General features: G+C 34.6%; 2 protein-coding genes and 2 non-coding genes across 7 annotated transcripts in view; 2 read left to right on the top strand and 2 right to left on the bottom strand.

Annotated features, from left to right (window-relative positions):
* Positions 1 to 15,925, top strand: part of LOC101888161 (E3 ubiquitin-protein ligase TRIM9) — a gene marked incomplete at its 5' end in the record, with an annotated part of 39,865 nt that extends 23,940 nt beyond the window's left edge. For all 3 annotated transcript variants that reach the window (XM_059125636.1, XM_059125635.1, XM_059125634.1), the window contains 1 exon segment: positions 15,283 to 15,925. In XM_059125636.1, the coding sequence (XP_058981619.1) occupies positions 15,283 to 15,572 (290 nt within the window).
* A 29,616-nt stretch (positions 15,926 to 45,541) lies between these two features.
* Positions 45,542 to 141,741, bottom strand: LOC131800418 (lipase 1-like). 2 transcript variants are annotated; one of them, XM_059125598.1, is made up of 4 exons: positions 141,604 to 141,741; positions 46,570 to 46,747; positions 46,004 to 46,500; positions 45,542 to 45,934 (listed from the first exon to the last, which is right to left on the bottom strand). In XM_059125598.1, the coding sequence occupies exons 1-4, from the start codon at positions 141,733 to 141,735 to the stop codon at positions 45,548 to 45,550; spliced, it is 1,194 nt and encodes a 397-aa protein (XP_058981581.1). In that variant the 5' UTR covers positions 141,736 to 141,741; the 3' UTR covers positions 45,542 to 45,547. The 2 variants fall into 2 exon arrangements, with proteins under 2 accessions (XP_058981581.1, XP_058981580.1); XM_059125597.1 differs by lacking the exon at positions 141,604 to 141,741 and adding an exon at positions 47,343 to 47,497.
* TRNAM-CAU (transfer RNA methionine (anticodon CAU)) lies at positions 69,602 to 69,673 on the top strand. The gene has a single exon. It is a non-coding gene; the product is annotated as a tRNA-Met (tRNA).
* Positions 70,992 to 71,063, bottom strand: TRNAM-CAU (transfer RNA methionine (anticodon CAU)). The gene has a single exon. It is a non-coding gene; the product is annotated as a tRNA-Met (tRNA).
* Positions 141,742 to 144,179: the final 2,438 nt, after the last annotated feature.

The following is a 144,179-nucleotide window of genomic DNA, read 5'->3' as shown; positions in this document are numbered from 1 at the left end:
CTCAGAGTCCTTGGAATCTAAAATAGTATCCTCAGAGAGGCCTCTACTTTAGAGTAGGTGGCCCTAGACATCTATACGTTATAGTAGCTGACCTCAGCCTCCGGTCTCACCTGGAGAATACCTAGCCTCCAGAGGCCACAATTAGTTGCTGCCTTCAGAGATCACTGAATAATAGTTGGCCTCAGAAGCCATTAAAGTAAAGTTGATGGCCTTAGACACCGTTACTGTAGAGTAGATGGCCTTAGAGGTCGTTACTGTGGAGTAATTGTCCTCGCACTTGGAATAGTTGGCCTTCAGAGGACACAACTTTAGAGTAGCTTTGACTAGTTTGAGATTTTTAATTTTTTTTAGAAGTAGCTGCCTTTAGAGTCACTGAAGATAGTTGGCGTCAAAAGCCCATACAGTAGAGTGTATGGCTTTAGAGGCCGCTACTGTAGAGTAGATGGTCTCAAATTTTGCGAGTGTAAAATAGTTGGCCTGTAAGGTCACTATTGTAAATGTACTGAACTCTAAACTAGCAGCGCTAGGCTCAGAGGTCATGTCCTTAATATAGCTGGCAACAGAAGTCACCATTGTAGCCACGAGCGTCAGGAGCCTTTACTGTACTGGCCTCAGAGTCGTCTTCTCAAGAATTGCAGTCATCAGAGGTCACTTTTGTAAAGAGACTAGCGTCAAAGGTCGCTATATTAAAGTAGCAGGCGTCAAATACCATCAGAGTGGAATAGTTGATTTCATTGTCCTGTGCTGTGGAAGAGCTCGCCTCAGAGGACGCTTTTGTAAAGTAACTGACTTCAGAAGGCGCTGCTGTAGAGTACCTGGCTTCAGTGGGCTGACATAAAAAGCCGTCACTTGTTGTCCTCAGAAGGTGCTACCGTAGAGTTGTTGTCCAAAGTTGCTATTATAGAGTACTGTAAAGTAGCTGGCCTCAGAGAGCGCTTCGATAGAGTAGCTGGCCTCCGATGGCGGCACTTTAGAGAAGACGACTTCACACTTCTACTCGAAAGGGGCTGACATTAGAGGGCGCTATTTTTAGAGTAGGTAGCCTCATGGCCAAAGCCGCCCATGAAGAGTTCAGTTGTAGTTGCAGAGTAGCTGACGTAAGAGGCCGTCACTTGTTGTCCATCAAAGGGTGCTACGCTCTCAGTTGACCTGAAGGAGCCTCAGATGGCATTAAAAAGTCGGTCTAACATAGCTGTACTCTAAAGCGGCCTGCATTAAAGGGCGCTATTTTTAGAGTAGCTGAACTCATGGGCGAGGCCTCCACTCATTAGCGAGGCCTCCTCCATTTGAGTTTCAGGACTGAAAGGGAGCTCCGGTATTGTAGTTGGATTCGGAGGACCCTAATGTAGAGTAATTGATCTCAAAGTGCTACTTGAGAGTAGCTGACCTCAGAGGCCGGTAGTGTAGAGTTGCCGGCAATACTGTAAAATATCTGACCGTAGAAGACGTCCCAGTAGAGAATCTTGCCTAAGCATAATCTACTTTAGTGTTGATGATCACCAAGGCCGCTACTCTAGATATGATGACCCCAAAGACCAATCCTGTAGAGTTGTTGGTCTCCAGAGCCTGAGAGTGACTAGTCTCCATATGCTACTGCTCTAGAGTAGCTTCTCTCGGAGGCCGGTAGTATAGAGTAGCTGACCTTTACATAATTTCCAGATGTAATTCGAAACATTTTCATTGTAATTTGAAAATTATATTTGTAATTCGAATCAATCGAATTGTAATTCAAAAAATCCAATTGTAATTTCAGTTGTAATTCGAATTATTCCATTTGAATTAGAAATCATTCCATTTGTAATTCGAATTATTCCAACAGCAATTCGGATTATTTAATTTGTAATTTTAATTTTTCCAATTGTGATTCAAAGTATTCCATTTGTAATTCGAATGTAATTTCAAATGGAATAATTCGAATTACAAATGGAATAATTGGAATGTAAATTCAAATTCGAATTACAATTGAAATCATTCGAATTGCAATTGGACTAATTCGTTTTACAATTTGAATAATTTGAATTACAAATGGAATAGTTCGAACTACAGTTGGGATAATTCAAAATAAAAATGGAAACATTCGAATTACAGTTGGAGTTCTCGAAAAACAACTGAAATAATTTGAATTACAAATGAAAAGTTACGAATTAAATCAAAAATGATACGAATTACAACTGAAAAAAGTGTAGAAGCCACTACTGGTGAGTAGTCACTTCTGCGGAATAGCTGGTCTGAATACTTTTTTTGTCGAATTTGTTGTTGTTTTCTCCCACGAAAAATTGTTGTTGTTACTCTGTTTCGAAAATGATTAGATTCCAGTTTGAGTTTCTTCACCACCCCTTTTTGAATTTTTCTCTCTCTCTCTCTCCCTTCATTCTTCTAAAAGTTGTTGATATGTTTTATAATACCCTAACGTTGTTGTTATTATTGTTGTTGTTGTTTTTGTAACTTGTACTCAACTTGTATGCTACATTTGACACGTGTTAACGTTTGCCGTTCATCTTAGCGAAGTTTTCAAATTAAAATTTCATAAGACACTGCAGTAAAAATTCAAAAACTTTTGTTATTGCTGTTGTTCGCATTGTTGCTGTTGATGTTTGTTGTTGTTGTTGGTGGTAGCTCTTCTCCCTCTATGTTACTGACACTGACATTAAAATTCCCCCGAAATAAAAAAAAAATAAAAAAAATGCAACGTAAGAAGTTTTCTTAGTCTGCTTAATGTTTCAAAAAGTTGCTGCTCGAAATGCTAACATTGTTAGCGGGAAGTTTGTGAGATTTTGACTTACTTATTTTGTCAAAAGGGGTGGTGTTTTGGAAATGAAACATTTTATTTATGTTACTAATACTTTTAAAAATCTTGAGAAAAAAAACTATTTTATAGCAAATATTTCCAAGGACCTACAAAAAATCATCGTCAACAGTCATAAATATCCGGGGATTCTGAAAAAAATCAAAGGATCTTTTAAATTTACAAAAATCGTAGTTTGGTGGAACCAAGGGATCTCCTTTTTACATCTACTTTGGGCTCCAAAAATTCAAATATAATTCTCTTTGGATATATTTCCTTTATATATATACAGGTTGAGATAAAAACAAGTTAAAAATCAGTAAGTTCGGCCGGACCGAACTTTGAATACTCTCCACCATTTGGAACTAATTTGGAAATTTTCAAAAAATAAAATTCGTTAAAAATTCTGTTAAAATCTTAAAAATACCGAATGTAGCCGATATATTGGGGTCTATACGACGTGGACCTACATGGGCTTTGTTTGTCATAAGCCATTACCATATTCAAATTCGAAAGCTGCAATAAACGGTGAATAATGTAGCTAAAATCATCAAACTACGGTATATAGGGAGTTACCGTTATATCGGAGCTATACGAAGACTTGGACCTGCATAGACAATTTTCTGTCACAGATTATAGCATCCATTACGAACTTCAAATACGACATCTCAAACAATTTCGGCGAATATTGTACCTAAAACCATCAAAATACCGAATATAGGGTGGCACTGATATATGTGGCCTATACGAAGATCTGGACCTGCATAGACAGTTTTCTGGCACAGACTGTGGTCCCATTACGAGCTCTAAATACGAAATTTGAAACTACTCCGGTGAAAAATGACGCTAAAATCTTCAAAATACCGAAAATTGGGAGGTACCGTTATATCGGAGCTATACGAAGACTTGGACCTGCATAGACAATTTTCTGTCACAGATTATAGCATCCATTACGAACTTCAAATACGACATCTCAAACAATTTCGACGAGTATTGTACCTAAAATCGTCAAAATACCGAATATAGAGAGGTACTGATGTATGGGGCCGATACGAAGACCTGGACCTGGCAGACAATTTTCTGTCATAGGCTGTAGTATCCATTACGAACTTCAAATAACAAATTTTATGAAATGAAGGGAGGAACCTCATTTTGTAACGATTCTTGAGTGGCGCGTGCTGAGTGCGATGGAGCTGAGTCCCGTTGGAATGTCCAAGGTCTGCGGCCAAAATGTTTGCGTGCCCAAGGCTTTAATACACCCTCCAGAATATTTTCGCGATAATATTCGGCATTTATTCTGATGTCACGGTCGATTAATACAAGCGGAGAGCGACCATCGGCTGTTATGGCGGGCCACACCATCACCCAGGCCGGCGCTTGAGTTCTGGTGGCCAACCGAAGGTGCACATTTTCAGCTGACCTCTTTGGCAAGTAACCACGATCATTTTGTTTGTTTCCAAACTGCTGGACAACGAATGTTTTCTCATCGGAGAAAACGAAATTCGGCAGTTCAACACTTTCGGCCAAGCGAAGCAACTCTTTAGCTCTTTTGAGTCCATTTTATTTCTGTAGCGGTGTAAGTTCTTGTACTTTTTGGAATTTCAATGGCTTAACCCAGAGCTCATTTTTCAATATTTGCCGATGGGAATGTTGCGATATGTTCAGCTCACGAGCCATTTTTTGGCAACTGCGACCTGGGGTTTGATCAAGTCGCTTCTTTACTTTTCGAACCATTCCTTCTGATGTTGCTGCTTTCTTCCGTCCACTTCCTCGACGTCGGGCTATGCTACCAGTACCAAGTTAATGAGCGATGGTCGAGAAACAAAAGATTTATTCACATTTAAATGCTGGAGTTCTCCAACGATAGCCACTTGAGGTCTTCAAGTCAAATATAAAGAAATCACACTATCACGCTTGAATTCCATCACGAATAACTTTTTTTTCCAAAAATTTTCACCAAAATGCTTTTGTACAGTTGTAAACAATATAATAAGCTATCACTGGTATAATTTTAACAGCTGTCGTACGAGTGGCTTAGAAATGACAGCAGTCTGAAGTTGGTTGCAGTTTTTTTTTATCTCACCCTCATCTCGATTTACTTGTAATTTTATCCATACCAATGTGTTTATTAGTGTTATATGAAGTGTGAAAATGGAATACATCGTTCCACTATATCTGATACCTCACGCACATTTTAACATTTTCTAAAAATTATCACATATCTCATATAAAGTGAAGAGGAAGTAGTCGATATAATCCAAACCCGCACGTAGCACTACTTATAACATTTTTATTTGAGTCCGATACGAAATGGACAATATTGGCCCATTCCTTCGGAACCTACTCAATAGAGGGTCAACAATTTGAATAATCATATCAGAAGTCAAAATGTATTTAAATAACGGGTGAGGGTATACATCTGTCGGCAAAACCGACTGATACTTTCTAACCTGTTTTTTTTTAGAAAGTTAGAATATTTTGAAATTTTGAAAAATTGCCAATTTATCAAGTTAAACTGGATTTCATAGTTTTTATTTGAATATAATACTCCTCTTGTATTTTTTTTCAATATAAAATTCCCATCACTAATGACAGAGTTTTCACATTTTTTTTTTTTATTTTTGAAAAATCCTCCCCAAACAAAATCCCCCCACGAACGTGATGACTTTTCGTTAAAAGCATGGCAGTGGAAATAACTATGTATTCCTGTGAGTAGGTGTCATCCGTAGTGGAACGTGCTTCGCGAATTTCAACACAACAAAAAAATGAACTTCCAAACACCTACCCCGCATCCTTTCTGAGTAATACAATCGAATAAATCTCATCCTTCCGCCCATCCATCCATTGTGGAACTGAAAACTTTAACATTTACTTACTACTTTATATACGGCAAAAAATTTCCAAAAACTTTTGTTTGTTGTTGTTATTTTTGTTTCTTACTCCACATTGCTTGCTTACGAGTAATTCAAAAATTACATTTTGAAGTTGTGAGTATTCGAAAAATCCTATCTCCGGGTTGTTATCCTCTGTGGATTTTTGTGGGGGCGTGTATGTGTGTGCCTGTGAGTGATATGAAGTAACATGAAGTTGGCTGCGTTAAAAGCTTACTTTATTTATGTCAGCTACAATGTAATATAACTTTCTAAAGTTTCTAACTTTCGAGTTAGTGGTGATACCTGTAATTTTTGATGATTGTTGGAAAATTGTTTTACACGGCGTTGCATTTTGTTTAGATTGTTAATAAATCCTTGGGGACATTTCTGTGGTACATTTAAGTGCACTGGTGGCTAGTTAAGTGAGAATTTTTGCGGATAGGTTTTAAATGCACTTCAGGTGTTATTAGATGGGATATTTAATCTAGTTATAATTCTTATCTAGAAAAAAACTTCGAAATTTTGAGGAATTGATGATCAGTAAATTTAATTCAAATTTGCACATTGTTATATTTTTGGATTTTTTTTTTCAAATTTCAAGAAATCATGTCTAGTTGTATCCTCCTGACCACTATAAAAATTTTTCAGTAGTTAAAGAAAATCAAAATTTGATGTATTCTGAATTCAATTTTCATGACCAACAACAATTTTTTCTTATCTGCGGTATTTAAAATAGTCGCTTGTAAACATATTATTTTCTTCGGAGACTCACAATGTAATCTACAATATTTTCTCCCTCGACACATTTTCCAAAAATGGAAAATTAAATTTTAAATTAAATAGGGAGTAAAAAAACGTAAACCCACCATTTTCGTTTGTAATAATCAAATTTCGAATAAAATTTTCTTGAAAAGCATGCTCTAATAAATATACAGGGTGAGATAAAACAAGTAAAAAAGTAATAACTTCGTCCGGGCCGAACTTTGAATACCCTCCACCATTTAAAACAAATTTGAACATTTTGGAAAAAGATAACATTCGCCAAAAATTCTGTTAACATTTTAAAAATACCGAATATAGCCGACATATTAGTTAGTTAGCTAGTTTTCGAAGGCTTCTACGACGTGCACCTACATAGGTGCTATACGAAGACCTGGACCTGCATAGAAAATTTTCTGTAACAGGCTGTAGCTTCCATTACGAACTTCATATACGACATTTCAAACAATTTCGGCGAGTATTGTACCTAAAATCGTCCAAATACCGAATATAAGGAGGTTCTGATATATGGGGCCTATACGAAGACCTGGACCTGCACAGGCAATTTTCTGTCAAAGACTGTAGTTCCCATTACAAACTCTAAATACGTAATTTGAAAATACTACGGTGAATAATGACGCTTAAATCATCAAAATACCGAATATTGGGATGTACTGATATATGGGGCTTATACGAGGACGTGGACTTGCACAGGCAATTTTCTGTCTCAGGCTGTAGTATTCATTTCGATCTTCAAATGCCAAATATGAAACAATTCCGGTGAATAATGTCGCTAAAATCAACAAAATACCTAATATCGGAGGGGGTGCCGTTATATGGGGGGCTATATGACAACGCGGACCTACATGGCCCATTTAGAACTACTGTCAAAATAAACATGTGTGCAAAATTTTAGCCTACTATCTCAATTCGTTCGAAAGATAGAGTGATTACAACAGACAGACAGACACACAGACAGACATGGCTAAATCGTCTTAGATGATCAAGAATATATACATTTTGTTGGGTCTAAGATCATTATTTCGATGAATTACAAACGGAATGACAAAATGAATATACCCTCCATAGTATAGTGGAGGCTTCATTTCCATTATTCGCTGGAAATGAAGCGAGGAAGCTCATTTTGTAACCATTCTTGGGTGGTGCGTGCTGAGTGCGATGGTGTTGAGTCCTGTTGGAATGTCCAAGGTCTGCGACCAAAATGTTTGCGTACCCAAGGCTTTAAAACACCCTCCAGAATATTTTCGCTATAATATTCGGCATTTATCCTGATGCCACAGTCGATTAATACGAGCGAAGAGCGACCATCGGCTGTTATGGCGGCCCACACCATCACCATGGCCGGCTCTTGAGTTCTGGTGGCCGGCCAACCGAAAGTGCACATTTTCAGCTAACCTCTTTGGCAAGTAACCGACGATCAGTTTGTTTGTTTACAAACTGCTGGACAACGAATGTTTTCTCATCGGAGACTTCACCACTTTCGGCCAAGCGAAGCAACTCTTTGGCTCTTTTGAGTCTATTTTCTTTCTGTTGCGGTGTATATTCTTGCCATTTTTGGAATTTCAATGGCTTTACCGCAAGCTCATATTTCAATATTTGCGAATGGAATATTGCGATATGTACAGCTCACAAGCTATTTTTCGGCCACTGCATGTTTTGATCAAATCGCTTCTTTACTTTTCGAACCATTTCTGGTGATGTTGCTGTTTTCTTCCGTCCACTTCCATGACGACGGGCTACGCTACCAATATCACGGTAACGAGCGTTGGTACGAGACACAAAAGATTTATTCACATTTAAATGCTGGAGTGCTTTAAGGATAGCCACTTGTGTTTTTCCAGCCAAATATAAAGAAATCACACTATCACGCTTAAATTCCATCACGAAAATTTTTTTTCTGAAAAATTCTCACCAAAATGCTTTTGTACGCTTCTGCACAATATAATGAGCTGTCACTGGAATAATTTTAACAGCTATCGGACGAGTGGCTCATAAATGACAGTAGTCTGAAGTTGGTTGCAGTTTTTTCATGTACTGCTTTCTCAAATAAAAAGGTTACTATATTTAGTACCTTTTAATACTTTTCGTTCTGTTTTAGTATGAATTTTCAAAAATCCAGCCTTATCTGATCCCCTTGAACCAAGAGTGACCCTCACCCAAAATGTCAAGGATCTAGCTTCAGCCGTTTGGTCGGGGCGTTGAAGAATCCTTAAGTCAGTTAGTCATTTAATGGGTTATTTCAAGTTGCTTTTATAACCTACTCGGTTTTCCGGTAATTATTTTCTGTATCGTCCAGTGAATTTAATGCCTATATATCATACTATTTATCACTCTTAGTACTTTTATGGTACTAATTTAAAAAAAAAACAAGTAAGCAAAGGCTACAGTCGAGCGGGGCCGACCGTTGAATACCCTACAACACTATAATAAACGATACAGTTTATATAGGCGAGATATTCGAAAGAATTGCACAAGATATTGTGACAAATAATAAAAGAAAACCATCAGGTTTCGTTCTCTAATTTTCGAATAATAGCAACTTAAACTAATTTGCTCATTTCCAATTTATTGGTAGATGTTGCACGTAAATGGTCTTCCTGGATCTGGAACCAATATTTTCCAAAGACCTATAATCTCTCAGAAGTGGCAAAAGATTAACATTTATTATTGGTTTTTGACTGAAACGCATCTATATGAGATACAGACATTTGACTATATCTTCAACGAAATCAGCGTTAACGAAATAGTCAGAAGTGCGTCTTTTCTGTATTTGTGAATTCTCCAAAAAGTCGCTGGAATGGACATTTTCGTATTTTGTCTACAAAAGTTGGCAAACTATTTCACACATTGAATATTTTTGGATGGCCATCCAAAACTGCTTGGCTTTTGCAATGTCCAGTAACCCCCATTCAAATGTGCCTGAGGATCGGGCGATAATTACGACCTGCTGACAATTTTGCAGTTTTTTGGTCCATTTCAACCCCTAAATATATGGCGATCATCTCCAAAAAGAGTAGGCTTCTATTCTGACGCTCATCTTATCCCCATGCAAAATTTCGTAAGGATCGGGTCATAAATGCGATCTGTATATGATATCCTGATATACTAACTACTTAGTTTTGTTAGCTGTAGAAATATTACCAAATGTTTAATTCAAAACGAAAATATGCCAAAAATATGACAAAATTGAAAAAATATGAGAAAATTTTACAAAATCAATATTTTCATCTTTAGAGAGATATTTTTATGCGATTTTTTCAGACGTTTTTTCTTTCCTGCCAAGAGGCCATTCTGAATTGATGAGAACTGTCGAAATCAGTTCAGCCGTTCTCGACATATAAGAGATCTTTCAAGCATATCTTCTTTGATAGACATATATGTCGCACATATTTTGCTATATATCCGATTTGTTGGTTGTTAACGTCAATGTAAAGATCAGAAGTAACCCTGTCATGGCTTTGTGATTTCGCCGGGATTTAAAATATTCGCGGTTTAATGAAAAATTTCGAATTTTTTCAATACAAAAGATATGGTCTATTTTACCCGCTAAATATTATCCGATGACCACCCAAATTGGTAGGCATCTTCCCCGGCCTAAACTCTAGCTTCATGCTAAATTCCGTCGGTTGGTCTATAATTGCGAGCTGTATAGCTACTGAAAAATCAGACATTTTTTCAGTATTTGGTCCATTTCAACCCCTAAACATTTGGCGATCATCTCCAAAAGAAATAGGGTTCTATTCTGACATTAACCCCACCTACATTTTAAATTTCGTGAAGATCGGGCCATAATTGCGACCTGTAGAGTGATTACAAATTAACATGGACAGACGGACAGACGGACAGACGGACAGACGGACGGACGGACATACATAGCTAGATCGACTCAGCTCGGCGAGCTAGGAAGATCCATATATACTTTCCTATGTGGGAAACCAATATTTCGAGGTGTTACATAATTTTTGGCCCAATCAAACTTATAATACCCCCAACACATAGTGTTGTAGGGTATAAAAAAACAATCAAAAAAAAAAAACAATCCAAAAAAATAATGATTGCACATTTAATCATCAATAGGTTTCCCAACATATTTCTAGCCTTAAGCTTCAAAGGACCAAAAGGCTTAATATAGGACCAAAGGCTTAATAGTAAAAGGCTTAATATAGTATAGTATAGTAGTAATATAGTGACATGCAAAATTTCGATTTGGTACTTAAGAACAAAGAATGCGGGAATATAATGCTAGCTTTTCAAAGCTTCAAACACCTCCTTAAAAAATCAAGATTCTACCTTCGTACTATATTCTATACTATTTAGTACTTTTGTGTAGCTTAAAAAATTCAACCTGATTACACAATTACTCACCCGGAAATCCTGTAACGTGAAATTTCTGGACATTTGCTTTAAGAGTCCTGCAGGTACAATATTATTTATTATTTGGTACTTTTTGTACAATTCTAGTACGAAGTTCAAAAAAGCGTACTACATACCTTCGCACTGATATTGACATTCATACTAAATTTTGCATTTCTAAATATTTCCAATTTTTTATGAGGTCTGTATCGGTTCCGCTTCGGTTACCTCCCCTATAAATACCATTGTCACATATCGTTCGCCAAAACCTTTTTTATTTGTTGTTGTGTGCACACCTCATATATAAATGTTTTCCAAATTCGCGATTTCTTTCCCCCTTCAATATTTTAGCGATTCTCCAAATCTCCATTGTTTTTTTTTTTCTCTTTCATTAGCTCCTTGAGTTTTCAGCAAAACTCAGACCCAAATTGAAATTGTTTGTGAAGTACACACTCCTATTTCTCCGTCTCCTGTCATCATTAACAGCCTGCTATTTTCATTGTCATCAGCCGACAAACTTTGGTATTCGATTTTCATTTCCTTTTACTCATTGCCTTCGTCATTGGCCTTTTGTTTTCACATCATTCCCTACAATGACACAACTACACATACAGAGACACACACACACAAAATAAACACTTAAGCTTTAATCAAGTTTTTATGATACACCCACATCTCCCCTGATCGCCCTCTCTCTCTCTCTCTTCCCCACATTTTACAATGTCGCCCCCTAATGCCAAATAGCATTTCCTCCATTAACCAAGTCGAGGGCATGAAAGTATGTAAGTTCGTCAACGCGTTCGGATACGCGAAATTGTTTTCCTCGCTGTTGCCTTTGTTTTTCCTCAAAAAGTTCAATTGGAAAAGTGAAAACAATAACACCAGCCAGTTGATGGCAACAATAGCTGGCTCATTCTCCATTCTCCAGGATATTGGCAAAGCATCTCTTGAAATCTTCTATTCCTGTCAAGGATGTCTTTTTTTGGCTGCGAATTTTCATTGCCTTAATTTGAAAATTGTATCGAAATTGCCAAGAATTTTACTCCTGTTTACTTTTCGCTCCTATTTTCTATTTCACCGACTTGGGGGTGTTGTTCTGCAATAGCTTTTTTTGGATTTTGTTGCTGTTTGAAAACAATACCCTGATTAGTTGCCAAACTTAAGTATTTATTTTTTTTTCTTTCGTTCATTTTCCTTTGGATGCATTCGTTAGTGAGGATGCTGCTCCGCTGCTGCTGCTCTGGCTTCCATTGAAATTTTGCCATTGTCATTGTTGTTTTTGCTACTTAAGATTGCGTCTTTTGTTTTGTTTTCCGTGGAAAAGTGTTTTGCGATTATTGTCACGCCTTTTATTCGATGCTCTTTTGTTCTTAGTTTTGAGTATTGGTAGATTGTTTTCAATATCTCTTGAGTGTAGAGGCGTCATCGTTTATTGTCTACTAAAAATGCCAAAACTTAAGTTTTGCCAATAAATGCGATGGGGAGAAAAAGTCCTTTGGAGGGAATTAGGTTTTTCTCTCTCTTCTTTTTAGAGATATATGTGTGAATTAATTGCAGGGATGGGATGTAAATTAGTTTAGAAACATTTTTTTTGTACAATAACTTAAAATTATTCTTGCTGATCGGTATTATATTAATTTTTCAACTAAATTGTTCGTTGAAATCAGAATCTACATCAAAGCCACTAATATCTTTGTCTCAGGATTCAAGGCAATGTTCAGCTCTTGATTTGTACGTATAAAAATATTTTATTTTTACACCCACAGCTTTATTTTATTTTATATTTTTTTTTTTCCAAAAATGTGCGGGTTTTGAGCCCTTGCCCATCAGAATGAAATTACATTTAAAGTCGCAATTTCTCTCTCTGGTGGCCAGTGCGCACTTGAAGGAAAAATCAGATTTGGTCTTAACTTAAGAAATCGTAACATTTCTGTGAAATTTATATTGAGTTCGAAGATCATCCAACTTGGTCCATTCCTGACTTCAATCCGCCTCCCCTACAAAAAAATCAAAATATTTAAAAACTAATAAAATTTAAACAAACGATAAATTACCAGTAGGGTTTTCGAGAGTGGTATGCTTTTTAACAAATTTAGTAGCATTTAGTACTTTTCATGCACTTAAGTACAAATTTCGAAAATTTCCTCCATATCACAATCCTACTCTCCGCCAGTAATGTTAATTTAAAATTTTAGGATTCCAGCTTCATTCGTTTCTCCAAATTCGAATGGTACTAAATTTAGTACCGTTTAGTACTTTTCGTATACATTAGTACACATCTCCAAAACTACCTCCTTACATCGACCCTACTCCTCAACCTTGAGTCCCATTCCAAATTTCTAGTCGTTCATATGATACGAAATGGTATCATCTATCATACACTCCATCAGTGACCCTCATTCCAAATTTAAGAGTTCTAGCTCTACTGCTTCCTCAAAATCAAAGGGTACCATATTTAATGTCGTATCATTCTAGAATAGAAGAATTTCTAAAAATCCAGCCTTTACTGACCCCTTTGGACTAAGAGTGACCCTCACCCAAAATTTCAAGAAAAATCCCTTATTCCCATCAGGTCTCTTGTTGAGTGAAACATTAAGATATACTTAGTTTAAAGAGAATTACTAACATGTTCCGCAAGCTATGAGGGTTACGAATAGAAAAAATGTTGGCCCTTTATGGGGAAGGTACCTGAAGCAGTGGTCGACTATATCCCAACATCCCAACAGACCTAGGCTTTGTAAATGTGTGAAGAATGGCAAGAATCGTGTGCTTATTTTTCATTTTATTATCGCTTTGGTTATTCAAAAGTTTGACCCCTTTGTGGGGGAGGTACCAGAAGAAATAGGCCGATATCTACCATCTTCACAACAGATCTTGTGTTAATATAAATATTGAAATGTGTGAAGTTTAGAATGAATCCGATGCATACTTAGCATTTTATGAGCGCTATGATTATTCAAAATTTTGACCCCTTTTGTGGGGCAGGTCCAAGAAGGAATGTACCGATATATCCCATCTTCACGCCAGATCTTGTGTTGATAGAAATATTGAGATGTGTGATGTTTAGAATGAATTCGATGCATTCAAAATTTTGACCGCTTTGTGGGGGAGGTACTAGAAGGAATGGACCTATCCCTATAATTTTCATACCGGTTCTCATTTTGATAGAAATACTGGGATATGTAAAGTTTAGAATGAATCCGATGCATAATTCGCATTTTATGGGCGCGTTGGTTATTAAAAATTTTGACATCTTTGTGGGGGAGGTACAAGAAGGATTAGGCCGATATATACCATTTTAACAACAGATCTTGTGTTGATAGAAATATTGGGATGTGCGAAATGTGAAGGCAATCGGACTTTTATTTTAAAGTTAAAGAAGACTTTTATTTTAAAGTTAAAGAAACAATTATTTAAAACTTCGACCTGTTGTGGAGGAGGTAAAAATATCAAAATGTGTAAAATTAAAAAAAAAAATCGGGGGAGGTACTTAATAGAGTTGACCGATATTGTCCATTTTCGCCTGACCTAGCATTTGTGCTAATTTTAGGATTTGCAAAATTGGAGTAAAATCGGATTATCCTTTCACTTTCTGTGCAGTAAATTATTTTCTTTGAAAATGTCGACATTTCGTGAGGGAGCTATTTGTAGGAGTGGACAGATATTACGCATTTCCGAACCCGGTCTAAGTTTTGACAATAATATTACGATGTACCAACTTTGGATCAAATCGGATATTCCCTCCGAGAGTTATCGTGCGAACCAGCCAGCCAGACAGACGGACGGACGGACATGGTTAGAAATATCCTGAAACCAATTTGGCCCAAAGAGACCTAGGGTCTACAATCGTTATTTCGATGAGGCATGCTATGGACATATGAAATGGTATACACCCTCTGGAGCCATATGGCTGAGACTGAGAATCGGATTTAATAGATAAAGCTCTTTCAAGGAATTTTTTTCAAATTCAGTTTTGTAAGAATTTCCATTTTAAAATATTTAACTTTTCATTGTTTTTTGTTTCCAAAATGTATTTTCTAATATCAAAATTCTTTTTTATTCAATCTCCTATCACTGGTTTGCCATTCCTGTATTGCATTGCTTTGGTCTCAATACCTTTTCACACTTTTGCGAATTTTCGTGCGACAAAAACTTGTCAAACTATTCAAACAAAACGTAACGGAAAAGTATTGAAAGAAACTTTATTTTTATCCCCCGAAAATCCATTAACAATAAAGTCAATAACAATGTGGAACATTTCAGATAACATTGGAGAATTCTTCGAGCAGTAAATTGAAAACTTTTTGAAATTATCCATGGCAACAGCAGCCAAGTAAAGATTTTTGGTGTTCATTTGAAATACTACCACAATGTCCAAGAGAGGGAGAGAGAGAGAGAGAGAGAGAGAAATTTAATAAAATGCAAGATTCTATTTTTTTTTTTGTATATTTTTATTAATTTTTTATTCTTTTTTATGCAACTTTTTTACAGGTAAAGACGAAAAATCCTTTGCCATGTACATCGATCGCCAGCGTTCATGGTTCCAGCATAATTCGGTGCATGAGCGACGTGTCGAGGGTGGCATCAGCACGGGCAGCACCATTGGTGTGCTTTTGAATTTGGAACGGCATACATTGAGTTTTTTGGTTAATGGCATGCCTCAGGGTTCCATTGCATTCCGTGATTTATATGGTGTATTTTATCCGGCTGTGAGTATTAATCGCGGTGTTACCTTAACATTGCACACGGCCTTGGATGCACCACAAATGGATTACTTTTGAATTAAGAAAGGCAAAGCAGGAGGTGGAGGATAACTGAAATGAAAAGGAAACCGAGGAAGAAGAAAATGTTCTCTGTAAATATTTGTTTAATTATAAGGTTTGTATATTGAGTGTGTTTTTTATCATTGATGAAAATCGTATATATATTTAAATGTTTATTATTATTATTATTATAATTATTATATAGTTGGTAGTAGTTACATATCTAAATTAAAAATAATAATATAATTGAAATTGTGTAGTGGTGTTAGGTACAATGTCTAAGAGATTTATGAAAACAAAAAAAAATTGAAAGGGAAAGGTAAAAAATATTTCATTAAATGATGAGAACAGAACTAGAACCGAAAATCAAAGTTTAGTATAAATTCTTAGTTTGTAGTAGCAAGGAAAAAAATTAAAAAAGAAAACCCTTATTCAATACAGAGCGAGTTGGACGTTCTAAACGTCAGTTCTATTTTTCTTTAAAATAAATTAAAGAAAAATTATAGAGGAAAAAAGAACGGAGGGATTATTTAGATGTAAACCAAAATAAACCAGAATGGGAAGGAAATTCATTTTTCAAAATTATATCCAAAAATTGTTCAAACTAAAAAAAAATATATATATATATATATATATATATATATATTTTTTTTTTTTTTAATTTTCACCTTTAAACATAGAAAAATTTTTTCTTTAAATTTTGAACCATGTAATTTTTAAAAACTGAATTTCCCCACATCATTGACATCCCATTAAAAATAGTCACTAATTATAATAAATAACATTTAAATGCTTAATAGAAAAAAAAAAACGCTTGAAAAAAATTAATAATTAAAATATTGTATAAATAAAACATTTTAAAATCTTTTCACTTAAGCCAAATAAAATCCAATAAAATATATTATAAATATATATAAAAATTATAAAAAAATAATTAACAACAACACAAAACACCAAAAATTATTGACAACATTTTTAAAACACACACAGAGCTGTAAAAAGAAATTATTAAAAAAATTGAAAAAAATTTAAAAAATCATATAAATAATTACAACGTATCACCAATGCATTTAAATCACCCTTCACGAGATTCAAATCAAAAGAAAAGGAGACAATTTTAGTAACCATATGCTAGAACTATCTTGTAACATAATTTTCAAAAAAGTGGGGTTATGGTTGATTTTTTAAAAAATGTGCAAGTTTTCAAAACAAAATAGGAATTTTTTTTTAAAGGAAGTAGACAATTAGCCTTTATTGTATTGAAAACTTCTAAAAAAGTTCGAGCAATAGAAGAATATAAACAGCTAATTTATTGAAAGAAAATCTATAATCGATCTTTTATGGAGTAAGTTTTAGGAAGCTGTTCTATAGGTAGAAGTTCTTTCAAAGCTTTTCTTTATGTAGATAATGTTTTAAGTCTCTTGTATGTGTAAGAGAGCTTTCAAAGCTCCTCTTTAAATATAGGATATTTAAAAGCTCTTCTATGCATCAAATCCTTTTAAAATCTCTTATAAATATAGACGATTTTTCAATGCTCTGATTTAGGTAGAAGACCTTTCAAGGCCCTTCCAAGTTATTCTATACATAAATGGAATAGTTTTTAAAGCTCTTCTATCGATGAAAGTCCAATCACGTATTTTCAATATAGAAAATAATTTTATAACCACTTCTGAAGATAAAAGACCTATCAACGTTCTTCTGATGATATAAGACTTTTCAAAGCTCTTTTATAGATAGAATGGTTATCAAAGTTCTTCTCTATATAAAATACCTCTAGCGATGAAATACCTTTGAAAGCTCTTTTATAGATAGGAGACCATTCTAAGGGTTTTTATAAATATAATTAATTCTTAAGATCTCATAAAGCTTTAACAGCAATTCTATAGATAGACGAGCTTTTAAATTACCTTTATAGTTGAGCCTTTAAAGATCTTCCATAGATAGATGAGCTTTTAAAGCTCTTCTATAGGTAGACGATATTCAAAAGCTCTTCTGTAGATAAACGAGCTCTTCTTAAGATAGATGAGCTTTTAAAGTTCTTTTATTGATAGACGATCTTTAAAAGTTTTTCTACAGACAGACGATATTTAAAAGTTCTTCTATTGATAGATGAGCTTTTAGGTAGACGATATTTAAAAGCTCTTCTATAAGTAAAAAAGCTCAGGAGCTCTTCTAAAGATAGATGAGCTTTTAGCTTTGAGTTCTTCTGTAGACAGATCTGCTTTTAAAGCTCTTCTGTAGACAGACGATTTTTAAAAGCACTTCTATAGATAGACGATATTCTATAAATAGAATACTTTTCAAGGCCTTTCTATACGTTTAAGGTCCTTCAGATTTCTTTCAGTTCAGTTTGTCCATAGAAGATTTCAAATGTCTTTCCTAAATGTAAGATATTTTACAAATCATCCATCGGCAGAATATTCTACAAAGATCTTTAAAAGCTCTTCTATAGGTAAACTACTTTTCGAAACACTTCTATAGGGAGAAGACCCTTTAAACCCATGTTAACCCTTTTAATGCCAAGTTTATTCCGTAGAAAAAAAATATATTTAAAAGTTCCCCTATAGAGAGAAGATCATTAGATTTTTTTATTGATAGAAGGCCTGTAACAGATCTTATAAAGGGCGAATTTAGGAGATCTTTTGTGCATTCCAGACTTTTTATGAATTTTGCAATCTTCTCTAGAGACCATCCTTTAACGCAAAGAAGACCTTTAGAGAGAAATTTATGCATAGATGATCTTTCAAAAACTCTTCTATCTATACCTCTTTCAAAGCTCTTTAAAATAAACTGGTTTCTCGTAAGCTCTCTTATCTACACAATATTTTTTTAAGATTTTCTCTCTATAACGTATTTATAAAGCTCTCCAACAGTTGGATTTTTAAAGATATTTTAACTAAAGAAGACTCTTTAAAATTGTCTCTCTATAAGCTATTTTCAAAGCTCTCCTACTTCTAGAAGATCTTTTAAAGCTCTTCTTTTAATAAAAATTTTACAGATGTTGTAAGTGTAAGAGACATTTCAAATCTTTTTAGAGACAGTTTCTACTGTTATTACAATTTCTATCCAAAGCTGATAGACTTCCTCCAATACTTTAAACTTCAGATTTCTCTAGATTTCCAAATTTTAAAAATTTTCCATAACCTTTATTTTTGAAGTAGAGTAAATCTATTATGAATATAGCTACTGTATCAGTCGGGACTTTTTCGTAATAAAAACTGTAAATATAAATATAGGAAAATAATTTTTATTTTTCATAATTCGACTGCTGCCATTGAAATTCAAAGAAAAATCCACACTTTTAATAAATCTCGATGTATATCTTATAAATATTTTTGAATTACAAAAGTCTTTTTGAATTATTGGAAAAAAATCTTGCATCTGCTTGAAAAAAAATTTAAATATTATTTCAACAAAATTTATTTCTACAAATTCATTTGAACTTTATTCAAAAAAGCTCTCTTAATAAACAATTTAGGCTACCTTTTAAAATTACAATTTTTTATATTTATTTATAATATCCAAAGCAAAACAAACAACCATGTTAATAAAAAAATTAAAAAAATTCAAAACATTTTTATACTAAAATTAATAAAAAAAACAATATAATATCCCCTTAAATTAAATATAAGTGTTAATAATATTTTGTAAATAAACAAGCAAACAAACTAAGGAAGACAAGTAAAACAAACAAACCAACCAATAAAAATAATTTAATTTATATTACGTTAAAAAATATAAAAAATAACGAGCAAATTAAAAAATTGTTTAAGCCATATTTTATATATTAAAAAACCATATAATTTATGAAATTTATATATAGAGATTTAATTTTATTTTTTATATATATACATATTCTATATTCAAAAAAGAGAAAAACAGAAATAGCATAGTATATCTAACAAATTATATGAAAAAAATTAACATTTAAATTAATTACATTTAAGTGCAAATTATTTAATGAATTGATTAATTTTTCGTAAATATTTATAGGATTATATAGCAATTAAATCAGAATAAAAAAACACAAAACGATAAAACACACATTTAAAGCAAACATACAGACATATACATATGCTAGTAATATGGCAATAACATAACGTGACAAATGTTTGTGCGTAAACCTCTAGTATTCAATCAAAAAACAAAATGAATATAAAACAAAGAATTAAATGTGGAAATGAAAATGACAATTGAATTCAATTAAATGAAAATAAAATAAATGAATAAAAAACACAAAATGTGAAAACAAACAAAACAATGAAAACACACAACAAACATATTATTCCAAAAATCAAATAAAGAATACTTAAAAAAAAAATGAAAATATAATTTTTTTATTATTATTGTTGTGGAAATTAATATCACGTAAGTATTTTCTGGGATTTGGGGGGTTTAAATTAAATAAAAAAGTTACAAACACAGATGTCATGTGTTTGTTTGCGCCTTAAAGTATGCTCTGAAATTTCTCCAAGCACATTGAAGCAAAAAGGGTAACACTGGCAACGACATGATTATAGCGCCATCTATTGAATCACATGATCGAAATCAAGGCAGCAAAATTTTGAAAATGCAAAAAATGAAGAGTTTTTAACAGTGGAACCCCCTTTGAATGACCAAACGACTTCTTTTACAGTGGAACCCTCCTTTGAATGAATAACGGATTTTTGTTAAAGTAGAACCCCATTTGAATGAATATCCGACTTTTTTTACAGTAGAACCCCCCTTTGATAGAATGAACGATTTTTTACAGTGAATGAATTACCTTAGAGAACCTTAGAGAATGAATAACCGATTTTTTATAAATAAACGACCAGTTTTTTCTGAATAATTGCTAATTTATTTAAAATGAATAACTTTAAATATATCTAGCGTTTCAATGATCGAAATTAGGGCAGCAAAATTCTGAAAATGCAAAAAATTGATATTTTTTTACAGTGGACCCTCCTTTGAATGACCAAACGACTTCTTTCACGGTGGAACCCCCTTTGAATAAATTACCGAATTTTTACAAATAAACTTCCAGTTTTTTCTGAATAATTACTAATTTATTTAGAATGAATAACTTTAAATAAATCAAGCGTTTTAATGATCGAAATTAGAGCAGCAAAATTTTGAAAATGCAAAACATTCATAGTTTTTACAGTGGAACCCCCTTTGAATGACTAACCGACAGTAGAACCTCATTTGAATTAAAACCCGAGTTTTTGTTACAGTGGAACCCCCTTTCCTCGAATAAACGATTTTTTACAGTGGAACCCCCTTAGAATGCATAACCGATTTTTTTACAAACGACCAGTTTTTTTCTGAATAATTACTAATTTATGAATGAAAAATGAATAACTTTAAATAAATCTAGCGTTTCAAAAATTCAATGAAACGAAATATTAAAGTGGATTTACATTAGAAATGTTTCCATGGATGCTTTGAAATAAGCGATCATCTTCTTTACAATGTCTAATGGTTGTATTTTGTGGCGTTTTAAGCTTTTAAGGGCCCAAACATTTTATAATTAGGCATTTCTAGCAGTGGTCAATTCTTGTGATATTAAAATGTGGAATGGAAACTTTAAGCATGGAAACAATTTTTTCACGTAAAATGTATTCTAGAAAAATATCCATCTCCATCTCCAGTTATTCTTAGGCAAAAACTTTCTCGAACATACAAAATTCTTTTCTTAATTTCCAAAATTAATTTGAAAAACAACATTTCTTCATTTGCCCTATAGTAAATATTAATGAAGGATATTTTTGTCTTGGACGTTATTCTCCTGATGATGGGAAGAGTGAGATGAGGGAAGAGTGATTATACGATTTCACTCAAAATATTTTTAACAATCAAAATTTCAAAAATTGTAAAAAATTGCCCCTCTAAAAAACTGTGAATTTCTAACAATCAAAAAATGTTTCGCTCATTTCAATCATGTGTTTCAATAGATGGCGCTATATACATGTCGTTGCCAGTGTTACCCTTCCGTCTTAAATTGTTAGCCCCTATAAAAGTGGAGCCTACTTTCAGGCGCAAGAGAAAACAACTGAAAATAATTAAAACTTTTTTAAATTTGGAGTGAAGATATTCTTTCAACAACCAAAAGTCTAATAAACGTGGATTTTGAAATAATATTTTTTCAAGGACGAAGACACCAATGAATGTGGATTTTTAAGAAGATTTTTTCACCCTACCTACCCATAAAAGTAGGTTTTTTACCATTATACCATTAAGGTCCTTTTATAGAAGATTTTTCAAGGATCAATAGAACAATACAATACAAGACCATCACCCCAATAAAAGGAGGGTTTTAAAGATATATACATTTTTTTTTTTTGAAGACTAACAGACTAGATGTGGATTTTTTAAAGAATTTTTTTGAAGAACTAACTGACTGACCTTTAATTTTCGATTTTTTTAAAGAATTTTTTCAAGGACTAACAGACCAATAAATTTTTTTAAAGAATTTTTTCAGGAACCAACAGACAAATAAACATGGATTTCTTAAAGAATTCTTTTTCAAGGACCAATAAACGTGGATTTTTTAAAGAATATTTTTTTAAGGACAAATAAACATGGATTTTTTAAAGAATATTTTTTCAATGACCAATAAACATGGATTTTTTAAAGAATACTTTTTCAAGGACCAACATACAAATAAACGTGGATTTTTAAAGAATATTTTTTAAGGACCAATAAACGTGGATTTTTTAAAGAATATTTTTTCAAGGACCAATAAACGTGGATTCTTAAAGAATATTTTTTTAAGGACCAATAAACGTGGATCTTTTAAAGAATATTTTTTAAGGACCAATAAACGTGGATTTTTTAAAGAATATTTTTTCAAGGACCAATAAACCAATTTTTTTAAGATTTTTTGTCAAGGACTAAATTTTGGGTTAAATGTGGGTTTTTTTTAAAGATTTTTTTGTCAAGGACTAACAAACCATTAAATGTGGATTTTTCAAAGAATTTGTTTTCATGGACTAAAGTGGAATTTCTAATATTTTTTTCAAGGAGTAATGTAAAATTTTTAAGGACTAACAAACCATTAAATGTGGATTTTTTTAAATTTTTTTCAGGAACTAACAAACCATTACATGTAGATTTTTTAAAGATTTTTTTTTCGAGGACTACAGTGGACTTTTTAATTTTTTTTTTTTCAGGGAGTAATGTGGACTTTTTAAAGAAATTTTTTCAAGGAAGAACTTTAACAGACCATTTAACTTTGGTTTTTTAAAGTTTTTTTTTTTTAAACATGGATTTCTTAAAGAATACTTTTTCAAGGACCAACAAACGTGGATTTTTTAAATAATATTTTTTCAAGGACAAACAAACATGGATTTTTTAAAGAATATTTTTTCAATGACCAATAAACATGGATTTTTTTAAAGAATACTTTTTCAAGGACCAACATACAAATAAACGAGGATTTTTTAAAAAATATTTTTTCAAGGACCAATAAACGTGGATTTTTTAAAGAATATTTTTTCAAGGACCAATAAACGTGGATTTTTTAAAAAATATTTTTTCAAGGAGCAATAAACGTGGATTTTTTAAAGATTTTTTTTTTAAGGACTAACGTGGGTTTTTTTAAAGATTTTTTTTTCAAGGACTAACGTGGATTTTTTAAAGAATTTTTTTTTTCAAGGACTAACGTGGATTTTTTAAAGAAATTTTTTTCAAGGACTAACGTGGATTTTTTAAAGAAATTTTTTTCAAGGACAACGTGGATTTAAAAAAAAAAATTCAAGGACAACGTGGATTTAAAAAAAAAATTCAAGGACAACGTGGATTTAAAAAAAAAAAATTCAAGGACTAACGTGGATTTTTTAAAGTATTTTTTAAGGACTAAAGTGGTTTTTTAAATAATTTTTTAAGGACTAAAGTTGATTTTTTAAAGATTTTTTTTAAGGACTAAAGTGAATTTTTTTTGACTATTTTTTTTCAAGGACTAACAAACCATTAAATGTAGATTTCAGATTCCGATTGGATTTCGAAATTTAATTTGAATTGTTTTTACTACTACTTCAGATTAAAATCGATTTGGTGAAATATGAAAATCCGATTATTAAATATATAATTAGAAAAGTGAAGAAGAAAAAGAAGCTAAATACGGAATTAGTACTGATTTCGATCGGAGTCCGTTTCTGCGTCATGCCTATTAATTACTTTATAAAAATACTTCTCCTCAGTTAATAACTCTAATTCTACAGTTCTGCCCCCAATGCGATACCACTAATAATGTAATTGAACTTCAAACCGATTACCACGACTTTAATGGATATTAATGAAAAAAAATCGGTCATTGCCATATTGTCACCGACATAAATACTCCAAACTAACCCGGAGTGGTAATTCATTAATCCTTCAAGCGGTTCACTCAAAACACCCCACAGTACCCCTTCCACGAACCCAAATCTTTTGGCAAAATATAAAAGTAGTGGCTGGACAACAACAGACCAGGAAATAAAACGAGTATCCACATTAGGCACGTGTTGCTTAAGTGATTAACTCTTAATGATAATCATTACAGGGGACATACGAATGCGAATGCATTACGCGGGTAATGGGTTTTGCATGGCAAAGGAGACCAGCTGTAGCATATGGCCGCAGGGCAATGCAAACACCAACGGAAAATACAAAAGAAAAGTGAAATAATGTTTATACTCTAATGTCCATTAAATGTGGAAGGAAAAGTGAAAAAGAAATGTTCAGGAGTGTGGGGTGGGGGGATAAATTAATGATAAATACACTTAAACTTGACATACACGCACATTTTAAGCCAACCAACCAACCATAATCCCCTTGGCTAACGAAAGAACCCAATATGAGAGCAGAGAGTGCAAACATGAGGAATGTACGAAATTGTTGTGTCCATAAGACGCCCTCTAGAAGCCATAAAACAGAACTTGAATGCATGAAAAACTGAATGGCATGCATGGCTACCGGATCTGGATACACTATATACATACACCCATATGTATACTTGTATATTCTTCTTAAGGGTCTACTGAAAAAAGTATTTACCCCATGGAAGCGAGGAAATGTTGGCAAATACATAAAAACGTCAATGTGTTAGTTTATGTTGGGTGACAATGACCGACCGTGGATATCTTTAAGTGAAATTAAATCATTAAAGGCATAAAGGAATAACTGAACTTACAATTTTCTTAAATAATTACTGAAACTACCGTCCTAGGGCTTAATTCTTGTTCTATGAAATTATGAGGTGAAAATTTGTGCACGTTTACAAATAAAGGTGTTAAGTGGATTTGGATTAAAATTGTTATATACATTACTAATACTTCAAATAATTTTTTTTAAAGTAAGTTAACCCTACAAAAAGCTCTAACATAAACATGGCATTATAAAGAAATTTGCTCTATCCCAAAAGCGGCAAAAATCAAGAAATTCTCAATTGCTTCGATGTAAGAAAGAAATATTTTTTTAACATATTTATAGTCTTGCAGCTTCAATAAAAAATAATATACTTATTTTTCTAACAGGCAAGTTGTCTAGTTTGTCATATTATTATAGGGGCTCACTAAATTATGGAGGTATAGTTAATATAATATCTTAAAATCATTAAAAAAAAAACAAATTAAACAAAGGCTATAGTCGTGCGGGGCCAACCAACTACAATATGTTAGAAGCCCCTTTATGTCCAAACCCATTTTGGAAAATTTCGCTTTTCAATGTTACGGAGCACTGCCCAGATATTACCCTTAGCATTTTAAACAGGGACTTTTGTTCAATATTTACGCACTTCGTCGTGCTGTTAGTGATTGTGATCCATTTTACAGCTAATTTTAATCCAATGGTCATCCACACCGCTAGAATTCTTCCTTGCCCTTAACTCTCTCTTTAGGCGTGTCGATTGGCTTCAATTGTGTGATCGGGAATTTTTTTCTGTTTTTGGTCCATTTCAACCCCTAAATATATTGTGGACGTCTTTGAAAACAATAAGTCTTTTTGAAAACAAATACTCTTCTGAGCCTAACCCTACCCTTAAAAAAATTCGTGCGGATGGGACTATAATTACACTTCAATATTAAGTCAAATTGAAAATCGCATGCGATAAAATGTCACAAAATACTACAAAATCTATATTAACATCACATAACATAACATTTACTCTTTTATGCCAAGAGGGCATTCTGAATTGATAACATTTGTCAAAATCGGTCCAGCCATTCTTGAGATATAAGCATTCTAGCTAACATCCCCTTCCTTTGTATATACACATTGTATGTATTTTCGCTGTATATATCCGATATATTTACTATCGACATCTACGTAACGGTCAGAATTGACCTGTTCGTCTATTTGTGATATCGCCGGGATTAAAAATATTTGCGGTTTAATGGAAAGTTTTACTTTTATTTAACACAAATGTTATGTTCTATTTCACCCACTAAATATTACCCGATGATCATCAAAATAGGAAGAATTCTGTCCAGCCCTAAACTCTAGCCCCATGCTAACTGCCGCGTCTAATGGTCTATAATTGCAACCTGTAGAGCTACTGCAAAATAAGGAACATTTTCATTTCATTTTAATTTTTAGTCCATTTCAACCCCTAAATATTATGCGATCATCACCAATAGGCTTTTATTTTGGCCCTAGCTCTCTGGCCCTACTCTCTAAATTTCTCTAGCCCTACATTCCAAATTTCGCGAAGATCGAGCCATAATTGCGACCTGTAGAGTGATTACAAAAATAACATGGACAGATGGAACATCCATATATTCATTCATATTAAGGAAACCAACATTTCGAGGTGTTACATAAATTTTGGCCCAATCAAACTTATAATACCCCCAACACGTAGTGTTGTAGGGTATAAATATCAAAATCAAAGTATCAATGGTATTCGGCGAAAAAAACTGGGTTTTACTCTAATGACCCATGGAAATTTGCCCATCAAAAATATTTTGCAAATTTGAATCATGTGTTTCAATAGATGGCGCTGTTCGCAGACCATTACCAGTGTTACCGTTTTGTCGTGAATAACTTTACCAATAAAAAGCAAAGCATGCTTTCAGGCGCCACACCCTCTTTGTTAATCCTTTAATTCTGGAATGTAATTCCTTTATTTAAAATATAATAAAAAGTAAGTAAATAAAAATAAATAAGAACAATAATTAAAAATTAATATAAATTGAATTTAATAGAAATACATTTTTTATGGAGATTGGATTTCTAATGTATCCGTTTTTTTTTTTCTTTCTTTCGAAACTGCATTTTCTGAAATATGGCACACTTTGAGTACATGAACGATGTGATTAATTATTCTTATATATATTTTGGAGATCAATGTCAAAGAAAGAAGTACATGTATTTATTTATCTATAATAAACTATAAAATTCCTGTAATGAAAATAAAGAAGAAAATAATTAATAAGGTGTACATATTATTTTCGAGATATAATTTTAGTAAAACCAATACCAAGTAATTCTGTAATAATATAAATAAAAGTTTGCCCCTCGGTAAATCACATTTTTTTTAGAATATCTGTTCATGTACCTTTGAACTTCAAATGCAATTTTTTATGAACATTTTCTCGAATACAATGCTTTCACGAATGCAATATTTTCTCGAATACATTGGGACCAATCTTCGTGGATTTTTATATAAAATTTTGTCGTATGCCTTGAGATTTCATATTGTGGACTTTGGCTCTTGATATTCTGCGTTTTGCGTTCTAGTTCCGATGACAGAACATTGACTATTTAGGTCTACGTTTTCCTATAGCGTATATGTACCCCTACTATAATTTTGGAATAATTTTTCTTTTTTCCGGTTGGTAACAAAAAAACTGTTTTGTTGTATTTTGAAAATAAAGTCATAAAACAATCGATGATGTGAGGCATTTGGATCTTAAAAATCGACGGTTAGAGGTCAAAGAGAAAAAAATTCACACTTGAAAACAGTTTCTTCAAAGAATACACAGTTAAAGATCTGAAAAAAAAATAAATATTTTAAATATTCAAATATTTTTAACATTTAATACAAATATCTTAAAAACAGAAGTTCAATAACTCAAAAGGGTTCAAGATAAAGATACAAAGCCCGTGATTAGATTTGTTAAAATATTTAAATAATATTTTTAAAGTTCCGATGTATTTGTTAAATGTATTTTTCCATATCATTATTCCTGATTTTTCGTCTTTTAATTGGGATATTTAATACGTTTTTTAATAGAGCTATCTTCAATCGCGTATATATTTTTGGGATCCACAAACTGTAAATCATTTATTATTTACGAAAGATTTTAATTCTTAAAATGTGAATTTTTAGGAAAGTTTTTTTTTTTGAACCCTCAGATAGCATATTTTTTAATAATCAGCCCTTAATTCGCGGAGCTTATAAGAATATATTTTCATGGACCTGCAGACTTTTAATCGGGTTTTTAAATAAGAGTTCAGTTTTCATTAAGAGGTTGTTTAACCAGTTTGATCATTGCGTTTCCCGTTATTAATAAAACCACAGATATGTTAATGACCTCTATTAGCATTTTAAGGACCAACTAAGAGATACTTCCGATAAAAATAGACACAGGCCGTATAAACACAGTTCCGAAGTATGTGGTGGAGTTGGTTCCGATATTTCCTCTTTCAATCATATCAACTGTCTGTTGTAAATTTCCAGAGAATCCACTGACACTTAGTTAAGCTTCATCATTTCTCAGCATCATCGACAGTTTTGCGACTCTCCTATTAGTCTATCACATATCCTAACATTTAGACTAGTAAATTACGAAGATTTAAAATTATGAGTTGTTCGGTATTCATTAAACTTGTCTAGAAAAAAAATTCCTAAAATATCAGAAAATATTGTTGAGATTATAGGTTTCTTGGTGCCTATCTTAAAATTGATATATAGTATAAAGTTTTACATATAGCCAAAACCTGGGTATCTGTGAAGTAAGCCCATTAAAAATACTATTTTTTATCGATATACAATTTTCTTTCATTTTCAGCCTCTTTTCGGAGTAAGTAATTATGTTTCATATACAAATTCCTTTCGATAAATGCTTTATAATATTCTTATTTAAGTGAACTGTGACTTTGCTTTTATATTGAATACCAATCTACATTAATTTTGAGCAGTAATAACACAACCTAAATTTCCCCCCGTTGTCCCTCAAATCTTTAATATAGTATTTAATTACAACTCAAAAAATTTGCAATATAATTCAAATACTTTTGAAAAAGAAGTTAAATAAATACCATTACGAAACCACTTCAAATCAAATACACATACATACATACGCATACAAGCCAAACACAAATAACAAAGTGAATATTTGAAGATGTCGGAACATAAGAGGATATTTACATTCAAAATGACGAGTCATAACGTCTTGTAATTTTCAAATATCTCTCAGCCATCCCTCCGAACTCCTTGTAAATTGAACGATAGATGGGTAAATAAACAACAGTCTAATGGATGGACATGATCATTTCCCGACCCCTCCCTCAGCCAATCACTCTAGAGTATTCATTTAAAATATAACTATTGCTATGATTTGAACTTTAAAGTACTTGAAATTATTTCAAATGTGTAAACTTATCGTTGAAGAGGCTTTAAAAATGTTAAAATGTATTATTTACTCACACACACATACACAAGCAAGGACATAAAGCACACAGTGTAGATATTTGCATACAATGTCCAAGTGGCTAGCCAAGCACTAAATAGTACATCAACTTCCACAACACAGTCATCATCATCGTTGTCATCAACATCAGTAACATTGTCCTAATCATGATTGTTAATTTGAAGTTGAATATGCAAGGGTGTGTGTATGTGTGTGAAAACATTTTTACTTTAATATATATGTGTATAGGGAAATGCATTAGTTCTTGTAAATGTTATTAAATCTTAAGATTACAGTGTGAAAATTTTAAATAAGGAAAGAAAGGACTTTCACTGTCTTAACCTAGGGAATGGAAAATCATTTTTTCAACGTTCTTCTGAGATATAATTAAGGATTTTCTAATTAATTTTTTAAATACCGTCAGTGCTATAATCATGGAATTTTCAACACATGTTATCAAAGATAAACAGAGCTACAGGTCGCAATTGTGACCCGATCCTCAGGAAATCGAAAATGGAGGTGGGGTTATTGTTTTTGGAGATTATTGCAAAATATTTAGGGGTTGAAATGGACCAAAACAGAACATTTTGTAGTACCTCTATAGGCCACAATTATGAACAAATCGCCACGGAAATTTGAATGGATTTAGAGTTCAAGACTGGGCAGAAGCTAACCAATTTGAATGGTCATCGGACAATATTTAACGGGTAAAAAACATAACTTTTATGTAAAAGAATTCGAAAATGTCCATTAAACCGCGAATATTTTTAATTCCGGCCAAATAACAAATACATTAAAAGGTCGGAAGGTATCGGATATGTAGCAAAATAGGTATAATTTAGGTCACCTATGACCATTTCAGTGATGCTAATCGCCAAGATATCGGATTTGTAGCAAAATAGGTATAATTTAGAAAAAAAGTTATTCGTGATGGAATTCAGACGTGACGGTGTGATTTCTCTATATTTGGCTGGTAAAGTTAGAGCATTTAAATGTGAATAAATCTGTTGTGTCATGTACCATCGCTCGTCACCGTGATACTGGTAGCGTAGCCCGACGTCAAGGAAGTGGACGGAAGAAAACAGCAACATCAGCGGAAATGGTTCGAAAAGTAAAGAAGCGACTTGATCGATACCCGCATCACAGTGACCAATAAAATGGCTCGTGAGCTGAACATATCACAATATTCCATTCGGCAAATATTGAAAAATAAGCTCGGGGTAAAGCCATCGCAACAGAAAGAAAGTAGACTCAAAAGAGCTAAAGAGTTGCTTCGCTTGGCCGAAAGTGGTGAACTGCCGAATTTGGTTTTCTCCGATGAGAAAGCATTCGTTGTCCAGCGGTTTGTAAAAAAACAAAATGATCGTGTTTTCTTGCCAAAGAGGTCAGCTGAAACTGTGCACCTTCGGTTGGCCACCAGAACTTAAGCACGCAAACATTTTGGCCGCAGACCTTGGACATTCCAAAAGGACTCAGCACCATCGCACACAGAATGGTTATAAAATGAGGTCCTTCGCTTCATTTCTAGAAAAGCAAGGTTGGCACTAAAAAATACCAAAGTGTCGATCACATCAAGCAAGCGCTTCGCCGGGAATGGTGCAAAATTCCGCAGAGCAACATTCGGGCAGCGTATAACGGTTTCATTGAAAAAGGTGAACAATTCGAACAAATCTAAACTTATTCTAAAATTTGATGCTATATCCTACATTTCTTGCTTTCATTCAATAAAATTTAAAAAAAAAAATGTAAGAATTTTGGTGTTTGATTTTGTTGCAATTTTTATATCTCACCCTGTATAGATTGCAATTATCGTCCAATTCTCACGAAAATCACAAAGGTAGGGTTAGGCTCAGAAGGGCTAGGCATATTGTTTTTAAAAATGTCCGCAATATAATTAGGGGTTGAAATACTTTCCCGATCACACAATTGAAACCAACGACACCCTGAAAAGAGAGTTAAGGACAAGAAGAATTCTAGTATTTTGAACTACAATAACTAACAGCACGACGGAGTGCATAAATATTGGGCAAATGTCCCTGATCAAAATGCTAAGGTAAGCACTGCCCAGCCCCGCACAATTATAGCCTTTGCTTACTTGTTTTTAGTAATTACAGAAAAAATTTAACAGATTATTAAACCTAACCACATTATTCAATTGTCTGAAATTCTACACAAGGAGTTCTTCGTGACTACTTTATGTGTTTTGATTATTTTAACCACATTTTTTAATGGAATAATCCGAAAATCCACACAAGGAGTTTCCTCTGCGTGCTTTACCCCCTGGAAGATAATTGTCTATATAGGTCTAGGTTTTAGCATAGCACTCATATAATGCTACCCAGAGATATTAGGAATTGCGTCAAATTTGGTATTTAAAGTTCGTAATGGGTACTTCAATCTATGAGGGTGGGTATATGACCTATGAAAATTGTCTATGCAGGCCCACGTCTTAGTATAGCCCCCAAACAACGGTACCTAACTTTTATTCGGTATGTTGTAGATATTAGCGACATTCTTTTCCGAAATTGTATCGAAATTCGTATTTGACGTTCAAAATCGTTACTACAGCCTATGACAAAACATCCAGCACCACGTCTTCGCATATCCCTAATATATAGGTTTTCATTTGGGCGATATTTTTAGATGGATTTTTTTTTTGAAAAATTTCAAGTTCCTTCCGTATGGTGGAGGGTATAAAAAGTTCTTAGCTGCTTTTTTACTTGTTTATTTTCGGTAGATGTAGCAATTTTTCCGAATTTGCCGCAAACTTAGTAATAATTTCACTTTCCAATAGACACTCTCTCTCTCTCTCTCTCTCTCTCTCTCTCTCTTTCTGTCCTTTGGAAAATGCCAAGCGGGTTTGATAGTAAAGGTAATCCCTTCGATTTAGGTTACCTCGTGATGTACACCTTTAAATCGCCTATACACGAGTCTTCTTTTTTAGCTCAACTTCTACTGAATTTTCTCACAATCATCGTAGGTGCTGTAATTGTGTATGTTTAAATATATATATAAAATAAGAGCTATGATCGTTGGCTTATAAAATATATTTTTCAATATTTTTTATTTCATATATTTTTTTTAAATAAGAGATCAGTTTTAACATTTTATCTTGAAAAAAATCGAGTAATATTTATATACGTTGTCAAGAAAAAAATAGAGGATTTTTTACATATTTTTTTCTGAAAATTTTTTAAATTGATATTTAAAGGATCATTCTGAAATTGTTATTGAGGACTATTGTGGAAATTTTAAGTTAATATCGTGGATTATTTAGACATATATCTTCAAGGACAAAGTGACTCGTTCAGTCTTTGTTTGTGCTGCTCCTATTCGAATTTCCCGCACTATAACAAAGTAATAAAATATTACTTGCGGTATGAGGAGTTAATGCCAGAGTATACATTAACTTAAGTGGATATTTAATGTAATGAGTCTGGCATTGTTCTGCAGCCAACAGCCGGTTGTTATTCCAACACAGTTTGTTGTCAAGGATCTAATATTTACTCAAACATCCCAAAAAGAAGAAAAATGTTGCATAAAAGGACCATCAAGAACACAGCAACAATTCCACATATGTGTGTGTGTGCGTTTGAATAAAAATGGATTAGGCCAGGTTAGGTGTAAGTTGCCACAAAACAATGCCACATTGAAATACAAAATAACATACTCAACATACACACCACACACATGATTGTGTGTACCCTGTAATTATTTATGCCATAAATTACAATTAAAACCGACAAGAGTACAAAATTATTCAACAAATTTACATAAAATATCGGTTGCTGGAGGATTTCCTCATTAAACCACAATAATAAATTTAAATATTTAAAGTTGTTGAGACACATCATCAGACAAATGAAAAGTGGACAGCAATGACTTAATACAAGGACTCGGTCTGTCCCTTCCCCAAAACAATTGTAACTGTTACTGGGCAACCCACACCATTTCGTTGCGTTACGCACACATACATATGCACCTCATGAACATGCCAATGTTTTCAATGCTTTTAATTGTCCTGGCCATAACGGAGCACATAACGAATTGACATATTGACATGAAACCAAACAACATCATCGGGGAAAACCATTCAGTGCAGAGGACACAAAGGAAGATGACGAAAGTCAAAAGAGAGACACAATGGTTTATAGGATACAAATGTGGGGAAAGAAAAAAATCATGGCATTATTTATACTCTTCATGCTGTATATACAGGGTGAGATAAAAAAACTGCAACAAAGTCAAACGCCATATTTTTTTTTAAATTTTATTGAATGAAAGCAGAAAGTGTCGGAATTATCATTAAATTTTAGAATAAGTCAAGATTTGTTCGAATTGGTCACCTTTGACACGAATTATGGCCTTCAAACGGCCAATGAAACCGTCACACGCTGCCCGAAAGTTGCTCTACGGTATTTTAGCCCATTCCCGGCGAAGCGCTTGGTTGTGGTGATCGACACTTTGGTAATTTTTAGTGCCAACCTTGCTTTCCAAAATACTCCAGACACACTAGTCCAACGGATTGGTTTCCGGAGATTTTGGTGGCCATTGTGCGCTGGAAATGAAGCGAGGAATTGCATTTTGTAAGCGATGGTGCGGAGTCCTGCTGCAATGTCCAAGGTCTGCGGCCAAAATGTTTGCATGCCCAAGGCTGTAATACACCCTCCAGAATATTTTCGCGATAATATTCGCAATTATTCTGATGCCACGGTCAAAAAATATGAGCGGAGAGCAGCCATCGGCTGTTATGGCGGACCACACCATTACCATGGCCGGCGCTTGAGTTATGGTGGCCAACCGAAGGTGCACATTTTTAGCTGACCTCTTTGGCAAGTAAACACGATAATGTTGTTTGTTTACAAACTGCTGGACGGCGAATGTTTTCTCACCGGAGAAATCCAAATTCGGCAGTTCACCACTTTCGGTCAAGCTGAGCAACTCTACCTTTTTATACCCTACACCACAAGGTGGTCAGGGTATTATGTCTTTGTGCATTTGTTTGTAACAGGCAAAAGGAAACGAGATAGATCCATAGTTCCTTTGGATGATCTGCATAGAATCACATTCTGAGTCTATTCATGCATGTCCGTCCGTTCGTCTGTCCATGGATTTTTGTAAACAAAGTACAGTTCGCATTTATTGCCCTATCCAGATGAAATTTTGCACAAATCATTTGTTTGGCCCAAGGACGAACCCTACTGAAATTGGAGATAATCGGTCAAAATTTAAATATAGCTCCCATATATATCCTCGTCCGATTTGCCTTTTATTGTGCACCAAACGTGTAATATCAGTTCGAATAGTATGGAATTTTGCACGTATGATCAGATTGGACCTGAAAATAAGTATGCCAAATTTGATCGAAATCGGTTCAGATATAGCTATAGCTGCCATATATATTTTTCATCCGATTTGTTATTTTTGTCCGTCGCAGCCGTAATGTTCACTCTGTAACAACAATATTTGGGGAAATATATCAAATACAGCTCAGAAATACATTTGCTAAATTTTATCGAGATCGGTTCAGATTTGGATATAGCTCCCATATATAACTTCGTCCGATTTACCTTTGATTGTGCACCAAACGTCTAATATTTGCCCTAATAGGATGAAATTTGGCACTTACGACCGAATTGAGTCTAGAAAGTAGTATGCCAAATTTGGTGAAGATCGGTTGAGATATAGCTATAGCTCCAATATATACTGTTCATCCGATTTGTCATATTTGTTACCCACAGCCGTAATATGCACTCCGTAACAACGATATTCAGGGAAATATATGAAATACAGCTCAGAAATATCTTTGACAAATTTTATCAAGACCGGTTCCGATTTGGATATAGCTCCCATATATATTTTTATCCGATTTCAAATTAATTGTGCACCAAATGGGCAATACAAGTCCGAATTTAAAAGATATATTTAGTTCTTTGAACTTTAAATTATATTTATAATAATAGCGGGTATGATTGAATTCTCCCATAAAAACTTTTAATTGTTATGCGCAGCTCTACTAAATTAGCAAAGTGGTGTAGGGTATCATAAAGTCGGCCCCGCCCGACTTTAAGACTTTCTTTACTGGTTTGAGTCTATTTTCTTTCTGTAAGTTATTGCACTTTTTGGAATTTCAATGGCTTTATCCCGATCTCATTTTTCAATATTTGCCGAATGGAATATAGCGATATGTTCAGCTCACGAGCCATTTTTCGGCAACTCCATCTGGGGTTTGATCAAGTTGCTTCTTTATTTTTCGAACCATTTCTGCTGATGTTGCTGTTTTCTCCGTCCATTTCCTTGACTTTGGGGTACGCTACCAGTATCACGGTAACGAGCGAATGCTGGAGTTTTCTAACGATAGCTACAAAGAAATTTCATTTAGTAGCGGACATTAAAATTTCAAGTCCATCCTTCATTGCTTTTCCTACATTTAGACTTTTTCTTTTTAACACCCTTTTTCTTAAATCTCGATTTTCCACATCACTTTAAAATTATTTTAAATTTTCCCCCTTAACACCCCATTGTGCAAGTCCCTTTTCCATCGTGGAAAAATAAAATTGATGCACAATTTCCAACATGTGGTGACAACAGCGAATTAAGTTATTTGTCAATGTCGTTCTTTTTTTAAGAACATTTTTGTCAACGTATTGTTTGGCATTTCAACATTTTGGGTTGAGCCTAGTGGTCCCCACACAGCGTTGAGAATTTGTCAAAAAACGTAAACTATAGTCGGCATGAGGGTCAATACACAAGTAAAACCTATTAAAATAAAAAAAATCCACTACACTAACACAGTCACATGACGAAGTAAATGCAAATAGGAATATACTTTTGTACTGACTTTGTTGAAGTCCCCCTGTATGTACATATTCAAATGAATATGGACATAGTTACACCACCATCACTTGTCATTGTCAAAAAAGTACTGTCATGGAAGGTATCAGCTACAATTGGAGAGGAGTAAGAGTATTTTATTCCGTATAAAGTTATATGTCTTATATTGAAATAAAGACACCCTTCTTCTGATATTCCACAAAATCTTGACACAAACCCCATACTATGGTCTAACTCCCAGAATATAACGAAATGATGAGAAATTTGAAATTGATGATAGTAAAATCTGAGAAAACAAGTAAAATAGTATCAGTCGATTTTGCCGACAGATGTATATCCTCAGTCTAGCGTTGTGAGTGTTGAAACTGTTGACCATTTATTGGGGAGGTACAAGAAGTAGTGGGAAGGAGATATCTCTGACTGAAAGATATTTATAGAAAAGCATGGCTGATTTGCCTCGCAAGTTATGAGAGATATAAATTCTGAAAAATGTAAATCTTAGTGAGGTAGGTACCAGAAGGGGTAGGTCGATATATTCCATCTTCACACCAAATATTTCGTTAATAAATATATTGGGATGTGTGAACATTAAAAAGAAGTTAATGCTTTTTTCGCTTTTATGAGCGTTTTGTTCTTCAAAACTTCGTCACCATTGTAGGGGTAGGTACCAGAAAGAATAAGCCGACATCTATCATTTTCACAACATACCTTGAGTTGATAGAAGTGGTGATTCAAATATTTCGCATTTTATGACAGATAGAATTCAAAATTTTGACCGGTTGTGTGGGAGGTATCTGAATGAGTAACTCGCTACATACCATCTTCACACCAGATTTTGCGTAAGTGAAAATATTGGAATGTGTGAAATATAACGACAATCGGATGCTTATTTCGCATTTTATGAGAGATATAATTAATCGAAATTTTGAGGGAGGTACCATAAGGAGTGGTCTTATATATTCAATCTTCGCACAAAATTTTCCTATAGTAAAAATATTGGGATGTGTAAAATATTATCGGATGCTCACGACTATTCAAAATTTCGACCCGTTGTGTGTGGAGGTACCAAAAGGAGTTAGCCGATATATCCAAAATTTGGAATAATTATAACTCCCATAAAATGTGAAATAAAAGTCCGATTATCTTTAAATTTCGCATATCCTAATATTTCTACCAACACAAGATTTGGTGTGAAGACGAAATATATTGAACTAGTCCTTTTGATACCTCAACCACAAAAAGCCAAAACTTGGAATAATTTTAAATCCTAAAAAAATGTGAAAAAGAGTCCGACGGTTTTCCAATTCCACACATCTCTATATTTTCATCAGTCCTAGGTTATGTGCGAAAATGAGCAATATCGGTCTACTCCATCAAATACCACCCCCCCCCCCCCACAAAGGGTCTAGATTTTGAACAATTATAACTCTGTAAGAGCCCGATTGTCGATTACACACCTCACAATAGTTTTAGTAACCAAAGGTCTGGTGTGATGATGAAATATGTCGGTCCACTCCTTCTGGTACCTCCCTCACAATGGGTCAAAAAATTGAACATCCACGAATTTCATAGAGAGATAGTTTTTTTACATCCGATTCCATTTAGACTTGGTACATCTCAATATTTCTATCAACACAAGATCTGTTATAAAGATCGTAGAGATCGGACCATTCCTTCTGGTACCTCCCCCACAAGGGGTCAAAGTTTTGAACAACCAAAACGATTATATAATCCGAAAAAAAACCATCCGGTTCTCTTCTTATTTCAGGCATCCTATTATTTCTACTTACAAAATATCTGCTGTGAAGACGGAAATTTATCATCCGATTCCATTCAGACTTGAGACATCTCAATATTTCCATCAACACAACACCTGTAATAAAGACGGTAGAGATAGGATCATTTCTTCTGGTACCTCCCCAAATAGTGTTCAAGATTTTGGAAAACAAAACGAAAGCGAAATAAGCATCCAACTCTCTTCAAATTTCAAACATCACATTATCTCTACTAACACAAGATCTGTTTTGAAGAAGATATATACAGGTGAACCCCTTTTGGTACAGCACCTACAATGGGTCACAATTTCCAATGCTTTTGTCTGTCATAACTTGCAAAACAACTCAGTGATTCTTTACAACATGCTACATCTAATATTTCTCTCAACCAGAAATCTGAGATGAATATGGAATTTATGATTTCGCATAAAATTGAATATAAATGTTCGATTTTCTTTTAATTTTCCCCATACCAATATTTATAACTGTATTAGACGTATACTCCGAATAGAATATTTCGGTCGGCTATATTTGGTATTTCACGCACATTTCAAAATTTCCTAAAAATTATGATATATGTCACTTAAAGTGAAGGAAGTTACCAATATAGTTCAAATGGGCAGTACTGAATCTTTCCTTCGGAACCTACTCCATAGAAGGCCAGATAATCGAACATTGACTGAGGTTATACATGTGTTCGGAAAGCCGACTGATACTTTATAACTTGTTTTATCGTGGATTTGATATGTTTATCACTCAAATAATACAGAATTCTTACATGATTTTCCGTTAAATTCGATGATATTATATTTTTTTTAAATTTTCGTTACAAGACAAGTTATGGGTCTCCAACATACCTACCGTCCATATGTAAAAGCCTCTTTATAGTTTAAGAGAACACCAAAGAAAAGTTAACCCCCAATATCAACTTCTCCAACCACCTTGGCAAATGTAAAATTCAATTTTACCAATCATTTGTTAAACGTTTCATTTCATTTAACTCCGTCTGTGTGAGGGCCGACAAAATGACTTTAGCCGTCCTCCACAGCCAACTCACATTCATTTATCCTGTAAAGCGTAACTAAGCCCAAGAATACCGCTGTGCCGCTGTTAGTCCTTTCTGTCATACAAAAAAAAAAAAGGACACAAATACATATATAGTTGTGTTCAATGTTTCGGAACTTTATGCATTTTTCACAAGTTTGTCAAATGGATTTCAACCGAAAGAAGTCCTTTTTTGTTGTGTTCGTTTGCGTATGCTCCCCACGAAGTCACCCACAATAAGTCTTGTGAATTTTCCACTGTTCAAATATGCAGCAGAATATGTGCGCTTATTCATATTCATGTCGATTTATTTGCGTTAACTTGCAGCACAAAAAGACCACATTTGAAATGTTTGGAAAGAACCAAAAAGGAGAATAAAAAAATATTATTATGTCAATATTGAAAATATTTGAAAATTTGTGGGGAGGACGGCAGTCACAATTCAAAATGGACACAGTGTTTGGGGAAGACAAAAGATAAAAATATTTTAAAATAACCACTTATGAATACATGGGTCGTCCAGTTCTTCAGTTTGGTTAAAATTTCTGAATCTTGTTGAATTCAAAGAGCTTTAGCCAAAATCTAGATGTGCAAAAATCTTTATATCTTTTTCAGTCTTTTCATAAGGATTAAAGAGTAAAGAGTCAAGAATTAAAAAAATATATCTTTTAGGACTTCTGGACAAGAATCGTAATTTTTTAAACAAAATATTTTTACGTATTTCAGGTTGAAGAATTGTGTTCTTTTAAAAAATATATTTAAAGGACTTTAGAGTAAAGAATCGATTTTCAAAAAATATTTTTAAGGAACCCGGTTCCAAAACTCGTGGATTAAAAAATTAAGAATATCAGGGTAAAGAACAGGATAAAAGAATCGTGGATTTTTAGAAAATATTTTTAATGACCTCCGAGCAAAAATCGTAAATTTTTAAAGAATATTTTTAAGGTCCCACTTTTAAAATCTTTTTTTATAAACCTCCGAATTTAATATCATGGAATTTTAATAATGAGTATTTTCAAGGACCCCCTGGTGAATTTTTAAAATCTATTTTTTTTAAATTTCCGAGTGTTTTGAAGGACAAAATTGTAGACTAAAAAAATAATATTTTATGGACTCCAAATCCGAAATAGTTGATTTTTAAAGAACATTTATTTAAGGAACTCCGAGAAAAAAATCGTAGATTTTTTAAAAATATCTTTATTCTGGATTTTTAAAAAAATATTTTTAAGGACTTATAAGCCAGTCAATTTTCATAAATATTTTTTTAAAGAAATACATCGATTTTTGATAATTATGGGCAAAAAAATCGTGGTTTTTTAAAAACGATTTTTAAATGTTAGATTAGAAATATTTTTGCTGGATTTTTTTTTTTTCGTGGATTTAAACAAAAAATAAGGAAATTCGGGTCAAACATCGTAGACTTCAAAAAAATATTTTTATGGGACAAAACTTATGGATTTTTTAAATATTATTTTGAACATCTCCCGGGCCAAAATCGTGGAGTTTTAAAAATAATTTTTTAAGGAAATTCGGGTCAAAACCGTAGGCTTTTTAAAAATATTTTCAAGACCTTAGGCCAAAAATTGTGGATTTAAAAAAAAATATTTCCTTAGGGATTTTTAGGCTAAGAATCGTCGATTTTTTTTAATATTTGTCGAAAAATTAGCTGTGAATTAAAAAAAAAAAAAATAGACGGCCAATGAATCGTGGATTGTTAGAAAATATTTTTTTAAGGACATCCAAGCCAAAAGTCTTCGTTATATAAAAATTATTTTTCAAAGACTCCTGGCAGAGAATCGCGTACTTGGGTCGAGAGTTTAAAATTTCTCCTGACCTATAAACATGAATTTTTTCTAAACAATTCTTGATGCTCCTCCAAACCAAATTTATTGATTTAAAAATATTTAATACTTCCTGGACGAAAATAGTGACGTTTTAAAATATTTTTAGAATGAATACTTTGACCAAAATTTTAGACTATTTTTAATTTCAAAGGTCTCATGAACAAAAAATATGGAATATGGAATTAAAAAATCAATGACCTATTTGCCTGCAAATCGTTAGCTTTTCAAGAATATTTGTTTAAGATCTTCATGAAAAAAAAAAAAAAATATATAAGAATTTTTATGAAAGAAATTTCCTATTTTTTTTTTGTATTCTTCTCAATTTGAAGGGTTATTTTGGATCATGAAGATCACGAAAAACATAGAGGGATCTCCTAACCAAAAACGAAAATGTTAACAGTATTTTCTCTAAGAAATAGTAGATGTTGTAAGAGTATTTTGGAGGAATTGTCATGACGGACATCCTTATCAAAAATTTTAAAGGTAAATCACCATGGATTAAAAAAATTTGAGTACCGCAAAAATGTTTTTCAAAAACTTCCTTGACAATTCCATTTTTAAGAATATTGTTTTTTTTTGTGTTTTCTTTTTAAGAAAAATTGAGAATTAGAAAAATCTCTCCCCCACATTCCTTCGAAATTGTTTAATAGTTTCGTTTTTCGAATCCTTACACTGTGCCTTTGATGTCCCTACAATATTTGGTAGTCAGCTGTTTCAACTCTACAGCTTCAGACACATCATCAGTCATTTGGTCCCCTTCTCCCCACCCAATATTTTCTGGTCGTTCTGCCCTGTGACAATTGGGTGGGTGGTTTATACTCAAAACCGAAAATCTGACAGCTCGAATGGCTAGGGCGGAAAAATGAAATGAAACTCAAACCAACCAAACGAACAAAAAAAAAAAAAAAGTAAACAAAAAAGCGAACAGACATTAAGTTTTATTGGTGCCTGTCACCAATAGTCTGTGATTTGACAAAAATCAAATTGGCTTTTTTTAGATTGCTGCCAATCGCCGGTTTCGCCTGTCTACGAAGCTCTTCAGCAGCCCTCTGCGAGAAAAAAAGAAATGTTCAAACAAAAATGCATATTTCCAACTATTGTCATTCAATGAATTTTTTGCATTGCAACTAAAGAAAGGACTCTATTATTAGAATTTAGTCGATTCTTTTGTGCGAAAAGCAGGAAATTGCTGGCAACTTTTGCTGGGGAGGGACAATGGTTTTTTTGCTGTTGTTGCTGCTGTTGATTTTTGATAAATTGTTTGAATATTTCCGATGACATTTTGATTAGAGTGAAGTACCACTCAATTAGGCTTTGGGTAGGTAATTTCATTTCATTTAACGAATAGACGATGAATAGGAAACATTTTCGTTAACTATTTTGAATTATTGAATAAAATGAAAAAAATAATTTTGAATTGAAAATGTGTACTTCAATAAAAAAGGAATTTGTATTGACGATTATTCAAGAAAATTGATGTTCGAAGAGGATTAGGAAAGAAGTGTAAATAACACTGTGCAACAAATTGGAATTCTTCAATAATTACGGGAGAAATCCAGTGGATTATGAAAGTAGAGCTACAAAAGAAGACAAGTATAGAGGGTTTTATAGGGAATTTTTAACTATATAAAAAATGGACCAAAAAGACCCATGTTTTGACTCGCTTGAGGGTTAAAGTTTCGGAACAAAATAGTCCTCCTATTTTTTGTATCTGCAATATGGCCGAAGACACTACAGGGTAAGATGAAAAAACTGCAACCAACTTCTGACCGCTGTCATTTCTAAGCCACTCGCCCGACAGCTGTTAAAATCATTCCAGTGACAGCTCATTATATTGTTTACAAGGGTACAAAAGCATTTTGGTGAGAATTTTCCAAAAAAACAGTTATTCGTGATGGAATTCAAGCGAGATAGTGTGATTTCTTTACATTTGGCTGGAAAACCACAAGTGGCTATAGTTAGAACACTCCAGCATTTAAATGTAAATAAATATTTTTGTGTCTTGTACCATCGATAGCGTAGCCCGACGTCAAGGAAGTGGACGGAAGAAAACAGCAACATCAGTAGAAATGGTTCGAAAAGTAAAGAAGCGACTTGATCGAAACCTGCATCGCAGTGGCCGAAAACGTCTCGTGAGCTGAACATATCGCAAAATTCCATTCGGCAAATATTGACAAATGAGCTCGGGGTAAAGCCATTGAAATGCCAAAAAGTGCAATAACTTACACCGCAACAGAAAGAAATAGACTCAAAGGATATAAAGAGTTGCTTCACTTGACCGAAAGTGGTGAACTGCCGAATTTGGTTTTCTCCGATGAGAAAACATTCGTTGTCCGTCAGTTTGCAAACAAACAAAATTATCGTCTTTACTTCCCAAAGAGGTCAGCTTAAAATGTGCACCTTCGATTGGCCACCAGAACTCAAGCGCCGGCCATGGTGATGGTGTGTGCCGCCAAAAGAGCCGATGGTCGTTCCTCGCTCGTATTAATCGACCGTGGCATCAGAATAAATGCCGAATATTATCGCATTTTGGCCGCAGACCTTGGACATTCCAACAGGACTCAGTACCATCGCACTTAGCACGCGCCACCCAAGAATGGTTACAGAATGAAGTTCCTCGCTTCATTTCCAGCGCACAATGGCCACCAAAATCTCCGGATACCAATCCATTGGACTATTGTGTCTGGAGTATTTGAGAAAGGAAAGATGGCACTAAAAAATACCAATGTGTCGATCACCTCAAGCAAGCGCTTTCCCGGGAATGAGCCAAAATACCGCAGAACAACATTCGGGCTGCGTGTGACGGTTTCATTGGCCGATTGAAGGCCATAATTCGTGCCAAAGGTGACCAATTCGAACAAATCTAAACTTATTCTAAAATTTGATGCTATTTCCGACGTTTTTTGCTTTCATTCAATAAAATTTAAAAAAAAATGTAAAAATTATGACGTTTGACTTTGTTGCAGTTTTTTATCTTACCCTGCATATACCTAAAGTACACGGATTTCGAAAATTTCCAAAAATGTGGAAGAGGAGATTACTTGCCCCCTCTACTTAGGATACTTTGCGATGTAAACTTTTAAAACATCGATACACGTGTCTTCTTTTTTATACCCTCAGCCATATGGCTAGGGTAAATATCATTGGATAAAGCCAAAACGTGTCTAGTCGAAATAACGGTTTTAGACCCTACGTTTCTTTGGACCAAACCGGTTTCAGAGAGGTGTTCGTCCGTCCGTCTGTCTGGCTGGTGCGCAAAATAACTATAGAAGGCATTATCCGATTTGATCCAAACTTGTTATATCGTAATATTGTTATCAAACTTAGATAGAGTTCGAAGACGGCAATATCGGTACACTCCTTCTGGTACCTCCCCACAAAGTATAAGAATTTTCAAAGAAAATTCACTACCGAGAAATAGAAAGGATAATCCGATTTTCCGTCAACTTTGCAAATCCTAATATTGGCATCAGTGCTGGGTCAGATGGACAATATCGGTTCACTCCGTCCCACAAAGGGTCAACATTTTGAATAATTATAACTCTTATAAAATGAATGTGAGAGTCCGACTGTCTTCACTTTACACACATCAAAATATTTTTATTAACCCACGGCCTGGTGTGAAGATCCACTCCACTCCTTCTGGTACCTACCCCATAAAGGGTTAAAATTTTGAATATCGATGAAGTTTATAAAACAAAAAATTAACATCTAATTCCATTCAGGCTTGACACATCCCAAAATTTATATCAACACAAGATCTGTTATAAATATGGTAGAAATCAGACCATTCCTTTTGGTATCTCCCCCACAAAGGGTCAACATTTTTAATAATCAATATGACCAAAAATCCGAAATAAGCATGCGACTCTCTTCATATTTCACACAACCCATTATTTCTACTAACACAATATCTGCTGTTGAGATGGGATATATCGGTCCACTCCTTCTGGTATCTCCCCCACAAAGGGTCAAAATTTTCAATAACCAAATCGATTTTAAAATCCGAAATAGGCATCCGGTTCTTTAAATACTTTACAAATCCCACAAATCCACAAGTTCAGATGTAAATACGAAATATATCGGACCACACATTCTGGTATCTCCTCCACATAGGGTCAATATTTGGGCTCCTTATAACCCTTATAATATGCGAAACAAATCAGCGATTCTCTTTAAAATAAATATATCTCAATGTTCGACTAAACTCGAGATCTGATTTGAATATGACATTTTCGACCATCTTCTTTTGATACACCCTCCGAAAAAATAGGTTTTACATTTTTTAATAGGACAAATGTCATAAAATTAATAAAAATAATTATTCGAAAATTGTTGTGAAAATGAAACTCATTGGCCTAATATTTAGGGTACCTCCCTAAAAAATGGTAAATTAATAATATTTCTATAAGCCATCGATGTAATGTAAATATGGACTTTTTGGGTCCATTCCTTCTGATACCTCCCTTACAAAATAGAAGAAATGTTGATTATCAATTAATCCCAAGCAGAAAGTCAATTTAGTTTGTCAAAGACTGAGTAGAGGTCGGAGTTTGTATCTAAAACTGAAGTTCGAAGGTACCAATAATCTGAATTCTTGAAATTTAAACTAAAATCCATTTTTCCGACTCCGACTTTCAAACCTTTTACGTGCCAAAATCGCTTACGATCTCAATTAACTTCGAAATCGATTCGGTAGCCTTGTGTAGATGATGGGCGAATGGGGAAATATCATACCTTTCTTGACTCCTCCTACTTTAAAGCTTAATCTTCCTATTATTTAGCAGTATTTTAACGGCTTCCTATTTTTTGGTAGCTTCTAGGCCCTCTCTAAATATATTTTCCCAAAAATATAAAAAAACATTAAATTTCATTTATAACATCCATAAATATATATTCTCTCATTCATAAGAGTAATTTTTCATTACTTCCAACATACGCTTATGAGCCATCTCACGGGCATTAATGCCCCATAACATGGTCATGTGATTCCATTTCTTATGAGGATAGAGACTATCCTCCACTACATTTGGTAAAATCTTGGCCAAACGTTTGACATCCACCTCACTGGACAAATAGTCATTCAACGTGTAATACAGACCCACATTGGCGGTGATCTTCTCCAGCGGATAGTCGGGAGGTGTAGATTTACCATAACGTTTCATATTTTCCTTTGCACCATAATCGAACTGACAAAACCGATCGCTGTCAATTAATTGCATATAATGGCTGATCTGTTTGAGATTGCAGCCAGCCGGAAAATGACCCACAATTGTTGGGAACATGGTCTGGAAAATTTTCCATTGAATTACAAAAATTGTATTTTCAAAATTGTATTTTCAAAATTCATGACCAACCGTATTTGTTGTCTCCACATCTTTTCCCACCACCTGATAGTAGGTCTCCAGACAGGTACCCTCGGTAATTGGCGATGCCAGACATGTTCTCCACAACATTTCTTTGCGTGGCATAAATTCTCTGATTCGTGGCTCGGACATTTTAACAAAACTCCTGGCATAGCCCAACAGTGGGGCCTTAACATGGCGCATAAAGGCCACCGGTGCCAAGGCATGCATCATTGTGATTTTCTCATTATATTCTGGGTGCATTGAGGCCAACACCCAGAATGTCGTGGTGCCCTGGGAGTGACCAAAATAGCCGATCTTTTTGAAACCAGTCTGCTGGAGTATATAATCAATCATGGCTGGCAAGTCATGGATGCCAATTTCATGCCAACTAAATGTCCAAAATTCCGGATCGGTGTCTGGATCCATTGTGGTGTGATTGCGAGAATAACGATTGCCACGGGAATTGCCCAACCAAACGTCATAGCCATTGTCATAGAAATAATAGGCTAAGGTGGGAATTTTGTAGGATCAAAGCTATGTTTTAAAGGGATATTGTTTTGGTTCAAATTTCTTACCTGGAGCATTTTGTGGACCCATGATAATCCATGTGGCTGAACTATCCAATAGCCCGTGCATCATAAATATGGGTGGGGCTCCCGGCCTGGGAAGACGATGCATGCCCAATATGTAGTTATCCTTTGTTGTCACGAAGTGTTTTTCAACCGGATAATGGTACTTCTTCAAAAGTTGGGCCTGTAAAGAGCAAAAAGCAGTTTTTATGACAATTTAATAAAATATTAACAGAAAAATCCTGTAGGTTATGAAAATAGAGAGAAAAATAGAAGACGCGTGTCTCGGCGTTTTGAAAGTTTACATTCACCTACATTAAGGGGATGACTTCCAAATTTTTGTGAAATTGTCAGATTTATTTTCGGTGAGTCACCAAAGCGGTGTTTTTCGTCTTTTTTAAAACATTTGTTAAAAATACCAATAATCGGGATCGTAGCAGGTCAATAATTTACAGAATTTTTTACCATCAAATTCTTTTATAGGTCTGAAATATGTCCTAGTGGATATATCCTCAATCGTATTTTTCCTTTTTTTTTGCCAAAAAGATAGTTTTGAATTTACGCCATTTAGAACGAAGGAGAAGTGGATCAATTAACTGCATTTCAAAAATTCGGCATAGCCAACTTTTACAAAAAATCAGAAATGCTTTTCATTCAACTAAAACCCAAAATGACAAATTACAGATAATTCTATTGAACATTTGGGCTGAACCTCTTAAATACAGTTATCTGGGTCTATACCTAATTTTTAACATTTTAAATTTCCTATTAACACTCACCGCATCCAAATTTGCATCCTCAATAACACTTTTGGGATAATGTGTTTCCACATAACTACCATGAACCAGTTTCAAGCTTAAAAATCCCAACAAAACGATGAATACTTTCGAATTGTTCCACCACCAATTTTTTGAACACATTTTAATTATTGTTAAATATTTTTTCTATGACGAAAAAAAAAAAAAAACACAAAAATAAACAATTTCTATTTTGATGTTCACTCAATCACGACACAATGACCAGTGAAATGTATACCACTTCAACTGCAAAGCTCGTTGATGAGCTCTAGTTTTAAATTTCAAATAATTATTTCGAGCAATTACAGATTTTAGATTAAGAGATTATGAGAGAATACATTTTCCAGTTTTAAATAATAATTAAATTGGTCAATATGAACAAATTGTGAATGGGTTCTTTTTGTGTGGTTCAAAAATTATGGACAATTGGTTAGTGCATTAGGGCGTGTGGTAGATATATTGGCAATGTGAACTTTTCGAAAATTTTTTGTGTATTATATTAATTTTGTCATTCCATTTGCAATTTCCCGAAATATTCTGGGAGAACATATATATGAGATCAGCAAAAAATGGTAAGTCGATTTCACCATGTCCATTACAACCCGATGTTTGGCATTTAAGCTACCAAACCAACCGTAATTTAACGTTTCGGCTTTTTAGTGAGGATATAACTTCTCGCAAAAAAATTCAATATAGGCACACTTTTTGCCTACCTTCCACATAAATTTTTGGTATTTCGGATAAATGGTAAAAATTTCCAATCAAATCAGCTGTAATTTCATATCCATTTCCGGTTCTCTGAACATTTTGGCCTCAATTCCTTTTGTGGGTGAAATTAACTTTTTTCAAGAAACTATATTCCAAAATTTAGGGATTTTGAATTATAGAGCTTTAGTTTGGCAAAAACTCTCAATTTTTTGGATTTTTTCCACAGGAAGGTATTTGTACCCTGATTCCGGGAAAGTATTTCCCCGTTATTTCACTCTTTCTTTCTATCAAAAACAAAAAATTCAAATTTTGGGTACGTTAAATTTTTGAAAAAAGGACTACTGTGGTTTGATAAAAACTCTTGCATTTTTTAATTTTTTTCAGAGGTACCCTGAATTCAGGGAAAGTTTTTTTTGGGACTGACGCAAATATCTGGGGGATTCCCTCAGCCTAGACTAGAGAGGGTATATATCATTTGATACGGCCAAAATATGCCTCATTGAAAAAACGGTTTTAGACCCACGATAACTCTCGAACAGAGTATCGGATTTAGTCCAAACTTGGTACATCGTAATATTATTATCAAACTTAGATCGAGTTCGAAGATGGGCAATATCGGTCCACTCTTTCTAGTACCTTTCCCACAAAAGTTCGAAATTAAAAAAAAATACTTTTCTGCACAGAAAGATATAGGTCAACTCCATCAACATCAACACAAGATCTATTATAAAGATGTTAGAGATCGGAACATTCCTTCTGGTACCTCCCTCATAAGGGGTCAACGTATTAAATAACCAAAACGATTATAAAATCCGAAATAAGCATCCAACTCTCTTCAAATTTCACAGCTCCCATTATTTCTACTAACACAAGATCTGCTGTGAAGAAGGAATATATCTGGCCACTCCTTCCGGTACCTCCCCCACAATGGGTAAATTTTTTAATATCCAGAACTCATAAAACGTGAAAATACCATCGTATTCCATTAATCAATATATTTATCAACACAAGAATTGTTATAAAGATGTTAGAGATCGGAACATTTCGTCTGGTGCTAAAAATAGACGAAATAAAAATTTACACATACAAACATTTTTGCTAACACAATATCTATTGTGAACATCCAAATATATATATATCCGTGAACCCTTTTTGATATCTCACCCACAAAGGGTCAAAATTTTCAATACTTGTATCTGTCATAACTTGCGAAACTAGTCAGAGAGCCTTAACAATTAAATATTTCTCTCAAATCAGAAACCTGGGACGAATATGGAATTTATTAAAATGTCAGATTTATTTATTTATTAAATGTTCGATTTTCTTGCAATATTCCATAGAGGGCCAAACATATGAATAATCATAAAAGAAGTCAAAATATATTTAAACAATCGAACATTGTCTGCGGGTATACATTTGTCGGCAAAGCCGATTCACTTTTTAACTTGTTTATTATACATTCACTCAAATACATGCAGGGTGAGATGACAAAACTGCAACCAACTTTAGACTGCTGTTATTTCTAAGCCATTCGTCCAGCAGATGTTAAAATTATTCTAGTGACATCTCGCTTTATTGTTTACAAGCGTCCAAAAGCATTTTGGAGAAAATTTTCCAGAAAAATAATTATTCGTGAATTCTAGCGTGATAGTGTGATTTATTTATATTTGGCTGGAAAACCACAAGTGGCTATCGATAGAGCTCTCCAGCATTTAAATGTGAATAAACCTTTTGTGTCCCGTACTGGTAGTGTAGCCCGACGTCAAGGATGTGGACGGAAGAAAACAACAAAATCAGCTGAAATGGTTCGAATAGTAAAGGAGCGACTTGATCGAAATCCGCGTCGCAGTGGCCGAAAATGGATCGTGAGCTGAACATATCGCTATTTTCCATTCGGCAAATATTGAAAAATGAGCTCGGGGTAAAGCCATTGAAATTCCAAAAAGTGCAAGAACTTACACCGCAACAGAAAGAAAAGGGACTCAAAAGAGCTAAAGACTTGCTTCGCTTGGCCGAAATTGGTGAACTGCCGAATTTGGTTTTCTCCGATGAGAAAACATTCGTTGTCCAGCAAAGAGGTCAGTTGAAAATGTGCACCATCGGTTGGCCACCAGAACTCAAGCGCCGGCCATGGTGATGGTGTGGGCAGTCATAACAGCCGATGGTCGCTCTCCGCTCGTATTAATCGACCGTGGCATCGGAATAAATGCCGAATATTATAGCGAAAATACTTTGGAGGGTGCATTAAAGCCTCGGGCACGCAAACATTTTGGCCGCATACCTTGGACATTCCAGCAGGACTCAACACCATCGCACTCAGCACCCGCCACCCAAGAATGGTTACAAACTGAGGTTTTGCTCGCTTCATTTCAGCGCACAATGGCCACCAAAATCTCCGGATACCAATCCGTTAGACTATTGTGTCTAGAGTTTTTTGGAAAACAAGGTTGGCGTGTTGATCACCTCAAGCAAGCGCATCGCCGGGAATGGGCCAAAATACCGCAGAGCAACATTCGGGCAGCGTGTGACGGTTTCATTGGGCGTGTGAAGGCCATAATTCGCGCCAAAGGTGACCAATTCGAATAAATCTAAACTTATTCTAAAATTTGATTCTATTTCCGACACTTTTTGCTTTTATTCAATAATATTTAAAAAAAATGTACAAATTATGGCGTTTGACTTTGTTGCATTTTTTTATCTCACCCTGTATGATTGAAAGTGGTACCATTTGGTACCTTCGCATCGATTAGTTTAAGATATAGCTTCCAAATTTTATTTACATCGAATTTAAACAGTTCTTATGCTGGAAAACTCATGCAATAACGATCAGCGTTGAACTGAATTTATCTCACACAAGTGCCCAATATAAACGTATATTTGTTGTGGCAGATAGCTCTGCTCTGGTGTACTGTACATTATAGCCGGTCCCGCCTGAATTTTTTCCTCTCTTTACTGTTTAAATTTGCTGGTTTAAATTGCAGTCACATCTAAATTATAATAAATGGATCTTTTTTAATTTTTTATTTTCATTTCCAACATAATTACCAATAATTGAGTCATTTTGTTTGACTCAATTTTTCCCTACTTTGCTAAGATCTTATATTATCAAAACAAATATGACTCATCCTAATATACTGTAACGTTTTAATAACCATGGTGTTTTGTGGCTCGTTTCATCGCGATACATAAATGAAGCAGAAATTTGATGAACAAATACTCTAATTTAATGTTAAATATATATGCATATAGTTTTGTATTTTTGCTTTCCTAAATATTATGAATATGCCTAAAAACACACGATGATTTCATGCAATAGAGGAATATTAATATGAACTTTGACCTATCGGAAAAAAGTATTAGGGCCGTAATAGCATTCAATTAATATTAGAATAGATATAAAAAATACTTTTCATAGCAATATGATGTAGTTACACTCCAAATCTATATATATAAAAATCAATTGTCGTTCGTTGGTAGCTGTGCCAGTTGACAACGGCTAAACCGATTTGAACATTTTTTTACAAATGATCGTCCTACACCGAGGTTTTTATGCAAAAATAAATTGACCACGCCTGCTGTTACGCCCATATTTTTGATTTACTTAAAATCTTTATATTTGTCAAAATAAAAAAGAGATCTGTTTGAAAATTTGTATACGCGGTATTGTTGACTCTCTATCCAACCCTAAGTATTTATTAGAGTCAGAGGAACTGCCGACGCCTACTTCTTTAAATCAATGTGTATAAAAAAGTGTAAAAGAGTATGGTTACACATAATTTGAGAACGGCTGGGCCGATTTTACTTTCAGTTACTTGGAGTTAAAGTGGAAAGGTATTACGAAAAAAAAATGTTGGGAAAAGCCTCTAGAAAAACAATTTTGGAACGAATTTGGCAATTCTCAAAAATAATAAAATTCGTTAAAAATAATGTAGCTAAAATCATCAAAACACCGAGTATAAGGAGGCATCATTATATGGGGGCTGTGCGAAGACGTGGACCTGCACAGACAATTTTCTGTCATAGGCTGTAGTATCCATTACCAACATCAAATACTAATTTTGAAACAATTCCGGTGAATAATGTAGCTAAAATCATCAAAATACCAAATATCAGTAGGTACCGTTATATGGGGGTTATACGAAGACGCGAACCTGCACAGACAATTTTCTGTCTTAGGCTGTATTATCCATTACAAACCTCAAATACCAAATTTGAAATAATTTCGGTGAATAATATAGCTAAAATCATCAAAATACCGAATATCGGGAGGTACCTTATATGGAGGCTATACGAAGACGTGAACCCGCACAGACAATTTTCTGTCTTATGCTGTAGTGTCTATTACGAAGTTCTATTACCAAATTTGGAACAATTCCGGTGAATAATGTCGCTAAAATTATCAAAATACCGCATATAGGGAGGTACCGTTGTATGGGGGCTCTACGAAGACGTGAACCTACATGACCCATTTTCAATACCATAAGTCCTGCAGACATAATATACATTTGAGTAAAATTTTATCAATCTACTTCAATTCGTTCGGAAGCTAGAGTGATTTTCACAGACGGACAGACGGACCGACATCGCTAAATCGACATAAAATTTTATGCCGATCAAGAATATATATACTTTGTGGGATCTAAAATGTATATTTCGAGGTGTTACAAACGGAATGACAAACTTAATATACCCTCCAGACTATGGTGGAGGGTATAAAAAACAAGAAAACAAGAAAATATCATTAAGCTTAAAAAATTAGACCCGGCAAATTTGTAGATAGACTCTAAGCCAACTTTTTTACAAAAACTGATCCTTTTTTAAGAAGAAAAGCTAAATGTTTACAAATTATGTTAGATTCCTAAAAATATGCAGTAAACCCTAATACTATGGGTTAGGAGTGCGGCCCGGTTCAGCTGGTTTATTAAAAATATTTTGTTCCCAAGAACCTTAAAAGAGACGGCTATCAACCCAAAATAATTTTTTATAGTAACGAAATTCTATAAAAGGGACCAACATTGTACATATGCTTAATATAGGGTTAATAATTACTTTGAATTTAATGCCTATAATTAAATGAATGTACGCTGTACAGCTTGTGCAAATATGTTCGTGAACATAAAAAATACATGCGGTTTAATTGTTTAGACAAATCGCCAACAAAATCATCACCACACAAAAATGTTGTCAAGCGTGATGTTTACAATTTTCGCTAGCCTAGGGAGGGAGGTAAAAGTGAGGAAAAAACGGGACAAACATTTTTGATTGATTTCTCTTGCACAGATAAGATCAAAGAGGCCACAATTTTATGTTTTGTTTTTCTGGAATACCCTGTCATGTGTGAGTTTTTGGAAAAGGAATAAAATGCATCACATAAGCTTTCTAAAAATAAAGAGGAATATGAAATATGCTAAATATATTCGGTTTGTACAAACATATTCTATATGCACATTTAGACATATCCGACTTTGTAGCAGTGCCTCCTGATGTTCGCTATTTTCAATATTTCGAAAAAATTTCGGGGGTTTTACCTATTATTTGTGATCACTTTTTTAAGGAGGAAAAATAGCATACTTTAAAATGGCCGTAACTCATTTCGGGGTTTTTAGCTATTATTTGTGATCACTTTTTTAAAGAGGAAAAATAGCATACTTTAAAATGGCCATAACTCCTTAAATATTGACAATTCAGAAATGAGAGGAAAAATAGCATACTTTAAAATGGCCATAACTCCTTAAATATTAACATTTCAGGGTTTTTAGCTATTATTTGTGATCACTTTTATAAAGAAGAAAAATATCATACTTTAAAATGGCCATAACTCCTTAAATATTGACATTTCGGGGTTTTTAGCTATTATTTGTGATCACTTTTTTAAAGAGGAAAAATAGCATACTTAAAAATGGCCATAACTCCTTAAATATTGACATTTCGGGGTTTTTGCTATTATTTGGATCACTTTTTTAAAGAGGAAAAATATTATACTTTCAAATGGCCATAACTCCTTAAATATTGACATTTCGGGGTTTTTAGCTATTATTTGTGATCACTTTTTTAAAGAGGAAAAATAGCATACTTTAAAATGGCCATAACTCCTTAAATATTGACATTTCGGGGTTTTTAGCTATTATTTGTGATCACTTTTTTAAAGAGGAAAAATAGCATACTTTAAAATATCAATAACTCCTTAAATATTGACATTTCGGGGTTTTTAGCTATTATTTGGATCACTTTTTTAAAGAGGAAAAATATTATACTTTCAAATGGCCATAACTCCTTAAATATTGACATTTCGGGGTTTTTAGCTATTATTTGTGATCACTTTTATAAAGAAGAAAAATAGCATACTTTAAAATGGCCATAACTCCTTAAATATTGACAATTCGGAATTGAGAGGAAAAATAGCATACTTTAAAATGGCCATAACTCCTTGAATGTTGACATTTCGGTGTTTTTAGCTATTATTTGTGATCACTTTTTTAAAGAGGAAAAATAGCATACTTTAAAATGGCCATAACTCCTTAAATATTGACATTTCGGGGTTTTTAGCTATTATTTGTGATCACTTTTTTAAAGAGGTAAAATAAAATACTTTCAAATGGCCATAACTCCTTAAATATTGACATTTCGGGGTTTTTAGCTATTATTTGTGATCACTTTTTTAAAGAGGAAAAATAGCATACTTTAAAATGGTCATAACTCCTTAAATATTGACATTTCGAGGTTTTTAGCTATTATTTGTGATCACTTTTTTAAAGAGGAAAAATAGCATACTTTAAAATCGCCATAACTCCTTAAATATTGACATTTCGGGGTTTTTAGCTATTATTTGTGATCACTTTTTTAAAGAGGAAAAATAGCATACTTTAAAATATCAATAACTCCTTAAATATTGACATTTCGGGGTTTTTAGCTATTATTTGTGATCACTTTTTTAAAGAGGAAAAATAGCATACTTTAAAATCGCCATAACTCCTTAAATATTGACATTTCGAGCTTTTAGCTGTTATTTGTGATCACTTTTTTAAAGAGGAAAAATAGCATACTTTAAAATGGCCATAACTCCTTAAATATTGACATTTCGGGGTTTTTAGCTATTATTTGTGATCACTTTTTTAAAGAGGAAAAATAGCATACTTTAAAATAGCAATAACTCCTTAAATATTGACATTTCGGGGTTTTTAGCTATTATTTGTGATCACTTTTTTAAAGAGGAAAAATAGCATACTTTAAAATGGCCATAACTCCTTAAATATTGACATGTCGAGGTTTTTAGCTATTATTTGTGATCACTTTTTTAAAGAGGAAAAATAGCATACTTTAAAATCGCCATAACTCCTTAAATATTGACATTTCGGGGTTTTTAGCTATTATTTGTGATCACTTTTTTAAAGAGGAAAAATAGCACACTTCAAAATGGCCATAACTCCTTAAATATTGACATTTCGAGGTTTTTAGCTATTATTGTGATCACTTTTTTAAAGAGGAAAAATAGCATACTTTAAAATCGCCATAACTCCTTAAATATTGACATTTCGGGGTTTTTAGCTATTATTTGTGATCACTTTTTTAAAGAGGAAAAATAGCATACTTTAAAATGGCCATAACTCCCTAAATATTGACATTTCGAGGTTTTTAGCTATTATTTGTGATCACTTTTTTAAAGAGGAAAAATAGCATACTTTAAAATCGCCATAACTCCTTAAATATTGACATTTCGAGCTTTTAGCTGTTATTTGTGATCACTTTTTTAAAGAGGAAAAATAGCATACTTTAAAATGGCCATAACTCCTTAAATATTGACATTTCGGGGTTTTTAGCTATTATTTGTGATCACTTTCTTAAAGAGGAAAAATAGCATACTTTAAAATCGCCATAACTCCTTAAATATTGACATTTCGGGGTTTTTAGCTTTATTTGTGATCACTTTTTTAAAAAGGAAAAATAGCATACTTTAAAATGGCCATAACTCCTTAAATATTGACATTTCGGGGTTTTTAGCTGTTATTTGTGATCACTTTTTTAAAGAGGATAAATAGCATACATTAAAATGGCCATAACTCCTTAAATATTGACATTTCGGGGTTTTTAGCTGTTATTTGTGATCACTGTTTTAAAGAGGAAAAATAGCATACTTTAATATGGCCATAACTTCTTAAATATTGACATTTCGAGGTTTTTAGCTATTATTTGTGATCACTTTTTTAAAGAGGAAAAATAGCACACTTTAAAATGGCCATAACTCCCTAAATATTGACATTTCGAGGTTTTTAGCTATTATTTGTGATCACTTTTGTAAGGACGAAAAATAGCATACTTTAAAATGGCCATAACTCCTTAAATATTGACATTTCGGGGTTTTTAGCTGTTATTTGTGATCACTTTTTTAAAGAGGAAAAATAGCATACTTTAAAATCGCCATAACTCCTTAAATATTGACATTTCGGGGTTTTTAGCTATTATTTGTGATCACTTTTTTAAAGAGGAAAAATAGCATACTTTAAAATGGCCATAACTCCTTAAATATTGACATTTCGGGGTTTTTAGCTGTTATTTGTGATCACTTTTTTAAAGAGGAAAAATAGCATACTTCAAAATGGCCATAACTCCTTAAATATTGACATTTCGGGGTTTTTAGCTGTTATTTGTGATCACTTTTTTAAAGATGAAAAATAGCATACTTTAAAATGGCCATAACTCCTTAAATATTGACATTTCGGGGTTTTTAGCTGTTATTTGTGATCTCTTTTTTAAAGAGGAAAAATAGCATACTTTAAAATGGCCATAACTCCTTAAATATTGACATTTCGGGGTTTTTAGCTGTTATTTGTGATCACTTTTTTAAAGAAGAAAAATAGCATACTTTAAAATGGCCATAACTCCTTAAATATTGACATTTCGAGGTTTTTAGCAATTATTTGTGATCACTTTTGTAAGGACGAAAAATAGCATACTTTAAAATGGCCATAACTCCTTAAATATTGACAGTTCGAAGTTTTTAGCTATTATTTGTGATCACTTTTGTAAGGACGAAAAATAGCATACTTTAAAATGGCCATAACTCCTTAAATATTGACATTTCGGGGTTTTAAGCTATTATTTGTGATCACTTTTTTAAAGAGGAAAAATAGCATAGTTTAAAATGGCCATAACTCCTTAAATATTGACATTTCGGGGTTTTTAGCTGTTATTTGTGATCACTTTTTTAAAGAGGAAAAATAGCATAGTTTAAAATGGCCATAACTCCTTAAATATTGACATTTCGGGGTTTTTAGCTGTTATTTGTGATCACTTTTTTAAAGAGGAAAAATAGCATAGTTTAAAATGGCCATAACTCCTTAAATATTGACATTTCGAGGTTTTAGCTGTTATTTGTGATCACTTTTGTAAGGACGAAAAATAGCATACTTTAAAATGGCCATAACTCCTTAAATATTGACATTTCGAGGTTTTTAGCTATTATTTGTGATCACTTTTTTAAAGAGGAAAAATAGCACACTTTAAAATGGCCATAACTCCTTAAATATTGATATTTCAGGGTTTTTATTGACATTTCGGGGTTTTTAGCTGTTATTTGTGATCACTTTTTTTAAAGAGGAAAAATAGCATACTTTAAAATGGCCATAACTCCTTAAATATTGACATTTCGGGGTTTTTAGCTATTATAGCATAGCAAAATAGCACACTTTAAAATGGCCATAACTCCTTAAATATTGACATTTCGGGGTTTTTAGCTGTTATTTGTGATCACTTTTTTAAAGAAGAAAAATAGCATACTTTAAAATGGCCATAACTCCTTAAATATTGACATTTCGAGGTTTTTAGCTATTATTTGTGATCACTTTTGTAAGGACGAAAAATAGCATACTTTAAAATGGCCATAACTCCTTAAATATTGACATTTCGAAGTTTTTAGCTATTATTTGTGATCACTTTTTTAAAGAGGAAAAATAGCATACTTTAATATGGCCATAACTCCTTAAATATTGACATTTCGAGGTTTTTAGCTATTATTTGTGATCACTTTTTTAAAGAGGAAAAATAGCACACTTTAAAATTGACATAACTCCTTAAATATTGACATTTCGGGGTTTTTAGCTGTTATTTGTGATCACTTTTTTAAAGAGGAAAAATAGCATACTTTAAAATGGCCATAACTCCTTAAATATTGACATTTCGGGGTTTTTAGCTATTATTTGTGATCACTTTTTTAAAGAGCAAAAATAGCATACTTTAAAATGGCCATAACTCCTTAAATATTGACATTTCGGGGTTTTTAGCTATTATTTGTGATCACTTTTTTAAAGAGGAAAAATAGCATACTTTAAAATGGCCATAACTCCTTAAATATTGACATTTCGGGGTTTTTAGCTATTATTTGTGATCACTTTTTTAAAGAGGAAAAATAGCATACTTTAAAATGGCCATAACTCTTTAAATATTGACATTTCGGGGTTTTTAGCTATTATTTGTGATCACTTTTTTAAAGAGGAAAAATAGCATACTTTAAAATGGCCATAACTTTTTAAATATTGACATTTCGGGGTTTTTAGCTATTATTTGTAATCACTTTTTTAAGGAGGAAAAATATCATACTTTAAAATGGCCATAACTCCTTCAATATTGACATTTCGGGGCTTTTACCTATTATTTGTGATCACTTTTTTAAAGAGGAAAAATAGCATATAGAGGAATGCAATGATAGTGGTGTCATGCATTACTAATAAAAACAAAAAATAAATTTGAACAAGTTTTTCATTCTGAAAATTTAAAAGGAATATCATGTTGATGTAACGAGAAAGTAAAAGAAAAACGAAGATACATACCATGATACGGTTTAGCGCCTAACATAAGATTGGCCTTATTATGAACATATTTTTTCTTCTTGGCTACAAAAGGCACAAGGAATATATTTCCTCATTTTTTGCCTCTTTCTTTTTGGCTTAACAAAAACAAAAGTTTTCCACGCGTATTTATTCAGACACTCACTTCCGGTTTCGGGATGCTCACTTTCAATGCTTTCGCCCCCCATCCACCCTTAGCATAAGCTGGATATGAGTTGTTATTTCACTTGAAGTTCATTATGGTTTGGAGATTTTATACAGCATGTGTCGCGTTGTAAATTGTCTCGACGAGAATGAACACTATACGGCCATAAATCATAAAAAACAACTCAACATGTTGGCGCAACAGTAGTTGTTAATTTTCACTCGCTTTTTTTCAAATGTACTTTTCAGGGATTTAGCTGGAATTGAGGGAGAATCTTTAAAGGGATGTTTTTTCACAGGCAGTGATGAGTGAATAGTGGGAAAATAGATCACAAATGGATACGATGGGTGTAATTGCATTACAGGATACCACAACCAGTAAGGAAAAGTCAAATGTCGGGCGGGGCCGACTATATGATACTCTACACCACTATGCATAGTTAGTAGAGTTCCAGTTATAATTTGATTTCAGAGGGAATTAATGTATGAGAGGCATATCTACTTCTGAATCGATTTTCACCAAATTTGACGGAGATATTTTTTTTATTTATTATATTTATTAACATTGCTATAGAATGCATGATAACCTCAAAAAGGATTATAATAAGAAAAAACTGTGTATCGGAACCGAGTTCCACAAAATGGAAATGCAAGACCCGAAATTCACTCCATTTAGGCTGATATTTGCCATTATTTCTACAAGAAACCTGAAATCGGATTAAGGAAGCTATACCCAATTCTTAGCCGTTCTCTATAAAATTTGGCAAAGGTATTTCCGAGCTCTGTAAAATATCTGGTACTAAATATCAATGATGTGCAGTGCATATTACGAATGTGAGGTATACATATAAAGACTAAATCTGATGAAACATATGTATATATGAGAGATATAGCTGAATTTGAACCGATTTTCACCAAATTTTATGTACTTGCTTCTAGGCTGAATGTGGTCGTACGTGCATTGGGCTGATATAAGTCATTTTGTGCACAATAAACCTGAAATCGGATTAAGGTAGGTATGGAAGTATATCCAAATCTGAACCCATCTTGACAAAATTTGCCAGAGGTATTTCTGAGTTGTATCCGATACCTGGTGCCAAATATCATTCTATCGGAGTGCATGTTACGAATGTGATATAGCTATATCCGAACCAATAAACCAAATTCGATGTACTTGCTTCTAGACTAAATTCAGTCGGATGTACCAAAATGCAGGTAATTTGAACTGATATTGGCCATATGGTGCACAATGTATATCCTCAGCCTATGACCTTACATTTTAATATATTTTGACATGCGATTATTCATAGTATTGATCTTTTATGGGGGAGGTACCGAAGGGGTGGTGTAACATTTTTTATTTCGCATCTGAAATAAGCATTTTTATACCGTCCAACATACTATGGAGGGTATTTGAACTTTGTCATTCCGAAATACTCAGACCCAAAAAGTATATAATACAGAGTGAGATGAAAACTACAACCAAATTCAGACTGCTGTCATTTCAAGACCACTCGTTCGACAGCTGTTAAAATTATTTCAGTGACAGGTCATTATATTGTTTACGAGCGTGCAAAAACATTTTGGTGAAAATTTTCAGAAAAAAAGTTAATCGTGATGGAATTCAAGCGTGATGGTGTGATTTCTTCATATTTGGCTGGAAAATCACAAGTGGCTATCGTTGAGCACTCCAGCATTTAAATGTGAATAAATATTATCTGTCTCGTACCATCGCTCGTTATCGTGATACTGGTAGCGTAGCCCAACCTAAAGGAAGTGGACGGAAGAAAACAGTAACATCAGCAGAAATGTTTCGAAAAATAAAAAAATCGAAAATCGACCCGTTTCGCAGTGGCCGAAAAATGGCTCGTGAGCTGAATATCGTAATACTCCATTTGGCAAATATTGAAAAATGAGCACGGGATAAAGCCATTGAAATTCCAAAAAGTGCAAGAACTTACACCGCAACAGAAAGAAAATAGACTCAAAAGAGCTAAAGAGTTGCTTCGCTTGGCCGAAAGTGGTGAACTGTCGAATTTGGTTTTCTCCGATGAGAAAAAATTCGTTGTCCAGCAGTTTGTAAAAAAAAAAACAAAATGACCGTGTTTACTTGCCAAGGAGGTCAGCTGCAAATGTGCACCTTCGGTTGGCCACCAGAACTAAAGTGCCGGCCATGGTGATGATGTGGGCCGCCATAACAGCCGATGGTCGCTCTCCACTCGTATTAATCGACCCTGGCATCAGAATAAATGCCGAATATTATCGCCAAAATATTCTGGAGGGTGTATTAAAGCCTTGGGCACGCAAACATTTTGTCCGCAGACCTTGGACATTCCAACAGGACTCAGCAACTTAGCACTCTCACGCACCACCCAAAAATGACTACAAAATCAAGTTTCTCGCTTCATTTCCAGCACACAATGGCCACCAAAATCTCCCGATACCAATCTGTTGGACTATTGTGTCTGGAGTATTTTGGAAACCAAGGTTGGCACTAACAAGTTAAAAAGCAGTAAGTTCGGCCGGACCGAACTTTGAATAACCTCCACCATTTGGAACGAATTTGGAAATAAAATCCTTAAGCAATTCTGTTAAAATTTTAAAAATACCGAATATAGCCGTAATATTATCGAAATTGAAATAAACGGTGAATAATTTAGCTAAAATCATCATAATACCGTTTATAGGGAGGTATCGTTACATCGGAGCTATAAGAAGACCTGGACCTGCATAGTCAATTCTCTGTCACAGGCTGTAGCATCCATTACGAACTTCAAATACGACAATTCAAACAATTTTGGTGAGTATTGTACCTAAAATCGTCAAAATACCGAATATAGGGAGGTACTGATATATGGTGCCTATACGAAGACCTGGACCTGAATAGACAATTTTCTGTCACAGACTGTAGTTCCCATTTCGAACTCTAAATACTTACTGGTACTGATATATGGTGCCTATACGAAGACCTGGACCTGAATAGACAATTTTCTGTCACAGACTGTAGTTCCCATTTCGAACTCTAAATACTTAATTTGACCCACTCCGGTGAATAATGACGCTAAAATCATCAAAATACCGAATATGGGTGGTACCGTTCTTTGGGGGCTATACGAAGACGTGGACCTGCACAGACAACTTTCTGTCCCAAGCTGTAGTATTTACTACGAACTTCAAATACCAAATTTAAAACAATTCCGGTGAATAATGTCGCTTAAATCATCAAAATACCGAATATCGGGAGGTACCGTTACATTGAAGCTATATGAAAATGTGGACCTACATGGCTCATTTACGAACTTAACCTGTCTACTGGCAAAATAAACATGCGTGCAAAATTTTAGCCTTCTATATCAATTTGTTCGAAAGATAGCATGATTACAACAGACAGACAAAAATCGACTTAGAATTTTACGCTGAACAAAAATATATGTAATTACAAACGGGGGGGGGGTATAAAAAATACCAAAGTGTCGATCACCTCAAGCAAACGGAATGAGAAGGAATGAGAATGGGCCAAAGTACCACAGAGCAACATTTAACTTTGTTGCAGTTTTTTTTTTTCACCCCGTAATTTTGGGGTCTCCGACAAGTATTAGGAGGTGTTACAAACGGAATGAGAACTTGAGTATACGCTTCCTTCCATGATAGAGGATATTAATAATTTGTAATGGTTTTTTGTGTGCAGGGTATCTTCTAGAACTACTCTGCCGGATCAGATCTATTCTTCATGTAATTATGTTCTATGTACCGAATTGTTTTTACATTTCTTAAAATATTCTATAAAGGATGGACGGAAGACGTTTAATAGATCTTCTATGTACTAAAAGATCTTTGAAGTTCTCCTGGAGCTGAAAATATTTATTGAGTTCTTTTATAAATAAAAGAACTTTTACAGGTCGTCTAGATGCCTGATATTCTATTGATATTAGTATTTAAACACTTTAGCTTTGGGTGCCCATATTTTTATTTTCCAAATCTCACTTTAACATTTACAACCATAAATTAGTTAGAAAGAAAGACAGCAGATTGATAGCAATCAGATTAGTTAATTTTCGCTACGCTCGCATGATAGTAAATGACATTTTGTTAACCTCATTTAATGAAGGTTTACAACGAAACCGAACTGAACAACAACAAAATGATGGTCACGATTTTTCGCTCAATTTCCATTTTATGACATTTTCAAACAATTTTCTCTATTCGGATTAGAGAAAAAAAAATAGAAAACCAAACAAAATACCACAAAATCCGCAGTCCCTAAAATTCTCATTTCATTTCTTGATCTTTTGACAAAAGTTAATTTCCATAAATCTGCAATTAAATGCTCTAGTTTTTACGGTCATACATGTTATAGAGCGAGCCACAAGATACCTACCTACCTACCTTTGTCAGCAACATCGAAAGCCAGAACAACATTAAACGTCAGCGTGGTTCATTACCGCCACTTTTTCAGCTGTTCGTTTTACCAACCATCCATCCAGCCAGCCAGCCACAACTTGCCGTTTTTCGTGGGGCAAAAAGGAACATCGTGATATTGCTTCATTTGCAGCATGTTTAACAAATTGAAAATTGTTAACAATTCGTTAATTTCAATCTGCAACAGCAGTTAAGGCCGCGACAAAGTCGGTTGGAAAACATTTACAACACATGGACTGAAAGACAAATCTACTCTCCCTTACTTATTGTCTAGAGGATGGCAAGTATCTATCTTAAAATCTCCAAAAGTTTTCATCGCTTCTTTAAAGGTTCGCCAAATAAATTGGAGTAAATAAAATTTGGGGCTTACAGATTTCAGTTTTTGAAAATATTACAGCGAAAATTGCCTGCTGTTTCATGCATCCATTGTATGGGAGATGAGATGTTATTATTGCAAACATGAATGGGCATGCCATTGACAGCGGAACAATTTACCCCGGAAAGTATTACAAATGCCAACATAAAGTATGAAAACTTACACTCAAAATTGGGCTTCTCTGAAGATGACGACAATCGACTGTTTGTTCATTCGTTCGGTTGGCTGTCATGACAGCAAAACAATTGCCATTGTTACCCGTCACCAAACAAACCAACCATCCAACCGACACTATTAGTGTTGGCAAACTTGGCAAACACTGCAACGCCAATTGTCTTCTCGATTTCAATACAAACCCGAGTATCGATTGGCAATATCTTTGCCTCAAAGACAACCAAAGAAGGAACAATAAAATCCAGTGCTCCGTTTATGTTAAACAATCAATTTGTTGCACATTCTTTTGTTAATTTAGACAAACTTTAAGTGTAACACATGACGACAGGGCTGTTGAGGAGAATATATCTCTTTATGGGAATGGGGAAAAAGGGTTACCACAAGCACAGTGTTCTGAAGAAGGGAAAATATTTGGGCAAAATACATCAATAAATGTATCAATAGAATACCTTAAAACGGCATTCTATAAATAGAGACCTTGAAAATGTATAATATCGATAAGGAAAGTTTCAAAATGACCTCCCTTAAAAGGGAGGTATATATATATATATATATATATATATATATATATATATATATATATATATATATATATATATATATATATGTATATATATATATATATATATATATATACATATATATATATGAATGAATTATATCTATAGACGACCCTTTTGAAGGTCCCCTTTTAAGTGTGTATATATATCGTATTCAGAAAAGATCTCTGGCTGAGAAAAATAAATATAAAAGGGGTTGGGCCGATTTGTAACATAAGTTAGTAAAACTAATGGTATATGTGAAATTGGAGGATAATCGCGTCCTTATTTCACATGTGAGCATTTTGTTATTTAAAATGCTGACTTTTTGTGGGGAGATACTAGAAGGAGTGGTCCCATATCTACCATCTTCACCAGATATCTTGCCTTGGATCAGATCCTTATTTCGGTTATTCAAACTGTTAGCCGTTAGTGAAGGAGGTACCATAAGGAGTGGACCAATATATTTCATCTTCACACCAGATCTTACATTTCAATAAAAAATATTGAAATGTCTGAAATTTGATGAGATTCAGATGCTTATTTCGCATTTCATGGGAGATGTAATTGGTCATAATTTGATGAGAATCGGAAGCTGGTGGTACGAAAGGAGTGCACTGATATATTCCATCTTTGGACGTTCGTACTCTTATATCACATTTTAAAAGTTATAATTATTCCAAATTTCGATCCTTTGTCGGGGTGGTACTTGATGGAGTAGCCCGATTATTTAGTAGGCGCATCGCACCTGACTTAAAACTGACAAAAATATTGGGACTTGCAAAGTTTGAGCAAAATTGGTTGAGCCTTTATTTTCCCATTCCCTTCAAGAGTTATCGTGCGCACCAGGCATATAGACGGGCGGACGGATGGACACCCCTGATTCGACTCCAAATGCCCTGAAATAAATTTGGTCAAAAGAGACCTAGGGTCTTAAACCGTTATTTCGATGAGGTGCGCTATGGACGTATCAACTGTAATATGACTGAGGGTATAAAATGTGGGTTTTTTTTGGAACATTGATACAATTATATTGATATGTACCGGAAATAGAGATTTTTTTCGTTGTCGTCAACCTTCTAAACTTATGTTGAAGATTTTTGCACAGACATGCTTTTAATATATATGTATTCCTGGCGTTTAGGTAAGATTTAAACTTTTGCGACTTCTAGGACCTATAATACAGGGTTGCCCATATTCGACGGACCCTTAGGCCATTTCGATGACTCTTTGGGCCCATTCCAATCGACGAGGCTTGTCCGCCGGCAACATTCTTTGCGTCAATTGAATTTTGTACGGGAACAAATGCAAATCAATGCGAATAATCCGTTGTAAAGTGGACCGAGCCATGCCCAACTGCTGAGAACGGCGTTTTTGGGATGTTCTTGGGGACCTCTCAACACTGACTCGTACGGCAGCGATATTCTCGGTCGATCTCCTTGGTCGACTTTTAAATGGCCTCTTCGGATTAGAAATTAATGGTGTTCTTAGAAGGCGCACTTCTCACATTTTTTAATGTTTTAAAAGCACGTTGCGTTTTCACAATTGACTTCTTCTGTTGAATGTAGATTTCAACTATTTCAGAGCGCTCGCGTGGCGTGTATTGGTTCATGGTAAAAATCTGCTTGGACTGACGCTTCAAACGCGGTATGTCATTAAGCGATGTGACATCTCTGTCAAAAGTTATGGCGTTGTCAGATGGGTCCGTCGAATATGGGCAACCCTGTCCTCGTTTTACTGTCTGAAATATTGCCGATGACAACATGTACCTAAAATCAACTAATTCGAATGATTCTTAATCGGAAAATTTCAAAAAATTTGGGAGAAGGAGGAACTTGCCACCACCATTTAGGTCACTTCTAAAACACCGATTCTTGTGTTATTAAAAGGCAATTTGTACAGAGTTTTTCATATTTAGAAAGTCCTCCATGGTTCTCTATAGAAGGAAGGTCTTGATCAAGACTTCTTTTAATACAAGTTATTCAAAATATCTTCTCTTTTAAGTAAATTAAAGTAGAATACCTTCGATTGGTCTTCTGTACACAGCAAATTTTCCGAAATATTTTAGGGCAAATAGAATGCCATAAAAAAAGATGATTATGGATAGCTTGCAACAGATTAGGATTTCAAAAAGGGTTTCTATAGACAGAAACCTCCAAACAGTCTTCTATGGAAAAAAGGCTTGGAAAAGGTCTTCTTTAAATAGATGGCGAACTAAAGATATTCTATAGATAGAAGGCTTTATACGGCATTATTGCCATCCTTGAAATCCGAAATTTATTAAACTAACCTAATGTCATACCGTCCTACCGAGCCATAATTATATCTGTATCGTGGCACAGAATATAGTACTATTAGTACTTTTTGCACCCCAATGGTTCAAACATTGTTAAAGTTGACTATATTGACACTTTCGATAAAAAACGCAGTGTAGCAGCCCTACACACAAATTGTGATCCAACTGCCTAATTTTAGAATTCTAGTCTTACTTATTTGATCAATACTATCCCACAGCATTTAGTAAATTGTAGTTCTCTTTTAAATTCAAAAAAGTTCAGTCATATATCATACTTATGTATCAAGAGTGCCCGATATTTAAAAATTCGTCTAAAACACTGATTGTCCTTGAGCAGCTTTTCGTACCGTTTTTGTTCGTATTTCAAGAAAGCTATTTTAAACCCAAGCAGCCCTTAAACAACACCCACGGCTCAAATTTCCGGCATACAATGTTGCAGCATTTAAGTACATGTCATATGCTTCTGATTTGAATTTCCAAAAACTCCACTTTTATTTCACCTACACATAGCAACAGTGGTTCACACTCCAAATTTCAATGCCCCCATTTCTGATATGTCAGTAAGTCCCATAGTTTGAAATTTGCTCTCTCTGAAAATATTTTTGAAAAATATCGGTATTGAACCACAATATATCCCACAACCACGCTGGTCTTCGAATAAACAAATTTTGTCTTTCAACACTTAAAAGTGTCTCAAATCCGTGCTTAAGTGCGACAGCCCAACAAATGCCAACACAATAACAAACAATTGCCAATAACATGGCCAATCGAGGGAAGAGTGCGGTGGCCCAATGCATTCCATGCTATTGCCATAATAAAAAGGTCTCCTGCTGAGCCCTGCAGAAGAGAGTCGGTCCCTGTGTACACACGTTTTAGTTACATGTTAAAAATCATGTTATTACATGCTACAGAGTATTACTGGCATTACTACTACTACTCGAACAGACCAGACCAAGTCCAAGTTGCATATTGCATTATGTTGCAACTATATTTGTTGCTGTTGTTGCAGCCTGACTGCCTGCTGGCTGCGTGGCACACAACAATGCCGGGACAACTTAGCTGATGCTCTATGCTCTACTAAGCCAACTGCTGCTGCTCGTTCAATAGGCTAAACTACCATTTAATAGGCTAAAAAGCCAATTTTCATGCTTTGTCAACAAATTTGAACTTTAGACGAAACTTTTATAAGTTTAGTGCATGGTTGGGTGGTTCGACATAAAGCTGAGCCTACGTATATGGTTACAGACAGTGGTATGTCGGAGGGAATAATTTAAGAGGAACTTGAAATTTTACATTTTTAGAAAATCAGACTAACGGATTGCGAAAATAGCTATAAGTTACAAATTGATGTTACTACATACATATTTTCATAAAGGGTATTGATAGAATTCTAAATTAATATTTGGTAGTGGTCCATTTTTGGAACTTCGTGTTAAAAGGGTACAAATAGGTACTAGAATTCCATAATTTGGAATCGGGGCAGTGTTGACGTGAAACATAACATATATGACATGACATTTATGACAAGAGGTACCGATAGGCATAAAATTTGAAATATTGCGGCATTTTTTCCAGACACGCTTTTTATACTCTTTATGGATGGTATATTAATTTTGTCATTCCGTTTGTAACTCCTTGAAATACTCATGTTAGACCCAACAAAGAATGTATATTCTTGATCAGCGTAAAATTCTAAATGTCCGTCTGTCTGTCTGTTGTAATCACGCTATCTTTCGAACGAATTGACTTTTGCAGTAGTCATATAGGTCCATGTTTTCATATAGCCCCCATATAACGGTAACTTCCGATATTCGGTATTTTGATGATTTTAGCGTCTCTTGAAGTTCGAAGTGGATACTACAGCCTAAGACAGAAAATTGTCTGTGCAGGTCCACGTCTTCATATGGCTCCCATATAATGGTACCTTCCCATATTCGGTATTTTGATGACTTTAGCGACATTATTCACTGGAATTGTTTCAAATATGGTATTTGAGGTTCGAAATGGATATTACAGCCTAAGACAGAAAATTGTCTGTGCAGGTCCACGTCTTCGTATAGCGCCCATATAACGGTACCCCCCGATATTCGGTATATTGATGATTTTAGGGACATTATTCACCGGAATTGTTTCAAATTTGCTATTTTAAGTTCATAATGGATACTACGGCATATGACAGAAAATTGTCTGTGCAGGTTCACGTCTTCAAATAGCGACATTACTGATGATTTTAGCGACATTACTCACCAGAGTAGTTTCAAATTACGCATTTAGGGTTCGTAATGGGAACTACAGTCTGTGACAGAAAATTGTCTATGCAGATCCAGGTCTTTGCATAGGGCCTATATATCAGTAGATCCCTATATTCGGTATTTTGACGATTTTAGGTACAATACTCTCCGAAATTGTTTGAGATGTAGCTACATTATTCACCGTTTATTTCAAGTTCCGAATTTGAAACAAAGCCCAGTATAACGGCTGTATTCGGTATTTTTAAGATTTTAGCAGAACCTTTAACGGATTTAATTTTTTGAAAATATCCAAATTCGTTCTAAATGGTGGAGGGTATTCAAAGTTCGACCCGGCCGAACTTACCTTATTATCTATTTAAATACACAAAACTATTATTTTATCATCAATAATATTAATCTGTTATCGGTGAAATATGCCACGTTAACGCTTTTATTTAAATACAATTGTCTGCTTCTGTGTTGATTATTTACATTTGTTGTCGCTACGCAAAAAGCAGAGTGGCGCAGTGGAAGCGTGCTGGGCCCATAACCCAGAGGTCCGAGGATCGAAACCTTGCTCTGCTAAACAGTTGAAACATTATTTTATTTAGAAACATATTTTTATTTTATTTATAGGAAAGTAACAATATAACCAACGAAGTGTGTACTTGAAATCTGAAAATTTGTACCATATGCCTACATGAAACGGCTAAAGCTAAAAATGCTAAAATTTTGCATTAGCGTCAGCGTTGGTATGTGACAATAAAACTTGAAATTCGGTATGAGAATCAAGGTTGGAATGTAAGTTTGATATAGGAATTTGGTTTTGAAAATATGTACTAAGTGTGCGAACTGTATTAAATGATAATCAATTTAGAACAGTTTGGTTTTGGGTTAACAGATGAATATTGATGATATTGAGGTCCCAGTCGGTGGTAGGTTTGTGATTAAAAGGTGGTTTTGGGAATGTATAACAGATAGTGCTTGAAATTTGGTATTAGGGTCGTTGTCCTTATGCAGCCTGTACATATGGAGGCTTCGGAAATATGTACTATATTTGTACTAAACGGTATATTTGGTTTGGGAGAAGGAATAGAGACAAAACACTGTGCTAAAGATTTGGTGGTGGTTTAGAAATGTGTCCTATATTTGTACGAAAAGTAGTAAAGTATATTAATTTTATCAAATTTTGGTAATGGGTAGAGGGATTAAGCTGAAATTCTGAAATTTGGATGTGGGTCCATTGTGCAATGGTTTTGCTAAAATTTTCCACAATAAACTACAAAATTAAAGAATTTGAAGACTTTTTCTCTTATTATTCCTTCGAGAAAAAAAATTGGAAATCTGAAAATTTAATATAAAAAAAAATATTATCAAACTGAATAAATTGTGAATTTTGAGTACTAAAAAGGCCCAATACAAACTGTTAAAACGAATCTTAAATGTGAAAGTGGACTGACGAAATATCCGTAATATTGTGGATCACACAATATACATAATGAAGAATTCCAATGAATCTGCATCCGATTATTTCAACAATTGCGGTAGAAGTTACCTTTATAAGAAGTTTTAAGACGTCGATACACAAGTCTTCCATTTTTAGATCTACATTCATAATTTAAGGGCGTTTTCCTGTAATTATTGAAAAAAAAAAATTAATTTTGTCGCACCGATTACGAATCCTTGCCTCAAAAAGCCAAATTGTTTTTGAAAAAATAAAATTTGACGAAAATCTTTATTTAATTATTCATTTACTTTTTTACTTATTATATAATTTCTCTATTATACAATTTCTTTATTTTGTTGATTGATTTAATTAGTTTTTTATTTTCTAATTTATTTATTGTTATTTATTTTCTTACATATAAAAATATAATTTTCCCAAAAAAAGCATTTTTCAAGTTAGCAGAGCAAGGTTTCGATCCTCGGACCTCTGGGTTATGGGCCCAGCACGCTTCCACTGCGCCACTCTGCTTGTTGGCATAGTGACAACAAAAGTCAATAATCAATACACAAGAAGACACACAGAATATTTTATAGAGAGCACGACATTGAAGTTAGCTAATTTAAACAAAAAATATTTTAGTATCAAATCTCACGGATATCTGATTAATTTTTTTGATGATAAAAGTAATGATGTGTACTAAAATAAATAAAAATAAGTTACTATTAGGTATGGATAATAGAACGTGTAAATAAGATATTGAAATATCCTAAACACATTCTTTTAAAACCTATGAGTTTATCTCAGATCCTCCTTATTCCGTTTGAAATATAGGATAGTCCTTGAAATAATATTCTTTAAAATCTTCTTTAGAGTCCGTGAAAATATATTCCCAAATATCCAAGCTGGTGTCCATGAAAAAATATCATTCAAAATCCAAGTTGGTGTCTTTGAAAATATTCTTTAAAAAAATTTACGTTTGATGGTCCTTGAAAAAATATCATTAAAAATCCAAGTTGTCATCTTTGAAAAATTTCCTTATATATCCAAGTTGGTGTTCTTGAAAAAAAATCCACCTTTATTGGTCCTTGAAAAAATATTCTTTAAAAAAATCCGTGTTTATTGGTCCTTGAAAAAATGTTCTTTAAAAAATCCACGTTTATTGGTCCTTGAAAAAATATTCTTTAAAAAATCCACGTTTTTGTTGAGATGATCCTTGAAACAATATTTTTTAAAAAATCCACGTTTATTGATCTAAAGGTCCTTGAAAAATATTTGTTAAAGAATCCACATTTATTGTTGAGATGGTCCTTGACTTAAAAAAAAAATCCACATTTATTGTTGAGATGGTCCTTGACTTAAAAAAAAAAATCCACATTTATTGGTCTAAAGGTCACTGAAAAATATACTTTAAAAATCCACGTTTATTGGTCTAAAGGTCCTTGAAAAATATTCTTTAAAAAATTCACGTTTATTGGTCTAAAGGTCCTTGAAAAATATTCTTTAAAAAATTCACGTTAATTGGTCTAAAGGTCCTTGAAAAATATTCTTTAAAAATCCACGTTCCTTGGTTTGAGGGTTCTTGAAAACTATTCTTTAAAAATCCACGTTCCTTGGTTTGAGGGTTCTTGAAAACTATTCTTTAAAAAATCCACGTTTGTTTGACTGTTGGTCCTTGAAAAAAATTCTTAAAATTCCACGTTTATTGTTGAGATAGTCTTTGAAAAAAATTCTTAAAAACCCACGTTTATTGTTGAGATGGTCCTTGAAAAATATTCTTAAAAATCCACGTTTATTGTTGAGATGGTCCTTAAAAATATTCGTAAAAATCCACGTTTATTGTTGAGATGGTCCTTGAAAAAACATTTTTTAGAAAAATCCTCCTTTATTGGTCGTTTGAAAAAATATTCTTTAAAAAATCCACGTTTATTGTTGAGATGGTCCTTGAAAAAACATTTTTTAGAAAAATCCTCCTTTATTGGTCGTTTGAAAAAATATTCTTTAAAAAATCCACGTTTATTGTTGAGATGGTGCTTGAAAAAATATTTTTTTAGAAAAATCCTCCTTTTTTGGTTCTTTGAAAAAATATTATTTAAAAAATCCACGTTTATTGGTCTTTGAAAAAATATTATTTAAAAAATCCACGTTTATTGGTCTTTGAAAAAATATTATTTAAAAAATCCACGTTTATTGGTCTTTGAAAAAATATTCTTTAAAAAATCTACGTTTACTGGTCCTTGGAAAAATATTCTTTAAAAAATCTTCGTTTATTGGTCCTTGGAAAAATATTCTTTAAAAAATCCGCGTTCATTGGTCCTTGGAAAAATATTCTTTAAAAATCCACTTTTATCGGTCCTTAAAAAAATATTCTTTAAAAAATCCACGTTTATTGGTCCTTGAAAAAATATACTTTAAAAAATCGACGTTTATTGGTCCTTGAAAAAATATTCTTTAAAAAATCCACGTTTATTGGTCCTTGAAAAAATATTCTTTAAAAAATCCACGTTTGATTGGTCCTTGAAAAATATTTTTAACAAATACTACTGTACCATAGACTGCAATAGGTCACATTGGGGAGAGGAGGAATCACCCACCTAAACATCTACCTTCGTAACATTTCAGCGTGTATGGGAATTTCAAGCAAAGTGTGTCTGGGAAAGGAACGCGTTAAGGTTATGATCAGCAAGTTTCAAAAATGCAAGAACAACAACAACAACGCCACCATCTACTACTACTTCAAAATTGTAACAAACTATGTTGTTGTTATACAAAGTCCACATTTTTCCTCCACTTTATTTTTTTTCTATTTTGCAGTTACGGATGAACAATATTGTCAATGTAATACCGCATACCAAATCGAAAAGTTCTATACTCTTGCCCCTACATCCCCCACCACCGACCGCCATCAACAAAGTAACTCTCAACGAAGTAACTATTTCAATCCGGTATCGATGTGAAACAAAGTTTTCCTCGGCTACGCTGCACAATTCTGTTGAGGAAAATTTCTAAAGTGGCATCATTTGTTAAGTTTTGTCATCGTTATCGTTTTTTTTCGTATTGTTTCGATACTTTGTTCATTTAGTTGTGTGTATGTTTGTGAATTTGGTTGGTTGGGTTGAATAGATTTTTTTCTTATTAGTAGCTAAAGGAGTTTAGCGATTTCATAATGGCCTTATTGTGAGCACAAATTAGTTAAGCGCGTTCAAATCGCATTGCATGAACAGGCTCGGTATGCTACAGTTTATTTTTTTTTGTGTCGTTTGCCATAAAAGGAAATATCATTGGAATTAATAGATAAAGTAAATGAACAGTGGGGTGAAAAGTTGCTACATAGCATGGTTGAATATTAAAAAAAAATAATTATTTTTCTATATCATAATCGTCAAACAATGTTTGAAAAGAAGCAAAAAAGTATCAGTCGGCTTTGCCGACAGATGTATACCCTCAGCCAATGTTCGATTATTTAAATATATTTTGACTTCTCTGATGATTATTCAAATTGTTGGCCCTCTATGGAGTAGATTTCGAAGGAACGGGGCAATATTGTCCATTTCGTATCGGACTTAAACAAATATGATATCAATATTTCGACGTGCTAGGTTTGGACTGTATCGACTATTTCCAACACTTTATGTGCTCGAGATACCAGATATAGTCGACCGAAGCATTCTATTGACATACTTCATCTAATGCAGATAAAACCAGTAAAGAAATTCATGATACACTACACCACTTTGCTATTTTAGTAGAGCTCCACATAACAATTACAAGTTTTTATAAGAGAATTCAATCATACACGCTATGATTATAATTATAATTTAAAGTTCAAAGGACTAAATATACCGAAGGTTTTTAAATTTTTTAATTCGGACTTGTACTGCCCATTTGGTGCAAATTAATTTGAAATCAGATAAAGGTATATCCAAATCTGAACCCATCTCGATAAAATTTGCGAAGATATTTCTGAGCTGTATTTGATATATTTCCCTGAATATCGTTTTTACGGAGTGCATATTACGGCTGTGGGTAACAAATATAACAAATCGGATGAACAATAAATATGGGAGCTATAGCTATATCTCAAACGATCTTCACCAAATTTGGCATACTACTTTCTAGACTCAATTTGGTCCTATGTTCCAAATTCCATCCCATTTGAGCAAATATTAGACGTTTGGTGCACAATAAAAGGTAAATCGGACGAAGTTATATATGGGAGCTATATCCAAATCTAAACCGATCTCGATAAAATTTAGCAAATGTATTTCTGAGCTGCATTTGATATATTTCTCCAAATATTTTTGTTACATAGTGCATATTACGGCTGGGGAGGACAAAAATAACAAATCGGATGAACAATATATATGGGAGCTATAGCTATATCTGAACCGATTTCGATCAAATTTGGCATACGTATTTTCAGGCCTAATTTGGTTGTATGTGCAAAATTCCATACTATTCGGGCTGATGTTGCACGTTTGGTGCACAATAGAAGGCAAATCGGACGAAGATATATATGGGAGCTATATCTAAATTTTTACCGATTATCTCCAATTTCAATAGGGTTCGTCCATGGACCAAACAAATGATTTGTGCAAAATTTCATCTCAATCGGATAATAAATGCGACCTGCATTATGTTCACAAGAATACATGGACAGACGGACGGACGGACAGACGGACTAACTTGTATAAATCAACTCAGAAAGTGATTCTATGGAGATCCTCAAAAGTAACTATGGGTCTATCTCGCTTCCTTCTCCATGTTACAAACAAATGCACAAAGACATAATACCCTTGTCACTATGTGGTGTAGGGTATAAATATTGGTATGGGCGAAATTACAAGAAAATGGAACACTTATATCCAATTTTATGCTAACTCATAAATTTCGAATTCAACCCAGATTTCTGGTAGAGAGAAATGTTTAGCATGTTGTAAAGAATCGCTGACTTGTTTGGCAAGTTATGACAGATAAAAGCCTTTGTGGGTGAGGTAGCAGAAGGGGTTCGCAAATATATATATATATATATATATATATATACATATATATACACTCTACAACACATCTTGTGTTGGCGAAAATGTTTGTATGTGTGACATATGAAGAGAGTTGGATGTTTATTTTGCATTATTTGAGAGTTTTGTTTTTTAAAATCGTGAACCCTATGCAGAGCAAGTACCATAAGGAGTGCTCCGATATAAACCTTCTTCACAGCAGATCTTGTGTTAGTAGAAATAATGGGATGTGCGAAATTTGAAAAGAACCGGATGCTTATTGTGGAATTTATGATAATTTTGATTATTCAAAATTGTGACCCTTGGTGTGGGAGGTACCAGAAGGTATGGTGCGATCTCTACCATCTGTATAACAGATCTTGTGTTGCCGGAAATACTTAGCCAAGCCTGAATAGAAACGGAATTTATTATCGTTTTGGTCATTAAAATTTTTGACCCTTTGTGGGGGAGGTACCAGAAGGAGTGGACCGATATATTCCATTTCCATACCAGACCTTGGGTTAATATATATATTGCGTTATGTGATTTTTGAAGACAATTGGACTCATTTTATAAGAGTTATAATTATTAAAAATGTTGACCCTTTGTGGGATAGGTACTAAATGGAGTGGAACGATATTGTCCATTTTAGAACCTGAGTTGGAGCAAAATCGAATGATCTTTTCTCTTTCTGTGCAGTAAAATATTTTCTTCGACTTTTTGCGACTATACAGGGTTAGATAAAAAAAACTCATCAAAGTCAAAAGCCATAACTTTTATACATATATTTTTAAATTTTATTGAATCAAAGCAAAAAATGTCGGAAATATCATCAAATTTTAGAATAAGTTTAGATTTGTTCGAATTGGTCACCTTTGGCACTAATTATGGCCTTCAAATGGCCAATGAAACCGACACACGCTGCCCGAATGTTGCTCTGCGGTATTTTGGCCCATTCCCGGTGAAGCGCTTGCTTGAGGTGATCGATACTTCGTTATTTTTTAGTGCCACCCTTGCTTTCCAAAATACTCCAGACACAATAGACCAACGGAGTTTTCGCATATTTTGGTGGCCATTATGCGCTGGAAATGAAGCGAGGAACCTCATGTTGTAACCATTCTTGGGTGGCGGAGAGTGACCATCGGCTGTTATGGCACCCCATAACATCACCATGGCGCGCTTTTGTTCTGGTGGGCAACAGAATGTGCACATTTTCAGGTGACCTCTTTGGCAAGTAAACACGATCATTTTGTTTGTTTACAAACTGCTGGACAAGAAATGTTTTCTCATCGGAGAAAACCCAATTCGGCAGTTCACCACTTTCGGCCAAGCGAAGCAACTCTTGAGCTCTTTTGAGTCTATTTTCTTTCTGTTGCGGTGTATGTTCTTGCACTTTTAGCAATTTCCGAGCTCATTTTTCAACGTTTTCCGAATGAAACATTGTGATATATTCAGCTCACGTGGCATTTTTCGGCTACTGCGACGCGGGTTTCGATCAAGTCGCTCCTTTACTTTTCGAACCATTTCTGCTGATGTTGATGTTTTCTTCAGTCCACTTTCTTGATGTCGGGTTACGCTACCAGTATCACGATAACGAGCGATAGTACGAAAAATAAAAGATTTATTCCCATTTAAATGCTGGAGTGCTCTAACGATAGCCACTTGTGATTTTCCAGGCAAATATAAATAAATCACACCATCACGCTTGGATACTATCACGCTTGAATTCCATCACGAATTACTTTTTTTCTGGAAAATTCTCACCAAAATGCTTTTGTGCGCTTGTAAACAATATAATGAGCTGTGTCTGGAATAATTTTAACAGCTGTCGGACGAGTGGCTTAGAAATGACAACAGTCTGAAGTTGGTTGCAGTTTTTCCATCTCCCCTGTATAATTTGGTTTGTTAAGGGTGTACCGAAGGAGTGGACTAAAACTGTCCACTTTTAACCTAATTATGGTATAAAAATTACGACGTCCAATGTTTGGACTATACAGTCTACTATCTCCAGTATTCTTGGTTTCATTTATTTATTTTTGTTTAATGGAATATTTCTTTTAGGGAAGGTATCAGAAAGAGTGGACCGAAACATTCCATGCTCATACTAAATCTTGTGTTTGTAGAAACATTACGATGTGCTAAGTTTGTTTTGTTTATGAGTGTTATTGTTATTTACAATTTTGAGCCCTTGGGAAGAGTTGTTCAATAAACCCAAAATTCGAATCATATCCTCGGTTAGGAGAATCGCTGACAACTTTCGCATGTTATGAATTTTATAATTACTTAAAATATTGATCTTTCGTGGGGGAGGTACTAGAAGTAGCGGACCGCTATATCTCTTCTGCACACCAGGTCTATATCTATATGTCTATATATATATATATATATATATATATATATATATATATATATATATATATATATATATATATATATATATATATATATATATATATATATATATATATATATATATATATATATATATATATATATATATATATATATATAGATATATAGACCTGGTGTGCAGAAGAGATATAGCGGTCCGCTACTTCTAGTACCTCCCCCACGAAAGATCAATATTTTAAGTAATTATAAAATTCATATATATATATATATATATATAAAATCTTCTTTTAAGTAGACTATGCTGATGATTTTATTTAGGTTGCATTGTCATATATGCGTACTATGTTCTTTGTTGGGCAGAGAACATCTTAGACCTGCCTTCAATATATATTTCATGAAAATCTTTCCCTTGACTGTGAAGGAATTTTAGTTTAAAGTCCGACTTTTTATTTCGGGACTTAGTACTTTTATATTTTATTAAAATATGACAAATAAATAAAAGGCGATAAAATTATTTTTCTAAAGTTTGTTTTTATATACTGCTCTTAAAACGGTTATAAAGGCTTCCTTTAGGTTCTATATAAGCGTGTATAGAAAATTTTTGTATTAAATATTGCTATATCACAGCCAGAGACTCCTAAGGAGTCCCTCCGAAGTGAATATCTGCAATCGTCAGTGATTTCCACCCAAGCATCTTTAACTTAAACAGTAAGACCATAAGAATTCTTTGTTAAATATTAAACTTTTTTCTTATTTATTTTTTTTTTTTAATTTAAAACAGATACTTAGGCACCCAATGTGGCATTTAAGCCAATTTAATCGTTCAATTCCTAATGAGACACTACGCACGTGACTTATAATCACGACGTAGCGTTTGCGCTTGTGTTTTTGCTCTTATTGCGAAACTGTTTCTATTTTAAACTTAACTTTAACAACCAATTGCAACTACAACAACAATTCTTCGATTCTCGAGCCAAACGCCATTTAATATGACAAACTCTATTTAATTGGAAATTATTTAAGGCAGACACAATAAATTTTGTAATAATAATGTTTAAACAACGTCGGTCTGCAATGAACATGGAATGGCATTTGATTTAAGATTTCATCCGCTTTATCCGCTTTACAAAAGGGAGGCTTTTGGATAATTTTTCTTATTTTTTTTTGGAAAACGTCCAAAATTCTTCATATATTATATCCGACAAGCTGTTGAGTGCGTATGTCAAGGGGTTGTTGTTGCTTTGCGTCGTATTTTGTCTTCTTTTAAGTGCGTCTGGAAATTATTATAACGTTTTGCAATTACTTTTGTAAAGGTCTTCCGTCTGACTTGGACTGTCTGTTCCGTTTCACAGCTTGCTATTTTATTTCGCAAATTAAGCCTGACATTCCCCGGAATGGTCATAGACGATTGTTGGGTGGGAGAGTGCTGTTGGGGAGAAAAAAATATTTTGGCACGAATTTTAATAAATAGATAGGAGGCATGGTGGGAAAGTATTTTTCTTTAAAAATACAGAAATTAACTCCAGTGGGCCGGAAAAAAATTATTCCAATGACTACCGCATTCCTCGATTTATAAGACTCATCCGCGCGATCTTTTTCCCGAATTTTAAAAAGTCTGCCTTTAGATAGCATTCCGAAAACCTACGTTTTACTTAGAAAAATTCTCTTGTGACGTTTACTTGGCATTCCTACGAAATCCCTGCAGCTCACCTTCAAAAATTGACTTTCTTCAGCTTTCTTTTGGAAAATAGTCTCCGCCAGTCTAAAATAGGCTCCTATTTGGCTCGCTTATGGAAAAGATGGCCTAGGACTCTTCCTATAAATGGCTCCACGGACTCGTCTATGAAAAATAGGCTCCTCAAGCTCACACATAAAAAAGGATCCTGTTCGGCTCGTCTATAGAAAATAGGGTTATATAAGGCCCTCTCATGAAAAATGGCACCCAATTCGCCTATTCAAGCACTTACTGGGCTAGCCTATGGAAAGTGGCCCCCTATTTTACCCTCCTATGTCAAATAGATTCCAAGTGGGCAAAATAGGCTCCTTTCAGCTCGCCTAGGGGAAATAGACACCCTTCAGCTCACTTATAGGAAAATACGCTCTCTTCAGCTCGTTTAGGGAAAAAAGGCTCCCTTCAGGTAGCCTGTGGGAAGATAGCGAATGGGAAAATAGGCTCGCATCGACTAATCTATGATAAATAGACTTCCTTCTGGTCTCCTATTCAGTTCGCTAATGTGCTTTCATTCAGTTTGCCTTCGAGAAATAGGCTTATATTTAGATATGCTCCTATGAAAAATATGCTCCTTGGTTCATATTAACCTCATCTGTGACATTTAGGCTCCCTTCAGCTTGTTCATCTACAGCTCGCCAACCGAAGAGTTATCTCCTTCCTCTTCTCTATGGTTACTTATTTCAACTAGTTCAGAGATAGAATCCCATCGGTTCTCCTACAATTACTTTCCTCACCTCGTCCAGAGAGAGAAAGAGAGCAATACATATACGGTTCGTCCTGATGAAGACTATGTTCTGTCCCTTCAGGGAAAACTACCTTCAGCTCCAGAGAGATTAGCTTCCTCCCGTGTATGGAGACTCCCTTCAACTACTACAGAGATAGAATCCCATTCGGCTCGCCTACATTTATACTCTTTAGCTCGTCTAAATAGGGACGCCTTTGCGCATTCATTTGGAATCTCTTTCGGCTTATTCAGGGAGGGAGAGAGAGAGAAAGTAGCTTTATTTATCTCGGATAAGCACCTTAATAGGAAGACTTTTTCGAGAGTTTTAGTGGAATCTCCCTTCAGAGAGAGAGAGAGAGAGAGAGAGAGAGAGAGAGAGAGAGAAAAGAAAGAGACAGATCGTCCACAAGGGACTCCCTGCATACCGAATGGAGGTAATCTCTGTAGCTCGTCTATATAGACTCCCTTTTTCAAGACTCTTCTACAGGGACAACCTATAAGTCTTATATAAGGACTCCTAATATCTCGTATATTTGGATTTCTTACAGCTCGTCTTTTAAGACTCCCTGCAGCACGGCTATAAAGACTACCTAAAGCTTGTCTAGAACTTACTACAGCTCTTATATAAAGGCTTGCTTCAGCTCTTTCATAAAGACTCAGCTCTTCTAAGCACTCATTTCAGTTAATCTGGGAAGGCTGTCTAAATTTCGTCTATAAATACTCCCCATAGCTTGTCTATAGGCAGGACACCCTTCTACTGATTTGCAGTCTAATGTTCTCTCGTCTAGAAAGACTCCCTCCAGGGATTGGAACTCCCTACCGCTCATTCTCAGAGAATTATTTTCTCTCGTCTAGAAAGGCTCCCTCCAGGTTGCCTATAGACTCCCTAAAGGTCGTATATAATGATTCTCAATAGCTCGTCTTCAAATTCTTCCTATAGCTTGTTTATAAAGACTCTTCATAGCTCGAATATAAAAGTATTCTATAACACGTCTGCAAAATCTCCATACATATGAGAACCTCATTAACCTTGACTACCAGGCCTACCTAAATCTTGTCTATAAAGTTTTCTTAGATCTCTTCTATCAAAATGTTATTCAGATGAAAATTTTTGCACGGACTCTCGCATCTAAACATTCTAATTACAAACGTTTGATGCCAAAAAAAAATTTTTTTGGCTGTTGTTAAATTCAGCCAGCGTCTCACTTCCTCCACCCCCCAAAATGGACAGAATCCGAAAAACATGTGTCTCTGGCATTTGCCTAGAAACGCCCTTGAAATTACATTTCTATTGCTCTACTGTTTGCATATCAAGCAGAACAACCCAAACGGAGAATGACAGGATAACACAAACAATTTAAATGTTTCCTTGCAATGCTCTCTCTCCCCCTCCCGGCCAGGTTCTCAGTTTATCATTTTGATTTCCTAAATGGATGATCTCAGGCAAGTAACGTGCAAAATGGACCAAAAGGAGAAGAAGAGAAGAAAAAAAAAGAATGCCCAAGACTAAAAAAAAAAAATGTTTAAACTAACAACCGAAAAAGTGTTAAGCTAACAAGTTCAGGGTCATGAGCACATGCCGCCTAGAACAAGATGTAAGACCACCCAGGTGGCCAGAGCAGTAGCAGCAGCCACCGACGCCACGGAAGCCATAGCTATTCATCGTTCATCATGTGCACAGCATGCATATCCCCCAAAGACCGGTAGCCTTTTTTATTTAAGCTTGTAAATATCCAGACGATGTTGCCGTTGTTGTTTTTTTTTTTTTGGGAATAAGGTGTCTGTGTGTTGGGTTGGTGTTCTTTTTTGGCATTGTTGCAGGAAATTTTTATGGAAAAAGTGTTAGAAATAACACCATGAATGCCAGGTTGTTAGGTGGTGAATTTTTAATTACATTTGCATTGTATGATTGTATTAATGGGATTTGAGAAAGCGTTTTAAATAAACAATGTTTGAGTTTTAGATTACAATGCGATTTTTTACAGAAATTTAAGGAATTTTTCGAAGGCAAAAGGAGGTTTCATTATTAATGTTGAAAAATGTGTAATAATAATATGGGCTTTAAACTTACGGGATGAGATAAAAAACTGCAACAAATTCAAACGCCATAATTTTCACATTTCTTTTTAAATTTTATTGAATGGAAGCAAAAAATGTGGGAAATAGAATCAAATTTTCGAATAAGTTTAAATTTTTTCGAATTGGTCACCTTTGGCACGAATTATGGAATTACGGCCAATGAAACCGTCACACACTGCCCGAATGTTACTCTGTGGTATTTTGGCCCATTCCCGGCGAAGCGCTTGCTTATGGGATCGCCACTTTGGTATTTTTTTGTGCCAACCTTACTTTCCAAAATACTCCAGACACAATAGTCTAACGGATTGGTAAACGGGAATTTTTGTGGCAATTGTGCGCTGGAAATGAAGCGAAGAACCTCGGTTTGTAACCATTCTTGTGTGGCGCGTGCAAAGTGCGATGGTGCTGAGTCATGTCCAAGGCTTTAATACACCCTCCAGAATATTTTCCCAATAATATTCGGCATTTATTCTGATGTCACGGTCTATTAATTCGAGCATAGAGCTACCATCGGCTGTTATGGCGGCCCACACCATCACCATGGCCGGCGCTTGAGTTCTGGTGGCCAAGCGAAGGTGCAAATTTTCAGCTGACCTTATTGGCAAGTAAACATCATCATTTTATTTTTGTTAACAAACTACTAAGCAATGAATGTTTTCTCATCGGAGGAAATCAAATTCGGTAGTTCACCAATTTCGGCCATGCGAAGCAACTGCTTAGCTCTTATGAGTCTATTTTCCTTCTGTAGCGGTGTAAGTTCTGCGGTATTTTGGCGCATTCCCGGCGAAGCGCTTGCTTGAGGTGATCGACACTTTGGTATTTTTTAGTGCCAACCTTGCTTTCCAAAATACTCCAGACACAATAGTCCAACGGATTGGTATCCGGAGATTTTGGTGGCCATTGTGCGCTGAAAATAAAGTGGTGAACCTCATTTTGTAAACATTCTTGGGTGGCGCGTGCTGAGTGCGATGGTGCTGAGTCATGCCCAAGTCTTTAATACACCCTCCAGAATATTTTTCCAATAATATTCGGCATTTATTCTGATGTCACGGTCTATTAATACGAGCATAGAGCGAGCATCGGCTGTTATGGCGGCTCACACCATCACCATGGCCGGCGCTTGAGTTCTGGTGGCCAAGCGAAGGTGCACATTTTCAGCTGACCTCATTGGCAAGTAAACATGATCATTTTGTTTTTGTTTACAAACTACTAAGCAATGAATGTTTTCTCATCGGAGGAAATCAAATTCGGTAGTTCACCAATTTCGGCCATGCGAAGCAACTCCTTAGCTCTTTTGAGTCTATTTTCTTTCCGTTGTGGTGTAAGTTCTTGCACTATTTGGAATTTCAATGGCTTTACCCCGAGCTCTTTTTTCAAAATTTGCCGAATGGAATATTGCGATATGTTCAGCTCACGAGCTATTTTTCGGTCACTGTGACGCGGGTTTCGATCAAGTCGCTTTTTTACTCTTCGAACCATTTCTGCTGATGTTGCTGTTTTCTTCGGTCCAATTCCTTGACGTCGGGCTACGCTACCAGTATCACGATAACGAGCGATAGTACGAAAAACAAAAGATTTATTCCCATTTAATAGCGATAGCCACTTGTGGTTTTCCAGTCAAATATAAAGAAATCACACTATCACGCTTAAATTCCATCACGAATAACTTTTTTTCTGGAAAATTTTCACCCAAATGATTTTGTACGCTTATAAACAATATAATGAGCTGTCACTGGAATAATTTTAACAGTTGTCAGACGAGTGGCTTAAAAATGAGAGCAGTCTGAAGTTGGTTGCAGTTTTTTTTTTCGTCTCACCTTGTATTTCAATATTATTTATTTTCATTTCCTTCACCGGTAATTTCCAAATTTTATGTTTTTTATAGAATATTCCATGAAGATGTGTATTTTTCCATCATTATGCGAATTAATGCCTACTTATTCCTCTTTTCTGTTCTGTATCCATAGCATGGCGGCGTTACCACGCATTTAAATGACAATGATGTCTTCTTGTCAATGACATGTTAATTCTATCATCAATAAATATATGCACATGTACGAGTGTGTGTGTTTGTATGCAAATATGCATTTACCCGATCGCCGAGTTCTGTTGTTCAACCATTTTGTCAATCTTTATCCATTAATTTTGTCATTATTGAGTCATTTTTAAACCTCAATGCATTTTATAATAAGTTAAATGGAATTTTTGGTGGTTCTGGACGACTATGCGGTATACTACATTAACATGCGAATTTTAAATGTAGAAACACTGGGAAAGAATGGGAAATTGAATATTCGAGTGAAATACTGTCTCAGGGAGAATTCATAAGGAAATTCTCATTCACTTCGTGGTACATCCGGAATCTAATATTCAGTGATTCAGAATAGGCTTTCCCTCTTCAAAATTCTTTAACTTTTGAAGAGGTTACGACATATATATTATCATACCATACAACACAATTTGTTGGAGGATCATAAGTTTGATTGGGCCAACAGTTATGTAACACTTCGAAATATTGGTGATATCCAACCTTCCATCTGTGCATGTTAATTTGTATTTTCGCTACATGTCGCAATGCGGCCCGATTCTCAGGAAATTTTGCATGGAGGTGGAGTTATGGTCAGAATAGAAGCCTTTTACCGGGGGTGATGATAGCACAATATTTGAAATTGACCAAAACCAGAAAAATTTCTTTATTTTTCAGTTGCTCTCAATTAAACCAATCGAAGTGGAATTTTGCATAGGGCTAGAGTTAAAGGCTGGGCCGAAGCCTGCAAATTTGGATGACCATCGAATAATATTTAGCTTGTGAAATAAACCAAGATATGCATAGCAAAATATATGCAATCTCATATATCAAAGAAGGGGATGTTAGTTAACCCGCTTACAACTCAGAAAGCCTGGACAGATTTCGACAATTCTAGCCATTTCAGAATGGCTTTTTGTCAGAAAAGGGTAAATCTAGAAAAATATTTTAGAAAATGTGAACGTTCTTCTGTAATATTTTGTGATATATTTTATGTTTTGTCATATTTTTTATCGCCTGATATTTTTCAAATGTATCAGAATAGAAGCCTATTGTTTTGGACCAAAAACCTAAAGCTGTCTAGATTTTGCAGTCGCCCTAGAGTTTTCAACTCACTAATTTTTTCCGATTAGAGTTTAGGACAGATCTGTAGTCTAGCATTTTAGATGGTCGTCGGATAATATTTAGCTGGTGAAATGGACCACAATTTTGTGTGAAAAAATACACAAATTAACGAAATTAAAAATGCATGAAAATCGCGCCTCTGGCTTTTACATTGATGCCGATTTCGTGAACTAATATATCGTCAAATGGGGGAGATAGATTCAAATATTGATTTAAATACTCATTAACAAGATATGGGGCGAAAATATAAGGTAAATGCTGCAAAGATTTGCATGACCTCGTAGTTTCGACTAAAAGTCAAGATAACATTTTTGCCCGACTACAGGGTGAAATGAAAAAACTGCAACCAACTTCAGACTGCTGCCATTTCTAAGTCACTCGTCCGACAGCTGTTGAAATTATTCCAGTTACAGCTCATTATATTGTCTACAGGCGTACAAAAGTATTCTGGTGAGCATTTTCCAAAAAAAAAATTTTCAAACGTGATGGTGTGATTTCTTTATATTTGGCTGGAAAACCACATGTGGCCATGGCTATTAGAGCACTCCAGCGTTTAAATGTGAATAAATCCATTGTGTCTCGTACCATTGCTCGTTACCGTGATACTAGTAGCGTAGCCCGACGTCAAGAAAGTGGACGGAAGAAAACAGCAACATCAAAAGAAATGGTTCGAGAAATATAAAAGCGACTTGATCGCAACCCGCGCCGAATTGGCCGAAAAAGTGCTTGTGAGCTGAACATATCACAATATTCCATTCGGCAAATATTGAAAAATGAGCTCGGGGTAAAGCCATTGAAATTCCAAAAAGTGTAAGAATATACACCGCAGTGGAAAGCAAATCGACTCAAAAGAGCTAAAGAGCTAAAGAGTTGCTTCACTTGGTCGAAAGTGGTGAACTGCTGAACATGGTTTTCTCCGATGAGACAACACTCGTCGTCCAGCAGTTTGCAAACAAACAAAATGATCGTCGGTTACTTGCCAAAGAGGTAAGCTGAAAATGTGCACCTTCGGTTGGCCACCAGAACTCAAGCGCCAGCCATGGTGATGGTGTGGACCGCCATAAGAACCGATGGTCGCTCTCCGCTCGTATTAATCGACCGTGGCATTAGAATAAATGCCGAATATTATAGCGAAAATATTCTGGAGGGTGTATTAAAGCCTTGGGCACGCAAATATTTCGGCCGCAGACCTTGGACATTTCAACAGGACTCAGCACCATCGCACTCAGCATGCGCCACCTAAGAATGATTAGAAAATGAGGTTGCTCGCTTCATTTCCAGCGCACAATGGCCACCAAAATCTCCGGATACCAATCCGTTGGACTATTGTGTCTGGAGTATTTTGGAATGCAAGGTTGGCACTAAAAAATACCAAAGTTTCGATCACCTCAAGCAAGCGCTTCGCCGCGAATGGGCCAAAATACCGAAGAGCAACATTTGGGCAGAGTGTGGTTTCATTGGCCGTAATTAATTTTTGAAGGCCATAATTCGTGCCAAAGGTGACCAATTCGAACAAATCTATACTTATTCTAAAATTTTATGCTATTTCCGACATTTTTTGCTTTCATTCAATAAAATTTTAAAAAATGTAAAAATTATGGCGTTTGACTTTGCTGAAGTTTTTTTATCTCACCCTGTATCATCTTCTCATCAGATCTTGCGTTAGCAAATATGTATGTATGTGTGTCTGATCTGAAGAGAGTTGGATGCTTATTTCGTTTTGTTTTTCAAACTTTTGAACCCTATGTGGAGGAGGTACTAGGAGGAATGGTCCGATCTATACCATCTTTATGACAAATCTTGTACTAATTGAAATATTGAGATGTGCTAGGTCTAAATAGAATCGGATGTTAGTTTCGCGTTTTATTAGCTCAGCGGATATTTAAAAGTGGATACCAGATGAAGTGGACTGATATATCCATCTTCACATCAGACCTTTGGTTAATAAAAATATGGTGATGTGTGAAATTTGAAGAAAACCGGATGCTTATTTTGGATATTATTTTCGTTTTGGTTATTCAAAACTTCGACCCTTAGCGATGGAGGTACCGGAAATAACGGTCCGATCACAACAATCTAATAGATCTTAGGTAAATTGAAATATTGAGTTGTGTCAAGTCTGAATGGAATCGGATGTTAATTTCGTGTTTTATGAGCTTCATAGATATTCAAAATTTTGACCCTTTGTGGGTGAGGTACCAGATGGAGTGGACCGATTTATTCCATCTTCACACTAGTCCCTCGGTTAATAAAAATATTGTGATGTGTGTAATTTAAAGACAATCGGACACCTACATTACATTTTATTAGAGTTATAATTATTCAAAATTTTGACACTATGTTGGGAGGTAATTGATGGAGTGGACCGATTTTGTCTATTATCGCACCTGACCTAGAACTGATGCAAATATTAGGACATGCAAAGTTGGAGCAAAATCGAATTATCCTTTCACTCTCCGTGCAGTACAAAAGTTTTCTTTAAACATTTCGACCATTTGTAGGGGAGGTAGGAGAAGCAGTGGACCGATGTTGGCCTTCTCCGAACTCGATCTAAGTTTGATAATAATATTACGATGTGCCAGGTTTGACCAAATCTATCCGAGAGTTATGGTGTGCACCAGCCAGATAGATCGACTCCAAATGTCCTGAACAGATTAGGTCTCTTTGGACCAAAAACCGGGGTCGTAGTTATTTTAATGTATCATTTCCACTACTTTTAGATAGAGGATTTTTATTAAAATCAACTTTCATTTCCGAATCCTTGTTCCTTGAATCCAATATTTATTTCCTCTTTGGCGTCTAGCTCAAAAAACATCATACGTAGCTGATGCATTCCAGTGTAGTATATCGAAAATGTCACTTCGGTCATCTGTCATATTATCAAAAGAAAAAACAACCTGCTGGTTATAAAACATCGAATCATTATCTCTTTCAACAATTCATGCTCAGCACGATATTTATTTATTCGTGCATTTTGCTTGAATACACCGTCATGGACATAATCTTCATTTTATAAAAAAAAAATAACGACAACAATAACAACGACAATATAAATAATTATAATAATAACACTAAAAGCTCGAAACTGTGAACCGGTGCAAAATGTTAAACCACAAAATTCAAGATGAATTCATTGCACTTTTTAAGGCTTAATTGTTCATTTATCTTCTTTGCGGCCATGTAGATGGATCAGTGCGGAAAATGGGTGGGTGGATAGGATTAATTGCAAAATTTTGTGTCTGATTGCGTAAAGGAGAAGTATGGTGGCTACGAAAAGTGATTGCTTGCGTTTTTTGGTTAATTAATTACCTTTGAAAATATAACGACAGTAAGATGAACAACAACAGCAATAACAACAATGAAATGTGAAAAATAATACGCTTTTAATGAGCAATAAACAAATAATGACGAAGAAGAAATGATATGTGTGTGTGTTTGTCAATGAATGTATGCCCATGGGTGTGTGCGTGTACAAATGTGCAAATATTGAGATGTGTTCGAGAGCGCGTGTAAGTAGGGACCACAAAGTATATTGTACAAGTGTATTGCTTTCAATAATTATTCGTCCTTTTTTGTCGGAGACATTCCTGGAAATTGCAAAATTAATTCTTATCGTATGTAAGAGAAATGTTTGTGTTTTTCGGCTGTTAATTGAAGTACAGATATCAGACATTAATTTGTAATGCAAATAATGTAAAGAATCCACAAGATGTTTAAGGGCAGAGATAAAGACATTAAAATATGGAGGATATCATTATAAGGAAAACGTATGTCAGGTATTGTAAAATTAAGATAACAATAAATATTCCTTAAAAACTCACCTTTTTTTGGTCGAGAGTCTTAAAAAATATTTTTTTAAAAAATCTACCTTGTTTGGTCTGAGAGTCATTAAAAATATTTTATAAAAAAAATTAGTTTTTTGGTATGAGAAAAATATTCTTCAAAAAATTCACGTATCTTGGAATTTTTGTCCTTAAAATATATTCTTTAAAAAATTTACATTTCTTTGTCAGGGGATCCTTGACAAAATATTCTTTAAAAAAAATCGCGTTTCCTGGTCCAGGTGTTTCTAAAACATGTTTCTTCGTCTAGGGGTCCTGGTAGAGTTCAGAGACCTTTTGAAAAATATTTTTTGAAAAATCCATGTTTCGTGTTCTGAAGGTCCTCAAAAGCATTCTTTAAAAAACCCAGGTTTCGCGGCCTGAAGGTCATTAAAATATTCTTTAAAAAACCCAGGTTTCGTGGCCTGAAGGTCATTAAAAATCCATGTTTCGTGTTCTGAATGTCCTTAAAAGCATTCTTTAAAAAATCCATGTTTCGTGGTCTGATGGTCCTTAAAAAATATTCTTAAAAAATCCACGTTTCGTGGCCTGAGAGTCCTTAAAAAAATGTTCTTAAAAAATCCACGATTGTTGTTGAGATGGTCCTCGAAAAATAATCTTTAAAAAATCCACGTTTATTGTTGAGATGGTCCTCGAAAAATAATCTTTAAAAAATGAACGGTTATTGGTCATTGAAAAATATTCTTTAAAAAATCTACGATTATTAAACCTTGAAAAATATTCTTTAAAAAATCCAAGATTATTGATCCCTGAAAAATATTCTTTAAAAAAATCTACGATTATTAATCTCTGAAAAATATTCTTTAAAAAATCCACGTTTATTGGTCCTTGAAAAAAATATTCTTTAAAAAATCCACGTTTATTGGTCCTTGAAAAAAATATTCTTTAAAAAATCCACGTTTATTGGTCCTTGAAAAAAATATTCTTTAAAAAATCCACGTTATTGGTCCTTGAATAAAATATTCTTTAAAATATCCACGTTTATTGGTCCTTGAATAAAAATATTCTTTAAAATATCCACGTTTATTGGTCCTTGAATAAAATATTCTTTAAAAAATCCACGTTTATTGGTCCTTGAATAAAAATATTCTTTAAAATATCCACGTTTATTGGTCCTTGAATAAAAATATTCTTTAAAAAATCCACGTTTATTGGTCCTTGAATAAAAATATTCTTTAAAAATCCACGTTTATTGTTCCTTGAATAAAAATATTCTTTAAAAAATCCACGTTTATTGTTCCTTGAATAAAAATATTCTTTAAAAAATCCACGTTTATTGGTCCTTGAATAAAATATTCTTTAAAAAATCCACGTTTATTGTTCCTTGAATAAAATATTCTTTAAAAAATCCACGTTTATTGGTCCTTGAAAAAAATATTATTTAAAAAATCCACGTTTATTGGTCCTTGAAAAAAATATTATTTAAAAAATCCACGTTATTGGTCCTTGAAAAAAATATTATTTAAAAAATCCACGTTTATTGGTCTTTGAAAAAAATATTCTTTAAAAAATCAACGTTTATTGGTCCTTGAAAAAATATTCTTTAAAAAATCCACGTTTATTGGTCCTTGAAAAAAAATATTCTTTAAAAAATCCACGTTTATTGGTCCTTGAAAAAAAATATTCTTTAAAAAATCCACGTTTATTGGTCCTTGAAAAAAAATTCTTTAAAAAATCCACGTTTATTGGTCCTTGAAAAAAATATTATTTAAAAAATCCACGTTTATTGGTCCTTGAAAAAAATATTATTTAAAAAATCCACGTTTATTGGTCCTTGAAAAAAATATTATTTAAAAAATCCACGTTTATTGGTCCTTGAAAAAATATTATTTAAAAAATCCACGTTTATTGGTCCTTGAAAAAAATATTATTTAAAAAATCCACGTTTATTGGTCTTTGAAAAAAATATTCTTTAAAAAATCAACGTTTATTGGTCTTTGAAAAAAATATTCTTTAAAAAATCCACGTTTATTGGTCCTTGAAAAAATATTATTTAAAAAATCCGCGTTTATTGGTCCTTGAAAAAATATTATTTAAAAAATCCACGTTTATTGGTCCTTGAAAAATTATTATTTAAAAAATCCACGTTTATTGGTCCTTGAAAAAAATATTATTTAAAAAATCCACGTTTCTTGGTCCTTGAAAAAATATTATTTAAAAAATCCACGTTTCTTGGTCCTTTAAAAAATATTAATTAAAAAAATCCACGATTATTGGTCCTTTGAAAATATTCTTTAAAAAATCCACGATTATTTTCGGAAAGATCCAATTCTTAAAAAACCTTGCAAAATATATTTAAAAAGGCCTTGAAAAATATTCTTCAGAAAATACTTGAAGAATCTTATTTAAAAAATCCATCTTTCTTGGTACGAGTGGTCTTGACAAGACTTGTCTCAAATACGTCAGGAAACCAAATTTCAATCTACAAAATTGTACTTAATAGATTAAGAGCGCATGCAGGTCTTCTGTAGATAAATTTCCTTTTGAAAATTATATTAATTTTTTGGAAAATTTCTCATCCTGGAAAATGTAATTAATAAAGGAGCATCATTTTCCTGAATGCGCTAGCTATATCACCTGACAGTATTAATACCCAACTCCTTAATGAAAATAATATAGCAATATATTTCCTTAATGATTAAAATACATAATACCTAGCTATCACACCAGCACATGCCTCCTAAGGAGGAAACTCGGGGAAAAATGCCTTTGAATTTATCTCATAATACCTCCCTTTGTATTTATTAGATATTAAGGATCATCATTAAATGGCGACACTTATCAATAAATTCCGCTTTGCCAACACATGGCCAACAACAAATTACTTTAGTTGCTCTGTCGATAATAATGGAAATCCCCAGACAACGACGACCAGATGACTGACTGAACGGTTTTTATAAAGCAAACGCCAAAATAAATGGCCAGCCAACACTATGGAGACAGTGTAATTTATCGAGGATTATATTTAATAATATTAAGTAATAATAGAGAGCAGGACAATGGCTTCATAAAAAGGAACCACATGGAATTGCCCAAAACAAATAATCATCATTAGGAGGTAAAATCGCCTCAAATCGCAAAGGATTCGAGCGGACACTTTCTCCAGCTCACAAAGCAGCATCAAATCATAATCGCTTAGGGATGGACATAAAATCCACCCACCCTTCCGCACTCACACACACACTTAGACAAACACCAAAACAGGAGAAAACAAATTAAAATAGAAAGGAAATTGTGGTCAGTTGTTGTGCGTGTTCATGGGATTTTCACTGGCCTTCAATGGTAGCCCATGGTGAGAGAGGGGTGGGCATTACATTTTCGAACATTTTGTAATGTGCCACTGGAGTAGCCACCAAAATAATAATGGTATCCTTGAACATGTTTTTCTCTTTTGTGGATATTCTATCAATGCCTTAGGAGAAGTTCATTTTCTGACCACATGTTAACGGCAACAAAGAATGGCCAAAACTGTTTTCTTAATGCACCAAATGACCATTAGGGATTTTGACCAGAAAAATATCATGGCTCCATACTCACTCACACACACACTGCCCACAATGTCAAATAGTAAAAATGGGTTTGGCCATAAACGTAATCAATTTAGGCTTCGAGTGTCACGAAATGTGATGGCATGTTGAAACGTAATGGATTGCTGGAAATGATATGTTTATGATAGGGCATCAACGTGATAATTGGATCGGGTTCAAATATGACATGCTATCTGCGGAAAGTTGTGGTTAAAACCGAGAATATATATTTTGGAGTGAATAGTTATACTGGGGGAAGGGTAAATGTATTTACGAAACTAAAACTTTAAAGAAGAAAATCTTTCAGAAATAAAATTATTTTCTAGCACCTCAATTCTTTCAACGTCCAAGTATCATATAATCATATTCTTTATTTGTTGACGTTATACAGCACTATGCTGTAGAGAGAAAGGATAATCCGATTTGAATCCAACTTTGAAAATTCTAATATTTGCACCAGTGCTAGGTTAGGGGCGAATGTGGTTAATATCGGCCCACTGCATCAAGTACCTCCTCCACAAAGGGTCAAAATCTTGAATAATTATAACTTTTGAAATGTGAGTCCGAATATCGTGTGATAGCGAAATTGACATCCGATTCCACTCAGACTTGGTACATCTCAATATTTCCATCATCTATATGATTTGCTTGTCTACGATATTTGGTTTTATTTTCGGTGTTTCGGTAGGAAGGAAATGTTGGTATTTTTTACACACAAACGTAGTGGTCCATTCTACCCGCTGTCCTCAACTCTAACTTTATGCGAGATTTCGCGTGATTTGCTTCCTAACGGCTGCAAAATCAGGAACAGTTTTAGTCGTTGGTCCATTTTAACCCCTACACATATATAGAGGACATCTTCAAAAACAATAGGCCTATCCCTTCTGAGCCTAATCCTACCGTATGAAAATTTTCTTGAGGATCGGACGATAATTGCAGTCAATATATAATATATGTATATAATTGTGAATTGACAAAATTTGTCAAAATCGGTCTAGCTATTCTTGAGATATAGGCATTCTAGCTAACATCCCTTTCCTTTCACATTGTATATATTTCGCTGTATATATATCTTATATATTTACTATCGGCATCTACGTAACAGTCAGAATTGACCTTTTCTTTTATTTGTGATTTCGCTGGGATTCAAAAGTATTCGCGGTTTAATGGAAAATTAAAATTGCGACCTGTAGCGTGATTACAAATTAACATGAACAGATGGACGGACGGACATACATAGATAGATCGACTCTGCTCGGCGAGATAGGAATATCCATATATACCTTCCTATATGGGAAATCAATGTTTCGAGGTGTTACATAATTTTTGGCCCAATCAAACTTATAATACCCCCAACACATAGTGTTGTAGGGTATAAAAACTAGTTAAAAAGCAGTAAGTTCGGCCGGGCCGAACTTTGAATTCCCTCCACCATCTGGAACGAATTTGGAAATTTTCAAAAAATAAAGTCCTTAAAAAATTCTGTTAAAATTTTAAAAATACCGAATATAGACGTTATATTAGGGTCTATACGACGTGGACATACATAGGCATTGTTTGTCATAAGCCATTACCATATTCAAATTGGAAACTTGAAATAAACGGTAAATAATGTAGCTAAAATCATCAAAATATCGTATATAGGGAGGTACCGATATATCGGAGCTGTGCGAAGACCTGGACCAGCATAGACAATTTTCTGTCACAGGCTATAGCATCCATTACGAACGTCAAATAAGACATCTCAAAAAATTTCGTGGGTATTGTACCTACCGAATGTAGGGAGGTACTGATATATGGGGCCTATACGAAGACCTGGACCTGCATATATAATTTTCTGTCACAGACTGTAGTTTCCATTAAAAACTCTAAACACGTAATTTGAAACAATTCCGTTAAATAATGACGCTAAAATCATCAAAATACCGAATTTTGGGAGGTACCGTTATATGGGGGCTATAGGAAGACGGGAACCTGCACAGACAATTTTCTGTCATTGGCTGTAGTATCCATTTCGAACTTCAAATACCAAATTTGAAACAATTCCGGTGAATAATGTCGCTAAATTCATCAAAATACCGAATATCGGCAGGTACTTATATATGGGAGCTATATGAAAACGTGGACCTACATGGCCCATTTACCAACTTAACCTGCCTACTGGAAAAATAAACACGTGTGCAAAATTCTCCTTCTATCTCAATTCGTTCAAAAGATAGCGTGATTACAACAGACAGACGGACATGGCTAAATCGACTTAGAATTTTACGCTAATCAAGAATATATATACTTTGTTGGGTCTGACATGAGTATTTTCAGGAGTTACAAGCGGAATGACAAAGTTAATATACCCTCCATAGTATCGTGCAGGTTATAAAAATTAAAATTGGCGTTTGACTTTGTTGTAGTTTTTTTATCTTACCCTGTATAGATTGATATCCCTTTTATTTTTGAAAATTAAATTTAGCTTTTTTTCTCTTTTCATGCATCCACTCGTGATTCATTAACAATGACATTACATTAATCTTTGAAAGAGTCAGAACCAATTATCGAATGAATTCCCTCCCTCTCTCCCCCTATCCATATGTATAACTCATAGAAATTTGCTTCAAACAGCAATACTCTATTCTACTAGCAATGCTACCCTCAAACGATTATGATTTCGCTATTATAATTTACTTAGCGAACGCTCATTATAATGTGTGGTATCCATTTACGGTGAGGCTTCATGAACTCACGGATACATTGCAGTCTGGTGATAATGGTTGCAAACGAACAAACGAATGATTCGAACTTCGAATTGAGTTCATGTTTAGTGAATTTTGCTTTGTCTAAAAGTGATTGCTAAAGTGCAACCGTGTGAAAGATAATTTTCGTGTGTGTGTGTGTTAGTGTTAGTTAGTATAACTGATTAGGTTTTAAGCTGATTATATGGTAAGGTAGAGGTTCTTAAGTGCATTTGGGCCAATAACACGAGGGTTCTAACAAAAAATAAATGTGTTCACTATACATACACAGTGATAAAGCAAATGCTAAGTTAAAACCATAATGAAAATGGTTTTAGAAGGAGGATTGGTAAAGAAAGGCGGGATACGCGTGTAAAAAGATGCCTTCGACAATAGTGCAACATAAAAACTATTTTGGTAGAAAATTGTAACCCCCAAAGCGAGTAAACCAAAGGGTACTTTTGTAAAAATGTGATTAAAAACTCTCTTTAGCGGTATCGTAACAAGTCAAAATATTCTACGAAATTATTAAAAATAAAGTTGTACTGTAGGTCCTACAAGGTGCCAAAAGTGTTAATGAGATGAAAAAACTGCAACCAACTTCAGACTGCTGTCATTTCTAAGCCACTCGTCCGACAGCTGTTAAAATTATTCCACTGACAGCTCATTATATTGTTTACAAGCGTACAAAAGCATTTTGGTGAAAATTTTCCAGAAAAAAAGTTATTCGTGATGGGATTCAAGCGCGATAGTGTGATTTCTTTATATTTGGCTGGAGAACCACAAGCGGCTATCGTTAGAGCACTCCAGCATTTAAATGCGAATACATCTTTTGTATCTCGTACCATCGCTCGTTACCGTGATATTGGTAGCGTAGCCATACGTAAAGGAAGTGGGCGGAAGAAAACAGCAACATTAGCTGAAATGGTTCGAGAAATAAAGAAGCGACTTTATTGAAATCCTCGTTGCAGTAGCCGACAAATGGCTCATGGGCTGAATATATCGCAATATTCAATTCGGTAAATATTCAAAAATGAGCTCGGGGTAAGCCATTGAAATTCCAAACAGTGCAAGACCTTACACCGCAACAGAAAGAAAATAGACTCAAAAGAGCTGAAGAGTTCCTTCGCTTGGCCGCAAATGGTGAACTGTCGTAATAAGTTTCCCCGATGAGAAAACAAATAAAATTATTGTGATTACTTGCCAAAGAGGTCAGCTAAAAATGTGCACCTTCGGTTGGCCACCACAACTCAAGCGCCGGCCATGGTGATGGTGTGGGCCGTCACAACAGCCGATGGTCGCTCTCCGCTCGTATTAATCGACCCTGGCATCAGAATAAATGCCGAATATTATCGCGAACATATTCTGGACACTGTATTAAAGCCTTGGGCCCGCAGACCTTGGACTTTCCAACAGGTTTCAGCATCATCGCACTCAGTACGCGCCACCCAAGAATGGTTACAAAATGAGGTTCCTCCCTACATTTCCAGCGCACAATGGTCACCAAAATCTCCGTATACCAATCCGTTGGACTATTGTGTCCGGAGTATTTCGGAAGGCAAGGTTGGCACTAAAAAAAACGCGTATGACGGTTTCATTGGCCGTTTTAAGGCTAAAAGTGACTAATTCGAACAAATCTAAACTTATTTTAAAATTTGATGCTATTTCCGACATTTTTCGGTTTCATTCAATAAAATTTAAAAACAAAATATATAAAAGTTATGGAGTTTGACTTTGTTGCAGTTTTTTTTATTTCACCCTGTATTCCATCTTCACACAAGATCATGTGTCGATAGAAGTATTAGGATGTGATTTGGGATTTTGAAGGAAATGGTATACTTGGGATGGGATACTTATTTCGCATTTTCTGAGAGTTTTAATTATTCCAAATTTTAACCCTTTTCGGGGGAGGTACTAGATGGAGTAGGCAGATATTGTATATTTTCGCACCGCACCTAGCACTTATAAATTTGTTAAAATTTACAAAGTTTGCCCAAAATTGGATAATACTTTCTTGTTCTACAAGGTAAAATATCTAGAGTGACTCCTAATGCCCTTATATGAAGGAATTCCAGAGAGGTAGAGGTTAAACAGTTCCCTAGATATCACTTACCCCCTTGAGGGACTCCCTATTTCAATCTACGGGGTTTGACCTTTATGTTCCGGAATTCCACGTACAAATGGCATCCACACATAAAGTCAATTATCTACAATCGTTATTTCGATGAAGCATACTTTGGCCGTAGAAAACAGCCGATTATAGATCTTAACATTTGTATACCCTTCACCATGGTATGGAGGATATATTAAGTTTGTCAATCCGTTTGTAACACCTAGAAATATACATCTAAGACCAAACAGCATAAAATGCTATGACGATTTAGCGATGACCTGTGGAAATTACTCTAGCTTCCGAACGAATTAAAGTAGGTTCATAAAATTTTACTCAAATGTGTGTTTTGTCTGCAGGGCTTTTATTAAAAATGGGCTATATCGAACCACGTTCCGGTATAACCCTTATATAACAGTACCTCCCTATATTCGATATTTTAATGATTTAAGCGACATTGTTTGCAGGAATTGTTTCAAATTTCGAACTGGTAGTTTGTAATGGGTACTACAACCTGTGACAGAAAATTGGCTATGCAGGTCCACGTCTTCGTATAGCCCCCATATACCAGTACCTCTCTATTTTCGGTATTTTGGCCATTTCAGCTACATTGTTCACTGGAATTCTTTCAAATTTCGTAATGATAGTTTGTAATGGGTACTACAGCCTGTGACGGAAAATTTTCTATGCAGGTCCAGGTCTTCGTGTAGCCATATATAATTATTGTGAATATATTCGGTATTTTCCTGATTTCAGCGACATTATTTCAATTTTGGTATTTGTAGTTCGTTGTGAGTACTACAAATTTGTGACAGAAAACCACCTTTGGAGGTCCAACTGCAACAAACTCAAACGCCATAATTCTTACATTTTTTTAAATTTTATTGAATGAAAGCAAAAAATGTCGGAAATAGCAGCAAATTTTAGAACAAGTTTAGATTTGTTCGAATTGGTCACCTTTGCCGCAAATTCCAACGTATTGGTATCCGGAGATTTTGGTGGCCATTGTGCGCTGGAAATGAAGCGGGGAACCTCTTTTTGTACCCATCCTTGGGTGGCGCGTATTGAGTGCTATGGTGCTGAGTCCTGTTGGAATGTCCAAGGTTTAAGGCCAAAATGTTTGCGTGCCCGAGGCTTTAATACACCCTCCAGAATATTGTCGCGATAATATTCGACATTTATTCTGATGCCACGATCGATTAATACGAGCGGAGAGCGGCAATCGGTTGTTATGGCGGTCCACACTATCACCATGGTCGGCGCTTGAGTTCTGGTGGTCAACCGAAGGTGCACATTTTCAGCTGACTTACTTGGTAAGTAAACACGATCTTTTTGTTTGTTTACAAACTGCCGGACAACAAATGTTTTCTCATCGGAGGAAACCAAATTCGGCCAAGCGAAGCAACTCTTTAGCTCTTTTGAGTCTATTTTTATACCCTCCACCGCTTGAGTATGGAGGATATATTAAGTTCGTCATTCCGTTTGTAACTAATCGAAATAGTTATTTTAGACCCAACAAAGTATATATATTCTTGATCAGCGTAAAATTCTAAGAAGATTTAGGCATATCCGTCTGTTGTAATCCCGTTACAGTCTAAACGTATTAAGATAGGAAGCTACAATTTTGCACATATCTTTTTTTGTCTGCATACAGGTCAAGTTCGGTCCAGGATATCGTATATCCCCCATATAACAGTACCCCCCGATATTCGGTATTTTGATGATTTTAGCCACATTTTTCAACGGAATTGTCTGAAATTGTACATAAGGGGTTCTTTGTGAGCAGAAAATTCTCTATATAGGCCCACAATATCGTACATCCCACATATATCTGCAACTTCCGGTATTAGGCATTTTAAAGATTTTAACAGAATTTTTAATGGATTTTTTTTTTGAAAATTTTCAAATTCGTTCCTATTGGTGGAGGGTATTGAAAGCTCGGCCCCACCGAATTTACTGCTCCATATATAACTCTATAATTATTACAGCTTTTAAATGTTTTTTCTTCAAATATCCTGCTAGAAAGTATTTAATAAAAAACTTCAAGTTTATAGCTCTGGCATTCCTTAATAAAATCTACTTAGAACGCCCAGTGCAGATTCCCTGAAAATATGTCTAAATCACATCACATGGATTTTCAATCCAATTTCCATATTACCTCCTTACTAATCTTCACACATAATGACGGTGGGATGACACGGATTTTCACTATCACCTCGCCAACCATATTCACACACACAGTCACCTATTGCAGTGGTCTAGTGGTCTAATGACATTTTGCTCCAACGAAAACGATAAGTGTTTGTAATTACAGATTAATGACCATAATGTGAATTTATGAATAGGCGAAAACCACGAACACCGCGACAAACTTGAGTCCTGTGCAAGTTGCTGGGAGGACACGCCACCACCATCGCCACCCTCCGGCATCGCATCGCTAACTAACTCAATGGTCATTCACAAATATAATTAACATGCAATGTTGCAAAATTGTTGCATATAAACAAAGTGTGGCACTAATTAAATTATAGAATTTAACACACCCCCTCACTCATTCGCTCACTCACTCACTTTGTGGCGTGCCAATTAAGGGGTTTATAAGTATTTAATAATAGACTTTTGATTGTGATTTGTTGTTGTTGCTCAGCAATGACATTTTAAAAATTCTTACTTTTAATTTAATGTATTTAATGTGTAATTTATTTTTAATAAACAGTGGAAGCCTTTGAATGGATGTTATTTTTGAGAGGTAGCAAAAAATTGCCACTTCTGAGACAAAAATTAATGGACAAGACTTAATTTTAAGAAGTAAAAAAGCAGTAAGTTCGGCCAGGCCAAACTTCGAATACCCTCCACTACTTGGAAAGAATTTGGAAAACTTCAATAAAAATCTGTTTTAAATTATGTTAAAATCTTAAAAAAACTGAATATAGCCTTTATATTGGGGTCTATATGAAGACCTGGACCTCCAAAGCCAGTCATAAATCATTACAATATTCAAATACGAAATGGAAGTTATTTTTAAGAGGTAGCAAAAAAGTGCCACCCTTAAAACCAAAATTAATAGACAAGACCGAACTTTGAATATCATCCACCATTTGGAACGAATTTGGAAATTAAAAGAAAATAAATAAAATAATAATAAAATAATAATAATAATAATAATAATAATAATAATAATAATAATAATAATAAAAATAATAATAATAATAATAATAAATAAGGAAAAAATAAGTCCGTTACAAATTATGTTAAAATCTTAATAATACCGAATGTAGCCGTTATATTGGGGTCGATACGAAGACGTGGACCGTGGAGAGGCAACTTTTGTCATAAGCCATTACAATATTCAAATACGAATCTTGCAGAAAAAAATCCGGTGAAAAATGTAGCTAAAACCATCAAAATACCGAATATAGGGAGGTACCAATAAGGCTATACGAATACCCGGATCTTCATAGACAATATTCTGTCACAGGCTATAGTACCTATTAGGAACTTCAAATACATCATTTCAAACAATTTCGGGGAATATTGTACCTAAAATCGTCAAAATACCGAATATATGTAGGGAGGTACTAACATATGGGGCCTATACGAAGACCTGGACCTGCATGGGCAATTTTCTATCATAGACTGTAGCTCCCATTACAAACTCTAAATGCGAAATTTGAAACAACTCCGGTTAATAATATCGCTAAAATTATCATAGTACCGAATATTGAGAGGTACCGTCATATGGAGGCTATACGAAGACGGGGCTTGCCTGCGCAATTTTTTTGCAATAGGCTGTAGTACCAATTACAAACTATAATTTCGAAATTTGAAACCATTCCGGTGAACAAAAAATCATCAAAATACCGAATAAAGGGAGGTACTGACATATGGGGCCTATACAGGAAATTTTCTGTTATAGACTGTAGTCTCCATTAGGAATTCTTAATGCGAAATTTGCAACAACTCCGGTGAATGTGAATGTCGCTAAAATTATTAAAAAATACCGAATAGTGGGAGGTACCGTCATATGGAGGCAATACGAAGACGTGGGCCTGCATACACATTTTTTGTCATAGGCTGAAGTAACCATTACGAATTCTAAATAAGAAATTTGAAACGTCTCCGGTGAATAATGTGCCTAAAATCGACAAAATATCGGAAGGTATCGTTGTATATGGGCTATACGATATCGATATATAGACATTTCTCTTCCAGGGGGTTAAGTGCCCAGAAATAACTTCTAGATTGGATTTTTAGAGAGTTCCATTGAAAAATGTAGATAAAATCATCAAAAAAACGAATATCGGGGTTACCGTTATATGAGGGCTATACGATATCGTGGACCTATTTATACTACCAGGGGGTAAAGTACTCAGAAGGAACTACATTTGGTGATTTTAAGACAATTTCATTAAACAATTTGGTTACAATTATCAAAATACCAAATATAGGGGGGTACCGTTATGTGGGTGGTATACGATATCGTGGACCGATACAGCCCATATGCGAACTTGACCTGATCTAATCTTCGAACAAAAGACTGATATGTTCACAATCTTAGCTTCCTATCGTTATTCGTTTTGACTCTAGTGTTATTACAACAGACAGACAGACGAACGGACGGACAGGGCTACATCGTCTTAGAATCTTAGGTTGATCAAGAATATATACAGGGTGAGATAAAAAAAAACTGTAACAAAGTCAAACGCCATAAGTTTTACATTTTTTTTTTTAATATCATTGAATGAAAGCTAAAAATGTCGGAAATAGCATCAAATTTTAAAATAAGTTTAGATTTGTTCGAATTGGTCAGCTTTGGCACGAATTATGGCCTTCAAACGGCCAATGAAATCGTCACACGCTGCCCGAATGTTGCCCTGCGGTATTTTAGCCCATTCCCGGAGAAGGACTTGCTTGAGGTGATCGACACTTTGGTATTTTATAGCGCTAACCTTGCTTTCCAAAATACTCCAGACACAATAGTCCAACGGATTGGTATTCGGAGAATTTGGTGGCCATTGTGCGCTGGAAATGAAGCGAGGAACCTCATATTGTAACCATTCTTGGGTGTCGCGTGCTGAGTTCGACGGTGCTGAGTCCTGTTGGAATATCCAAGGTGTGCGGCCAAAATTTTTGCGAGCCCAAGGCACGCCTTCAAACGGCTAATGAAACCGTCAAACGCAACCCGAATGTTGCCCTGCGGTATTTTGGCCCATTCCCGGCGAAGCGCTTGCTTGAGGTGATCAAGACTTTGGTATTTGTTATTGCCAACCTGGCTTTCCAAAATATTCCAGACACAATAGTCCATTGGATTGGTATCCGGAGATTTTGGTGGCCAAGCGAGGAACCTCATTTTGTAACCATTCTTGGGTGGTGCTGAGTCCTGTTGGAGTGTCCAACGTCTGCGGTCAAAATGTTTGCATGCCCATGGCTTTAATACACCCTCCAGAATATTTTCGCGATAATGTTCGGCATTTATTCTGATCCACGGTCAAATAATACGAGCGAAGAGCGACCATCGGCTGTTATGGCGGTCCACACCATCACCATGGCTGGCGCTTGAGTTCTGCTGGCCAACCGAAGGTGCACATTTTCAGCTGACCTCTTTGGCAAGTAAACACGATCATTTTGTTTGTTTACAAACTGCTGGACAACGAGTGTTTTCTCATCGGAGAAAACCAAATTCGGTACTTCACCAATTTCGGTCAAGCGAAGCAACTCTTTAACTCTTTTGAGTCTATTTTCCTTCTCTTGCGGTGTACGTTCTTGGTGTTTTTGGAATTTCAGTGGCTTTACCCCGAGCTCATTTTTCAATATTTGACGGATGGAATATTGCTATATGTTTAGCACACGAGCCATTTTTCGGCCACTGCAACGCGGGTTTCGATCAAGTCGCTGCTTTACTTTTCGAACCATTTCTGCTGATGTTATTGTTTTCTTCCGTCCACTTCCTTGACGTCGGGCGACGCTACCAGTATCACGGTAACGAGCGACGGTACGAGACACAAAAGATTTATTCACATTTAAATGCTGGAGTGCTCTAACGATTGCCACTTGTGGTATATAAAGAAATCAGACTATCGCGCTTAAATTCCATGACAGCAGTCTGAAACTGGTTGCAAATCCGGTGAATAATGTAACTAAAATCATTAAAATACCGAATATAGTGAGCTACCATTATATTGGGGCTATACCAAAATGTGGACCTACACAAAGGGTTATACGAAGACGTGGACCTGTCTTAAGCTATAGTAACCATCAGGAACTTCAAATCCAAAATTTAAAAATTATTTAATTTAAAAAAAAATAAATTTCCGGGGAACAATGTCCCTAAAATCATCAAAATACTAAATATTGTGGGGTAGCATTATATGGGGGCTATACGAAGACGTGAATCTGCACAGACAATTTTCTCTGTTAGGCTGTACTATCCATTTCGAACTTTAAATTCCAAATTTGAAACATTTCCGGTGAATAATGTCGCTTAAATCACCAAAATACCGAAAAAAGGGAGGTACCATAATTGGGGGCTATACCAAAACGTGGACCTACATGACCCATTTTCAATACCGAAAGTCCTGCAGACATAATACACATTTGAGTAAAATTTTTATCAACCTACTTCATTTCGTTCGGATGCTAGAGTTATTTCCACAGGCGGACGGCCATCGCTAAATCAGCATAGAATTTTATGTTGATCATGAATATATATACTTTGTAGGGTCTAAAATTCATATTTCGAGGTGTTACAAACGGAATGACGAACTTAGTATACCCTCCATATTATGTGAAGGGTAAAAAAAATCTCTTAAGTTTAGGTTGGAATATCCAACAAAACTGGGTTTCACTGCCTCTGAAAAAATCTATCATATTCGAAATTTATTCTCACGACACATTCATCCGACCGACAACCCAACCGCGTCCACCCATCCATCCATCCATCATTGCCTTATTTTACGCATACATTGACACAATTATCGCCGATGAATGAGTAATCTTTACGACGTTATGCCTGCCGCCGTTTAAGCGGAAATGCAATTAGTTTTTGGGGCGTAAAAATAACAAAAACAACGACGACGACGTTGCGTTTTTGGTGTTGAAATAAAAGTTCAAAGTTAATTTGTTTTCGCTGTTTTTTTCATTCGCCCCATTGTTGTTGTTGTTGCTTTTCAATTCGTTCGTCTCGTTTCGGTTCTTGACATCTGCATTGAAGCGTTAATTGAAGTCTTAATTTTAAGGTGTTGCATTGATAGATCGATGGATGGTAGGTTGCTTTCTTGCCAAGCAAGGAGGGAGTGTGGAAAGCGAGTGTGTGTGTTTGTTTTCCGTTTCGAGTGAAAATTAAGAAATCGAATGTGAAAAATATTGTGCATTCAAAAAGGAAATAAACTATAAATTTAAAAAAAAAATTGTTTTAATTTCGACATGCTGTAATGAATGTGTGCTTGTTTGTGTGTGAGAACATTTTACAAAGCATTGTAATTTTATGCCTGAGCGATTTTTAAGGTTTTCAAATGAAGCGAAAAGTAATTGAAAATAAAGTTGAGAAGAAAAAAACGTAAAAAGAAAACTGCATTGGCTTGTAATTTGTGAAATTATTTTTCAAAATTTTTTGTTTTATTTAAATTATAAATTCTATTCTAAACTGCTTAGGCAATAAGCTGATAACTTTTTAAAATAAACAATTAGAAATTCATTAAAAATAGGATTTTTATGTAGAATTTTATTTCGAAAGTGAATAAAATAAATTCATGTGTAATTGAAAATTTTCAAATTCAAATGTAAATGCAACGGTCAACAGTCCAATAAAGAGTAATTTTTAAGAATTTTTTTAAGAGCGAAAAGCAAATATATGTGAATTTTAAAGAATATTTATTTGAGAATAAATGTGTATTTTTAAGAATATTTATTCAAGGACTAACTACCCAAAAAACGTAAATTTTTAGAAATATTTCTTTCCGAAGCCAATAGATCTATAAACGTGGATTTTTAATTTTTTCAGTGTCCATCATTTCACAAAAAAGGTGGATTTTTTTTAAATAAAATGTTTTTACATATTTTTCTGGAACCATCAAACGTGGATTTTTATGTGCTTAGCTATATGGCTACCTATCAAAAGAGGATATCTGGCTGGCAAAATGTCTGTCTGACTGGCTGGTGGGCATGATAACTCGGAGTACCTCATGGAGCATCGGACTCGGTTCAAACTTAACTCATCCGAATACTTTTCTCTAACTTAGTTTAAGTTCGGTAATATTGGTCCACTCCTTCCAATTCTGGTAAAAACTACAAATTTTTAAAAATTGAATATCCAACATAGATCCAAGGCAGCATCCGATTTCCCCATCAGCAAGTGTGCCCGGTCAAAAATCAAACGTAACATTTGCGCAGGGCCGCATTGCATTATTTCAACAACGAAATGTAACAAAATGTATTTGGACCTAAGGGGCTTTTAACATACTAGTGTTTTAGGGTATCACACGGTGGCACGAGTATAGCCTTTGCTTGATCGTTATACCCTCTACCATTCTATGGTGGATATATTAACTTTATCATTCCGTTTGTAACCCCTCGAAATATTCATAATAGACCCTACAAAATATATATATACTTGATCAGCGTAAAATTCTAAGGTGATCTAGCGATGTCCGTCTGCCTGTCCGTCTGTCTGAATTGAAATAGAAGACGAATTAAAATAGAAGGCTAACATTTTGCATGCATGCATAAATGGTTAATTTCGTAAATGGGCCCTGTTTGACCACGTTTTCTTATAGCTCCCATATAGCGTTACCTCCCGATATTCGGTATTTTGATGATTTCAGAAACATTATTCACCGGCAAAGTTTCAAATTTCGAAGTGGAAGATCCCAATAGGTACTACAACCTATGGCAAAAGTTTTTGTATGCAGGTTGGCCCAAACTTGGTACATCGTAATATTATTGTCAAACTTAGATCGAGTTCGGAGATGGGCAAAATCGGTCCACTCCCTCTGGTACATCTCCCACAAAATGTCAACATTTTCAGTATAGAAAGAGAAAGGATAATCAGATTTTGATCCAACTTTGCAAATCTTAATATTTGCATCAGTGCTAGGTCGGGTGCGAAAATCGGTCCCATATAGCGTTACCTCCCGATATTCGGTATTTTGATGATTTCAGAAACATTATTCACCGGCAAAGTTTCAAATTTCGAAGTGGAAGATCCCAATAGGTACTACAACCTATGGCAAAAGTTTTTGTATGCAGGTTGACATCTTCGTATATCCCACATATAAAGGTACCTCCCAATATTCGGTATTTTGATGATTTTAGCGTCATTATTTGCCGGAGTAGTTTCAAATTACGTATTTAGAGTTCGTAATGAAAACTACAGTCTGTGACAGAAAATTGTCTATGCAGATACAGGTCTTCGTATAGGCACCATAGATCAGTACCACCCTATATTCGGTATTTTGACGATTTTAGGTACAATACTCACCAATTTGAAGTTCGTAATGGATGATACAGCCTGTGACAGAGAATTGTCTATGCAGGTCCAGGTCTTCGTATAGGTCCGATATAACGGTACCTCCCTATAAACGGTATTTTGATGATTTTAGCTACATTATTCGCCATTTATTTCATGTTTCGAATTTGAATATGGTAATTGCTTATGATAAAGGTCCACGTCGTATAGAACCCAATATAACGGTTGTATTCGGTATTTTTAAGATTTTATCAGAACATTTAACGGATTTTACTTTTTGAAAATTTCCAAATTCGTTACAAATGGTGGAGGGTACTCAAAGTTCGACCCGGCCGAACTTATTGCTTTTTAACTTGATTTTTTATACTTTATTTGTATCCAAATTTGTGTTGGCTTTTTAAAAATGCTCGACCTTATGGATGGATACTGAGCACTATGTGCTACAAATTTTTATGAAAAAGTCAATAATCGTTCGAGTAAATATTACTATATTTTCCAAATTAAAAGAATACCCTTAAAAAATTGTTGATTTTTCATCCTTGGCCCCACTAGGGTCAATTGCAAACAAATAAGGCAGTATGTAGTGTGGACATAAATACAATGTTCGGGTTTCTAAGATTTCGGTTTCTGTTATAGGACAACATTAAAGATATTCTTACTTGCTAAATGGGATATGACAACCCTTTCCTATCGTACTCCCCCATACAATCATACCCTACAACACTATACGTTGAGGGTATTATAAGTTTGAAATTGATCATAACTTTTGCGTAAAAAATACCATATTTTAAATTCAATGACAAACGTTTTGTAATCTCTTGATTAATGTCCTGATTAAAATTGGTAGATTTTTTTAATATTTTCCCATTTTCCCATGTTTTTTTTTTAAGAAAATCTGAATTTTTTGAGGATCCGAAACAAAAAATCCTGGACTTTTCAAAAATTTAGATGTTGTTTTGATGTGGTGCAGTTGTTATTCGAAAACATATTGGCTGAAAATAATGGATTTGGATTTAAAAGTCCTTTCGGGTAAAACATTTCTTTTTTATACCCTCAGCCATATGGCTAGATAGGGTATATATCATTTGGTACGGCCAAACGTGCCTCATCGAAATAACGGATTTAGACCCTAGGTCTCTTTGGACCAAATACGTTTCAGGATATTTGGAGTCGATCTAGCGATGTCCGTCAGTCTGTCTGCCTGTCTGGCTGGTGCGCACGAAAACTCTCGAAGGGAGTATCCGATTTAGTGCAAACTTTGTACATAGTAATATTATTATCAAATTTAGATCAAGTTCGGAGATGGGCAAAATCGGTCCACTCCCTCTGCATCAGTATTTGCATCAGTGCTAGGTCGGGTGCGAAAATCGGTCCACTCCATCAAGTACCTCCCCCACAAACGGCCAAAATTTTGAATCCAATTCCAATTGTCTTCAAATTTAACATATCCCAATATTTTTATTAAACCAAAGTCTGGTGTGATTATAAAATATACTTCCACTTCTTCTGGTGCCTCCCCCACAAAAGGTCGAAATTTTCAAAAAATATATTTTTTGCACAGAAAGAAACAGGATAATCCGATTTTGCTCCAACTTTGCAAACTATTCGCATCAATGCTAGGTCAGGCGCGAAAATGGAGAATATCGGTCCACTCCATTAAGTACCTCCCCCACAAAGGGTCAAATTTTTGAATAATTATAGCTCTTATAAAATGTGATGTAAGAGTCCGCTTGTCTTCAAATTTAACACATCCTAATATTTTTATAAGCCCAAAAGTTGGTGTTAAGACGGAATATATCGGTCCACTCCTTCTGGTAAACCCCCCCCCCCCCCCCCCCCCTACAAAATGTCGAAACTTTGAATATCCATTAAGCTCATGAAACGCGAAAATACCATCCGATTCCATTTAGACTTGGTACATCTGAATATTTCCATCAGCACAAGATGTGTTATTACGATGGTAGAGATCGGAATACACCTTCGACCCCCACAAAGGCTGAAAGTTTTGAATAACCAAAACTATCATAATATCCGAAAAAAAGCATCCCGTTCTCTTCAAATTAGACACATCACAATATTTCTATAAGCCCAAAATCTGGTGTTAAGACGGAATATATCGGTCCACTCCTTCTATTACCTCCCCCACAAAAGGTCCAAATTTTTAATATCCATTAAACTCATAAAACGCGAAAATACCATTCGATTCCATTTAGACTTGGCACATCTGAATATTTCCATCAACACAAGATGTGTTATTATAATGGTAGAGATCGGAATACATTCTGGTAATATCCAAAAAACATCCCGTTCTCTTCTAATTAGACACATCACAATATTTTTATTAGCCCAAGGTCTGGTGTGAAGATGATATATATCAGTCTACTCCTTCTGGTACCTCCCCCACAAAGGTTCCAAATTTTTAATATCCATGAAGATCATAAAAGGCGAAATGAACATCCGATTCCATTTAGACTTGGTGCATCTCAATATTTTCATCAACACAAGATCTATTATAAAGATGGTAGAGATCGAACGATTTCTTCTGGTACCTCTCCCACATATGGTTCAATGTTTTGAAAATTTTACACAAGCAAACATTTTTGTTAACAAAAGATCTGTTGTGAAAATGACATATATCTGCGAACCCCTTCTGGTGCCTCATCCATAAAGGAGCACAATTTTCAATACTTTTATCATTACAATTTGCTATGTCTAAATATTGCTTTCAACCAATGGAATGCTTCGGTCGACTATACCTGGTGCCTCACGCACATTTTAACATTTTCTAAAAATTATCACATGTCTAATATAAAGTGAAAGAAGGTACTAATAAAGTTCAAACCTGGCACGTCGAAATATTTATATCATATGTGTTTAGGTCTGATACAAAATGAACAATATTGGCCCATTACTTCAGAACCTTCTGCATAGGAGGTCATAAATTTGAATAATCATAACACAAGGCAAAATATATTTTATTAATCGAACATTGGCTGAGGGTATACATCTGTTGGCTAAACCGAGATATACTTTTTAACTTGTTTTGTAGAATATTCAGAATATATAAAACTCCGTTCTGTTGTCTCTTCCTTCCTAATTTTACTTTCAAATTTTGAGCCTATCTAAATCATCTCATCAAGTCATATATTGACCATATTAAATAAATCCATTCATATTCGCATTTTTCCAATATCCAACTAATTTAATAATCCACCTTAAACTCTTCTCCTTATGTGATCGGAAACGAGATAGCGAGAAATTTTCCCTCCCATGAATAATTCGAAACTTCATAAATAAAAATTTGCCATGTAATAAATTTTCTTTAACAATTATTTCTGGACTTTTCCCTATAATTGATTACGTTGTAGATACACCCCAAGTGAGAGAGACAAACACACACACACACTGGCACACACCCGGCCGTAGATAGATGGACTTAAATTCAACCACAAACACACTCAATAAGTGCAACCGTAGAAATACAAAGAATTTCTAAAGAAACTCTTCACAACGAAAGGATACTTTTCCTAGTTAAAGGAGTTTCCTCAATTCTTTCATTCACTTGCGGCTTTGTTAGTTTTTCTTTGGCACTGCTTTTTTTTGTTTCTTTTCAGCCGGCAGCAACATCGCCGTGGCGGTGAAGGCGGTGGTGTTGGTGTTAGTGAAAAAAGAACATAAATTACATTTTCGAGTTTAATGCCAGTGGCACTTGTCCAGTTGGAGGATGATGTTAAGGACAACAACAGCGGCAACAAGAAATGTAATAGAATGGTGGTGTTGCCAGTTTATGTGAATATTTGTTAAGGATTCAAAAGTGATGTAGATTCAAATTTATTTAATTATTGTGTTGGATGCAAGAGTTTAAAATTTGACACAATTAAGTTTAAATACTTAACAAGTAAAAAAGCTGTAAGTTCGGCCGGGCCGAACTTTTAATACCCTCCACCATTTCGTACAAATTTGGCAATTTTCAAAAAATAAAATCCGTTAAAAATTCTGTTAAAATCTTAAAAATACCGAATGCTTATACGACGACGTGGACCTGCATAGGCAACTTTTGTCACAATTTGTTACAATATTTAAATGCGAAACTTGAAGAAAAATCTGTTTATAATGTAGCTAAAATCATCAAAATACCGTTATATGGGGGCTATACGAAGACGTGGACCTGGACATGGGCTGAAGTATCCATTACGAACTTCACATGCGAAATTTAAAACAATCCCGGTAATAATGTCGCTAAAATCATCAAAATACCGAATATCGGGGGGTACGGTATATGGGGCTTTATGAAGACGTGGACCTATTTGGCCCATTTTCTGTTTTATGCTGCAGTATCTATTACGAACTTCAAATACCAAATTTGGAACGATTCCGCTTAGTAATGTCGCTAAAATCATCAAAATACCGAATAAGGGGGGTTCCGTTGTATGGGGGCTATATGAAGACGTGAACCTGCACAGATAATTCTCTGTCTTAGGCTGTAGTATCCTTTACGAACTTCAAATGCCAAATTTGAAACAATTCCAATTTCGAGGAGTTACAAACGAAATGACAAAATTAATGTACCCTCCATAGTATGGTGGAGGGTATAAAAATACATAAAGAAATATATATGAGCCAATCAATAAGATAGTGAGCCTTTCCTTTTAGAAATGTAAAAGAACTGCTCCAACCAATGAGACCAATGGACTTCCTCGTTAAAAAACTGTCAACCACCTAAAATATTAATTCTCACTGAAATTCATAGAAAAAAAAAAAAATCCTCTTATAATGGATCGCCAATGGGGAGTACCAATTACTAATACCATTTCTGGGCAACTATTGGTTTTCCTATAAAATCAGCGAGTGTAAGCTGTAACTATTTTTTAAACTGGAGTACTCTCCCTCCTTAAACAAGAGTTTACCTCTCGTAAAACTCAAACTCCCCCATTCGCAAATATCTTCACTCGAGAATAATATCGATCCCCTTGGAACTCTGCATAAAATACCAATTGTTCTACTAAAATAATACCAATAGGTCTTCTAAGAGAAAACCAAATTGACTTTTCATTGAATATGTGTTCTTATGGGAGACCTACATGTATTCTTACTGCAGAACCATAGGCCTTCTAATAAAAGACTAATATACCTTTTCAACAAAAGAAAAAGTAAGTCGGTTTTGCAAACAGATGTTTACCCTCAGCCAATATATATTTTGACTTCTGTTATGATTATTCCAATTATTGACCCTCTAGGGAGTAGGTTCCGAAGGAATGACCCAATACTGTCCATTGGACTAATATTGTCCATTGGCCTAATATTGTCCATTGGACCAACATTGTCTATTTCGCATCGGACCTAAATAAATATGATATAAATATTGCGACGTGCCAGGTTGGGACTATATCGACTGCTTCCTTCACTTTATAAGAGGTATGTGATAATTTTAAGAAAATGTGTGTGAAAAATTGTGCGAGAGGTACCATATATAGTCGACCGAAGTGCTCCATTTTCATACCTCATCTAATACAGGTAAAAGTATTGGCATGGGCAAAATATCGAATATTTATATCCAATTTTATGCGAAATCATAAATTCCATGTTCATCTCAAGTTTATGGTTCAGAGAAATATTTTGATATAGCAAGTTGTAAAAACACTGACTTGTTTCGCAAGATACGACAGATAAAAGTATTGAAAATAGTGATCCTTTGTGGGTGAGGTACCAGGAGTGGTTTGCAGATATATGACATCTTCACAACAGATCTTGTGTTAGCAAAAATGTTTGTGTGTGTGAAATTTGAGGAGAGATGGATGCTTATTTCGTTTTCTTTGATCGTTTTATTTTTTAAAATCTTCAACCCTATTTCGGGAAGGTACCACAAGAAATGGTCCGATCTCTACCATCTTTATAACAGATCTTGTGTTGATGGAAATATTTGCGATGTGCCAAGTCTAAATGGAATCGGATGTTAATTTCGCGTTATATGAGTTATATATATTCAAAATTTTGACCCTTGTGGGAAAGGTATCAGAAGAAGTGGACCGATATATCCCACCTTCACAGCAGATTTTGTATTAGTAGAAATAATGGGATGTGTGAAATAAGAAGAGAACCGGATGCTTATTTCGGATTTTATGAGAGATGTGGTTATTCAAAACTTACACCCTCAGTGGGGGAGGTATCAGAAGGAATAGACCGATCTCTACCATCTTTACAACAGATCCTGTGTTGATAGAAATATTGAGATGGGTGAAGTTTTAATTGAATTCAATGCCAATTTCGCGTTATAAGAGCTTCACGGATATTCAAAAATGTTGACCCTTTGTGGGGAGGTACCGGAAGGAGTGGGCCGATATATTCTATCTTAACACTAGACCTTAGGTTACCAAAAATATTAGGAGGTGTGAAATTTGAAGACAATCGACACTTTTAACAAGAGTTATTATTATTCCAAATTTTGACCCTTTGTGAAGGAGGTACTTAATGGAGTGAACCGATATTTTCAGTTTTCGCACCTGACCTAGGACTAACGTTTCTCTTTCTGTGCAGAAAATATTTATTTTGAAAATTTCGACCTTTTGTGGGGGACATACCAGAAGAAGTGGACCGATATATTTTATTTTAACGCCAGACTTTATTAAAAATATTAGGAGATGTGAAATTTGAAGACAATCGGACACTTACATCACATTTTATAAGAGTTATAATCAATCAAAATGTTGGCTGTGGGGGAGGTACTTAATGGAGTGGACCGATATTTTCAATTTTCGCACTGATCTAGCACTAACGAATATATTAATATTTGCAAAGTTGGAACAAAATCGGATTATCCTTGCTCTTTCTGTGCAGTAAAAAGGTTTTTAAAAATGTCGACCTTTTCTGGGGGAGGTACCAGAAGGAGTGGACCGATATTATTCCATTTTAACGCCAGACCTTAGGTTAATAAAAATATTAGGAGGTGTAAGATTTGAAGACAATCGGACTCTTACTTCACATTTTATAAGAGTTAAAATTATTTCAAATTTCGACCCTTTGTGAGGGAGGTACTTAATGGAGTGAATCGATATTTTCAATTTACGCACCTGACCTAGCACTAACGCAAAAATTAATAATAAAGTAATCGGATTATCCTTTTCTCTATGTGCAGTACAATATTTTCTTTGAAAATTTCGACATTTTGTGGGGGGAGGTACCGGAAGGAGTAAACCGATTTTGCCCATCTCCGAACTCGATCTAAGTTTTATAATAATATTACGGTGTACCAAGTTTGAATTAAATCGGATTCTCCCTTCGAGAGTTATCATGCGCATCGGCCAACTAGCAGACGGACGGATGGACTCTCCCTGATCGATTCCAAATGACCTGAAATGGTTTTTGTCCAAAGAGACCTAGGGTCTAAAATCGAGGCACCTTTTAGCCTTATCAACTGATATCTAACCTCTGTAGCCATATGGTTGAGGGTATACAAACCAAAGTTGATTTTTCGTCGTTTAAAGTTGATTTAAGTCTTTTCAACGGGTATATCTTGGTCCTATCCAGAAGGACCTTCTCCTCATAAAATATCCATCCCTTTAAGGACCATTTAGTTTCAAAATTGTAATACCCTCCACCATTTGAAAGACAACATTTTTGAAAATATATTTACAAGCACAGGGCTCTAGAATTCGAGCGGTATATATTTTTATACCCTACACCACAATATGTTCAGGGTATTATGTATTTGTGCATTTGTATCTAACGGGAAACGGGATAGACACACAGTTCCTTTTGCTGATCGATTCGATTTATGCATGTCCGTCTTTCCATGTATTTTTTTAAACAAAGTACAGGTCGATCCATATGAAATTTTGCACAAGTCATTTGTTTGACCCAAGGACGTACCCTATTGAAATTGGAGATAATCGGTCAAAATTTAGATACATCTTCGTACGATTTGCCTTTTTTGTGTACCAAACGTGTAATATCTGCCCAAATAGTATGGAATTTTGCATGTACGACCAAATTAAGCCTGGGAATAAGTATGCCAAATTTGATCGAAATTGGTTTAGATATAGCTATAGTTTCCATATATATTGTCGTTCACAAAATTTGATATTTTTGTCCTCCGCAAACCTAATATTCACTCTGTAACAACGATATTTGGGAAATTATATCAAATATAGCTCAGAAATACGTTTGTCAAATTTTATCGGGATCAGTTCAGATTTGGATATAGCTCCCACATATATCTTCATCTTCAAATGGGATGGATTTTGGTGCGACGACCATTTGAGCCTAGAAATTAGTATGTCAAATTTGGTGAAAATCGGTTCAGGTATAGCTGTAGCTCACATATATATTATTCATCCGATTTGACATATGAAGCTCTACTAAATATGGAAAGCGATGTAGTGTATCATAAAGTCGTCCCCGCCTGACTTTTAGACATTCTTTACTGGTTTATTTTCATGGAAATGCAATATCAAATTTAAAAAAAAAAAAAAAAAAATCCGTAATAAAATGCGGCGTAAAGTGTCAAAATAGTAGATGTATATAATTTTCTGTCATAGACGGTGATACTAAACCTTGGACCTATATAGATTTTCTATCAGAGAAGCTGGAATCTATTGTCAAAATCAAATACAAATTTTGAAATATCTTCGTTGGAAAATGTGACACAATTCACCAAAAACCCAATATGAGGAGGTACAGTTGTATGTCGACTATACCAAAACCCGGATCTATGTATAAAGTTCCTTCCAAGGATGTCTCCTTCATACAGGGAACAGAAACTGCCAATTTACGGAATGACTAAATATATCCTCCGTTGTATGTTGGAATATATAATAATATGTTTTATTATCCGAAATGTTGAGGATAAAATGCTGAAATGTATTTTTATTTAATCTGACACTGGTACTGAACTCGCAATTTTTGATTTGTAGTAAAACACACTACACACAGTCATACGGCCGCAGTAAAAATTCTCCTTACCATCTGAAAAGTAAGTTAATAGCTCATTATTCTTTTAGCTCAATAGCCGATTCTCATTTCTATTTACATTTTGTTATTTTAAGGAATTTTCTCATTTTGAAAGATTTCTCCAAAATAATTAACCATGGCAACCCTATGTTGAAAAACGTGAAAATCTAAAAAAACCCTATCGCGCTTCGAAATCATCTAAACAACTGGAATGAAGAAGACCAAGACGACGACGACAAGAAGCAAAGAAGAACCAAACTACAAAGACATCACAATGCGGAGGAAAGGAAAATTTAAAGAGGCCAGTGTAACAAGGAAAACTCTGCGCATTTAACTGAAGTGCCTGGTAGTGGCTTTTTGGTTGGTGATGGTACTCCATTTTGGCAATTTCAAGATTTTTGGCAACATTTGGACATTGTTTGTTGCGAAATTCCTAAGGAAAATTGCATTTCGTTTTGGTTTCTATTTTTCGTTCTTTTTTCCTTGCATTGCAGATTGAATGACCAAATAGTGGACAAAAGGATATTTGCAGAGGCTAAACGAACAGGATATGTACGGACATCACGTGGATGTGGGTATAAATAGAAAATTGTAAAAAGGACTTTCTCATGGTTATTTGCTAAGTATCCACCGCCTTTGGCCGGTTGTAGTCGTCTCATTGTTTGTTTATTTGATGTTGCTATTGTTGTTGTTGCTGTTTAAGCGACGAACATGAGAAGTCCATTTTGAGCAACAATGCCATGCATGTGACCAAAACACAACACCAAGTGTAAACAATGCAATGGACTAGAGCAGGATGTTTTTGGATTCCCGCCTGATGGATGCAGTAGCAAATAATGGTTGGCTCCCAAATAAGATTGTACACTTTGGGACAAGGACAATTTAATTTTACGGAAATAACCTTTTTGAGGAGGATACGATGGAGTCGGTAGCAACATGTTGTTTTTAATCATCTTTTCCGGGGATTGTCTCTAAATCTAATATGAGTACTTTGTTGGGCCAAATTTTTTTAATATTTGCCAAGATGATATTGAACTGAGGCAATTTAAAAAATACTCTTCTTGCCAAAGAATTTAATTTTAGGAGAACATATGAGGATAAATAGAAGAGCTTTTTAAAGAATTTTAAAGAATATTTGTAGTACCCTTCAATGCCTGCTTTAGAGCCAAGATAGCTTTATAGTTCTTTTTATACTCTCAGCCATATGGCTAGGCTGAGGGTATAAAAGGCAAAAATCTGCCTTATGGAAATAACGGTTATATACCCTGAGTCTCTTGGGATCATCCGTTTCAGGACAATTGGATGTCGATCTAGCTATGTCCGCCCGCCAGACCGTCCTTCTGGTTGGCTGGTGCGCACGATAACTATCGACGGCAGTATCCGATTCGGTCCAAACTAGGTACATCGTAATATTATTATCAAACCTAGGTTGAAATCGGAGATGGGAAATATCGGTCCACTGCTTCTGGTACCTTCCCCAAGAAATGGTCGAAATTGTAAAAAAAAGAAAAACTTTCTACACAGAATGAGAAAAGAAAATTCCATGTTGCTCCAACTTTGAAAATCCTAATATTTGCATTATTGCTAGGTCTGGGGCGAACATGGGCAATATCGGTCGACTCCATCATGTACCTCCCCCACAAAGGATCAAAATTTTGAATAATTATAACTCTTATAAAACGTGTTGTAAGAGTACGATGGTCTTCAAATCACACACATCACAATATTTTTACTAATCCAAGGTCTGGAATATATCGGTACACTCCTTCTCATACCTTTTCCACGAAGGGTAAAAATTTTGAATATCCATGAAGTTCTAAAAACCCGAAATTAACAACCGATTCCATTTAGACTTGTCACATTTCAATATTTCCTTCAACACAATATCTCTTATGGTAGAGATCGGAACATTTCTTCTGATACCTCCCCCACAAAGGTTAAACATTTTGGAAAATTATAACCCTTATAAAATGTGATTTTAGACTCCAATTATCTTTAAATTACACACATCTCAATATTTGGTTGAGGTAGGACCATTCATTCTTGTACCTTCCCCGCAAAGGGTCAAGATTTTGAATGTTTAAATCGATCATAAAATCCGAAATAAGCATCCGTTTCCCTTCATATTTTACACATCCCAATATTACTACTTATACAAAATCTGCTGTGAAGATGGGATATATCGGTTCACTTCTTCTAATACCTCCTCCACAAAAGGTCAACATTTTGAATATCAATAAAGCTCATAAAACGCCAAATTTACATCCTAATCCATTCTGACTTGGAACATCTCAATATTTCTATTAACACAAGCTCTTTTATAAAGATGGAAGAGATCGGACCATAGCTTCTGATAACTCGCCCACAAAGGGTCAAAATTTTGAATAACCAAAACTATCATAAAATCCGAAATAAGCATCCAGTTCTCTTCATATTTCACACATCTTATTGTATCTATTAACACGCGATCTGCTGTCAATATGGGATATATCGGATCACTCCTTCTAGTAGCTCCTCCACGAAGGGTCAACATTTTGAATATCCATGAATTTCATAAAACGCGAAATTAACATCCTATTCAACTTAGACTGGGTACAGCCCAATATTTCCATCAACACAAGATGCTATAAAGAGGATAAAACTAGGACCATTGCTTCTGGTACCTCCCCCACAAAGGGTTAAAGTCTTGAGTAACAAAAACGATCATGAAATCCGAAATAGGAATCCGCTTCTCTTCATATTTTACATATCCCATTATTTCTACTAACACCAGATCTTCTGTGAAGATGGGATGTATCGGCCCACTACTTTTGGTCAACCCCTACCCCTCAGAAAAGGGTCAACATTTTGAATACCCATGGAGCTCGTAAAACGCGAAATAAACATCCAATTCCATTCAGACTTGGTATATCTCAACATTTCTATAAACACAATATATGCTATACAGATCATAGAGATCGGACCACACCTTCTGGTACCTTCCCCACAAAGGGTCAAAGTTTTAAATAACCAAAACGAACATAAAATCCATAATAAGCATCCGGTTCTCATCATATTTCACACAGCCCATTATTTTTACTAACACAAGGTCTGCTGTGAATATGGTACCTCCACCACGAATAGTCAAAATTTCTAATATTAACATCTGATTCCATTCAGACTTGGCACATAAAGATTGCTGATATCGGACAATTTATTCCGGTACCTTCCTCACTTGGGATTCATGGCTTTGAAAAAAAAAAAACGCTTAAAGAAAGGGAAATAAGCATCAAAGTTTTTTCAAAATTCAGACATACAAACATTTTTGCTATCAGAATATCTGTTGTGAAGATAATATATATCTGCAAATAAGTCAGCGATTCATAACAACTTGCTATATCTTAACATTTCTCTCAACCTGAAACCTGAGATGTATATGGAATTTATGATTTCGCATAAAATTGGATATATATTTTCGATTGTCTTGAATTTGTCAATACCAAGATTATGATCTGTATTAGAGGAAGCATGAAACTGGCCGACTATATCTGGTAACTCAGGCACATTTTAATATTTTTTAAAAATTATCACATATACATATATAGTGAAGGAAGTGACCTATATAGTCCTAACCTGGCACGTCGCAATATTTATAACATATTTTTAAGGTCCGATACGAAATGGACAATATTGGCCCATTCCTTCGGAACCTACTCTATAGATGGTCTACAATTTTAATAATCATAACACAAGCCAAAACAAGCAAAAAAGCAAGCAAAGGGCCGAACTTTGAATATCCTCCACCATTTGGAACGAATTTGGAAATTTTCAAAAAATTAAATCCTTAAAAATTCTGTTAACATTTTGGGTATATACGACGTGGACCTACATAGGCATTGTTTGACATAAGCCATTACCATATTCAAATTCGAAACTTGAAATAAACGGTGAATAATGTAGCTAAAATCATCAAAATATCGTATATAGGTACCGTTATATAGGAGCTGTGTGAAGACCTGAACCTGCATAGTCAATTTTCTGTCACAGGCTTTAGCATCCATTACAAACTTGAAATACGACATCTCAAACAATTTCGGTGAGTATTGTACCTAAAATAGTCAAAATACCGAATATAGGGAGGTACTGATATATGGGGCCTATACGAAGACCTGGACCTGCATAGACAATTTTCTGTCACAGTCTGTAGTTCCCATAACGAACACTAAATACGTTATTTGAAACAATTCTGTTGAATAATGACGCTAAAATCATCAAAACCCCGAATATTGGGAAGTACCGTTATATGGGGGCTATACGAAGACGTGGACATACTCAAACAATTTTCTGTCTTAAAAGCCTTCTATCTAAATTCATTAAAAAAAATAGCGTGATTACAAAAGACACACGGATAGACAGACTTAGAATTTAAAAATCGACTTAAAATTTAAAAATCGTCTTCAAATTTTACGCTGATCAAGAATATATATTCTTTGTTGGGTCTGACATGAGTATTTCGAGGAGTTACAAACGCAGTGACAAAGTTGATATGCCCTCCATAATTCTGCTGGTCCGTGTCTCTTTGATTCTGGATTTGAAAAGTTCAGGAAAATATCTTTCCAACTTAAATTTTAAAATTTACTATCCACAAACTCAATTCATCTTTAAATTGCTCACCTTATTAACAGCTGTTTATGCACTCCACTCAAGTTTATTGAACTTTGAACTATTCTCTAAAACAGACCACTTTTGCCATACTTTTTCGCACTTCACTTCCACCTGGCGGTGGTGGACTTGCACTAACTCAGTTATACATTAAAAACTTTATTCCACAATATAGCCGCATAATAAACTTCCTTACGGTTTCAACCAGAAAAAAAACTTTTGTTGTTCTGTTCTCTTTTTTCTCAGCTTTATTTACGATGCTTTTTTCATTCATTTGGCGCTCTTGGCATAAATTAAATCAAATTATACAAAATGTTCCCTAAGAGCAAAATGCAAAAACAACAAAAAGTGATAAACATCAGATGAAAATGTAACTCTAGAGAAATTGCAGTGAAAAGGAGAGAAAAGCAACAAAACAAAACGGTTACAAGGACCTCGAAATACTAAACCAACATAAATACATACATAGCGGACTATTCAAGGAGGAACATAAAAATAGAGTATTTACTAAAAGCTTATTTAAAAAAACAGTCAGCATCACTGGATCTCAGGTGACAATGGATGCACTCATCATATATTATAATGAGTGGTGGAGAACAGTGGGAGGAATCTTTATCAATAAAAGAGTAATGTAATTGACTGACTGATTTATAGATTCATCAACACCCAGACGAAACGGCTGGAGCTAGAATCTTGAAATTTTGAGGGAAGGCCACTCCTTATCCGAAGGTGGGATAGGGCTGAGGTTTTGGAAATTCGTACTAGAACGGTACGAAAAGTATATAAAATGTACTAAATAGGGTGCCATATTTGCATTTTGCATTTGAGGAAGTAGTTGAGCCAGACCTCTTAAATTTGGAATGAAGCTCACTGATGTAGTGTGCGATAGATGTACCAAGGGGTTTTTGGAAATTCGCACTATACGTATACGAAAAGTACTAAAATGTACAACATTTTGTATCATTTCTTATCATCTAAACGATTAGAACTAGAAATTTGGAATGGGAATCAAGGTTGAGGAGTTGAGTCGATGTAAGGAGATATTTCTGGAAGTTTGTACTCATGTATACGAAAAGTACTTAACTGTACTAAATTGAGTACAATTCGAATTTGGAGGAACGGATTGAGCTGGAATCCTGAAATTTGAAATTAACATTATTGGCGAAGTTTAGGATTGGGATATGGAGAAAATTATCAAAATTTGTACTTAAGTGCACGAAAAGTACTAAATGGTATTAAATTTGGTACAATTTCGATTTTGGTAAACCGATAGAGCTGGAATTCTAAAATTTAGAGATAAGATAAGATTACTGTTGCATTGTAGTACTGAAGAATGCAGGTAGTTTTGGAAATTCGTACTTATGTGTACTAAATTTGGTACAATTTAATTTTTGGGCGAACCGGTAGAGTTGGATTCCTGAAATTTGAAAATATTATTTCTATTGGACTATATGACTTATTTGTACTGAATGACACTATATTAGGTACGAATTGGAATTCTGGTGAACCGATAGACCTAAAATTTAGATATTTGGAATGAGAGCCACTGACGGAGTGTAGGATAGATGTACCAAAGGGTTTGTGGAAATTCAAATGTTTTTGGTTACGAAAAGTTCTAAAATGGTACAATTTGGTATTATGTGAACCGATAGAGCTAAAAACTTGAAATTTAGTAAGGGAATCAAGTTCGAAAATAAGTTGTGTAACAATAATTGTACGAAAAATAGTGAATGGTACTACATTGGGTATTGGATGAAGGGATAGAGATATAATACAGACATTTGATTTTAAGATCTGTGTTTGAAATTTTGCGGTATTTTGGATATGCTTCCTATATTTGTATGAAAAGTACAAAACTTGGTTTAAAATGAAGGTATAGGTTTTGGATGAAGGTATATTTGATGATAAATTGATATGTGGAGGTGGTTTTGAAAATATGAACTATAATTGCACGCAATGTACTAAGTTCGGTATTAGTAAAGGAATAAAGTTTAAATTCTGAAATTTGATATGGATGTTACTGTTGGTGTCTGTAGTTGAAAAAAAGAGGTGGGGTTGGAAATGCGTAAGGGATAAAGCTGAAATTCTGAAACTTATTATGGATGTCATTGTTGATTTCTAGTGTTTCCGTATGGAGACGTTGAAATATTTTTGCACAGAAATGTTTACTTATATCCAACTGCTCTTCTAGGAACTACTGGTCTTCTACTAGAAGACCAACTACTGGTCTTCTATGAGAAGACCACCAACTGGTCTTCTATGAGAAGACCACCAACTGGTCTTCTATGAGAAGATCAACTGGTTTTCTATGAGAAGACCAACTGATCTTCTATGAGAATACCAACTAATCTTCTATGAGAACTGGTCTTCTATAGGAAGACCAACTGGTCTTCTATGAGAAGACCAACTGGTCTTCTGTGAGAAGACCAACTTGTCTTCTATGAGAAGACCAACTTGTCTTCTATGAGAAGACCAACTGATCTTCTACGAGAAGACCAATTGCTGGTTTTCCTACTGGTCTTCTATGAAGAGACCTGGAATGTGGTTTTTTTAATTACTCCGAAGCTGATGCATTTTTTAGGATGATCCATTACTTAAACCGAACTATAATGCTAAACAGTTGTTTGTAACGGGTTATTCCTGCTCCAATTTTTGCTCGGAATATTATTATCTTAATCAAATGAATATAAAAAAGACCAATTGGCCGAAATTTAAATACCCTCCATCTTTTGGAAGGAACTTGCGAAATGTCGTCCAAAAATACCGTTTATATCATCGCTTATATCATCAAAATGCCGAAATTGGGAGGTACCTTTATACAGTATGGACCTGCATATACAATTTTCTGTCATAAGTTGAAGTATTCATTACGAACTTCGAATACGAAATTTTAAACAATTCTGGTTTATAATGTCTCTTAACCATCAAAATACAGAATATCGGGAGGTATTGCTATATAGGGGCTATATAAAGGCGTGGACCTGCATAAGTATTTTTTTCTCATAGTACCCATGTACATCCTCCAATACGAAATTTGAAACGATTTCGCTAAAATCATCAAAATACCGAATATTTAGATGTAAAGTTATGTCAGGGCTGTATAAAAACGTGGACCTGTAGAACCCAATACGAAAATTTAAAACAAAGACATGTCTATAATTTCTCTAAAATTTCCGAATATCGGGAGATACCGCTATATGGGGACTATACGAAAAGTGGACTGACATGAACAATTAACGAACGTAGCCTGCCTACTGACAAAATAGACATTTTTTCAAAATTTTAGACTTCTTCCTCAATTCGTTCTACAGACGAACAGACATAGCTAAATCCACGATAACAAGAAAATATTAAGGAAACTATATATGGATCTTCCTAACTCGCCGAGATGAGAGATGTCCGTCCGTCTGTCCATGTTGATTTGTAATCAACCTACAGGTCGAAATTTTGGCTCGATCCTCACGAAATTGAAAATGGAGGTGGGGTTAGGGTTAGGGTTAGAATAGAACCCTTTTGGAATGGTCTTTTGCCAGGAAAGTATACAATCGAAGAAAACTGCGTAAAAATATGACAGTAAAAAAGTGAATATCTTTTGTTTTATTTTTTTTTCAATTTTTGTCATATTTTTATCGCATTTGATTATTTCAATTTGACTTACAATTTTGAATTGTACATTTTTAAAGTTTTCCTACACCCCCCAACACTTTGTGTTGAATGTGCTATATCCTCACGAAATTTTGCATGAGGTAGCGTTAGGGTCATAATTAAGACTACTGTTATGGAGATTTGAATTCTGGACTTTTTCCTGATTTTGCAGTCGCTCTACAAGCAGAGAGAGAGTCAGGGACAGGAAAGAAGTCGAGCATATTGGATTACTAGTCGATTATATTTTGCTATAAAATGAACCACGGTTTTTGTGAATTGTTTTCGAATACATAGCAACACGGGGGAGTGCGTAAACATGGGTAACAACTGGGCAGGCCTCTATGGCATTATTTTAATATCGAAATATTATAACAAGGGGGCTTCCGACATATTGTAGTGTTGTAGAGTATCACATGGTCGACCCCGTACGACTTTAACCTTTGTTTACTTGTTTAATCATGGCATCCTGTATATATGAGCTACACACAAAAATCGTATAACGTATACGTTCTCCAATCATACACATGTATATTTGCTTTAATTTCAATACAACAAATTGTAGCGTAAATATTTAAAGATGCAGTAATTGCATCGACATATTCTCCACATTTCACCCACTGTGTAAAAAAACAATATTTCTTTTGTCCAAACAGACAATGATGAATATAGAAGCTAACTTATATGCATATATTTGTTTGTTCGTGTATATGCAGCACCAACACAACAACTTGCCAACACCGCGTTAGTTAGTATTTTCTATGTTTTTTTTAGTTAAATATGACTCTTCTCGCAATTTTATTACTTTCTAGACTTGCTCAGAGACATTACCGCCATTCTATTACCTTTGACACCTGCGGCTTCTCCACACTTTTTTATGTTCTCTCATCTCGCTGACGCTAAACTGTTCTTCTCACATGGTTTTGTTGTAGTGTAGGGGAGTTTTGTTTTTAACGACGTTACAGGTAAATGACATTGTCACTTCACCGCCACAACTACTACTACAACTATTTCTAGCTGCTATTCTCTCTCACTCACCGCGTGTTAACTATTCTCACCGAAAATAAAATCCCAACAGCATCTAAAATGTGGCATCTAACTTATGCGATGGCAACAACCATCTGCGGCATTAATGCGGTTCTTTGGGTTACTTATTTATCCCAAAGATATGCTAGGTGCTTTTTGGCGTATGATGTTTCGCACTCACTCGGAGCTGAAGTGGTGAAACTATTGACATAAATAGAAGAAAACATTAATTTGGAACGAAAGCAGGAGCTAGGTGAAATTCTGGATATTTTGTAATGAAAATTTAATATTTAAAAAATATATTTAAAATGATTTAAGCTCATGATAGGTTATGCCTCCCAAGGAGAATATTTCCATTCCATATGTGATGCATCAAATATAATCAAGAAATCAAATCGATTAAGTTCTGTAGAAGGAACCACCCTATTACATTTATATTTGTATTCCCACGACTCCATATTACAATGTTTTATTGTTGTGGCTCTTCTTTTATTGCTTTTTGTTCTTTAAGAGCCCATTTACATGATATACCCTATTAAAATAATTAAATATCTCAGCAGAAATACTTAGTGTAATGCTTCAATATTAAATTTTATGTTAAATTATATTTCATGATATTTAAACCAATTAGAACGCTTACAATGTAGATTTTTTATGCCGTAATCAAGTTTATTTCGTAATTTATATGAAATTACGATTTGGAAAAATGCGGCTAAACAAGGGGAGAATAGTTATATTTTATATATATACCCCGTGAAACACATTAAATAACTACAGGGCAAATCCTACATATAATGAAAATAAAGATAACAAAAAAAGGCTTTAAGTCCGGCCGAACTTTTTATACCCTTCACAACTATGTTTATCAAAGTCAATTTATTATTATACCCTACGACACTATGTGTGGTATTATTAGTTTGATTGGTCCAAAAATTAATATTGGTTTCCCATATATGAAATATTGGTTTCCCATATAGGAAACTGGGTGAGATAAAAAAAAACTGCAACAAAGTAAAACGCCATAATTTTTACTATTTCTTTTTAAATTTTATTTAATGAAAGTAAAAAATGTCGGAAATAGCATCAATTTTTTGAATAAATTTACATTTGTTCGGCAAATATTGAAAAAAAAATGAGCTCGGGATAAAGCCATTGAAATTCCAAAAAGTGCAACAACTTACACCGCAACAGAAAGAAAATAGACTCAAAAGAGCTAAATAGTTGCTTTGATTGGCCGAAAGTTGTGAACTGCCGAATTTGGTTTTCTCTGATGAAAACGAATTGGCCTCCTTTAGCACGAATTATGGCCTTCAAACGGCCAATGAAACCGTCTCACGTTGGCCGAATGTTGCTCAGCGGTATTTTCTTCCTTTCCCGGCGAAGCGCTTGCTTGAAATAATCGACAGTTTGGCATTTTCTAGCCCCAACCTTGCATTCCAAAAAAAAAAAAAAAAAAAAATCCGGAGATTTTGGTAGCCATTGTGCGCTGGAAATGAAGCATAACGACGGACCCATGACTCTTTCGGCCCATTCCAATCGACGAGGCTTGTCCGCAGGCAACATTCTTTGCGTCAATTGAATTTTGTACGGGAACGAATGCAAATCAATGCGAATAATCCGTTCTAAAGTGGACCGAGCCATGCCCAACTGCTGAAAACGGCGTTTTTGGGATGTTCTTGGGGACCTCTCAATACTGGCTCGTACGGCAGCGATATTCTCGGCCGATCGCCTTGGTCGACTTTTATATGGCCTCTTCGGATTAGAAAGAGCCTTACCAGTCGAAAATTTTTCGTATAAACGCTTAATGGTGTTCTCAGAAGGCGCACTTCACACATTTTTTAATGTTTTAAAAGTACGTTGAGTTTTCACAATTGACTTCTTCTGTTGAATGTAAATTTCAACTATTTCAGAGCCCTCGCGTGGTATGTCATTAAGCGATGTGACATCTCTGTCAAAAGTTATGGCGTTGCCAGATGGATCCGTCGAATATGGACAACCCTGTACACCCCCAAAATATTTTCAGCTGACCTCTTTGACAAGTAAACACGATCATTTTGTTTGTTTACAAACTGCTGAACAACGAATGTTTTCTCATCGGAGAAAACCAAATTCGGTAGTTCACCACTTTCGGCCAAGCGAAGCAACTCTTTAGATGTTTTGAGTCTATTTTCTTTCTGTTGCGGTGTAAATTGTTGCACTTTTTGGAATTTCAATGGCTTTATCCCGAGCTCATTTTTTTCAATATTTGCCGAATGGAATAATGCGATATGTTCAGCTCACGAGCCATTTTTCCGCCACGATGCTGTCACCGGAGTAATTTTAACAGCTGTTGGACGAGTGGTTTAGAAATGACAACAGTCTGAATGTGGTTGCAGTTTTTTCATCTCACCCTGTATATGGATCTTCTTATCTCGCCGAGCTGAGTCGATGTAGCTATGTATGTACGTCTGTCCAATATTAATTTGTAATCACGCTACAGGTCGCAATTGTGGCCCGATTCTCACAAAATTGAAAATGGTGGAGGGTAAGAGTCAGAATTCTTTTTGGAGATGATCGCACAAAATTTTCGTGATTTTGCAGTTGCTATATAAGCCACAATTATGAACCATTCGACGCGGAAATTCGCATGGAGTTAGAGTTCGGGGCTCGACATAATCTAACCAATTTGGACGGTTAGTTTCTTATGAATTCGGAATAGTCTCTTTCCAGAAAAGGAACAAAATCTAAGAAAATCGCGTATAAATATGCCAATAAAAAATATTCACATTTGTTGTTAAATTGTTTTTATTTTTGTCATACTTTTTCAATTTGACTTACAAATTTGAATTGCACATTTTCTAAAGTTATTCTACACTCCCCAATACCGACCCTTCCGAAATTTTGCATGAGGGTAGGGTTAGGATCAATATTAAAGCCTTTTACGTGTGAAATTGTTTTGAATACCTGACAACACGACGTAGTGCGTAAATATTGGGCAAATGCCTCTGTTTTAAAAGCTAGGGTATCTTCAGGGCAGTGCTCTATGACAACCTTTCAAAAACGAAATCTCCTTTTTGGACATAACGGGGGGCTTCAAACATATTGTAATGTTGTAGGGTATCACATGGTCGGACCCGCACGATTATAGTCTTTTCTTACGTGTTCAAAATGTTTTATTGAGAGATTGGGCTTCTAGATCTGATATACAAATTTTGAAACTTTTTTTTTAAAAAAAGGACAATGGCCTATAGAGCACTTAAGCTCTATAGACTACAGACAACAGACTGCTGATCAAGTATATAACCGAGGAAAAACTCTTAGCACGGCTTATATTTTTATGTCAATTGTCGCCTCTTAAAAAAACCCCGAAATGCAATAAAAAGAAAACCTTCTCGGAAACCTCAGAAGTTAAACATAATCTTTGATATCCTTTAATGGCACAAAATGCGACGACAGATATTACATTACATTTTGCGCACCATTAAACATAACACATTGGACATTAACAGCCAAAGACGAGGACGATAATGACGACGATGGGACAACGTCTGGCCGGTGGACGTTCAGGAGGAGAAAACACAGAAATACATAAAAAAAATAAAACGATGACCATAAAGACAGGCATTCAAATACCAAGACACATGGAAGCTATAAAAATGGACCAGGGACAAGATCATGTGAACGAGGGTGTGAGTGTGTGTGTGTGTGTAAAGGACTTATGGGAATGACCATGAAAATTATAGTTATTAACAGTTTTCGACAAAAACACAAGAAATCCTCGAGATAAACAAGGCAACTGACAATTGAACAAAAGACAAAGACAAATAATGGAATGGAATATAGCAATTAAGAACATTTGTTGCTTCTCCTTTCGAAAGGATATCGAGGATGGTGGTCATATCCTTTTACCAAAGTAGTATAAAGACAAAAGCCATTGTTGGCACAATTTTTATTGTGTAAAAACAGCTGAGACAATGTTTGTCAGCAATACATTGACATTCACACACACACACATATATACATACATGTACACATATGCTCAAATTAAATAACCCATAAAAGATTGTTAACCATATGTAAATTTTATTGTAACGATTACAATTCTTTCATATTATTTTTATTTGTTATTGCCTCAAGGATCACTGTGTGTGTTAAAGGACGAGAAGTCCTTATTTGCTGCTTTGTGGACTCGAATAAAACCAAGTACCAACTTAAACATATACAAATACCCATTTTTAAATATTTTCCAACCAAAGTTTTGCCATGTTAAAAGTTTTTCGGTTCCCTCTTTGTTTTTTCGAGTTCACAATTCTTATCGCTTCTTTAGTCAGTCAAACAGTTAGTCAGCCAGCCAGCCAGTCAGTCATTGAGCTCAATTTCCCTGCTTTTCATGCTGGCAGCATGGCAAAATGTCTTATTCGTAGCCGCAGTCGTTTATAAGTTGTCCCATAAATGACATCAAAGCAACAAAGTCCTGGTGAGCCAGTGACACCACTTCAACAATTTAACTCTGTTGCAATTTGTCGAATAAACGGTCCGAATGATGAGGGCACTTTTAAGGAACTGTGGTAAAATTGAGAAAAGATTCATAAAGTGGAGAAGTCCAGAAAAGGACATAAAAGGACGATTATATATTTATTCACTGAAAAAGAGAACCTATTCATTCAACTGAGAGCTGAAATAGAGCCCTTCCAGAGCTAAGAGAGAGAGAGGAGTCAGCTCTCTAGCCGAGAAGTGTCCATAGGAGCTGATAAGGAAGTCTATTCCTTAAAAAGAGCCGAAAAGGAGTCCTTTCTTTAGGCAAGCCTAATTTGGGTCTTTTTTATAGGCGAGCTGAAAGGATAATCTTTTTCATAAGCGAGTTCAAATATAACATCATTTTATAGGTGAGCTGAAAATGGGTCCTTTTAATAAAGAAGCCGAAAGCCAGTATGTTTTTATAGATTAAAAGGAAGTCTATTTTATAGACGCGTAGAAAAAGAAGTCTTTTCTACACACAAGCTGCAAAGTGAATTCTTTACGAAGGCAAGGTAAAACGGGATTTTTTTCCATAGGCGATGTGAAAAGTAAGTCCTCTCCATAGACGAGCAGAAAAAGAAGCCAATAGCTGAAAAGGAAATCTGATCAGAAAAGACAGTCAGTCCCCATAGACATGCAATTGAGGGAGCGTTTTTTATAGGTGAACAGATGGGGAAGTCCTTTCCGAATGTGAGCTCGAGTGAGTCCTCTCCATAGGCGAGCTGTTAAGCGAGTCCTTATCATAGGCGAGCTGATGAGCGGCGAGTCCTTTTCATAGGCGATCTGAAAATGGAGTTCCTTTCATAGGCGATCTGATAAGAAAGTCCTTTCCGTAGGCGATCTTATGAGTAGCGAGTCCTTTCTATTGGCGAGCTGATAAGCAACGAGTCCTTTCCATAGGCGAACTGATGTGTGAGTCCTTATCATAGGCGTGCTGATGAGCAATTACTTATCACAGGCGTGTTGATGAGCGAATCCTTTTAATAGGCCTATTAATCGTGAACGAGTCCTTATCATAGGCAAGCTAATGAGCGAGTCCTTATCATCGGCGAGCAAATGAGCAAGCTTATGAGCGAGTCCTTATCACAGGCGAGCTGGTGAGTGAGAGAGAGTCGAGTTCTTGAGCGAGATCAGCGAGTCCTTACCATAGGCGAGCTGATGAGCGAATCATTTCTTCAGCTGAGCTAATGGGCGACTCCTTTCATAGGCGAGCTGATGAGTGAGAGAGAGAGCCGAGTTCATGAGCGAGTCCTTATCATAGGTTAACTGATAAGCGAGTCCTTATCATTGGCGAGCAAATGAGCAAGCTTATTAGCGAGTCCTTATCATAGGCAAGCTAATGAGCGAGTCCTTATCATAGGCGAGCTGATGAGCGAGTCCTTATCATTGGCGAGCAAATGAGCAAGCTTATGAGCGAGTCCTTATCATAGGCGAGCTGATGAGTGAGAGAGAGAGAGAGTCGAGTTCATGAGGGAGTCCTTATCATAGGCTAGCTGACAAGCGAGTCCTTACCATAGGTGAATTGATGATCGAGTCCTTATCATAGGCGAGCTGATGAGCGAGTCCTTAAAATAGACGAGCAGTTGAGAGAATCAAGTTCATGAGCCAGTCCTTACCATTGGCGAGCTGATAAGCAAATTCATACCATAGGCGAGCAGATGACACAGTTACGCCTTACCATAGGCGCGCTCATGAATAAGCCGTCTCTAAAGAGAGCTGATGATGGAGCCCTTTTCATAGGCGACCTTATGACAAATTTCATGAAGGGATGATAAAAGTCCAGAAAAATGACACCAATCAGACAGGCTGACAGGAAGCTAATAAGGGGTATATCATATAGACGACCCCAAAATTATGTCATTTTTATAGACGACCTAAAAAAGCACCAAAAGATCAATAAGCGTGGATTTTTAAGAATATATTGAGCGAACGAAGAAGGAAGCCCTTTTCATAGGTAATCTAAGTAGGAGCTCCTTTGCATATTCGATCTAACGGGAGTCTTCTGCACAGGTAATCTAAAAAGGAGCCATTGATGAGCTGAGGGCAGGGAGTCTATCTCTCTCCATAGACGTACTGCTGACAAAGAGTCTACCTCTCTCCATAGACGAGCTGCTGGCGGGAAGTCTATCTCTCTCCATAGACGAGCTGCTGGCGGGAAGTCTATCTCTCTCCATAGACGAGCTGCTGGCGGGAAGTCTATCTCTCTCCATAGACAAGCTGTAGGCAGGGAGTCTATCCCTCTCCATAGACGAGCTGTAGGCAGGGAGTCTATCCCTCTCCATAGACGAGCTGTAGGCAGGGAGTCTATCCCTCTCCATAGACGAGCTGTAGGCAGGGAGTCTATCCCTCTCCATAGACGAGCTGTAGGCAGGGAGTATATCCCTCTCCATAGACGAGCTGTAGGCAGGGAGTATATCCCTCTCCATAGACGAGCTGTAGGCAGGGAGTCTATCCCTCTCTGTAGGAAGGGAGTCTATCTCTCCCAATAGAAGTGCAGGCAGGGAGACTACATAACCGAGTTAAAAATTGCAAGTTGGATGTGGGTGTTTTAGAAAATTGCTCCCGTCTGAAATTATTTTAAACATTTTGCCCTTGTATTTATGGTCAAGAAATAGATAAATGTTTATTTTCACCCATTCCTTCCATTCATATTAATCCTTTCGTCCTTTTGCCATCTCCCTAAGGAGTCCTAACTAGCAAAACTTAATTTATCACTTCAAATTGGATTTAGTAATAACTAATTTGTCTCACTCAAATATGTAAAGAAAAATGTCTAACACCTTTTGTGTATTTAGTAAATTATCAACCACAAGTTAATTAAAGAAATCCCAAAAGTGGTGTCCCATTCCGAGTGCCACTGTGCCGGTGCTAATGGTAATGGCGATGGTGCTGTTGCTTTTGTTTTTCTTGCTGCTGCTTTGAAGCCAACTCAAAATTTCTTATTTACTTAAAATGCAACTATGTTTACATCTACTCGAAAAAGCCAGAAGTAGTAAATGATACAGACGGCTAAATACAGACACAGCTAATACAATGGGGTGGAACGAGAAGGGCTTTTTTTTGGCTCTTTAAAGAGTCTTTTTTCAAGCACCATCAGACCAATAAAGGACCAATAAACGTGGATTTTTTAAAGAATATTTTTTCAAGGGCCAATAAACGTGGATTTTTTAAAGAATATTTTTTTCAAGGACCAATAAACGTGGATTTTTTTAAAGAATATTTTTTTCAAGGGCCAATAAACGTGGATTTTTTAAAGAATATTTTTTTCAAGGGCCAATAAACGTGGATTTTTAACGAATATTTTTTCAAGGGCCAATAAACGTGGATTTTTTAAAGAATATTTTTCAAGGGCCAATAAACGTGGATTTTTTAAAGAATATTTTTTCAAGGGCCAATAAACGTGGATTTTTTTAAAGAATATTTTTTCAAGGGCCAATAAACGTGGATTTTTTAAAGAATATTTTTTCAAGGGCCAATAAACGTGGATTTTTTAAAGAATATTTTTTCAAGGGCCAATAAACGTGGATTTTTTAAAGAATATTTTTTCAAGGGCCAATAAACGTGGATTTTTTAAAGAATATTTTTTCAAGGGCCAATAAACGTGGATTTTTTAAAGAATATTTTTTCAAGGGCCAATAAACGTGGATTTTTTAAAGAATATTTTTTCAAGGGCCAATAAACGTGGATTTTTAAAGAATATTTTTTCAAGGGCCAATAAACGTGGATTTTTTAAAGAATATTTTTTCAAGGGCCAATAAACGTGGATTTTTTAAAGAATATTTTTTCAAGGGCCAATAAACGTGGATTTTTTAAGAAATTTTTTCAAGGGCCAATAAACGTGGATTTTTAAAGAATATTTTTTCAAGGGCCAATAAACGTGGATTTTTAAAGAATATTTTTTCAAGGGCCAATAAACGTGGATTTTTTAAAGAATATTTTTTCAAGGGCCAATAAACGTGGATTTTTTAAAAAATATTTTTTCAAGGGCCAATAAACGTGGATTTTTTTAAGAAAATTTTTTCAAGGGCCAATAAACGTGGATTTTTTAAAGAATATTTTTTCAAGGGCCAATAGACGTGGATTTTTTAAAGAATATTTTTTCAAGGACCATTAGACCAACGTGGATTTTTTAAAAAAAATATTTTTTCAAGGACCAATAAACGTGGAATTTTTAAAGAATATTTTTTCAAGTACCATTAGACTAACGTGGATTTTTTAAAAAAATATTTTTTCAAGGACCAATAACGTGGAATTTTTAAAGAATATTTTTTCAAGTACCATTAGACCAACGTGGATTTTTTAAAAAATATTTTTCAAGGACCATTAGACCGACGTGGATTTTTTAAAAAATATATTTTCAAGGACCATTAGACCAACGTGGATTTTTTAAAAAATATTTTTCAAGGACCATGAGACCAACATGGATTTTTTAAAAAAATATTTTTTCAAGGACCATTAGACCGACGTGGATTTTTTAAAAAATATATTTTCAAGGACCATTAGACCAACGTGGATTTTTTAAAAAATATTTTTCAAGGACCATGAGACCAACATGGATTTTTTAAAAAAATATTTTTTCAAGGACCAATAAACGTGGAATTTTTAAAGAATATTTTTTCAAGTACCATTAGACCAACGTGGATTTTTTAAAAAATATTTTTTCAAGGACCATTAGACCGACGTGGATTTTTTAAAAAATATTTTTTCAAGGACCATTAGACCAACGTGGATTTTTTAAAAAATATTTTTTCAAGGACCATTAGACCGACGTGGATTTTTTAAAAAATATTTTTTCAAGGACCATTAGACCAACGTGGATTTTTTAAAGAATATTTTTTCAAGGGCCAATAAACCTGGATTTTTTAAAGAATATGCTTTTAAGGGCCAATAAACCTGGATTTTTTAAAGAATATGTTTTTAAGGGCCAATAAATGTGGATTTTTTAAAGAATATTTTTTCAAGGATCTTTAGACCAATAAACGTGGATTTTTTAAGAATATTTTTTCTAGGACCTTCAAGGGCCAATAAACGTGGATTTTTTAAAGAATATTTTTTCAAGGGCCAATAAACGTGGATTTTTTAAAGAATATTTTTTCAAGGCCAATAAACGTGGATTTTTAAAGAATATTTTTTCAAGGGCCAATAAACGTGGATTTTTTAAAGAATATTTTTTCAAGGGCCAATAAACGTGGATTTTTTTAAGAAAATTTTTTCAAGGGCCAATAAACGTGGATTTTTTAAAGAATATTTTTTCAAGGGCCAATAAACGTGGATTTTTTAAAGAATATTTTTTCAAGGGCCAATAAACGTGGATTTTTTAAAGAATAGTTTTTCAAGGGCCAATAAACGTGGATTTTTTAAAGAATAGTTTTTCAAGGGCCAATAAACGTGGATTTTTTAAAAAATATTTTTTTAAGGACCAATAAACGTGGAATTTTTAAAAAATATTTTTTCAAGGACCAATAAACGTGGAATTTTTAAAGAATATTTTTTCAAGTACCATTAGACTAACGTGGATTTTTTAAAAAAATATTTTTTCAAGGACCAATAAACGTGGAATTTTTAAAGAATATTTTTTCAAGTACCATTAGACCAACGTGGATTTTTTAAAAATATTTTTTCAAGGACCATTAGACCGACGTGGATTTTTTAAAAAATATATTTTCAAGGACCATTAGACCAACGTGGATTTTTTAAAAAATATTTTTCAAGGACCATGAGACCAACATGGATTTTTTAAAAAAATATTTTTTCAAGGACCATTAGACCGACGTGGATTTTTTAAAAAATATATTTTCAAGGACCATTAGACCAACGTGGATTTTTTAAAAAATATTTTTCAAGGACCATGAGACCAACATGGATTTTTTAAAAAAATATTTTTTCAAGGACCAATAAACGTGGAATTTTTAAAGAATATTTTTTCAAGTACCATTAGACCAACGTGGATTTTTTAAAAAATATTTTTTCAAGGACCATTAGACCGACGTGGATTTTTTAAAAAATATTTTTTCAAGGACCATTAGACCAACGTGGATTTTTTAAAAAATATTTTTTCAAGGACCATTAGACCGACGTGGATTTTTTAAAAATATTTTTTCAAGGACCATTAGACCAACGTGGATTTTTTAAAGAATATTTTTTCAAGGGCCAATAAACCTGGATTTTTTAAAGAATATGCTTTTAAGGGCCAATAAACCTGGATTTTTTAAAGAATATGTTTTTAAGGGCCAATAAATGTGGATTTTTTTAAAGAATATTTTTTCAAGGATCTTTAGACCAATAAACGTGGATTTTTTTAAGAATATTTTTTCTAGGACCTTCAGACCAATAAACGTGGATTTTTTAAAGAATATTTTTTTCAACGATCGACAGTTCCATACCCACCCTATTATAAACCCCTTTTCCATTTTATATATTTTTTCTCATTCTTCATCTTGATAAAAACTTTGCTATAGCTTGTTGCAAAATCCCAGGGTTTTGTGTATGTGTCATAATCCTTGCAACTACTACCACTTCCTTTTTTTGTGTGCGGGGCCGACATGCACTCGTCTTCACAGGACTTGTTGTTCGTAATGAAACTAAAACGTATACTTAATATTTAGCCTCAAACTCCTTTTACTTGAAGTACACTCTCGTTGATGTTGACGACGACGATGATGATGAGGATGCTGCTTTCTGTTGCTGATGTTGACGCTGATGGCTGACTGCCACAACAGCTCGAGGAAGAAAAGTGTGTGTGGCGGCTGTGTCACTTATATTTGCCTGTTTATTTATGCGGTAAAATGGGTTTTTGTGGCTTTAAAGTCACTTCTTAAAGTCAGTTCGTTTTGTCAGTTATTTTGACTTTTACTGGTGTTGAGAGGGAAAAGATCGAGGAAAACCCTCAAATACATTGCCAGCTGGAGGGCAACAACGCCACAACAAAGTAATGATGTTGAGATACTGATGATTGGCCATGCACTATTTGTTTTGTGACACAGGGACAGAGAGCGATATACCAAACACTAAACTTTGACTAAAACTAAGAGGGACCCCTTTGTAGTTGTAGCTGTTCCATCTAATAACCAAGTTAAGAGATTGTAACTGCCAGTGACATTTTTAACTTTTGCCGTACTCTTAAGGATTTCCAGTCATTTTAACATTTTCCATTGGCACCGCGACGCATCATCAAGTCTTGAGTGTTGCCACAATCAACAGCAAAGGTACCGCTATTTACTTCATCATCCACATCGTCAGTGTCAACTATGGCATCGCCATCCTCAACCTCATCATCAGCATCTTCATCATCAAGGGATTATTTTCACTGCAACCCAACAGCAACAACAAACAACAACATTTGTTTGTGTCTCCATTAAGGATTCATTTAATTTCACTAAAAGTGTTGATAGTTCCACCCAGAAAGGATACCTTAAGTTACCCGGCATCGTCTTAAGTAAATTGCGCACAAGTTAGAAATTAACAAATGGTTGAAAGGCAAAAAAAAAAAAAAAACAAACAAAATTCGTTGTTAGTTAAATACTGGCAGGATACTTGAATAGGGAAATACTATTTTGTTTTATCTTTTAATTTGCCAAAGAGGCAGCTACTAATTGAGGGTGGTGGTTGCTTGCGGTTGCAAGTTGAGTGACATTTCGAATGGTTTTGGAAATTTATATTTATTTAACCTAATTTCCAACTGCTAAATAATTAACACATTTTTTAAAGTGAAAATAAATCTGAAAATACCAAGCATAGTTATATAAGACCTTCCAATGGATTTTTAACTTTTTTCACTCAGCGCCATAGGAAAATCTTTATTGGTGGTCACCTTGATTATACCCTCAGCCATATGGATAGAAAGGGTATATATTATTTGTTAGGGCCAAAAAGTGCCTCATCGGAATAACGGTTTTATACCCTAGGTCTCTTTGGGCCAAATTCGTTTCAGGGCATATGGAATCGATCTAGCGATGTTCGTCCGTCCGTCTGTATGTCTGGCTGGTGTGCACGATAACTGTCGAAGGGAGTATCCGATTAAGTCTAAACTTGGTACATCGTCATATTATCATCAAATTTAGATCGAGTTCGGAGATGGACAATATCGGTCCACTCCTTCCGGAACCTCCCCCACATACGTTTCCGACTGTCTTCAAATTACACAGATCACAATATTTGTTTTTAACCCAAGTTCTGGTGTGAAGATGGTATATATCGGTCCACTCTTTTTGGTGCCTCCAATTCTCAATACCCATGAAGCTCAGACAACGCGAAATTAACATCGAATTCCATTCAGACTTGGCACATCTCAATATTTTTATCAGCACAAGATATGTTATAAAGATGGTGGAGATGGGATTTTTGAATAACTAAAATGATTATAAAATCCGAAATAAGTTCTGGTTCCCCTCATATTTCACGCATCACATTATTTCTACAAACACAGAATCTGCTATGATATCGATGTACTCCTTCTGGTACCTCCCCCACAAAGCATCAAAATGTTGAATATCCATGAAACTTAGTACATCTCAATATTTCCATCAACATAAGATTCTTTATCAAGATGGTAGAGATAGGAACATAAGGGTTCAAATAAATAAGCCCACAAACAAATCCTCACACTTTTTTGCCCAAAAACAGTTTCTAACAAATAAAATGTTAATTTGTTAATTCTTGAAAATATATACTAAAAACTCTTAGTCCTTGAAACAATATTCTTCAAAAATCAAAGATTATTTGTCTACCAAGCCTTCATAAAATATTCTAAAATAATCAGTTTATTGTTCTGTGGGTCTTTGCGAAAATATTCTTTTAAAATTCACGTTTAATGCTCTAGTATCTTGAAATAAAATTAAAAAAAAAACACGTTTATGGCTCTGCTAGACCTAAAATAAATCCACAGGGTTGGAATCCTCAATGTTGGTCTTTAAAAAGGTTCCCTTAAATTTATTCTCCAATGTTCATTTTCATATATTCAAATATTGAAAAAAAAACACATCGGTGTTTGAAAAAAAAAAAAAATTTAAAAAATCTGCAATTATTAGACATTGAAAAAATGTTTAAAAACAAACCCACGATTATCGGCTTTTGAAAAAAAAATATTTTTTTTAAAACCTCAATTATTGTGTCTTGAAAAAAAATATTTACTTTAAATTCACAATTATTGTGTCTTGAAAAAAAAAAAAATATTTTTTTAAATCCACAATTATTGTGTCTTGAAAAAAAATATATATTTTTTAAATCCATAATTATTGTGTCTTGAAAAAAAATATTTTTTTTAAATCCACAATTATTGTGTCTTGAAAAAAATATATATTTTTTAAATCCACAATTATTGTGTCTTGAAAAAATATATATTATTTAAATCCACAATTATTGTCTCTTGAAAAAATATTCTTTAAAAAATCCACGTTTGATTAGTCCTTGAAAAAATATTCTTTAAAAAATCCACGGTTGATTAGTCCTTGAAAAAATATTCTTTAAAAAATCCACGTTTGATTAGTCCTTGAAAAAATATTCTCTAAAAAAATTCACGTTTGATTAGTTCTTGAAAAAATATTCTTTAAAAAAATCCACGTTTGATTGGTCCTTGAAAAAATATTCTTTAAAAAATCCACGTTTGATTGGTCCTTGAAAAAATATTCTTTAAAAAATCCACGTTTGATTGGTCCTTGAAAAAATATTCTTTAAAAAATCCACGTTTATTGGTCCTTGAAAAAAATATTCTTTAAAAAATCCACGTTTATTGGTCCTTGAAAAAATATTGTTTAAAAAAATGCACGTTTATTGGTCCTTGAAAAATATTCTTTAAAAAATGCACGTTTATTGGTCCTTGAAAAAATATTCTTTAAAAAATCCACGTTTATTGGTCCTTGAAAAATATTCTTTAAAAAATCCACGTTTATTGGTCCTTAAAAAAATACTTTTAAAAAATCCACGTTTATTGGTCCTTAAAAAAATATTTTTTAAAAAAAATCCACGTTTATGGATCCTTGAAAAAAAATATTTTTTAAAAAAATCGACGTTTATGGTTTCTTGAAAAAAGATATTTTTTAAAAAATTCACATTTATTGGTCATTGAAAAAATATTCTTTAAAAAATCCACGTTTATTGGTCATTGAAAAAATATTTTTAAAAAAATCCACGTTTATTGGTCCTTGAAAAAAATATTTTTTTAAAAAATCCACGTTTATTGGTCCTTGAAAAAAATATTATTTAAAAAATCCACGTTTATTGGTCTTTGAAAAAATATTTTTTTTAAAAAATCCACGTTTATTGGTCCTTGAAAAAAATATTTTTTTAAAAAATCCACGTTTATTGGTCCTTGAAAAAAATATTCTTTAAAAAATCCACGTTTATTGGTCCTTGAAAAAAATATTCCTTAAAAAATCGACGTTTATTGGTCCTTGAAAAAATATTCTTTAAAAATCGACGTTTATTGGTCCTTGAAAAAATATTCTTTAAAAATCCACGTTTATTGGTCCTTGAAAAAAATATTCTTTAAAAAATCCACGTTTATTGGTCCTTGAAAAAAATATTCTTTAAAAAATCCACGTTTATTGGTCCTTGAAAAAAATATTCTTTAAAAAATCCACGTTTATTGGTCCCTGAAAAAAATATTCATTAAAAAATCCACGTTTATTGGTCCTTGAAAAATATTCTTTAAAAAATCCACGTTTATTGGTCTAATGATTCGTGAAAAAAACTAAGTTTTTTTTTGCTTTGGTTATCCTTGTAAAAAAATAATTAAAAAATTCCAAAATTTAAAAAAAAAAAATAAATCTTGTTCATTCCATACATTTCATAAAGTGCTAGGGATTCACATTTGTTCAACCGAAACAATTTGGTATGGATGTTGTGTATACATTAAAGTTAATAACCAAAAAGTGATATCTGAATTTGACATTTAAAAAAGACAGAATATTAAAAAAGTTCATTTAATATCACCTGAAGCATTAACTTATGGACGAATATTATTTACCTCACACACACAGACAGACAGACACTCACACTCATACATACACAGCTGGCATAAAACACGCGCAACCCATTAAAATATATTTTTAATTTTTTTTTCGGTGACATGATAAATGTGTAAGGCTCAACCCCTTTCCCTTAGGCTTACAAACAAATGGGATTTCAAAATGGGTTGAGAAGTTGCAATGGTAAACACCTGAATATGTGTGCGCTGCGGAAAGGAGTGGTGGGAGTTGGGTGTGATTACATGTCATTGCGTTTGTGGGACAGGGAATTTAAGGAGAGCTTTTAAGTTCCATGTGTGTAAGTTTCGAATATTTTTTAAAACTGTTTAAATTTTTAGGGAATTTTATAAATAACTTTTAACAGGATTACCGGAATCTGGCACATTTTAAATCCCATGACAATACACTAACCCACTTACATACTCCCGAGAACAATTGCAAAAAAGTCCTTACAGAATATTGAAAAAATTTAAAATTAATTTCCGAAAAAAGGAGGAATAAATAAAATAATACGTGTCACTTTCAATTCACCTTCTTAATTTTTCATTACAAAAAAAAAAAACCAAATGGGAATTTGACACAATCGATATTCAAATATCTTCAAATTGGAGTGTGAGAAAAATAAAAAAAAACAAACATAAAATCTGCCTACCTTGTAAATCTGAAGCCATTCAATGCCAAAACCATAACATCGATTGTAACACCGAAGGACACCATTATCGCTGATGACAACACGCCAACACGACAAAAAAAGTGGCTTTGACAGGAACAACAGCGGCAACATATTAAGATACCTATAAAGATAATAAAAAAAAACGAAAACGCAATCAACGAATGACTAAATGAAGGGAAAACGAAACAGAAATAAAAAAAGTAAATAACATTAAATCTAATGTACCAAGTGTCACAATGTCGATATACTCTGTCTGTTCTGCCCTGCCTGTCTGTCCGCCTGTCGCTCGATACGATTTCGAGTTGATTTTCGTACAAATATGAGTGTGTCAATTGTCAAACATTTGTCTGTAGATTCAGTCATTTACAGCTGCCAATGTTTCGAAAATTGTATTGGTTTCGAGCGAACAAACACACACACACACGCACACACACACGCATGCATACAGAGATCACAAATATCTTAAGGCATTAAATGCGACAGTTTCCGTTTCCTCTATGTCACGTACCCATGTGTACGCACATATACACACACACATGAACATGGTTTTTGGAAACCATAATGAACAGCAATTTATGCGTGGGGTTGTGAAAGAGGATGTATTTCTTCATTTGGTAAGATATTAAGGAATCCCAGCTAACATTTTTCTGATTTTTTCCGAATTCGGAAAAGAACTCTGCACAAGTTTTCGATTCTGATGTCGAATTTTGAACAAACTCGGAAAAAGTAGTTTGAGATTGCCCAAAAATATTTAAAATTTTTTTCGGGAAGAACGTCAGACTTTCGTGGCGAATTCGATTAGAATGCTCAAAAGAAAAAAAGGAAAATTCGGGACATTTTTGGATGTTTGATACAAAATGCGCAAAACTTTCGGATGTTTAATCCAAAATTTGGAAAAAAATCTATGGATTTATTCATATAATTCATTCAAAAATCGGAGAAGTGTCGGATGTTTGATCTAAAATTCGGAAAATTTTCAGATGTTTGATCTGAAACTCGGGAAATAATCTGATTCTTATACTTATGCCTAGAGCAGGTATATATCTTTTGATACGGTCAAAATGTGGCTAGTCGAAATAACGGTTTTAGACCCTAGGCATCTTCAACCAAATCCGTTTAAGGACATTTGGAGTCGATCTAGCGATATCCGTCTGTCTGTCTGGTGCTCGCTATAACTCTTGAAGGGAGTATCCGATTTGGTCCAAATTTGGTACATCGTAATATTTTTGTGAAGCTTAGATCGAGTTCGGAGATGGGCAATATCGGTCCACTCCTTCTGGTACCTCCTCCACAAAAAGGTCGAATTTTTCAATAAATAGATTTTCTGCACAGAAAGAGAAACATTAATACGATTTTGCTCCAACTTTGCAAATCCTAATATTTGCATCACCTCCCGCCTCCCTCACAAAGGGTCAACATTTTGAATAACTACAACTCTTATAAAATGTGATGTAACAGTCACACATCCCAATACACATCCACATCCCTAACCCAAAATCTGATGTAAAGATAGAATATATCGGTTCACTCCTTCTGGTTCGACATTTCAAAAAAAAAAAAAAAAAAAAAAAAAGAGAAGAGAAGAGAAGCAATATTCCGATTTTGCTCGAACTTTTCAAATCCTAATATTTGCTGTAGTTCTAGGTCAGGACCAGAAATGGATAAAATCGGTCCACTTCCTCAAGTGTCTCCCCCATAGGGTAAACCTTTTGAATCATTACAACTCTTATAAAATGTGATGTAAGAGTCCGATTGTCTTCAAATTTCACACGTCCTAATATTTTTACTAACACAAAGTCTGGTGTTAAGATGGAATATATTGGTCCACATCTTCTGGTCCCTCCCTAACAAAAGGTCGAAATTTTCCAAAAAATTTTTTTTTGCACAGAAAAAGAGGAATTAATCCGATTTATCCTCAACTTTGCAAATCCTAATATTTACATCGGTGCTAGGCCAAGTGCGAAAATGGATAATATATGTAAACTCCATCAAGTACCTCCTCCACAAAGGGACAACATTCTGAATAATCATAACTCTTATAAAATGCGATGTAAAAGTCCGATTGTCTTCATATTGCACACATTAAAATATATTTTTAATAACCTAAGGTCTGGATTGAATATATAGGTCCACTCCATCTGGTACCTCCACAACAAAGTGTAAAAATTTTGAATATCCATGAAGCTCAAAAATCGTGAAATTAACATCCGATCCCATTCAGACTTGGCACATCTCAATTTTTCCATCAACGCAAGTTCTGCTATAAAAATGGTAGAGATTGGATTATTCCTTCTGGTACCTCCCTCACAAGGGTCAACATTTTGAATGACCAAAACTATTTTAAAATCCGAAATTAGCATCCGCTTCCCTTCATCCCATTACATCTACTAATCCAAGATATTCTGTGAAGATGGGATATATCGATCCACTTTTTCTGGTACCTCCCCCTCAATGGGTCAACATTTTAAATAACCACGAAGCACATAAAACGCCAAATAAATATCCGATTCCATTCGGAGTTGGTCCATCTCAATATTTCTAATAATACGAGATCT

The sequence above is a fragment of the Musca domestica genome, unplaced genomic scaffold, assembly GCF_030504385.1.
Source record: "Musca domestica strain aabys unplaced genomic scaffold, Musca_domestica.polishedcontigs.V.1.1 34, whole genome shotgun sequence".
Classification (NCBI taxonomy): Eukaryota; Metazoa; Arthropoda; class Insecta; order Diptera; family Muscidae; genus Musca; species Musca domestica.
The sequence above is the reverse complement of the archived record's forward strand: the minus strand, read 5'-3'. Positions and strand labels throughout refer to the sequence as shown.

Bases quoted from the DNA above. Each gene is read 5' to 3' on its own strand.
- LOC131800418 (XM_059125597.1), bottom strand. From the start codon at position 47,483: ATGTGTTCAAAAAATTGGTGGTGGAACAATTCGAAAGTATTCATCGTT. The intron at 46,501-46,569 runs GTAAGAAATTTG...TTCCCACCTTAG, and splicing joins GGGTCCACAAAATGCTCCAG to CCTATTATTTCTATGACAAT. The intron at 45,935-46,003 runs GTTGGTCATGAA...AAAATTTTCCAG, and splicing joins ATGTGGAGACAACAAATACG to ACCATGTTCCCAACAATTGT.